The 120,147-nt window shown below is 38.7% G+C and overlaps 1 protein-coding gene across 1 annotated transcript; it reads right to left on the reverse strand.

Moving 5' to 3' along the window:
- Positions 1 to 3,379: 3,379 nt before the first annotated feature.
- Positions 3,380 to 88,394, reverse strand: hsd17b12a (hydroxysteroid (17-beta) dehydrogenase 12a). The gene is made up of 11 exons (XM_052029405.1): positions 88,145 to 88,394; positions 55,183 to 55,229; positions 54,855 to 54,930; positions 40,966 to 41,076; positions 38,127 to 38,191; positions 35,202 to 35,246; positions 20,872 to 20,906; positions 18,390 to 18,471; positions 13,874 to 13,939; positions 10,340 to 10,489; positions 3,380 to 6,308 (listed from the first exon to the last, which is right to left on the reverse strand). Exons 1-11 carry the CDS (start codon positions 88,314 to 88,316, stop codon positions 6,195 to 6,197), a joined length of 963 nt encoding a protein of 320 aa, XP_051885365.1. The 5' UTR covers positions 88,317 to 88,394; the 3' UTR covers positions 3,380 to 6,194.
- Between the last annotated feature and the right edge of the window lie 31,753 nt (positions 88,395 to 120,147).

Raw genomic sequence — 120,147 nt, forward strand, 5'->3', positions numbered from 1 at the left:
AGCCTTACAGTGCATTAAGGTGGATAAATCCCCAAGGCCTAATTGAGTGCATCATAAGATTTTGTGGAGGCTAGAGGAGAAACTGTGGAGACCCTTGTGGAGATTTTTGCTTCATCATTAGCCACTGGGCAGCTTAACATCAGTAGTGAGGAAGTTACTGGAGGAAATTCTGAGGGACAGGATCTATTGGCAATTTGATAGAGTCTGATTAGGAGGAGTCAGCATAGTTTTGTGCCGAGAAAGTCGTGGTTGACAAACCTTTCAGTTTTTTTTTTGAAGAGGTAACCAAAAAGGTAGATGAGGATAGGGCAGTAGACATTGTCTATTTTGACTTTAGCAAGGCCTTTGATGAGGTCCCATATGGTAGGCTGGTCTGAAAGGTTAGGTCCCATGGAATCCAGGGAGAGCTAGTTAGGTGGATTCAAAATTGGCTCAGAGGTAGGAAGCAGAGAGTGGTGGTTGAAGGCTGTTTCTCAGAATGGAGGCTGGTGATAGTGGTGTGCCACAGGGGTCAGTGTTGGGACCCTTGTTATTCGTTATTTATATAAATGATTTGAATGCCAATGCACAAGGCTTCATCAACAAGTTTGCAGATGACACAAAATTAGGAAGTGTTGGTGATAGTGAAGAAGGTTATTGTGGATTACAGGGGGATGTTGATCAGTTGGGGAAATGGGTCAAGGAGTGGCAAATGGATTTCAATACAGATAAGTGCAAGGTGATGCATTTTGGAAAGTTAAACCAGTGTAGGATATACTATGAATGGTAGGGGACTAGGGAGTGTAATGGAAGAGGGACCTAAGAGCACAAGTGCATAGTTCACTGAGAGCAGCGTCACAGGTAGACAGGGTGGTGAAAATGGCATTTAGCACGCTGGCAGGGCATTGAGTATAGGAGTTGGGACATCATGTTGCAGTTGTACAAGTCATTGGTGAGGCCGCACTTGGAGTACTGTATACAGTTTTGGTCATTCTGTTATAGGAGGGATGTGGTTAAACTGGAAAGAGTGCATAAAAGATTTAAGAGAAATTTTCCAGGACTAGAGGGCTTGAGTTTTGGGAGGTGTTGGGCAGGCTAGGTCTTTATTCCTTGGAGTGTAGGAGAATGAGGGGTGACATTATAAAAGTTTATAAAATCACGAGGGGCATAGATAAGATGGATGGTAGCAGTCTTTTCTCCAGGGTAGGGGAGTCAAAACGAGGATGAGGGGGGAAAGATTTAAAAGGGACTTGAGGGGCAACTTTTTCCATACAGAGGGTGGTGAGTATATGGAACAGGCTGCTGGAGGAACTGGTTGAGGCAGGTACAATAGTATCATTTAAACAGCACAAATAGGTCCATGCAAGGGCAGGGCTAGAGGAATATGGGCTGAATGCAGGAAAATTGGGACTAGCTGGGTGGACACCATGGTCAGCATGGACTTGTTGGGCCAAAGGGCCTGTATCTGTGGTGTATTGCTCTATAACTGATATTTTGTGGTCCTTTTATCCTTTATCCAGATGGCCTCCTTGGGAATAGGTGCAGTCCATCAATCCTTCATGGAATGATATACTCACAATGCATGGGAATGCAAAGGTTCACCAGACTGATTTGCAGTTTCTTTTTTTTTGGGGTCGATGGCAGTGCTCCCAAGGAGAAATTAAACCAACTGGGCCAATGTTTTCTAGAGTTTAGAAAAAATGAGATACGATTGTATTGAAACACAATTATGGGGCTCAACAGGGTAAATGCAGGGATGGTATTTGCTTGGAGTCCAGAAACAACCTGTCTCATTAGTAAGGTCAGTCATTCAGGGCAGATTGGATGAAGAAATTTCGGGATTCTCTACCCCAAAGGCCAGTGCAAGTTGGTTGCCAAGTAGATTCAAGACAAATCTATAGTTTTGTTTTGGATATTTGGGGAATCAAATTATAAAGACCAAGTGGCATGGAGGCAAAAAATCAACCATGATCTTACTGAATGTCAAAGTAAGCACGAGGTGCTGTGGCCTCCTTTTGCTTATATTTACAGACATTCATCTATTTACAGATGCACTGCATTCCCAGGAAGCATTTCCTTGGTGAGAATTAGCAATCATAAAGAACATTTTCCATGAGTTTCACAGTAAAAACTTTAATGGAAAATATGACAACACAATTGTTTTCTCAGGCCAAATACAATCTCTGTTACCCGATTCCTATACTCCCAGTCATATTTCACCCCCCTGCTTATTGAGATCTGCCAGAACTCAAGAAATCTAAATCAGAAAACAGACAAAAAGATACATAAATATCTCATTTCAGATACTTATCAAAATTTGTAACAATGCACTCAGGATACTCACCAAGTGAAAGATACAAGGTGCTGAGGAATCTTGACAGTGGCTGTGAAGAAGTTTCCACTTAGGTGAAAATCTAGAACAGTTAAGACAGATGGAGGTAAAAGTTCCTCAAGTCAGTGGAAGTACAGCTTGAATATTTTAAAGATCAGATTTGATAAACAAGCGATTGAAATGCGACCAAGGTATAGGACAAGCAGGGGTGATGGAGTTTGCCCTTGGCATGAGAAAACAAAGGCTTTGTCATGCTTTCAAACTTAATGTTAGGATTGAAAAGGTGAAGACAGCAATTCTTTCATCTGGCAGCTCCGAGGCATTTACGAGACTACATTTGGAAAGCTCACATGACTAAAAATGGTGACCCTTTGCAGCAGGTTGAGTTTCTTTTGTTTTTGTCATCCTGCATGGCCGTGATGTGAGAGTGCATTGCTCATGTTGTAGAAGTCTATTCTTAAGTATTTAGTATTACCAGACTCCATCAAGAACTGGGTTTAGAAAAAATAGCCATTGCATATAGACTGACGTTACACGGAGTCTTGGAAGTATGAATAAACACCAGCATATCTTGCATCTGTGCAGGGCCAGCCAGCTTCAGGAAAATGTTCAAATTGGAATGTAATAACAGGGCATCCACCTCCAATGTATTTTTGTTGTGTAGTAGTCCATGTAACTTCAGTTATGCCACGATGCTACAACTGCAGTCAGGAGCACAGGTGTTAACAAAGATCACTAATCGGTTTGTTTCAACGCAGCACAGCCAAACATAGTCTTCATTGACATTGCTGCACCCATCAACTCTACTGTGGCTGTTGTAACAGAGAATGAAATTACACCAGTAATACACAATAGAAACACATTGAAGGCTACCATCTTGTGTTTATCCAATTAAACATCTCCTGGACTACATTTGTCCCATAATATGCTTTCCATTATAGCAGAAGTAGATTTGTAAACAGAGGACATGTCTCAAAGGATCGATGGTGCAATGAAAATTTATGCCCAACTTTTGTAAAGGAATGCTCATTTTATTTCATATTAAATGATTCACAGAAACAAAAATAATCAGTGTTTCACGAATAAGCTGCTTTATTGTGTTAGTTGCACATATTAACCAGAAATGGTTCTCATTGGTGAAAACAGTCAAGTTCTGCAATACTACTTACAACTGAATTGACAAAATTTCTCAACCTATTTTACACACCTTGGACAAAGACAACCCCTCACTTATTCAGCTCACCAAATCTGCAATATGAACCAAATCGAGCACAAACTTCTATTTAATCAGTTCAGCACCATTGTATCGGTATTGCACACTTAGAAACATCCAGAACTTTCAATGCCACCAGAATTTATTTTACACACACTAGAAAGAATACCATAATGACTCATAGATGAATACACATTCATGTCCCATTTCAGGATTACTTTGAGCGAATCTAAAATTGGGTTATCAGTTATATGTAAACCAACAATTTTGCTACTCATGCTTGCAATTAGTAGTAGCATAGTTTTTAAATTCAGAACCACATGCCCAGCAATGTATTAGGCCAAAAGGCACTTTGCCACGAACAAGTGCCATTATGTAATTTTAGACCAGATTTGAGTATTTTATTCACTTAGATTACTATTAGGTATAAACCAAGCTCAGAGTTTGCAGAAGTTTATAGACATGTATTTTTTTTATTTTTTTGTTATTATTCATATGCTCACATCTTAGCTGACACAGGGATTACAGAAATGCATCCAGTAATTTTTTTTTGTTTTGAGGATTGGGGGCAAGCAGTAGCTTTATCATGATAATTCAATGATCAAGTTCTTCTAGAATTTGGGATAAGCACAAATATGCAGACAAGTCACTGTTAAAACATGGAAACTAAGGCTCTAATGACATGTCAATGCCAGATTCATCTTGGAATGATTCAGGTCATTGTGTTGGATTTAACTATAACTGCACGAATGTAATGTTGGTGATTCTACTTTATGAATAAAGAAAACAGGTCTGTACACATCTGTGAACAAATCACCCTTCTCCCTTCCAATGGTACTTTCTCCTTTATGAACCTTTACCTTCACAGGAAATCAGATACTAATATTTTAATAATAGGAAACAAAGTTGTGAACCTACAAGTACAAAATGTAAGAAATCCACAAGTTGTTTACAAAACTTCAACTCATAACATCTTTGCCACAAGTCAGTTACTGATGTTTGATATTTGCACTACAAGACATGGATGAAAACTGGATTTAAAAATGCTTCCACTATAGCATTTTAAATTAGCAAGAAACTACAAAACATACCTGTTCATTTGATTTCAAATTCAATTCAGAGCAGAAAACTGTGTGGAAGCTAGCTGACATTAATTAAAAACTGGGTGCCAGTTTCTCCTAAACATGAAGCAATCAATCACCTTTGGAATACTAAGTGATAATGGATCAAGTCAAATGTTTGTAGGACAGTCAAATGACTCAAAGTCAAGAAATGCAGTGGCATGTAATTTAAAGGTTTCTTTGGACTACATTCACCAAATCCAAGAACTGTTCAATAGCACCCAGTACAAAAACCAATCTGAAATACATGAAACTATTCTCTCATCACTGCACAGATTATGTCATTGATTAATGTTTACAGCTGGCATGAAAAATTCTTGTACAATTTTCTATGCAACTAAGAGTGTTAACTTGATTCTGCAAGTATTGGAAATACAACCAGATGTTGTTATCTGTGAAAAGTTACTGCCAGAAATATCAGCTTCTAACTGAGTAAAATCAGTATTTTTCAAATCCTTTTTAAATGTGTTTTGACCAGTGCTAATATCTGACATTGGCTTTGTCAAAGCAGTACTGAATTAATATTCTTATCCAACTATATTTTAAGATCTCATCTGGGAGTGTTCGTGATTGGGAAGTTCTTTAAATAACAATGGTATTTATCTTTAGATTACTTAAGACATGTTTTTTTATGGTTTCACTATAGTGAACAGACATGGGACACGTGTCTGTTATGGAAGTACAAAAAATGCGTAAAAAACACAAGTGATGATGGAGTAATAATTCTGCTTCAGGACATTAGATGCTGATGGTGTTCTATGATTATGATACCTGTTTTAACACACAAATAAATGGAAAAACAAAAATTGTAAATGTTTCCAGTATATGCCAAGAGTACACAAACTTAGCCCCAACATAATAGAAAATTCAAATGCTTTTGAGTTAGTACAATGTGTACACTTTGGAACGTAATAACTAATGTGAATAAACATCAAATTATCTGAATAAATGCTGCTTACTTTCCAAAAACAGTTATTTATACAAGCTAACTCTTAATTGCACAGGTAATGTTTACATTGAATTTTTTTTTTAAACATTAAATCAGATAGAGTATTTTCTTTGGACATCTTTATTTTATCTTTCTAAGCCTTATACAGATGGAGATTTGATTAGGATTCTATCTGGTCAAAAGCACTGATGTCGCAGTTTGTTGCAGCTTTTGAATTGGTGCTGGTTCCCCGCCTCCCTCCACCTCCCCCCCCTCCCCCCCCCCCCCCAATGAGGGGTGCAATCTAGCTAAAATCATCTCTTCCATACCAATCCCAGCGGAGTCAAACTTTGTGCTGTTATTTAAATGCATGGACAGAACTCTGCTTACCAGTTTTACTGAACAGCAGTCTTGCTGGGTCTTTACCAAACTAAATGCAAACAATCCTGTGCACAAAAAGGAAATTAAAGAAAGAAATGAAAAATCTCCCAATTTGGCCCTTGGAGCAATTTCACCAAGTTGTACTTTGGGCCACTAAATTTTGCGTCAATAATATTGCTGTTTCACGTGATAGAGAATCGGTTTCCTTGTGCTTCTTGTTGATCAGCTTGCAAGTTCTGGTCAATCCCCTTTTTCTTTCAGCTTCTTAAGTGAGCGAGCACGGATACGCAGGTTGTTATTTGTGATGTACTTCATTACCAGACAAACTGGAAGCACGGATGTAACAATCCAACCCTAAGAAATGTTTAAAATATTTTCATTTTTCCATTTTGAAACAGTAAAACAGTTTGACAAAAATGGTTACATGCACAAATCCTAATTTTACAAAAGAACATTGGATGTGTACAACAGGAGGTACAGACCCTGCTTTTGGAATTAAATTTAAACCCCAATGTTGCCCTTGGAAGTTTGCCTTTGGGTAAAGAATATTAATAAAATATTGAATTTGGCAACTGACAAATTTAAGTATCTTTTGTAATCATGTTTTTAAAGTATTACAAAAATAATTTCTAAATATATAAAGGAAAAGTTGCTGATACATTTTTTAAAAAAGTAAGCAGATGGTTGTCCAAAGGACTTGAGTTTCAAAGTCTATTTAATTTTATTTATATACTTGGTTTGTATTCAGTTATTCAGTTGATTTAAGATTTGAATGGAGCAAAATGAAAAAGTAGGAAATGTGAGACACTACAAAATTACAGATTTCAATACAACGACATGATATCAGAATCAGTGTATAGAGATTATAACAGACTGAAATTAGCAAGTCAAAGCACATGGCTGTTAGTAATATTGGACTAGTGGGTTGGACTGCTGCCCCACAGCTTTAGGACCCCAATTCAATCCTGACCAAGGGTGCTGTGTGTGATATTTGCATATTTTCCTTGTGACTGCATAGTGCTCCAGTTTCCTCTGATATCCAAATTACTTGTGGGTTGCTAAGTTAATTTGCTATGAATTACTCTGGTGTGAGTGGGTGGTTGGAAAATTTTGGGGGGGGGGGGGGGGGGGGGGAGGGGAGAGATGGAATTGATGGACACGTAAAAGAGAATAGGTTACAGGAAATGAGCGGGGGAATGGAACTGATTGAATTGCTCAGAGCCAGCATTTGATGGACTCGATGGCATGTTGAAATGAAATACAAAATGGATAGAAATAGTAGAGGGATATCCCTGGCCATGAGGTTAAAGGCCATGCTAGTGTACAAATACTGGATTGGCTAAATGGTCTCTATGCCATAAGGAAATATATCTAAACTACAGGTTCTGATTATGTAATTAGGTTGACAATTTCCATGGAAATGCAAAAACTGCCTTGGGCTGAAAGGAACTATGAAGGATACAAAAGCAAAGAAAATGAAGTTCGTAAACCATTTTTCTCTGCACTCATTTTAGAAAGGTAATTCTCTAGCAACAAGTCAGTGTTACTTGAATCCATAGTGAACTGACATTTTAAGTGCATACTGAGTTAATAAAAACACAATGAACACAGCAAGCATTTCCCCTGGTCAATGCTGGGGAAAAATTTTTTGAAAATCTTGTGAACGTATACAGAAAAGTCAAGCTTCCCACAAGCAGTTCAGAACATAGTGGGGACATCTAGTGGACAAAAGCATCCCATGGTACTATTTGAAGGCCAGGGTGTTTTCAAGTCTAACATTTCTCTCTCAAATCAAAACCTCAGATTTGGTCAGTAATACAAAACCATAGATGCCATAATCCTTAAATAAAATCAAAAATACTCAGATCAAGCAGCATAATGCAACATTGAAATTTTCATTAGAACTAGAAGCTAGAGATAAACTAAATTGAAGAAATGAGGTGAGGGGGAAAGGGGCAAAGCAGGAGTTGTATCTCCTGCAGCTGCACAGGAAGGCTACTGGTGCTGACCAGAAGTGAATCAGGGCAAAAGGAAAAGTTGTGTCTGATTAATGACTGAAGTTTTTGGATGCCACAAGGAGAATCAACGAGGGCAGTACATTTGATATAGTCTGGTTGATACAGTCTGGTATAAAGTGTGGTTAGGGAAGTAAAGACCAAGGGATCTAAATAAAAGTAGCAAGTTTGTCCAAAAATTAGCTCAGTGTGAGAAAGGAGAAAATAATTGTCAGTGGAAGTTTACTATGTTCAACAAGGTTTGACAGCACCAGGTCTCCTGATTTGAGATATATATTAACGTTAATTTAGGAGAAAACCTGCGGTCCTTTTCCTGTTTGCCCTTATTAATCCAGATCGTTCAATGTGGTTAACAATTGCCCTCAGAATACAAACTACTCAAAAGGCAAGCAGCTATTGAATACTGGCTAACCAGCAAATACTGTACATGGATCACTTCTTCCCCTTCAAGACGCAACAAGCACTCTCACTTCCCACTGTCCAGGAGCTCTAATGTGTTCCAGGTGAAACACTGACTTATACATCTATTTAGAATTAATTTTCACCAGTTACAAACCATCTCCTCTATACTTGAGTAAAATGAAAAGCAGATTGAGTGCTGGTTTTGTGTAACTCTCCCAGTGTACAAGCCTGATCCAGAGGTTTCAAAATCACCTTTTAGCTTAAATTCTCCATTCCATTTGGTCCCTTGCACTGACTGAATTAAGAGCTCAATACGAGTTTGAGGAATATTACCTTTTTTTTTGATTAGGTGTACTACATCTTTTGGGCTTCTGTCAATTACTACAAGTAAACCAGTCCCATTAAACATTCTCTAGACCCATCCTTCTTATCCTGGAAACCACCCACTGTTGTCTTGCATCATCACCCCCTTTGTCACAGGGTAATTAAGCATAATGATGTTACTGAACCAGTAACTAAGGGCTGGGCAATATGAGGAAATGTGTTTGAATCCTACCACACTCGCCAAGATATTTAAAGTAATCAAGTAAACAGTGAATACAAAACTACTATCAGTAATTGTGAGCATGAAACTAATGGATGGCTACACAACTCATCTGCTTCTCAAGGTTCTTGCAGACCCACATCAATGTGTGTTCAGTTTTAACTGCTGATTTGGCTTGGCAAGCAACCCATTCAACAGGTAATTAGGGATACACAGTAAATTGTTGGCTTCATCAGCAACACCAACATCCTGCTAGTGCAAAATAAGCAATCTTTGTCACAGACTTTTCCAATTAAGGAATGCACCAGTTTTGCTGCATTTTAAAATTGTTTACCTTTAAGATTTTTCAATTCTCAAAGGTCATTGACCAAAAACCTTTCCTTGCATGCTGCCTGGCACGTCTGAATGAAGGTACTGTGCAGGAGTAGTTAAAGCAAAAATTTAGTGGTGGGAGGATTGAGAGCTACTAATTAAAATTGAACAGCTCTGAATCAAAGGTAGCACATTTGATGTAGGATACATGACAGACCAAGTCCCACAAGTTCAGACCAATCAGGGATCCAATATACAGTAGGTTTCAAGTGAACAAAAACATATGCAACAATACATCAAGGCATAACAGCCATCAAGATTAAGAATCTCCAGAATAGCAACAGAAAATTTTGTTTAAAAATGTTTAAATTGTACATTTTATATACCTACAACATGCTTGCAGGCAGTTAAGGTCAATGGAACTCAATTTCAAACAAGCATTTCTTAACGAAAAGTGTCAATGATTTATTTCCCATAAAAGTACATTAATTTGTCAATCACCTAACACTTTTGGAAACTTAACCAGAGGCAGTGATTTTGATTTTCAAAGCAGACATGGAAAGGTGCTAACTTTGGCAATACTGCAAAAGTGTTCCTGGCTCAGATGAAAAAGTTAAATTCATTTTGCTGCTGCATTCATTACAATTTTAGCAACTTCTGTTAATAAGTGTGCAACTTGAAAAATCAAAATTGGCACGAGAAACAGACATAGTAAATCCTTAGCTCATATATTTTCCCTTTGGCATAGGAGCAGAGCCACAAACATTGTTATAAAGTTAAAAAAAACAATCAACTTAACAGACTCAATTGAGATGGCAGGATGAGGGATGCAGAACCCAATGTGGTTGTATTAGTAGTTTATAAACTGCAACAAAAGAAGTGTACTAATAGAAGATTGACATTCAGGCGGACTTTGAGCATCTCCAATTTCAAATACTCTACCAACAATCAGCAGTCACACATTAAAAATGGCAACCTGTCCAATCTTCTGGACAAAGCCTGCCAATACCCATCCAATCACGCACAACAGAGCAAACTTAAATGTTTTAAAGATGCATTAAAAATTGAGCCAACAAATTGCACAACTATTGTGGAAAAATCTGCATTCATACCTTTATGGCATGTGGTAAGTAGCCATGTGTCTGCACCTGAAGGCCAACTGTGTCTAAGGCAGCTTTCACGTAGGTTGCTGGACTCGGTGTGTCCACAGTTGGTGTTCGGATCTTACTCAACTTGGATACCACATAGAATGGAAGTATGCTCTATAACAATAAGCTCAGAGTGAAAAGTCAGTTTAAGAATTGTAGAGCACAAATTAGGAATAGGCCACTGGGCCCCTTAAGCCTACTCTGTTATTAAACAAGATCATGGCTGATCTGATTATAACTTCAACCGCACTCTCCTTTATCTGTAGTAAACGTTCAGCAGTATAGTGCATACAAAATACTAGTATGCAAAAAAACTTGCTCAGGAAAGGAAATTTAAATATAAGCCACTAGATGGTGCAAATAGGGAAAACTACTAGCCAGATTAAAAAGGACACTTGGCTTTTAATTTAAAAAATAATTTTTAGTTAAACTTTCTCCACAGTTCTAAGAAAAACTTAAATTTGTTTGCCTACTGACAACAATAAGCAGATGTGGACTTGGTGAAAAATAACCTTTTAAGCTTAGAAAGAAGATATGGTTCCCAAGATCAATGATTGATTTGCATTCATCAGTATTCTGGATAATAACTAGTCCAAACTGACTGAACAATATCTTATTAAAAACATCATTCTTAGGATGCACATGTTGCTAGCAAACCCATTATTTATCCTAATTGCCTTAAAAGTGGTGCTATGCCACCTTGAACTGCTGGAAAGAATGCAACTGAAAGGAACTTGCACCTGCTGCTTTGTTTTCCCAAGTGTACAAGGTCAAGGGTTTGGGAGGTACTATTACAACAGCCTTGGCAACTTAATGTGGTGCATTTTGTAGACGGTACAAACTACAGCCAGTGAACCAGTGGCTGTGCAGTGAAACATTAGGGTGGAGGTTTTGGCTAAGCTGTTGATGACAATAGGGATGTTCTTAGAACTTCTCTTGACAGTTTAATTGTTCAAGATCACAACTGGATCTGGCAGAACTTAGATCTGATCCATTAAGTGTAAATCATTCAGCTCTAGGACACAGTGCTTTTGCTGTTCATTACACACGTATGTATTCTTGTTTCCATGCTGGTGCGGGCTAAGCTTTAGACATGCGTGGTGCTGCTCCTGGCATGATCGTATTGAAACAAGGTTTGATTCCAGGCTCCATAGCAATGGCCAAGTGAGGGGTGCGTCACATCAGAGGTGAGAGACAGTAGTGGAATTCAGTTTTGCTGATAGCCTTCAGCGTCTCAGATGCCAGTATAGAATTGCTATAAATATTATGGATATATTGATTTTTAAAACAAATGCCAATGACACGGATGTCCTTAGAACAAAAATGGAGCACTTTCTCCATAAGGGTTGTGTCATGCTATCAATTCACCTTTCTTACTGTGACTCTTACCGATAGATAGATGGGCAAGGACAAGGCAAAGTCAGTTTATCCCTCACCAGCTGCTACACACCCAGTTTACCATCTGTGTCCTTCTGGTCAGCAATGATACAAGTAGATTAGTCACAGGCTCTCCTGAAGGTGGAGAGACTGTTTCTTTCATTAAGGAGCAGATTAAGGAAACTTTAAAAACATGTATGAGCGGATTTCAGCTGAAACCATCTCAAACCATCCAGGTGCCACTGCATCTTTCATTCAGACATTTCCTCCCCTATTTAAGACAATAAATATGTTGACCTTTATTGCAAGAGAATTTCAGTGAGAGTAAGAGTACAATTAGTCTCACTGGTGTCGAATAGTGCCCTGATGAGAATGCACCTGGAATATTCTATATCTAGAATTAGGAGATCAACCCCAAAATAAGTTGTCAATCATTCAGGACTGGGAGGAGAGAAAAAGGGTAGCATCTCTTAGGAATCTTCTACTCAAATGTTGTATTTAGTGACTGAGCATATTTAAGAGATTGGCAGATTTTTGGATATTATGGGAATTAAAGATATGGGATTAATACAGGAAAGTTGTATTCAGGTACAAAAATCAGGTAGTTTTACCAAAAGGCAGAGATGCACTAGGGGCCAAATAGGCTATTGTTTTCTTACATTCTTTACAGATGATGCTGGCAATTTACTGTGGAATGCAAAAAGGCACATATGCCAAATCAAACAGGGTTTGATTTGGCATATGCATGCCTCCTTTACGTGAAGGATTAATAACAACAATTATACTTTTAATCTGACTGCTATCTTGATGGTTCTTACACAAATTATCAGATTAACTGAAAATGAATTCCATGACTTGTGGTGGTGGGATGTAAAGTCACGTTGACAATTCCTTGACTAGGCAGAAATATTTCAATTTGTTTTTGAATGTCTGACAAATCATGATGGTTTTGTCTAAGTATTACAATTCAATCCTATAGACTCAAGTCTAGATTTAATAGTTTCACTAAAAGTCAAAGAACTGCATCACTGTTATTTTGGCATATCTGAGGAGATCCAAGTTAAACATTCTGCAATGTGAGGTTTGTTATATTTAATGTTTAAGCTGGGAAAGTGAGGTTTTCTTTGATTTTAAACACCCCATTTGTTATTTCTCAGATAAGGTGCACTGTCTATTGGAGTGTTTATTCTTCTAATATATACATACACTGAACAAAAATGAATGTGTCTTAATTCAGAAAGCTGATACAATAACAAAAATGTTTGACAATAGCAATCTAACTGGCCAAATACCATATGCAAGCAAAACAAAATGTTTTTTCTAAACAGAGCTCAAATTCTAGGGAACAGAATCCCTTACTTTGGGGTAGCCAATGTAAACCAAGCATTCAAATCAGGTAACAAAATACTAGATATTCTTCAGCCATAATTTTGTAAAACACTCAAATTTCAACAAAATTTGTTTCCACTCACTGTACCTTTCATTGGCCTCCAAGCGGAATAAATTTTTTAAAAATCTAGGCAACTGTAAGATTAAATGTTTTTAAAAAGCAGCCGTGGATTAATCCCATCAGCTAAAACTTTTGGAAATTCAACTTCTGGATACATCTCAAATGGAAAATTTACAAAAGCTATACAAGGGCATGATTTGTGTTTTTACCAATAATAAAAGGTTTCCCAAGTTAAACTTTGTATGTTGCCTTCACATCTTTTAACTCAATTATGGACTGAACAATATACACTATACTTAAGCAAGCACCATTAGTGATGCCATGAGAGTCTCATAAAAGTACATGAAAATCTCTCTCAGTCAGGCACCAGCATTGAAAACTTTACAGAAACCAACAAGCCAAGAAGGTAGTTCCACCACCTGAGGGAGAAGCAATAAACTATTTGGGGAAATTTACTTGAAATTGACACACAATGCTAGTTTTTGTAAATGAAGACATTTCATTTTGATCTGCTTTTAAGATTGTGCACCTTCTCATTTTCTTAGCAACACTCATTACTCTTCTCTTGCCATATCATAGTGCCAGTTCTGGATCCGATTTATTAGTTGCTATGACAGCAGTTGTTCCTATAGTAACCACAAGGGTATTTTCCCAAAATAAGCTCTGCTTACCTGGACAATGACCCCCTTTCTGTTGTACTCAGCATGGAGTGCTTGTGAAAAATAATCCACAAATGTCTGTCAGAAATAAAGAATGAGAGAAATTATTGTTTCAGTTTGAGTATTAAACGATTGGTTTAATTTAAGAGTTTTAATCCTGGTGCATTGTTCCACCTGCAGGAGCTGAAGTCAGGAATTCAGGCAGACCTGACAAGCCCTGCATTAAAATCTGAGAGCCCCAATGACCTCTGCATCTGACTGCAGTAAGAAAAGCTTCAAAATCTTCCCCAAAATCACTTTTTCTGATAACATGCTCCCTAGGTCCAGACAAGAGAAATGCCAATCTTAATATTCTCTTTGAAATGCACAGGATTCTGGGAAGTATTTAATGAGTCATTGCAAGAGGATTGGCAGCATTGGCTTTTCTTCACAGGTCACACTGCTATCGTGGTGTCAATCATAAGGATTTACCTTTGTCCTCCTACTTTTTATTTACATGCAGTCACTCAGCAATAATCACAAATGTTGCACAATTCCTTATGTAGGCTGACCTCTGCACTCTCCTCTGAAGTCTCAGTAGAAGATCAGAAATTTCCTCTCAATATTGGGAAAACCAAAACCAAAGTCTCTGATTGCCATTACAATCATTTCTGGTCCCACCCTTCTCCCTAGGATTAGCAAATCTGAACCAGACAATTTGCAACCTTACACTACTCATTTTCATCTCCAACATCACTGGCTTCACATCTGCCTAGAGAGTTTATTGCTGAAAGCCTCATCCATACTTGTTTACCCAACCTGGATATTCCCACATCTTCAAGTTATCCAAAAAACTGCTTGCATCCTTACTTGCACGGATATTGTCTTACACAGCAATTGCTAGCTTATGAATGAATGCAGGCTGAACAATAATGTTTTATTAATTCTCATGTTTTCATTCAAATTTCTTCCGTTTCACCCTACTCCCTTCTGTCCTACATCATCCCCATAAGATCTGTGGTCCTGAACTTGTTCTTTGCTCCTCACTGAACTTGAAATCACACTACCACTTCTGACGATGCTTTAAATCATTCTTGAAATAATTGCTCTAAATCCTGGCTCCTCATTTCCCTCAATTAATGTACCACAAACCTATTTAACCAAGTTTTTCTTTTGCATCGTGACCTTTTTGTAAGCTCCACAATTTCTGTTCAATAATGGCCCTGAAGCATCTCAGGATGACAAAAACATTATAAAATGGATATTTTTACTCAGGACATCAATCTTCTAAATTCCCAGAGTGTAGGTCCTTCCAACTCAATCTTGCTTCAGATGAGAACACCCTCAAACTAGATATTAATCTAGTGAATCAATGCTACAGCATTTTGTAAGACAACTTTATCCTTTCTAAGAAAGAAGCTGTACATAGTACCCCAAATGTGGCCTCAAAGCTCTGTCCATTGGTGACAAAATTTCATTACTCTTGCACTCCAAACGCCTTACAGCAAAGCATGCCAAAGCAGTAAACTTTGCTTGGGTAGGGATATCTAGAGTCCTGGGAGAAACAATTATGCTTTGCACTGTTTAAAGTTCTCTGTTCTTCAATACCATCTACCAAACTTAACAATTTCCCCATATTCTACTACCCTCAGACTCATTTTAATACTCTTTATAGATTTTGTCCTCCACATAACTTTTTACCTTAATGTAATGAACCTAGATAGATTACTTGCCAGTCTTTCATCTATCTCACTGGCAAATCTCGTAATTAGATTCATTTGGCACCACAATAATAAACCAGTTATTTCCACCTCATTTTCTGTTAATCTATTCTCTATACATATGGGTCAACTAATCCCAACATCCCTTGATTACTCAGGGCATCTCAGAATGCCTTCTGAAAACCAAATACACCTCATCTACAGTTTCCTCAGTCTCTTCCTAATCCTGCACTTCGGAAGTAGCAAGAATTTAACCCTTTGCTTTTATTTTCATCCATGTGCTATCCCTTAGAAGCAATATCCAAAAGAATACCAACAGATTCCAAATGCACATTGAAAATACCACAATGCATCTTATCACCATCTCTCAGCCCTTCTAAAGTTTGGGCCACACAGCTCATCAGTTGTTCAATAATGCACGTGTCAAAACTTCCTTCAATTAATAATTGGAAAGTTAATGTTTGGTGTTACAAGGATGCTAACCCCTTTCTGACCAAAGAGATGGAACCAAATCATTTGTAGGCTCAATGCCCTAAATAATTAATTGAAGCTTCCGACTTCATATTCTCTGTTGCCACGACCACCCACGTTAACAATTGTAACGTGCCCCCATCACACCCCACCAGTAGCCTAAACTCAGTACTGATCTCCAGGCTTAAATATCACATTCAATGTTCCAACTCTGACCACCTGTAAATGTGAATCATCCACTTTGCACCAAGTCTCATTCACCCTTTCTTGATTTTACACATTGGTTTCTGGGCCAGCCATGCCTCAAATTCTAAATTCTCAGCTTTTACTTGAGGCCTTCCATGGCTTCTTTTCCTCTCATTCAAAATAGTGAAAAGACAACGGAGTAAAAGATGGGTCAAACAGAATAGTAGGAATTCAATCAAAATTGAATTCAATGCAAGCCTTGCCTGCATTGGAATTATTCCTTAAAAGTACATAAATATGAATAATTATATACAAAGAATAAACAGAAATATCTATACCAGATAGAAAAAACCACATGGAACAAATTCAGAATGGAAGTTTACAGCTTAAACATTTCTGTCAAATTGGATGTGATGGTGGTTAAACAAGCAACTAAAAGACTGGGACAATGGTCTGAAGACTAGAATTCAAATTCCTGCATGGCATCATAAGTCCTGTTTGGGTAGTCAAACAGGTTTGGAATAAGAATTCAAAGTAATAGTGTCAAATGTAAAAATTCATATTTTGCACAAAGAAATCTGCCATCCTCTCTCAGTTTAGCCTATGTGAAAACACTGCAATGTGGTTCATTTGAATGGCTCAAGTGGCCAAGCAAGCCACTTAGTTCACAGGCAATTCTTGTTGACATTGTCTGAGACTCCCATATACAGTAGAAGACTAAAAAGAGCATGCATCCTAAATGCCCCTCTTTTCTGATCAATAAATTAAGATACAAAACTTGGACTCAATAGTTGAAAGTGAGTATTTTTGCCAAACTAGCCATATTTCTCATATTTTACAAGACTTACCTCAAGTAGCTGGCAGATGGCATACTTCTCACCTTTCCCAATACTAGCTAAAATATACCACCTCATGTTTAATTCATTTCTCATCCCCTGAATTCTAAGCTATATGGGAAGGTCTTGTCTGTATTACAACACATTCCAATGCTTTATGTGCTTTCATAGCCTAACCATTAATAGAAGTGCATTTACTTTACAATGGAGTTTTACATATGTTACAATTATGAGCTCAAGCAAGCTTTCAAGAATATACATCCAACTATCTGCAAAAATAAGTGTTAAAATATATAAAATGGGGACTATTTAATAGAATTTTAAAATTTAGTGTTTTGTCTGAACAGGTATAGTTTGGCAGAAATAGTTTTGTTCAAATGAAGGGAATAATTTAGTACAGGAAAATGGAGGGTTATGAGCTGTGTAGGAGGGAAGGGTTAGACTGATCATGGAGTAGGTGTTTATATAGGTCAGCACAACATCGTGGGCTGAAGGTCCCATACTGTGCTGTTCTATGTTCTAAAATAGAAATACTGTTTAAAAACCTGGATTTCAGCTTGAGTAGCAACTCAGTTACTGTCAACAAAAACCACCAATATAAAGATTGTTCTGTTGCAGAATGTACAACTGTTCTAAAAAGACAGGACATTATCACCTTCTAATCAAGATCACCAAAAACAGATGGCCTGATCACTTTCAAATTGCTGTTTGCAGGAGCTTGTAGCATATATATTGGGTGCCATGATTCCCACAACAATTACACCAAAAATTTTGGAGATCATGAGAACTCTTTTTTATAGTGCAGTTTGATTTTTGTCATCTTGTATTCCAAGACTTTCCTAAATAGTTTAGAAAGCAGAGGATGAGACCCATGAAAAATATAGCAATCCTCCGCAGCACTTTACTTGCCACTACTAATCTACCCCAAAATTTGTCAACATTCAGTATTTCCAATTTAAGCACACAGGTACTCCAAGCACTTTGCATTAACTATTACCTTAAGTCTCAAGCCAAGAAATCCCTCCAAAGCTACACATTTCCATCTAATGCACAAAACATTTTAATGCAAGTTTTCTCTTGCTTCTGAAATTCACTTCCAAAAATAATTGTAACATTTTGATTCTGTTCAAACAAGTCAATAGGAATCACGGCCAGGTAAAACATTTATCAGAATGGGTTCACATCATATTTATAATTTTTATACCATTTTGCTGGGAAAGCAGGTTCTAAGCTAGAGCACACAAGACAAAAGTTACAAATATAAGTTAACCTACAATTCTTTTCTAAAAAAAATAAGATGTACTATTTCAAATTGAAGGGAGAAATAAGTCTTACTTTGGATGCAGAGTAGAGCGTCAGTAAGGGTACTGGAAACAATGCGCTTGCAGATGACACATTCAGGATGATGCCCTTTGACCTTTAAAACATAATATTAAAAGTAATCAGTGAAACAAAGCAGGATATTTACACAAAAATAAATGTTGATATTGTAAACTGAAGGGATTAAGCAAAACTTCAGAAGTTACGGCAATGAATTCTCAATTTGTTTTGCACACACATTGAAAAGAATTTGCTTGACATACAAGGTTTCAATTATGCTGCTACCTTCATGTTAATGCAGAATGGCCCAACGAGTCCGCGCCGCCCATTTTAAACCCCAAATTAACCTACCCGTACGTCTTTAGAATGTGGGGGGAAACCGGAGCACCCGGCGGAAACCCACGCAGACATGGGAGAACGTACAAACTCCTTACAGACAGCGACAGGAATCAAACCCCGATCGCTGGCGCTGTAATAGCATCGCGCTAACCGCTACGCTACCGTGCCTTTCAGTATGTATCAACAAGGAGATAACATATGCTTTGTGACAAGGTGCAATTCCCTTTGCCAAGCCATCTCACAACATCTTAAGTCTGTAATGCTGTACCATAACTTAGTCTAAGAAATCTGTGTGGCCTTGATATCAAAGCAAACGAATCGTGGAAAGCACTGCTATTCAAAAAAGCAATGAAAATACATATGCATCTAAATGATTATTGTACAAATGGATAACTCAAATGGAATGAAAGTAATTTTTCAAAGTTTGAATGGCAGATTTTTTTACTGTAGAAAATATAGTTTTGTTTAAAAAGCAAAACTATGCATTGACAATTTTAAGATAGACACCAGGCACTATAATACCCGTTTGTGTGACAGAACCAAGTGGTATACCTTACACACAAACCAAATGGATATGACAACCTGGTACTTTCAAACATTACAGATACCAGCTTACTCTGTTAGAGTTAATTTAATTGATTATAAATTGCCCAGCTACAATGCTGGTATTTGAACAGGGCTCTGGATTGCTGAACAGTAATTTAACCACCAGGTCACCAAATACTGTCGAAACAGAGTACAATCTGCACGCTTATTAGTTTGAGGACAGGTGCATAATTGATTGTCCATTGTTAACTACAAGAAATGAAATTACTTTCAAAAATAGAATCTTAATGCACAAGATGGGCTTGTTTTCAGATGGGTTTGCAATGCCATCGTTTAGGTTTCAAGAGTGTGTACAATCATATTGACATCAAGTTACAGATTTAAGACTGCACAAACCAAAACAGTGAAAAGGGAAAGAAAAAAATCTGACCACACATTAAACAAAAACTCAAATCAGTTTCAGTGACAAATCATGGAGCTTTAAAAGTTAGATGTTCATTGAGATGGCTGCTTCAACTGCCACGGTTTCATGTGTCTCTATTGAGAATGAGCCATTTAATCACTTTTTACCAAATCTTTTTAGACTCGAGTTCCTTTTCAGGCATCATATTCCTTGCACTTATTTTTCTCCTCTCTCCCCAAAACAACACCTCCCCACCACCACAGATGCTGCCTGACTGGTTGAATTCTACCAATTTTTGTTTCAGATTCCAGCATCTGCCGTTTTGTTTGTTTTCCTCCCATTCTCTCTAGTCCTCATCTTCCCGGTCAAGAGGCATCCTCAACAAGACAGACAACCACAAAATGAAAAGTGGCATCAAGTGGCCAATGAAGGAATGATCAGCACTTCTAGCTTGACAAAGGTCTGATGAAGTACAATGCTCATTCAGGTGTGATTTGGGTCCACTGTTTAATATAATCTATAATAGTTACCAGAGAGAGGTAAAATTGTGTATGGTCTGTTTCTGTTTGATCCTTAGGTTAATGAATGCAAGAGAGACAAGTTATAATCACAGGAAGAAGTGGGTGTAAAAATATGGAGAAGTTACTTAAGTTACACATCAATAAAACAAGTGGTGCAGAGAAATACATGTTGAAAAATATTTAAGCCTATTCCACCAACGACAGACATTCATAATGTTGAGTGATGACATGTGCGACTAATGAATTGGGATTCTCTGAGTTATAGCTTAAGTACAGCCATGGCACTGTTCTTGGCTGTGGATTCTCTGGAGTTCCATGGCTTTTCCCATTCTTTCTGTCCTTATGGGGGATGGCCAATTCTGCTTTAAATGGCCAATGAATTATGAGTCACTTTTCACTTGTGCTTTTGGCTGGTGAGGTTATCCCAGGGAAACACTAAACTGACAGGCTTTAAGCTGTCAGAATCTACTGAACAAAACTATTGTTGTGTTAGACTGATGACTCAGATTGTTCAGTTAAAGCAATTGCTGCAAAACTGAAAAGGAGACATTTCTTACAGCCCATGAATCATTCTCTGCTACGATACATACATTGTTAATCATTTAAGCAGAGAGAAAAGGCTCATTAGTCATGAAATGAATTCTTGAAGGAATCTCCCTTATAAATAATAATGAATTCAATGACTCACCGTTGTACCATGGCAGGCAATACCATCGCAGACATCTGGAGGAAAAAAGAAATATCAGAATGTTTTTCCCTGCAAACAGGAACTTCTGCAAAACATGTTGCTTGCTAAAATGATTTACAACTCTTCAAACAAAATAATCATTTGTGTAAGACCAACTGAAATAGTAAGATTTTCTACAAATTTAAAATATTCATTTACAAGCTATTCAAAAATTGTGACATTCAGCCTCTAAGTTCATAATCAGATAGCTACAGTTGTTTTATAATATTTGCATAAATGAACGTCATTGCCAACAGGTGCAGTAACTTTACCTAAACAGGGAGCATATTGCCCCGATAAACCAAAAATATGCATATGAAAATGCCACAACTGATCAAGCAGACTTGATCCAGAACCAGCTTTTCCAAATTGTCTGATTATACTCAAGAGGCATATCTGCTTGTGTTACCCTGCCTTTTCAAAAGAAAAATCCACAGCAACAAAGCAGCCATGCAGGCCATCCCCAGGTTACGAACACTGCACTTGTGGACACTCCAACATACAAATGAGATTCCATAATATTATTAAATACAGAAGTCCGACATACGTACATATACTTGTTCCCATGAATGGGGAAAACTAGCTTTCTCTCTCTCTCTCCATACCTTTAGTAATTGTTCTTTATCACCTGTGTGCTTTTGAGGCATACATTGTAATGCTGTGGGGACATGGTTATCATAATCGCTCGATTTTGGTGTATTTTCTGATTTGTGGACAAAAAATGGACTTATTACCCGAGGATGGTCTATATTTTATTTTGCTGTCAGTCTGGAGGTTTTAAACCAAGCTTCAGTCAACTGGGCCAGACATTGTTTTTGCAGAACATCCCTTGCCAAACCAATAGCCAGGGCAGCCAAATCAAACCCAATAGCCGATGAGTGAAAATTAACTTGTGCACAAGGGCACACAAAATTCTGGAACTCTGTCCAAGTTCATCCAGAGGGGGGAAAAAATCATCTGGGCTTCTGAAATAATTCCTACTTTACTCGCAAATGGATCTTGCAAGTAGCTGAATCACTAGTTGTACTGAACAAATCAGATGACTGAAAACCTTCAGCATTGGACTTGAATAAACCAGCTGTGTGAAGGAGACATGTGGAAAGTATTTGAACATTTTTTATGAATATGCAATGAGGAAAGGCCAGAGTGCCTTGAAATGAATATGATGCCACTGAAAATGAACCAAAGTAACACCATCCTCTACTGGTGATAAAACTCCAGTGGGTAACATGCTGTAGCACATTCACTTTGGTTGCCTCTTGTTAAAGCAAACTATGCAGGGTTCCAAGATAGTCAGAGCCAGTGTGAGAGAGCACAGAAACAGGCCCATTGACTCACCAAGTCCATGCAAATAAAGTGCCCATCAGCACCAATCCATTTTCCTTCTCCCCACATTTCCATCAACTCCCCCCTTAACGTTAGGCAGGTGATAATTTACAGTGGCCAATGAAACTACCTGCATGTCTTTGGGATGTGGGACGAAACTGAAGCAGAGGAAAGTCACTGGGAAAACATGCAAATTCCACTTAGACAGTACAAGAGCTCAGGACTGAACACAGGTTGCTGGAGTTGAGGCAGCAGCTCTACTAGCTGTGCCACCCCAGAACAACATACTTTTGAATCACCCTCTTGCAAACTACAAAATAATTAAAATCAAAACAAGCTTGTTCTTAATCTGAGTGAACTATTTTCTGATGGCATCAATTATCTAAAATAAATTGCTCATGATAAATTCAGCAATACAGCAAGTGCAAATAATCTGATTTATTGTGCTTGACAGAAGTTTTGAACTTTTAAAAATCAAGAAAGGAATAACTATTAATTTATCAAGCTCCACAAGTAACAACGTTCATCAAGATGGACTAGCATAAAGGTGATGGTAGTGGCTTCTGTGCAAGGTACATTGAAAATGAGAAAGTTACTAGGATTGGATTCATAAGGCCTCATTTTATTGAAGATTGTGATTACAGTAATAAAAAATATGCTTAATTTTTATAAAAATGTAGATTGCAATGGAAATCTACATCTGCGAAATTTAAAGCACCTGCATTGAGCCCTGAATCAAAATCTTTAAATATTTTATCAAAAGGCTGTAAAGCAAAAAAAAGTTGAATTAGATTAAAATAAACATTGACATCCCAAAGTTGTCAACTTGCATGAACAGTATTGTTGGTGCTAATTTAAAAATAGAGTATGGCATTGGTGACTTCATCAATTGGCTGTAATGCCAAGTGTACTGATGTTAGAAACTGGATAGGTTTCATGGTGAGTATAGGTGATTTTTAATTTCTGTTCTGCAGAAGATTCTGAGGTATTTCCTCCAATGTAGAAAGCCAGCCATGATTTTAAAACAAATTTAAGATCACATGACCAACTACAGAATTCAAGTTTCCTGAAAGCTAAGTCAGTCAATGGGAAAGAAATAGAATCCTCATTATGCTTACACGCAGTAGTACAGCTTCATGTTTTCCAAGTTCATGGCGTTTTCATTAGTCAAGTTAATTTTTTTTTAATGAGTGAACTGCCACTTCCATTGGGAACAAACACCAGCTGAAGAACAATTTTCAGATTCCTGGAACTCCCCTTAGTGAGTGCTTCTGGTTACAAACTGACTGCAGGGCTTCACCAATCTCACTCACTATTTTATGTCATGCTAAATGAAAATGCTTATTCATTCGAGACAGATGCAACAAAATATTAATGATAGCTGGGTCAGAGGAAATCTATGAACAGTTATCCTAGTGATGTTAAATCAAGAATGCCTTCCAAAAATGGCTTTTAAAATTCCAGGGTACTGTAATGGAGCACCACACAATGCATACAGAGGTGCTCTTCAAATTTAACTTGCTTCTTTCCTCTTCCTTGCATCACATTCTCCGCTCCAAATCCCTTCCCCCCACTGCCGTTATATATTTCAAACACAGTTCCTTCTAAAAAAACCTGTTAGCAAAATTACAATTTTCCTGACTTCACGGTTGTGGAAACATGCTAGCACATATTCTTAAGACTCAGACGACACTTTGCAAATGCTGTTTAAAAAAAATCCGAATATTAGGTAGCACCCTTGGGGAGAAAGGCAGAATTAATGTTTTGTGTCAAATCAATGACTCAGTTCATCTCTCTGCAGATGATTCCTGACCTGCAGAGCACCTGTAGCATTTTGTTTTGAATTTACAGCATACCTAGTGTTTTGTGTTTGGATTATAAGGAGCCTCGTGGTTAAAAGGCCATTTGGATAAATAATTATGAAGCCAAATTGGAATCTGCCAAATTGATCTTGCCCTCAATTCACCATTTAATCACATATACATTGATACCTACAGATTATTTAGATTTCAGTATGTAGACTTAGAACAAAAAAGACCCAGAAAAATCCAGAAGCATTCAGCAGATCAGATAACATTTGTGGAAAGAAAACTAAACTATTGCTCCTCTTTTTATAGATGCTGCCTGACCTGCTGAGCAGTTCCAGTGTTTTGTTTTTGTTTCAGATTTCCAGATTCTGAAAGTTTTTTTTGATTTTCATTTACAAATGCAATGAACATCTACGTTTTAGTAAATTACACCAATCCCAACATTTCCCCATACTAACTTCTGCATAAAACATTCTGATGAAAAATTAAAGAAAGGCAACAAAGTCAGGGTGTTCAAAAATAAGATTCTAAAAAAATTAACCAAATTTAGCACATATTCAGTTCCTTCCATCTGGATTAGTTTAAGGCCACATCTTAAGTGTGAAATATGAAACAGACCAAGTACTGTAGAAGAGGAAAGTAGGAAATGACAAGCATGTGTGCATACATCTAACAGGAGAATTAAGTGCTCTATTTTGAAGACAAAAATATCAGTTATGAAAGTCAGTCAGCCGGTTCTGAAAGATGGACTAATAGACTTGAACACTAATGGAGAGCTAAAAAGTTAAATAGATGTAGTAAAGTAAATTAATGTAAAAAGGATATTAATCATATAGATTGCTCATTCCATTCTTACTGGAGCTGACCATTGCTGTGCTTTGCCTTTTGCATTCCTGACAGTTAGGCTATTTTCTGCCAGCATTGTTCCAAATCAACTAATCTGAATGAGGCACAGCTTCTTATGACTCAAATACGACAGCTCCTGTAATTGTGCTGGACTGGGAACTGAAATCAGTATGTACGCATCTATACAAGGAAGAATAAAACAAATCAGGATAACAAGCTGGAGTGAAGGTAATGCCAACATCAGGGTCAACCAGTTATTTTAAATGTACCATGCAAATACATTTGTTTCATTTTACATTTAACTGTTCAAGTAAAAACTCAATTTGAGAATGAAACTTCCTCACTTACAATAGTTCAAAGCTAGCTACCAAATGCCTGTGGGCTCTCCCTTTAAAAATCAGTCTCAGAATAGGCTAACAATCTGACACATTGGTAATTAGGTGGTTAATATTGTACTGATCTATAAACTTCTCAAAGATCCAATTAATGAGTAGCTGGAAATAAGTGCTCTGACTTCCTGTTTAACTCTTGATATTAAGAAACAAAGAAACCAAATGCCTGTGCTACAAAATACAAGTGTATTTATACTTCCAGTACTTGATATTTTATAAATGGCATGGTTTAACCTATTTTAGGATTAAAAGACTCAGTGCAACAATATACAATTGTGTTATCCTTGAAATAAATTCTCCATTAAATTTTACTTTTAGTCACACAACAGATTTCACCTCAGCATCGGAGCCTACAAAGAGAAAGCAACATCTCAAATCCAGGTCCAATGCTTTGCCAATGTAACAGATCTCTTGATACAAAAACTACATGGAGTAAAACTCCAATAACCTGCACCCTTGGGACTTTACTGGTGCTAAATTGGCAGATTTTGCAGACTATTGGATATTACTCCAATTACTATACTAACACTTAATTCATTTTATTTTTAAAAACACATTGCAGTTAAATATAACCAATTTAAAAAGGAGCATAGTGAATGGGACCCCAGTGAAGTTAAAAGGAGCACAAGGATTTGGGTTCCAGGGAGTAAAAAGGAGTGTGAGAAACAGAATGAGGCAAGTGAGATGTCAAACTGTAGGGATTGCCAAACAATAAGAAAGCTGATGCGCAGAATTTCACCATAATATGGAGTTGAAAATTCAACATTAGGCAAGACTGTTGAGGGAGTCAATCTGGACCAATTCAAAAGAAAAAAAGTTGAGTAATGAACAGAGCTCTGCATTACTGGAGTGAGGAGGAGCACATTTCATTTGATTAGCCAGATGTGTAAGCAAACAAACACAGCATTCTGCAGTTTGAGCATTCCAAAAGAAATGCAAATAAATTTATGTAATTGTGTATTCACACTGTTTTTCCAGAGCCATGACAAGGAAAATCTACAGAAGCAAAAGCAGAGACTTCCAAGCTTCCATATCTGGCCTGTGCTGTCTGATGAGAGTGCTTATTTGCAAATTTGGTAACAGCATTGCTGAGCATTCTCTCCTGTGCACAGATATGCCACTTTAGCATACATGCAACAAGTCAAAAAAAATTGCTCCTACAGTTTTTGTTCAATGATTTACACAATATCATTTACACAAATACATTTTTAGACTGCACAAATCCTGAAAATGTGGCAAAAAAATTGCTCCTACAGTTTTTGTTCAATGATTTACACAATATCATTTACACAAATACATTTTTAGATTGCACAAATCCTGAAAATGTGGCAAAAATCCCCACCCAATAAATTTCAACATATAGGTTCCAAATAATAGTATGTACGAGGAAATTTGATCAAGATTAGTTTACTCATATCAGATTGTTATAAATCAATTTTATAGTACATAACCATAAGTCTTTATAAATTAGATTGTGTCCAAAATCATTAGACCTTAGAGAACCGTTAAGAGTATTTGAATGGTTCAGATTTACCAATCAGTGGTAGTACAAAAGTTAAACACTTCCTCACACTTCATTTTTCTGAACAAAAACTAATTTTATATGTTATATAAATCTTAAATTCACGGCATTTGTTCCCCGAAGCAAGCTTGCCAATGCCCATGGAGTCTGTTCATCCGCACACTCCAACACCCACACAGTCTCTCAGGCACACAGACACACACTCTTCCTCTGTAGTTTCACCTAGCGCAAACTATCAAGTATATTTACCAGCAGAAAGACTTGGGAATAGTACCTACATTGCTAATACCTTGAAGTCATGATGCTGCAACAAGAATTAGTTTAATTATTTCAGTGTCTGAAAAAGAAATCATTAAATAGTGCAGCTTTGGATTTTTCTTAAAGTATGCCTTATTAAATGAATCTGTTAGGAACTCCCCATTATATTGCAGTGTCTTTTGTAAAATTTCACTTTTCCTTTCAGAATACACAGAGTTTTAGCTTTGAATAATATGGTTACAAAAATGAATTTGTGCTCTAATTATTAAAATTTCAGAAGCAACATAACTCACATTTGGAATCAAATTATTTATGAGGCAACAGTTAGCACATTGCAGTATAATGGATGATTTGGCACATTTATCTCAACCAAAGTGTACAGGTTATACTTGATTTCGTATTCTAAGTTTGCATCCAAGGAGAGTAATGAAATGGTCTTAAATCCAAGTCACAAATAGCATCTCTGTAACTAATGCACATCCCACCTCTACTCTCTACAGCCTTTACACATTCAATCATTCAATTCTTAACCAACACTTTGTGCAGTAGAAGCATTTGGTTAGTTATTTTTCATCCATACTGCAGCCTGTGTATACTCAATTCCTTTTACTATTGTCCCTATCTTTAACCTTCCTGGCTTGAGGGGCTGACCAGCTTACTCCTGCCTCATGTTCTTGTGCAATGCCAGAAATCTGACCAGATATCCCTTCACAATTTATGTTAGTCAGCTGTCTTCCACATCAGCCAATAATGTTACTCCCATTGCAATGTTATAGGGAAACTCATCACTTCAAAACACATTTGCCATTCAGCACTCAGAATTCCAAAAAGTTTCAATGTGTGGTTTGCATTGGAGCTGTGCAGTTTAAAGGGGACTCCAAACCTAGACTGGGGCCAAGAAACTCAAAGGTCCTTTTTAAGCTATTTACTAGCTCTCAATATCCTCCCATACCCATGCCACCAACCCCCACATCCCACCCCGCCCCCCCCACCCCCCCCCAAATCCCTCTAACCACCACTACTGCTACCTTGGTCCTGATCTGCAAATTCCTCAAGCCAAGCACACAACTCTTGCCCAACCACACACAACCTCAAGGAATTTTCCTTTAATTCAGCAATTCCACTGAACCACGGATTGCACACGTTCTTAGCAAGTAACCTACAATTCTTCCACAAAGCATCACTAATTGAAGCTATGCAGAAAAATTTAAAATCTACAAATATCCTTACTACAACCCATATTCATACTCATGAATGATCAGATGGCTGATCTAAACTCCAATAGAACCATACCAAAATAGAATTAATTTCCTCCAGGGAGAGGTTGACAACAAAACTAGAAACAAAAGCTGTTTGCAAACATAGCTCAAATTGAAAGCATCTCTTCCAAAGATTTTTCAAAATAGCACCAAAAAAATAGTAACAACCAACTTGGATGGAGTGGCGAGCACGAAAATGATAGGAAAACAGCATTATCCTTGACAATCCTCCTCATTCCTTGAAGGATCATATGGCAACTTTCTTTTGATTAGAGTGGACAAATTGGACAACCTCTAAAGCCAATGCAGACTTGACAGTTTTGTGTTAGACCTTTCTATGACTGTGAAACTTTGTCCTGGATTTTGCAGTTCAGAGATAGAGTGCTCACCAACGACTTCAAAAAAGTTACACTTACCAAGCTCCACTGTGCAATTGTCTATGCCAATACCACTAAGTGCAATTGGCATTCCAATAAAATTAACCCAAAATACAACTTAGTATTAAACCAAACCCAAGTTTCAAAACATTTTCTCCTTTGCTTCCTTCTCTGCAGCCCTAAAATCCCCAAAAACAGTGGGGTCTCAGACCAACTTTGACGTTCCAAATCTGTCAGTATATTTGAACTTTTTGTTTTAAACCAAGGATGACCTAGATGTGCTAACAAGAACCATTGGCATTTACCAGCAAAATCTGTTATCTTAAAATTACAGCTGTTATTTACAGAGTCAGAGCATTTACTACAAGAAAACTTCATGCAAGGATCATTTTAGAAGCCAGTTAAAGCCAACCTAAAGAAATCTATAGATTGAAGTAACACCACCAGGCAATTTAGCCCGGTTAGTTTGCTCACATGGCTGGTGAACACTGATGCGAGGAGTTCAAGCACAGTTAACCAAATCTTGTATATCTGTGATATTGACTCAGCTTAATTTTTTTTCCCTTCTGGGAATGGGTACATGCCCAGCCTGACCTTCAGCCATGTCTTTCTGCAGTGCATTTCACAACTCCTACATTCTTTTATGTTCTCACTCCCTAACTGTTCCCATTCACACAATGACCAGTTAACTTATTTACAGCTTCTTCCCATGGTCACCCCAGTTCTACCCACCCACCCTGCAGCTTAACAAGCTTGTGTCTCCTTCCCAGTTCTGATGAAGGGTCTTCAACTTGAAGTGTTAGCTGTTTCTCTTCCTACAGATGTGGCCTGACCTGCTGGGTATTTTCAGTTTGTCTTTATTTCATGGGAAATTTCAAACATTACTAGGAACAGTATATGCCATGGAACCCTTCAAACTTTTACATAAACCTGCTTTTAATCATCTCTTCATACCCTTACACAATCTATCGATCCTAGCCTTTAAAATATTTATCCAGAATTTACCTTTTTTTGGACAAGCATTCCAAATTTCCACAAGCTCATGTTGAAGTGCCTGTAAAATGATTGAGCTTTAAAGATTCAACTCCCTTGCAGTAGATGCCTGATAAAATGACAGGGATAATTTCAGCAGAAACCTCTAATGAAGAGGTCACTACAAACAAGAAAATATTCCATTCTAAAACACTGTTATTACATTTCGATGAGGTGATGAACAGCAATCACTAAAAATGTCATTTGTTTCAAATACGCAACTAAATTGTTTACCAGTAAAGTCCCAGTAATAAAAGGACCATAATTAATTCTTTTCCACTAAGTTCACCCCACTCTTAAAAGAAAATACCCCTATAAGCAGATTATTAATGGACTGTCAAATTATTGATGGCCTATCAAATAAGTGAGAGAGGGTAGGAAAAAGGGAGAGGTGGGAGGCAGGAAATAAAGCATATTTCATGCCTTCGTACCACCACATTGGACGCAATTCACTAAAAGGAATTGCCCTAAGAACATTTATAGAGATGGTGATCAACAAATAGAACAGATTAACAGCTCCTTGGTGCAGTGAAGATGGTGGGGTTATACAGCAAGCTAAAACGAATGGAAAGATTTCCATTCAGATTCATGCCATAAAAACATTTGGAACATCCAAATGCAAACAGGAAAGTGAAACACCTTTAACGTTTGCCACATGAAACACTTTGCATACAATGCAAACTGCTAAATGAAGAAATAACCAATTCAGGTATGCAACTTGGCAAAGGGATATTCCATGCAGTCAACTAAAGTGAGAAAATGTGTTAGTTTCTTTAAAAACTTTCTACTTTCCAAACTCCAAAAGAAACCAGAACAATGATAAATAAAAAGTTCAAACTGAACACTTTAAAAATGCATTTGTAATACTGAAGAAATGTAGTTAGTCTTGAATGAAAGCTTTTGAGATGTTAATTACTGCAAATCAACACTTCCTTCTTCAAAGGCAAATGAATTTGTTGACAAAATGAGTGAAAACATCAACTCTTTTGCATCCACATGTTACAGATCAATGAATCTCCGCAATTATACTGATGCAATTAGTTCATTAATTTTCAGGAGGAATATAAATACAAATAGACTGCGTTCCATTTTTCGCATTTCTAATATCTAGTTGTAGATCTACTAAGCACCATAGAGACAGACTCATAGAGCAATACAGAACAGATAGAGGCTCTTCGGCCCAACCATGGTGCCTACCCAGCTAGTCCCAATTTCCTTCGTTCAGCCCATATCCCTCTATGTTGGCATAATTTGTTTCATCTAGAATTGTTATAAATGCATTTACTTTCCTCACTTGCTATCACTTAAGTTTGCCATCACTACATAATGCTGCTATTCTCATTTGTTCTTCTGATACTGGAGAAGTTTTGCTTCATAAAATTGATCCGAAGTAATGTGAAGAGAAAGAGAAAGTATCTGGAAAGGATGAAAGAGCAATGATAAAGGACCAATAGGCTGTATTGGTATTCATCATCTTGTAGCCCAAACATGAAACACGCCATTATAAAATCAATTTTACTTCACACCTTTCAAAGCCAGTCCAGTTTATTCTCCAGAAGTTCAAGGTCCATTCAGTTCTCAAATCACAGGTATGTACATGAAACAATTGAAGGCTCCCCTCTGCCAGAGGAGTGATACCAGATTTCGACCTGAAATGTCGACAATTCCTTTCCCCTTTCCTCCCATAGATACTGCTCAACCTGCTGAGTTCCTCCAGCAGATTGTTTGCTCCTCTATGAAAACCTCTCATCTTAAATGTTAATCACCTCAATCTAAACTGTCTTGTGCTACCAAATACTGTAGCTTCCCCAATACATACCATTTACCTCAGTGAATCTTTACCTTTAATTTATACATGTTCAAATACATGAAAGTTACGTGAAAGCCTCATACCCATTAAACCATTATATGCAATCTTCAATGATGCCATGACATATGTGCATGTGTGTATATGTGCTTCACGAAAGGAGGCCAAACAGATCACTCACCATTCAAGGTGTATTACTGACCTTGGGAACAAAATTGTAGAGAATAAAAAAATATCCATTCACTGCCACTTCCATTGTCCACAAGCTTCAAAGTTATTCTGCTTAGAAATCTGCAAAAATTCAGAATGCACTGGCTGGGTAGTTTTTTTTAAATCTTGCAACATTACTGCCTTCAATGAAAGATTACAACTCCAATTTTTGTTTCTTTCCAAAATGCACATCTCACATGAAAATACACTGAGCATTTATCTACTCCTCCATCCTTGCATGTCATTTTTCAAGTCTTCCCTTGATAGTTAACAGCAAATTAACTTGTGTCTTTAGTGTCCAGAAATATCATCATGCTCCCTCTGCTCAAGTACAAAAGAATCAAACACAAGCACAAAAAATAATCACGAGTACATCAAATTCAACCCTTCAACATTAGTAACACTTCAAATCTCATAGCCACATATCCTCTTCTCCACATGGCTGTTAATATCTGGTAGGAAGCACTTTATAGGACACAGGAAATAACATTCCTACTTCCTGATGCGCGGTCTCAACCCGAAACATTGACCATTCTTTTGCTGCCACAGACGCTGCTCGACGCACTGAGTTCTTCTAGCAGGTTTTGTTTTTTCACTCCTTCAACCACTGCTAAATATCATTCTATGATGCTAAAAGGTAAAGCCTCAAAGAGACAGGAGTATAACTTCCACTTTAGCTTTACTGTAACAAAGACTGTATCAGACAGGCTTATAGACTATGGATCTTCACATCCAAACACGTATCGAGATTTCCAAACACGTATCGAGATTTCCAAACAATTACTATATCTAAACCACCAACCACCCAGTCTAGCAGCTTTCACTCAAGTAATTATGCTGAACAGCCAACCTTGTCATCATCTAACTACTGGCTGCTTTTTGGCCAAAAAAGAATCCACAATAAAGCTGTTAAGATTACATTTAAACTTTAAATTGGTAGATATGAAACTATTCAAGAACAATAATGTATACAGTTATAGATGCTGCTGTAATGCACTTCATTCCTTCCATAAATGTTTTCCCAACTTTGGTTTTACACTGTTAATAATTATGCATTAAGTAGTAAGTATACAGGTTGTTCCAGGATTCCTTATATTGCTGTCAACAAGTACAAGAAAGCACTGACCACAGTTCACACATTAATAAAAGACCAGGTATATCAATTACCCAGTCTCTGACATATACAAGTTTGATGTGTCATTGAACGTCACAAAAAAGATTAGTCATTTTAGTTTCCAATGCAGCAGTTTTGTTTGACAAGCAGGCATGACATCAATTTTGTGAAAGCTGCCTCAAATACATCTTTGTATTAAGCTTCAAATGGTATGGTGTCAACATCCAAACCAGCTGCTAAACTTCCTTTTGAAAGGCAGAAGTCTTTTGACACATGACCCAATAAAAAAAAAGGCTGGAATACGAGGTATAATTCCTTGAGAAAGATCCCTACTCGAAACATAATAGCAACTCAAGACTTTCAGGCAATTAGCCTCATAAGTATTTACACATACAGGCATTAATGTTACAGGAGTTTGTTGGTATGTAGGCGTGACCACAAGTCAGGTGTTCTTCCCTGACTTATGGTCACCCCTACATACCAACGAGCTCCTGTAACATTATTAAATTCAAAAATCCAATGTACATACATTTGTTCCACCAAACAGCAGAACTAGTTTCCTTCCTCTCTCTCCATATTTAATTATTTTTTTCAGTCTCATGTGCTTTTGATGCCGTTAAAATTTCATGAAGGCTTGGTTACCATAGAGTGATTTTTGTGCATTTTCCAACTGACGGACATCAGTGAAAACTGAGCGTGTTCGTTACGGGGACGGGGGGGGGGGGGGGGGGAGGGGGGGTGAAGGCCTGCATTTTAATTGTAGAACTAACAAAGCCACATAGATTTCTGAACAGAAGAATATCAAAGCCCCCATATAAAATCAGCTATGCTCCTGCGTGTAAAGAGAGAATTAAAATTTTCGAAAAGTCACATTTGATTCCTCCTTGGTCCATGCTGTCTTTAAGTTATGTGCCTAGGCCAGAGGCCACAAGGGATAAAGCAGCACAGACTGGTACCATGACTGAATGGAAAAGTACTACGGAAGAGATTTTGAAAAGGTATCAAAAGGGGTTACTCCTTTGCGTGGGGGAATCTCGCCTTGGGTTAGGGCTGCGACCAGTACTAACTGGTTGCGACCCCAGCCTTAGGGACAGACTGACGCAAGTCAGAAGAGACTAAAGAGACTGCCGGACACCTGGGGCTCCCTATGGCATTGTATCAGATTGGTTGATAAGTATTTTTTCCCCTTCTGTATTTAAGTATTCTTCTTTCTGTATTGTATTCTTTATATACTTCTAATAATGTAGTTATAATCTTTAATATGTGTATAGTGCCTCCTTTGTTTGCCAATACCTCTTGCTGCTGAATCAGGAAAGAACAAGGAATCAATTTCAAAATATTTTGTTACACTGGGGTATAAACCTGATGTCATTCAATAGTCTGATAGTTGTGACCATGACGATAAATCAAGAACTAAAACAGTAAAGGATTTTTTTTTAAAGTAGTATCCATAACAACTTTAAGACATCAACACTACTTCTGAGATACAGATGATACCTTTACAGATAAAACTAGGACAACTGATTACATGGTCCCATAAACAATAAGAATGGCCAGTTAATCAATTTTAGTAGCAATGTTTGAAGCATAAATATAAGCTAAGACAGTTTCCTTCCCCCCCCCACCCCCACACACATTGTTACAATAAACATTGGATAGGAAAGGTATTTTAAGACAATAAACAAAGGCAGAAGCAGAATAGGAAATAAATTTAAAATTAGAAATCCATCGCATTTTGAAACATGAGGGATTAAAATCAACATCTAAAGTTTAAGATTTTCAGGCTACTTTTCAGTGAGACTGGTTTGTTGAGGCACTTCATTCTCATTAATTCTAACTCACTTCCCTCAATGCAGTGGAGAAGGCATGTGGAACAGGGCTAGATCACTTAGAGGAAACAACCTGCTGCAGTTGCAAAATTGCCAAGAACAACATTAGCATCTATGCCCTCTGCTAATGTTCCATGCTTGGTTGCACATAATGTAGCTGGGTGATGCCAGCACTCAGAAGATCATACTAGACTAGAGTCAACATATAGCAAAGGAAGAGGTGAAAACTCAGGAGAAAAAAGTTTCCATACCACTCTGCAAGTGATAATCTACAATAAATAGTACAAAAAAATAACTACAGAAGCTGGAAATCTGGAAATTAGAAAATGCTGTAAACACTTGTAGGTCACTCAGCACAAGGAAAGAGAAACAGTTAACATTTCAGATCCTAGACTCTTCGTCAGAACTCCACACATACCATCTAATATCTGGTACAGTTTAGAAAACAAATGCAACCTTTCAATAAGCATGATGGAATCAGAACTTGGTAGAATGAAAAAAATTATTTTACCTTACAGATAGACAAAATGTTGATGTTGATCATTTTGCTGATGAACTGAGAAGAAAATTAAATTGTTATTGCATTAGAACACAATTAACTCCCGATTTCTAATCTTTATAGTAATGGGGAGCACTTGGGTTCAACAAAAGAAATCAATTTACTACCAAATAATGTGGTGGTAGTGATAAGTACAATGTAGCTAACTTGTTTCTTTTCTGTACTAAAAATAGGAGTTCTTAAATGCTTTTTGGCTACCTGAACACTCAATCCGGAATAATAAAATACTATTGACCACTTTACAGGTACCCAGTTTGACTTCAGTTAGCGTTGTCTTGCCTTTAATTTTGTAACACTGTTGCTTGATGGACCCCAAAAGCCACACAGCAAACGTTAGATTTTACATTGCTTCATTAAGATTAAATCAGAGTCAAGTTAATGTAAATACAACATGTTCTTGCAAACGATGAGAGATTCAATACAGAAACAGCTCTTTTGGCCCACTAAATCCAGAATCATCAACCACATGTTTGCACTAATGCTACATTAATCCTAGCCTTTTTTTTATTCTCCCCACATTCTCATCGACTCTCCCAGATTCTACCACACACTTACACACGAGGACAACCTAGTTGCCAATTAACCTACCAACTCACACATCTTTGGGATGTGGAATGGAGTACCAGGAGGCAACCACATGGTCACAGAGAGAACATGCAAACTCCACACAGGTAGCACCCAGAGGTCAGCATTGAACTTGGGTCTCTGGTGATGAGGTAGCTGCTCCACCAGCTGTACCACTGTGCCAGCAGCAGTGAAATGGCGAGTTGAGATTTTCTCCCAAGTTTTGTTCAATTACATTTCGCACATTTAAGTCCATGTTACATTTGATAGGTGCTAGCCACAAGCACTCAAAAAAGGTACATCAGAATGTCTACATTTCCATCTTTCTTACTGCAAATTCAATATAAATACAATTAGTGTTGACTTTATGCTTTCAAAGATTTCAGTATAGACTTGTGCAGAACTTGGATTCTGTCATACCAGCTTAGCTTAATGAGATATGAATATTAAGCTCTCTGGAATTGCAGATTGTTATTAAATACAAAATTATTAGCTATTATATCAAGTATGCTACAAATCCTAGGAATGCCTGGAGTAAATTAAACTATTTGATACAACTATCTACTGTATCAAATATTTATAAACTTGACCAATTGATGGTCTTTTAAGAATTCTTAATCTTTTAAGAATAAATTAGCATACTTCAGTTTGTAAAAGAAACAATTTAATCAGTTTGTAAAAAAGACAAATTTAGGTCTTTACCTGTATTATGGCCGTTGTTTTTTTAAAATCTAAAATAACGTGTTTCAAAACTGTTTACCTGCTAATGGAACACTAATGTAGACAGGCCAATTAGTTGTTAAATAAGTAAATTATTGACAAAGAATACTGATTAAAAACAAGTGGACTTAATCTAGAAGCATGTGTAATCAAATTTTGAGGGATGATAAAGATGGAACATTATGGCACAATTATAGAAATAATAAAACTAAAAGTTACAATTTATTCAACAGGAGGCAAAGGCTGAGAGACTAGGTATGAGAAAGGATGATATGAACTCATTGAAGAGAGCCTTGAGACCTTCATACAGAAAAGGCTTTGCTGTGAAGTGATTTTGAGCACGTAGGTTTCCCGAGAAATTTGATGAGGTGTCGAAGTTAAGAAAATTATGGGAATGAGAAATTTCTTTACACTAAGGGTTCTTGGAATACAGGAGTGGATTTCCTAGAGACAGTTCCATACTTCGAGAAAATTGAAGAACATTTGAGGTTGAAGCATAAACAAAGCAACATTGAGGCCACAGGGCAGATGGATTACACCTTGAATTAAAAACTGAAAATGTTTGGAAATGCTCAAGTCAGGCAGCATCTGCTATAACTGAAACAGTTAACATTTCAGGTCTGGGAAACTTTAGTTGAACTGGGAAAGAGGAAACACGTTATTTTAGTTGGAGAAAGTGGGGTAGATGGTCTGTTTCTTTGTTTTTCTTTTTTTTTAATTATTCATATGGTCTGGCCTGCTGGGCACGTCCCACAGCCTCACTATTTATACCACGTTGCACGAAGAAACAATGCGCTACCCCATTAACCCATTTGGATGTACCCCAGAGATACTCTAACCTCACCTCCCCCACAAGAAAGTCACAGGTATTTGGTCTAGAACATCACTATTATTGTGCATGTAGATTACATAATAATGAATCACAATTACAAAAAACAACCTACCATTTAAAATGACCAGCCCACTGAATCCAAGGCTGCATTAGGTTGGGTAGCTTTCTTGATCAGCATGGATAAAATGGCCTCCTCCTACATCCTAAGTTTTTTTTATACTTATGTGCTATAATGTATTAACAAAATACCTTGCCAAATATTATCCATAGGAACACTTGTGCTGCAACATTTTAGGTGAGCACATTGAATTCTGTCAAATCTGGACTGCTTTTAAAGCTATCAGGAATCATCAAACCCTCAATGCCCTTAGAGGGGAATGAAAGAAAGTGAAATTCTTAGAGATATAGATAGGGTTTCCATGGTAGGGGTATCAAGGTCAAGAGGATACTAGTTTAAGGTAAAAGGAAGTTTTAAATGAGATTTAAGGGAAAAAGTTTTTTTTAAATATTCATGGAGTGGTTGGTATCTGGAACTCACTGGTAGAGGTGGTAGTGGAATCAGACGCAATCAATACACTTAAGGGACATTTAGACATGCACTTGAATAGGCAAGGCACAGAACGATACAGATCTAATGCGGGCAAATGGAACTACTGTACTTGGACAAAAAGGTTGGCATAGATGAGATGGGCCAAGGGGCCCCTTTTCTGTGCTGTACAACTACGACTCTGAAAACAAAACTTAAGGGTTTGAATACTTACATTGTCCAGATCAGGCACAGCCAGGAAATATTCTGGGTAACTGTAAGAAATCCCCACATTGTTCACTGAGGGAAGTTAAAAGAGCACAGAGTCAATGGCATAATAATAAAACAGATACCTTTTTGCCTCTATTTCTAGTTTACAATTGGCTTTCAAATTCTTTGCAGCTTATGTCATTACAGCTTTTTTCAAAGGGTGATGACGGGAATGCTAGAACGATAGATTTACAAATGTTCAGTTATGTCCAAGAATAGAAAATTCCTTTAAGGGTGTACATGAAATTCACCTGTTGGGAACAGAGTTGGTCAACAGGTTACTTACAGTAGAGTTAAGCTAATGCAGAATCACTACTACCTTGCCCAAGCCATATTTTAACCAAAGTATTGGAAGTTTAGTACATTGTACATTCTGTCAATTACTCATCACTTTGGAGTCAAGTGATACCAACTGCCCTGCTTCATCCCACGTCTCTCTCAAGACAACTAGATCTTAAGTTCTGATTCACTAAGTCTTTTGAGAAGGTACCTTAGGAAGAGCCTAAACAAATGAGAGTGGGCTGGAAATGAACAAGTACTTTGAAAAATAAAATGCCCATTGTATTCAATACAATTTGATCCTAAAATTCAGAAGCATATCAAAACATTGTTATATCTCAATATACCAAATCCTTCTGCAAAGTCTAAGGGATTATTTGGGAGGTTGGGGCAGTAAGAGTTTGGGGTGGGGGGGGGGGGGGGGGAGAGAGAAAAGAAAAATAAAGTTGTGGAAGAGAAAATTAGTTCAATAAATGAAGTTTCCCATAATGGAGCAACTTTCAAGCAAAAATGGTCTCCAAGTCCTTCTGAAATTCACGTTAGCAGCTTTGACATTTTCTCATTAAAAACTCAATTTTATAACCATTTGAAATTTTCTATACCAATAATATTGAAATATGGCTCTAACAATTGCTCCACAAATTTATCCAACAAGGGGTCATCCACACAAACCAAGATGGTCTAAGGTTGCCTTTGCTCAATAGTTTCTCTCATTTTTGGACAGTGCTATAGCAATTCATTATGAACATACTAGAATCCATTAAGGAGCTAGTAACAGGGCGCTCAAAATTATATTGGGCAGAATCAACACAATTCAAAATCATGTGAAAAATCCAACTTTTTGTGGGTGCAAATAGTAGAGGACAAATACAAACCTGTGGATGTAGGTTTTTTTTTAAAAAAGAGGCATCCGAAATGTTAATCAAAATCCTACATAAAAGGTTAAAGTAATATGGCTAAGAGGACTTAAAGAAAACAGAATTACAGGTTATTTTAAGGATAGAACTGCTACTTCTGACATACCACAAGTTTCAATCCCAGGGGCAAAGCTATTTACAAACCATATTAAAGACCAAAGTTCTCTGAGAATATGAATACTTAAACAAGAATGCAATCTGAGAGAATTTCAAAGATTCTGCAAATATGGTCAGGTTAAGAATGTAGGCAAGATGATGGCAGATGGAATACAACATGGGGAACTGCAAGGGTGATGCTTCAGGTGGACATGAAAAAGCATTTGACTGGTGAGAATCTAATACATAGTGATCTCCAAAAAGATCTTGATGCTTTAAACTAACCACAGAAAAGTTTATATGCAGCTTCATCGGCAATTAAAAACAAGGAGTATGCTACCCTTTACTGCAATAGGGGCAATATTAAGTAAGTCTCACTGGAATCGTGTAGAGCTTTGAAGAGACCACATCTCAAATACTGCATTTCACTTTTTCCATTTGTGCCCAAATGTTCACTAGATTCATTCCTGGAATGGCATTTCTCTTCCACTCCAACACCCCCCCGCCCCCCCCAAAAATGGGAAGAGTATCTCAAACAAAATGAGGGGTTCAGAAAAGCCATTCCTCTCAGTTGACCTCAGACAAGTTGACAAGTTTATTCACTTGAAAGGTTGTGAATCTTTGAAATTCTTTGCTTCAACAGGCTGTGGATGCTCAGATGTTTAGAAAATTGAAGGCTGATATCAAAAGATTTTTTTTTAGGCACTAATGGATGTGGAGAAATTGGAGACACAACTGGAGCTGATAAAGGGTCAGCCACGAGATTGCAACAGTGAAACAGGCAAGGAGCAGTACAGTCCACTTATTTCTTAACAGTTTGTTTTCAGACACATTCACTGCCAAGGTTAACACACGAGCTACTGGTCACTTGAAAGGCATGGAATTTGACAAACCAGGAGGGGAAAACATTTCCAAGTGCAAGTCACACTTATTTGCATAGAAGTAATGAAATTATGTTTTTAATGAAGCAAAATATTCCAAAGCACAAGAACATTAAAATGCAACACCGAGTCATAAAAGAACCTCAAATAGAGCTTGGCCAAAATGTGTTTGTTTTAAAAAGTTCCTTAAAAATGAGGAAATGAGGGGTTGAGGGACAAAACTCCCAAGTTTACAACCTTGGCAGCCAAAGGGTGAGCTGGTAATAGATGGAATGGTTAAATCTAGGGTGAGCAAGAGGACAGAACTGGAGGACTAGAAATGAGAGAAAAATCATGAAAATTTGAAAAATAGTAAGTTTAAATTAAGGTGCCAATGTAGGTCAGCAAATAAAGGAAAATGGGTGAACAGTTCTTGATCCAAGTTCAAAATTGTGAAAAATAGAAGACTACTGTGTGTAGGATTTCTGGAAGAGCAGGTACAATGTTTCAAAGGAAAGAGCCAAAAATAATAACCAAAATTGATTTAATCAGTTCCAGTATTTAAGCAATGAAACCGGTTTTCATACAAAGACAATAGCCCAAGTTAAGGATTATAGCAAAGATTTACAAACTGCAACTATTTAATATGTACCAAGAACACCTATCTCCAGTCCAGCCAGAATGGGCTCAATAACCTTGTAGATCTCAGCTCCTTCTCCAAAATCTACTGCAATTGTTTTTGTTTCAACTCCGAACTGCTCGTCTGGAAAAGAAAATAAATACAACTTAAACAGCTGCAAAATTACATCCTTTTGAACAACAGATGAAATTAGTTTCCAGGTACAGGTGCAAAATCCTAATTGCGTCCGCACAGGTTTCCCTTACCATTCAGTTCTTAGGAAATCTTCTGAACATTTTGAAATGCCCATTTTATTAAAACTCTATAAATAAAGCTTTTCAAAAAAGCAACTTACACTGACAATCTTCAAATATTAAAAAGGTGTAAACTGGCACCAATGGTTACATTTATGCAGTGCTGTTGTGGAACAAAGGAAAATCAAAACTAACTGGTGCATTTAGCCAATTTTTTTGTAGCTATGGTTATGAAGGGTCATTAATCCTGCCATAGTAACAGCGTGGTTTTAAACAAGTTTTTATTCACAGATAGCATTTCTTTACAAATATTCAAAAATATTACAGTAAATGTCAAACAATTAATATCCAATTTTCTCCAAATCCAAGCAGATTAGAATTACACTTTTACAGATTACACCAAGAAGAAACAATGCAATAGGCCATGACAGCATTTTTATTGAAGGAACAAGTTGCAAATTTGCATTTTCTGCCGTGGGTTACAGTACATGTACTCAAAAGTACTCCACCACATTGACTCTTTGGCTTTGGATTTACAGGATTTGCTGCACTTAATTGCATAGACTAGTCTTTACTCAAGGTCTTGCACTGCAACCCCCATTACCACGCCCAAAACAAAACTCTGACATTGGTAACTAAGATTGAAATATAGCCAAAGATGTGTTTTTGCATTCTTTTTCACATCAATTCATTTTATTCAGGCATAAAATTCCTTTTGCCATGCTATTCATGTAACAAATGAAGAACATACAAAACCACAAGCTGTAAGGTTGCACTCAAATACCAAAACTGTCAAGCAATTCCAGTTAAACAAAAGACTTTCTGGGATAAAGTTCAGAACAGGCAAGTGTCTTTAGGTGGGGATTGATGTGTTCATAAAGTTTTTAAAAATGAAGCCAGGCCTCCAGAAGCAAGCTGGCCACTTTGAAAAAGCTATTTATGATCATTCATATGGCCAAATGAGCTACTTTCACTTGCTTTGTTTCCTTCTTCCAGCTTCAAACATTGCCAACAATAATGCCCACCTCCCCCCACCACCCCCTCCCCACACACAAAAATTCTCTGCAAACTGGATTTGACTGAATCCAGTTCAATAGGAAAACTCCAAAATTTAATGTCCTTCGGGATTTGCCATAAAACTATTTTTCCCCAAATTCAAAAGATTTTCAGAAATAGTCAAAGGTTAAAGTTAAAATTGTATCACAATGGAAAAGAGTAGGCCATACAGCCCCCTATTCTGCACTGCCACTCAATATCAATGATTTTGCATCTTCACTTCATCTTTCTACTCACTCATTCCCCTGCTGCCTCAATCTCAATCTTTAATAATGAACTGAGTATCCAAATACTCTCAATCCTACAGCAAATATATTAAATAGGCACTAATGAAATTAAATATTTTTCAGCAAAAAAATTTGACCTCAAAGTCAAAGGACTTATGTGGAATTAAAAGATGGAAATAGCAATTCTATTGCAAATTTAATAATTTTTATTTGAATGCAACATTTCAACTGACCACAAGAGGGAACAAGTCTTGGGAAAGGGTTTAAAGTGTGCTTCAAGTTTATTCTGGCATGGTCAACTATAAAAGCAAGCTACATTTCATGACAATTAGTTTTTTATTCCAAAATCAAATGACCAACAAAACCGCTTTCCCCTTCCAGTAGATCATGTCAGTATTTCGTGTCAGTATTTAATCAGGTCATTATTTAATTCCACAAAGTTAGAATTCCATATTCTCAATCCATGTGTTATTCCCTCAAAATAAAAACCAAATACATTACAGATTTCTTCCAGCTCTCTCAAAGGCATCCACAGCAGCAGACATTTTGAGAGAGTTTTTTTTTATCATGAGTACTTTTCAGACAGCAAACAGGCCAGACACAACCTTTTCACCAACACCACCCCCAAAAGGATTGGTGGGGAAGTAGTGTGATGTGGAAGGGTTCTTTTCTCTCCCTTCTAACTAGTGAAGTGTGTAGTAAATATTGCTGCTGGGACTACTTTGTTGAATTCCTTATGTATTGAAATTATATCCAAATTGGTTTTCTTCAAGCCTTACAATATTGTTAACAGTGAGGATAGTAGCAGACTACAAGCAGGAATGAAGGGTAAAATAACAACTTCATATGGGATGCAGTTACAGAAACATTGAGGATAAAAATACAAAAATCTTTATAGATGGCAGGATGAAATTTTGTCAGGAAGCTCAGAAATCCCCTTTGAACGTCAAGTCCAGAACTCATGGTAGCTTATCACAAGGGTTTCCCTGGCTGCACTCCGACATTATACCCCTCATGGAGAATAGAGTCCAAGCACCAACTCTCCAGAGAATCTGTTAACTGAAGTGGTACTAGTTATACATAATACAGGAATACAATCTCCTTCAATAATGAGGAACTGTGTGGGAAGAGGGAAAGTATTAGTTGATTTACATGTTTTTAAATTGAGTTTAATGTTTACTGTTTCCATTTTAATTGATTCACTGATATTAATAGCTGGTGAATGTTTCAGAACATTAGGGACAGTCAAAGTCTTTGATATGTTTGACAATAAAACCAGAGACATAACTCAGTTCTATTCCAAATGTTTTTACAGGTAAATCCCTCACCACTTGGAATCAAGATAACTATGGGCAGGTAGTTGGTGTCAGCAGATCCAAAAAGATCTGTACTTGCTTGGTAGATCAGTTGAGAGTATGAGAAGTTTACCATCAGAGAAGTTCTGGCCTAAAATGAATAACTTTGACAAAAATTCAAATTACTGGCAATTTAAGATTCACATTCTTCACACATAGGAATGAAATGTGAGAAACATGCAAGCAGAGCATCAACAGATTAGCACAAGGCAGAGCACGATGAAATCTAACTCAAAACAAACATTGACCAATCACCACTTGGCCGAATTCTAATAGATTACACATAGTTGAATGATTAATTAAAAAGCTATAACATTTCAAGTCCCTTTTTAAAGCAGTTACTGACATGGGATATGCAACTGCTAAACACATAGGCAAACTCCTAAAATAACAATATATAATGACTGAATACTGTTATTGTGATGTTGATTGAAAGAATGGCCAGGATACCAAGATAATTCCCTTGCTTCTTCTCCTCCACACCCCCCCCCCCCAACCCCAAAATAATACCCCAGGATCTTTCATGTGCATTAAAGATGATTGATAGAGCCTCAGTTAAACACTTTGCTCTGAACATGGCATATTCAGCAGTATAACACTCCCTTCACACACCTGGGTTAATTTCATTTCTTTTCTTAGTTTTTTTTAAATAGTATTTTAAGAATGTGATACCACTGGTTTATGAATATTTGGCTCAAACAATATCTAAAACAAAAGTGCCAAGACACTTTCTACTCATATCTACTGATAAGGAGAGAAGATGTGCAGTTTTGCGTTGCAGGCTTGAATAACCTGTTTGTAATCCATATGGGCTCCACTTATCCTTCCATTTTATCTTATCCTGTGGCCTCTGGCCAATTCTAGACTTCCTCCAATTTTCTCCTTCATTCACCTGCTGGATTTAAATACCCTAATGCTTTCTTTGTAATCAGTGGCAACTTATTTATTACAGCCATCATCTTAAAGTCCTAACTCTAACCATTTGTCCTAAAAATTCTCTCACATCTTTACTGTCTCCTTTACTCAGCCTGTAGCTAGCAACTTCTCAGAATGTAATCTTCAATTCTTGTTCTTGCTATTCACTGTTCTTCAATTGCCTTCATGCAAACTCTCCACCCATATTCATAACCTTCATACATGAATTATTTCAATCAGATAGATTACTTCTCCCCTCACTTGCAGTCCCTTTCCCTCATAAACCTATTGCATCAAAACCCCCAAAACAATTTAGATCTGCAATTTCAACTGTCCAGACTAGGCCCTCCACAGTATCTGTGTCTAGTCATCTGCGCAGTCACATACCCGTGTTCATCTTTGACACGTCCTTATTAAATCATCTCTCGTGGCCCTGATCTCCGCTCCCTCATGAGCGAAGGACTTGGATTTAAATGGATAGATAACCAATTAAGTCATTCATTCAGATCTGGCTGTAACACAAGCATCACTGGGCCTTTACTGTCATTTTGCAGGATAATCCTAGAAATGCAAAAGGGAATCACTCAGCACATTTTAGTGCAGGCTATTTTAAACCACCCTCTATATGTAAAATTGTCCAGGTATGTCCCCATTCAGGAAAAAAACAGGACAAACACTCAATCAGCAACCTGATGGAAGTCACTGTTGACAGCCTTGTGAAGCAACACCGACTAAGAACCTACTTCATTGACCAGTTGGCTCTGGATCACACCCTCATTCCAAACAGACTAAAGGTCAGTAGAGGGGACATTCACTGCCCAATATTCAATTCTATTCACAACTCTTTAGCTGATGAAGCACCCCATGACTGCACACAGCAAGATCTAAATAACAGTCAGGCATAGGCAGATGAGTGGCAAGTAGCCTTTGCTTGACAGAAGTGCCAGGCAATGACCACCAATAGGGAATCTAACCACCAACCCTTGACATTCAAAGGTGTTACCAAAGTCCCCCACCAATATTCTGAGAGTAACCAACCAGAAACTCAGCTGGGCCAGGCACAAAGACCATGGCTGCAAGAACAGGTTACAGGCTGGGTATTTTGTGAAGACTGATTCACCTCCTGACACCAAGCCCCTCTCCATCATCTACAAGGCACAAGTCAGGAGCATAATGGAATATACTCCACTTGTATGGGTGAGTGCAACTCCAACACAAGCAGCTTGAAATCATCTGGGACAAAGCAATACACTTGATTGGTACCCAACCACCCACCCCAAATTCTCTCCACCACTGATGGGTTGGTAGATTTAGCTGCTGTAAGTTGCCCCAATTGTGTGGGTGAGTGGTAGAATCCGAGGGAAGAATAAAATGGGATTAATGGGTGGTTGATGGGCAGCACTAGCTCAGTGGGCCAAAGGGCCCGTTCCCATATTATGACTGACTGAAGTAGCTGGAGGGTGCCCATCTACAAAGTGTACTAGTTACCAACCCAGGCTACTTCGACAGTAGTGCACAGTGGCACCTCACCATCACCAAGAGCAATTAGAGATGGTCAGTGAATGCTAGCCTTGCCAGCAACACCCAGATCCCAAAGATGAATATAAAAATCTGACCAGGGCTACAATTGCTGTGCTCCATTCCCCAATCACATCGAAAAAATTACATGCTATGGTTTTCTGGTGTCCATACCATTAATTTTAATTGTTTAAACTGTCTGCACCTCCTGATATCCCCATCTACATCCTGTCTTTAACAACATTTAGTGGAAAATGACATTTTCAGTACAGTGATTATACACAGCTCTACTTAACTCAATTTTACTGGAGGACAGAAATTTGCTCTAGTACAGGCAAGCCAGAAGTCATTACCTCTGGTCCTTGTTAAAAACAAGGCAATCGTCTTAAACTGAATCAGACTGATTGCAACCATTAACCACAGAAGTTTCCGACTAAATATCTGTGGAATCATTAACAGTGCTTATTTTGATCTCTCTACCATCAATTGATCTCGTCCCCACCTCAGCTCATCCTCTGCTGAAACCCTTACATGTGCTTTTTAACATCTAGATTTGATTATTCCAATACTCTCCTGACTGGCCTCTGTCCTTCATAAATAGGAGTCATTAAAATGTTGCTGCCTGTGCTTGCTAACCTACATCCACCCAAATTAAGCTGCACCTCAAAAATATCCAACCTTGCTTTCAAATCCCTTTATAGCCTCACCACTCCCCATCGTTAATCTCCCTCGGTCTGAGAACACTCAGCTATGGTTCTCCAATTTTGCTAATGCTATATTAATTCTTTCGCCATTGACAGCCCTACCTTCAGCTGTCAACCCCAAAGACCCAGAATTCCCTCCTTGACCATGTTTTTGTTCATTTACCCTAATATCTATGACTATGTCAAATTTTGTTTGATAGGATTCCTGTGCAGCAATTTGGGATGCTTTGCGATATTAGACAATTAAACAAGATGCAGGATTTCAACACCGAATGTCGACAATTCCTTTCCCCTCTCAGATCTGAGTTCCTCCAGCAGATCGTTGAGACAAATTTTTTAGTTTTGTTCTGAGTCAAGAATGATCCATTTGCAGACCAGCACTCCCTCCAGTGACAAAAATGGGCAATGCAACACATTGGAAAAGCTGGTATTCTGTAGATCTTATTCTCACCTCTCTCTAGAGAGAAGCACAACAGGAATCTTTCACTAGTGCACCATGAAAACAGGATGAATTTGAAACCATCCTTCACAGAATCAAAACCACTAGACAAAAATCAACATTTTTTGCCTTCCATCTTCTTTATTCATGCATTTTCTGAAACGTTCTTTAGATAAATCCGAGGGGGGAAGCCGGCAGCATGAAGTTTTCTTCCAACCCCCCCCTCCCCAACACATGCCCTACCCTGAAAATGCTTCAAAAATTCCACTCCAATTTGCAACAAGCTGAATAACTGTGTGTCACATTGCACCACTGCATTCTAATTATATAGGTGCTCTTCATAGGCAACAACAGAAATCTAAAAATAGACCACAATGCAGTAGATGTTAATCCAAAAATCAAGCCCCACAGCCTCAATCATTCACAATATTGTCAGTGAATTAACCTAGTAGGAATTGATTTCAGCTGTAGCTCATTGCAGCAGATATTCAGTTGATGCTGGGACACTAAAATATCAAAATGTCATGTCATTCAGGCCTTTTTGCATTTCAGGTGTGCAACCAACAGCAGACACATCTGTTTGGTGTTGGCTGCACTTTATAAAGTATGCTTTAGGAGAACCAATGGAAGGACGGATCCAAAAATGTGGAGTGAACAGCAAGTTACCCATGCTTATGACTGACCTACAAAAAAGACTTGCCACACACAGTATAAACTTTCAGCATAAACCTGCAAGATTCATAAACCCTATGAAGCAGAATGTCACTATGTTGCAATGCATTTTTGCCCATCCTCCCAAAGCTGTCAAAGTTGGAGGAAGAACGAACGAGCCTCTGCCACAAACCAGAGGAAGAAAGTCTGACAGCTAACTACGAATGACCACTGGCTTATCAAACACAATGATCCAGACACTCAAAACCAAAATTTTAAACTCTTAAATAAAAGGCAGCCTGACATTTACCCCGCAGACATTCCACTCTACTGAAGTTAATGAATGTACTCCCAGTACATGTCACCAAGCCAGTGGTGGTGTAGAAAAGAAACATTAATAATTAACAATAGCCTTGCAGAAACTTTATTTTCCTGCCTTAAGTTTACAAATTGGAAACATGCAAAGTACCCACCTGAGGCTTACCAACAGGCAGACAGGAGTCCAGAAGTAGTCAGTATAAATTAAATTTTGGATCATTAGACAGAGGTGTCAACTATGGTCAATTCCACAGTCTATTCATAGACTGACTCGTGCAACACCTGATGCTTCTAAACACAGATCAGATCTGAAATACCAGTCAGGTACAGCAGAACTCAAATCCACATTCTACTGACCTGGTGACATCTAAATATTTCCAATCCTTCAAGTTGATCTAGCTTCTGTAACAGTATATTGAAAGAATAATTTCTAGGAGCAGTTGCATACAATTCAAACCAGTTTGACTGTATATGCTAACCACAAAACCTGGAGCCAATGTCTTGATCTTATATGGAAAAGTGGTTCTGAAGTAGATTTGTGGCAGCATCTTGAAGTTGATATTACAAATGGGGAAAATCCTGGACTTTGTCCATCGCTAAGGTTACCAACCATCCCAATAAACTTGGAATCAGGTAGAATGCCAGACCAGGTGGCAACTCATGTAATGAAAATTAAAGCTTGTGGTTACATCTATAAACACAATTAGTAATGAATGTTCACGATTGAACTTGTCCCGTTCTGGCTACATCAGCTAAAAAGGCCCAAGTTTTAATACACAATTACAACAGAATCGAAGTTTACAAAAATATTGTTTAAAAATTGTTACAGCTGAAGTAAATTCCTGATTAAAAACAAATTCAAACTAATATTCATAAATTTAATAGATTTAGAGCACCAAAAATCAAAAAACGACATGTTGAAAATCTGAAATCAAAACAGAAAACACCAAAAGCACTCAGATCAGGTTGCATCTGTGGAGAAAGAAGCAGAGTTAATGGTACAGGTGAAATTGAGAAAGAGGAAACAAGTTAAACTTAAGTTGGAGGGTGTAGAGGAGGTATGGATAGGACAGAGAGGTGGATGTCAGGGTTGCCGTGGTGATACACCCTTTGCAAAGCCATAACATTAAAAGATTATGGAGGATCATTAGAGAGGGAACAAAGATTTGTAAAATTTGAAATACAAGTCAGACATATTGCAGAGAAAGGAAACCAAGAGGACAATGCTGGAAGTACCCATATCATGCTCCCTGGAGTAAGGAAAATCTGAATTAACATGTGGATAACCTTCTTTCATAATTGGCAGGGAAGGAAGGTACCCAAAACTGTCATCTTCAATACAGTGCTCAGATGGAAGACAGTCTTGTTCAAGACTGAATAGGAAGATTGCAGGAGGTTATATACTCATTAGGTCAGAGCAGGTACGAGAAGGAGAATTCAAGTAACAAGCAGCTTGGGAGTCACTCCTGTGGTCTAAAAGCTGCTTTGCAAAGCAATTTCTTTTGAGTTTCTGCAATGTAGAGACCACCACAAGTACCAAAGGCAATACACTAGATTGGAATTTGTGCATTTGAATCACTTCTTCACTCAAGCAAACTAATTAGGACCCTGGATGGTGGGAAGGGGAAGGTCTTGCCAATGCAACTACAGGCAATGCAAAGTGCCTCATGAAGGGGAATGGTTGGTGGAGACGGAAGAACAAACCAGGGAGTCACAAATGGAATGGACCCTTTGGAAAACAGGAAAGGGAGGGGCAGGGAAGCAGCATCTGGTGGTAGACCCCTGTTGAAATTGGCAGAAAGTACAAAGAATTTGCCATTGAATTGAGAGGTGATGGGTGGAAAGTGAGGACCAGGAGAGCCCTATCCTTGTTCTAGCCAGGAGGAGAGGTGATGGAAGTAGAGGTGTGGGAAATGGAGGGATGCAGTTGAAGATTCTCAATACTAGGGTAGAGGGGAGGCTATAATTAAGTAAAAATAAAGACCTTGAGACATTTGTGTGGAAACTCCCATAACCAGAACAGATATGATGAAGACTGGAACTGAGGGGAATAGATTACAACCAAAGATGGACTATGGGAAGATAGAGGAGAGTACATATGGCAGCAAAAATTTGGAGTTCCATAGGGTGCTCTTACAAACCAAAAACTTGTGTACTGGGGTGTTTTGATAAAACGTTGATGGGTAAATATTGTTTTTAGCTCAAAACTGCACCAGCATGAATTTGCACAAGTTGCAGTACACTAGTTACTTACCTTGAACCCAAGCACGATGAAACCAGACATGCTGCATTTCCACCAATTTTCGTTTGAAAGTATAACAAAATATTAAACCACTTAAAAACATACAAAAGACACCTGCACACATTTCCACATTTGCCGAGACAGTCAACTATTTTGGATAAAAAGCTCATGGAAGTACAGCAAAACACTGATGCTGTTTGACCTGCCAGTGCTGCACACGCTATTCAAAGTATTTTGTTCTTTCTTGCACTAATTGGTACACCATACGCCAAACAGTAGTAGAGAAAAATTCTACAGGTGGGATGAAGACGACCAATTGATTTCAGCTCTGTTGTTGGCAGAATCGACAATGACATGCACGTCAAATTTGTTCTTATGTGGTTATGAATGTACCTCTATTGTGAAGTACACCCTTCCAATTACAAGAGGACAAATTTTACCTTGATAAATAATTTTAAGCACATAGTATTACAGCATAGAAGTAATTCTTACTAATTGATCCAAGTATTTACCCATATCCTATTAACTGCAACGTCAATGGGAGCAGAAGTCTGAGCAAGGTGCCAAAAAAGACAATCCACCTGACTGGGGGCTTAGGGTAAAATCATCCCCTCCTCCTAATGTAGTATACATTAGATTAATTTATATTACTTCAAATTAAGGTGTTGCATTACTAGAAAAAATGTTTGTTACTGGAAAAGATGTTCAAAAATTTAACATACTGTCTTTGTAATTTGAAATCATATCCAGGACAGAACTTGGGATGGGATTAGACAAAGCCCACTGATGGTTGATATCACCATGGTTTGTAGTTTACAACAGTTTCTTGGAATCATAAAAATCAATTAAAAACATTGTTAAATTGTCCTCAGGATGACAATTAGGGCAGGCAATTTAACAGCAGAAAGCAACTAGAGGAACTAGACAATCATTAAAAAAAAATGCTTTCCGGCCTAATCCCTCTTCCCTGCCCTTGGACACAACCTACAAGGCTGGAAACAAGAACTATTTAAATGTAAAATGTGTTTTAGCTGATGTCTCCATTTCAGGCGTAGAATTTCAGATCCACCACTCTTTGGGGGTAAGTCAATTCTCAATTCCCTTCCAACTCTGATTACTTTAAGTTTCTGTGGATAAAATGTTCATTTTATTGTGGACTTAACAGATGGAACTTAATACAGTCAATTAAATACTTTAAACACAAAAGAAAAAATGGACATTACATATACTCCATAAATGGCACTAATATCATTAAACTGAGTGCCCTACAGATCCATAGACACAGCATATGATATTCTCAGCAAAAGCACTTCAGCAGTCAAATGCAGCCAATAGAATGCACATGATAACTAGTTTTAAAATACAAGTCATATACTGATCAACCTGTACAGCCTGCAGTGCAGATCAAGAATTTCAGGTATCTAGGTAGTGTCAAGACAAATTTAAGCTTTACAGTTTGGAAAAGTTAGTTTTGTTTTAAACAGCCAATCATATGGAAAACTAATCTAAAGTACATTAAATTGCCATTTTAAGATGCAGACATAGGATCATGTAGAAATTTATGCAAATAATCACAAATGTAACATTTGACAAGCATACGTGCGAGGAACAGGTGACTAGACTTCTGCTTCCAAAGCTTTCCAGTGTATAGCATTCCTCACTTTGTTTCAAAAAACATTAGATACAATTAATAATGATTGATAGCCATTATTGGTTAATGATTTCATGATTGCTGGATCACAAAATAACCAGCACAATGGACAAAATCAAAATAGATTTTTTTAAAATATATATTTCATCTGACGATTACAGCCTCCTGGTTTTTTGAGTGAAAAGATATTAAGTCACATGTTCTCTGTACTTGCAGAACTCAGAGCTACATCAGCTTAGCATTTGTTGACAGTCAAGTCTGATATCTTTATTTAGGTACACTAATGCTACACAAAATGGTCAAGTACTTCAAACCAATTGCACCACTTGTGCTTAGCTGTACAGCCTCAAAGTTTTAAATCGCCAAGGCCGGAGGAGTCCACCCCTTGGAAGTTATCGCTGATGGATATTTCTGGACTTGTATACATAGCTGCCAAAATCACATCATGAAAGTGAGTGCAGGAATAGTTGCCAAAAGCTTGCTAAGACTGACAATTTAACCATTACACCACATTTGGTGCAAGAGAAGAGAAGCCCTTGGATCTTGTAAATAATATTCAATTGGTAACTTAAAAAAAAGCCTAATACACAATTGCCCAAAAGCACACGTTCAAAAGTTGGTGCCTTAAAAAGCACAGAAAACCAAGTAATAATTTACAATTTCAACTGATTACTGGGTCCCAAAAAAAAAATCCACAAGTTAATACCACATACAAAATTTATACAGTAACTTAAGAGCACCCCTTGTGCATTTCTTAAATAAAATTGACCACTCATATGTCTATAATTACAATGTTGACTACCTTGTTGTGGCTTCTAATTCAAGATGACCAAAGCTAGAAAGTCAGATCACATGCAGCTCCAAGTTATCTTTCATGTCCCTCTTCTCATTACCAAAAGCAACTGAATTCAATGAAGTGAATAGTTCTCCCCCCCTCCCCCCATTTAACACTTCATATTCTTCTGCAGATAAAAACTTCCCTTTCATTATTGCTAAATACTTTGATTCAGCATGGTATAGCAATTGTAAAAGCAAATCTTCAAGTAAATGGAAAAATCCAAATATTTTCAGTATGTGAACATCAGCTTCATTATCTTCTGTAAAACAGTTTCAACTTTTGCAAATAAAAAGTATGAAAAATCTTGTTACATTATTTGTCAATAATTTAGCTTTAAAAAATTATTAGACTTAGCAGCACAAATACATGCAGTGTGCAGAATAGTTAAAATGGCTTATTTCAATGGCTTGTAAATTTATTAACATATGCATAAACATTCTTAGTTCAAATATTGCAGAAAACTTGAAGCTCAAGTAAAATGTGTAATACAGAAGGTGTTACTTCAATTCAGGCCAACCAGGGTGATGTATTTTAATACTAATCAACTTTCCAGAATGTACATAATTATCCAACCTATACAGCCTTTCGTGTTTGACATAGAAACTCCACTTTGTTAATTTCTTTTAGCAAGTGAAATAAATGCAGAACTTATACAGTACGATGACAGTTTTGTCTAAATTCCATAGCTTAATTTCTCCAAAAAGGTGCACCACAACTCTGCTCTGCAACAATATTTTCCAATCCTAAACATAAGCATCATTATCTCATTTAGCAAATTGGGAATTGTTGCTGAAGCTGGAGAGCAGACAGAATGGTTCAAACAATCAAATTACATGACAATATTTCTCAGGGAGGTAAGCATCACTGGTAATACTGATATTTATTTCCATCCCTGGCTGCTCTCTGGGAGGTAGGGCCTCCAAGCACCTACAGAAAAGTCATGGGCATAACAGAATTGCTATCGCAATTGTTACGGACTCAGTGAAAGTCCCTTTAAGATAGAGAGTGTGTGTGTATGTGTGTGTGGGGCGTGCTTACGTCAATAGAAGATAAAGGACGTAATGACGTTGTTGAAGAGGTCAGAAGAAGAAGAAGAGAGAGAGAGAAGGGAGAGAGACACCAGCCTGCTTGTTTTTCTCTATCGATGGATGAGAAACAATAACTGTGTTTACCACTGAAATCCATGTATGGAAAAGTTGGAAGTAATCCGGTGGAGTTCACTTTGTTGCTGACCTGTAGAAGGAAACAGGGATTTGTATGTGGACGACCACGGTTCGGATGCTTTTCGGGGTGAGGAAGTCACTACCGAGTAAACACTGAAGTGTCGTTTGGGTTCCATCGTGGAACATTTGGATTTCGTATGTACTCTCTCTATGTTTTTCTACATCTACATCTTATCTTCAGACAACAGTGGTTGTTGAAGAAGCCCTTGCTCATGTTTCACCTTATGGCTTGCGGAACTGAACTTTAAGAACCATTCAGGAACTGGGAGTTTTGGACTTTGTCACACACACACACACACGAAGAGTTTAGTTTTGGGGTTAACGTTCGAGGTTTAACATTCTTGAATTCTAACATACTAACATTTTTACTTTTATTTTACGTATTATCATAAGTAGTGATTAATAAAATAGTTTTTAACACTGAATCATGCTCAGTGTGTTTCTTTTGTTGCTGGTTTGTGACAAAATGAGGAAGTCAGATCACGACAGGAATATCAGTGGAATGAAAATCTGGAGATGATATTGACTTACTTATTTCCTTGGCCACTTCACGCAGTTTTTCTTCATTTCTGCTGATCAGGACAATGCTCATGCCACGCTTGGCAAGCTGGTTTAGAGAATACAATTCAAGGAGTCAAAAATAGTACAAGCACATTAAAAACAAATTTTTCATGTCATCTAATCATTTTTCAGAATTTTTAAAAAAATACTTTAAATGCTTCAAAAGGCATTCTATCCAATCAAATGCCTTGGACAAAGCCAAAACAACTGATTATGGGAAAGATATTGATCACCATAACAGAGGAAAAAGGACAGAAATAAAATTTAACCGAAAAGAGCAACTTATTTTCTAACATACCTCCTTTGCATAAGCCTTTCCAATTCCATCAGTTGCTCCTGTAACAACTTAAAAAGAAAAATCAAATTAATTTGTCGTCACATTTAATTGGTTTTGGGTTCACATACAAAATCAAACATGGTGATTTTAACTATCGATAAGAAAATTGTTTTGTGCTTCAGTTTGCAAAAGAAAATAAAAATTTGGTTCCTTTCACACCTTACAGTCTATTCTAAAAAGTAATCCTGAATCAAGCCAAGTCAATCACAGTAGCTTCAGTAAATGCCTGCAATGTAATTACTACAAAGTGACAAAACAAAGTTTTTGAAAGCAAATTCCTGCAGATGTCAGGTAAAGATCAGGAGAGCACTAATTGTAGAGCCCTTTTAGAAGAGCCATCATAGGAGTGATGGGATGAACTGCCTCCTGTGTTGACAAACACACTCTATAGTAAGATTTTAATCCAAATTATGCACTGAACAACCTGAAATGAAATATTACAGCATTAACCAATAGGTTAAAGAATTTAAATGCAGATTGTCCTAATTCAATAAATTTCTAAACTGTACAGATTTAAATGCGAAGAACATATGCCTATACATGTGACACTCGAGCGTCATCCACATCTGTCAAACTTGAGTATTTGCTAACACTACAATCATCAGGGAGTGGCCAAGGAAAATAACAGATGCACAAGGAAGAATAGATTTGCAGTGTTAGGATAAGTCATCAGAAGAATCATGTGGTGCATCAACACCTCCATAGGCCAATTGAGGCTGCCAGTACAAACAATGTCAAGCTGTGAAAATAATCTCAGTAGATCTGTTAATTTATAGATTAGCCTCAAAGAAGCCAGCAGGGTTTTCGGCAAAGCAGCCAGATTTTGGAAGTAAATTGCAAAACTTTATCCAGTCTTGCCTAACCACCACAAACACCCAACCACATTGAACTTCATTTCTAAGCAGCCCCATGGTTTGCTGGACATTGACTGCAAGACGTGCCACCAAGATATCAAGCCAATGTAGAATGGCCAATAAATGTAGCTTTGTTAGCGTCAGCCACATCCAAAAAAACAAAAATGGTATTGGTTTATTATTGTCACTTCTACCAAGGTCCAGTGAAAAAACTTGTCTTGCATACTTTTTGTACAGATCAATTCATTACCCAGTGCATTGAGGTAGTACAGGGTGAAAACAATAACAGAATACAGAGGAAGTGCATTGAAGGTAGACAATAAGGTGCAAGATCATAACAAGGTAGATTGTGAGGTCAAGACTCTCATCGTACAAGGGAACTGTTCACTAATCTTATCACAATGGGATAGAAGCTGTGCTTGAGCCCGGTGGTACGTGCCCTCAGGCTCCTGATTCTTCTGCCTGATGGGAGAGGGGAGAAGAGAGAATGGGCTGGGTGGGTGGGGTCTGATTATACTGGCTGCCTCACCAGAGAGATATAGACAGTTCGTGGAGTGGAGGCTGGTTTCCATGATGCGCTGGGCTGTGTCCACAACTCTCTGCAATTTCTTGTGGTCCTGGGCAGAGCAGTTGCCATACCAAGCCATGATGCATCCAGATAGGATGCTTTCTATGGTGCATCAATAAAAGTTGGTGAGTGTCGAAGGGGACATGCCAAATTTCTTTAGCCTCCTGAGGAAGTTGAGGTGCTGGTGAGCTTTCTATGTGGTTGGCTATTGGAGATGTTCACTCCCAGGAACTTGAAGCTCTCAACCTCAGCACCACTGATGTAGACAGGTACATGTACACTGCCTCCTTTCCTGAAGGGAATGACCAGCTCGTTTTGCTGACAATGAGGGAAAGGTTGTCATGTCACTGAGTTATCTCCTTCCTGTACTCAGACTCATCCTTATTTAAGATACGGCCCACTACGGTGGTATCATCTACAAACTTGTAGATGAAGTTAGAGCAGAATCTGGCCATTCAGTCATGAGAAAATAGGGAGTAGAGGGCTGGGGACACAGCCTTGTGGGGCACCAGTGTTAAGAATAATTGTGCTGAAGGTGTTGCTGCCTATCCTCATTGATTGAGGTCTGTTGGTCAGAAAGTCAAGAATCTAGTTGCAGAAGGAGGTGCTGAGTCCCAGGTCTCAGTTTGCAGAAGTTAATCGTTGCCTAACTTAACAGTTCGATAATACACAGGCAACTCTTAAAATGATGCAGTGTTTGCCTTTCAAGAACCCAGCTTCAAAATTAGCACAATTCAGATAGATAGCTATATATACACACACACTCTCCAAATCAGGATAAACTGAAAACTTCCAGGATTAGCCATAAATTTAAAAATTAAATTTGTCAAAAATATTGTGTATGAATAGAAAATTTGCCTCTGCAACCTCCTAGGCAAACTTATTTTTAGCTTTGAACCAAATCACTTCAGTATAAATACACAACCTAAAGAGCTTTGTGTACTATGGGGATATTTTTAGTTATTAAAGTATTTTTGACATCACCCACCAAATTGTGACCTTTATCTGAAAGGCTGTGTGCAAGAACATTTCATTGATTAACGGCTAATATCACTGCAATCGTGACAGCTGCACCTCACACAAGTGCAAAGGACTGACTGTTGAGGGCTGCAGCAGCATCTCTCCTGGGGATCTATTACATGGGAAGAGAAAATGCTATTTCAATCCCTTTCCTTCTATAAATAGAGGACTGTGATTGATCCTTTTGAACAAGGCACAAGCCTTTTCGTGCTGTATTTAGAAACCACTGAAGACCTTGGCATGTATAACACAACCAAGGCACGTGTGGATACACAATGAAGTAACAACACCACTCTGGATACAGGAGCAGCAAGTTGAAATGATAGATTCAAGACCCCCGAAAATTTACAGTTAAGTCTTGGAAAAATGAGTGCCTCACTGCTTGCTTCCTCACTGACTCAGAACAATCACACAGACAAGTCACCAACAATAAATGGCCGCAGTAAGCAGTTGTGCGGAACTGAAGCAGTGCGCTGATGCCCAAGATCTGCAAGGCTCTTGTTTCATTCACCAAGTTAAACTGGCATCTCATCAAAATGCTCTACTTCAAGGTAAAAAAAAACCTGCTTCCGTCACATTCATAGGAATTGATGTCTTGCCATCTTGTCGAGGATGAATATTTTACAAGCTAAAAATGGTATAAGCATCTAAAAATAGCTTTCACTGCAGACTTGTCAGATGGGGATGTGAGCTACACCAGATTTGTCTCCACTGAAATCCATAGTTTTTTTAATGCCAGCCTATATATAAAAATAAATACAACTGTTATGAAAACTTAACAAATGCTTTCCAATTTTCTCAATGCTTGAGTAAATGATAAGCTATACAGTATTTTACTGTTGAGCTCAAGAATTCCTAGGATTGCTTACATCTAAAATAACAGTTTCTGCCATTTTCTAAATAATTAAACAATGCTCACATTTATTTTATGTTCAAACGTATTTTAAGTCATTGCCATTTGCTTCTCTGCACTTGTTATTTTTGTAACTTATGCCGTGGCTGAACACCTTGGAGAACTACCATGACTTCTCTTTTCTAAGTCTTTGCAAAATTATAATACTGGCAATAGAAATTGTTGGAAAAGTTACCACGTTTTCCAGACAATTGTGAATGATGAAAACCATATTTGAAACCTATCAATGGCTTAATGTGCAGTAAACAGCTTGTTTCTTTTGAATACATCTACAATTCCACTTGCAAATATTTTTATCCAGGTAGTTTTAGCCTGTACATGTCCACTTTGTGTCTTCAAAAATAGCGCAATAAGTGCCCATTCATGCATTCTCCAGCCAATTTAGCAGGTAGTAGCAAAAACCAGAAAAAATAGAAACACACTAAAGGGTCAAAGGACCACCATGGGATGGATTGAAAAACTTCAAAAGGGAGAAAATAGAATGTTGGCCATGAGCTTTCAATTCTCCTTGGATATGGCAGAGTGATAGGAAAATCAGGGGAATTCAAAAAGGAGAAACAAAGCAGGATGTGAAAGTTAAATGAAACGAGAGCAAGAGAAAAGTTGGGGTGAAAACGGGGGGGGGGGGGGGGGGGGGGGAAATGGCCAAAGGGTACAACATCTAAATGCTCACAGCATTCACAAATTATGAACTAATGGCACAACGTAGTAAAAGCATACGACCTCATCACTCTTATGGAAATATGGCTACAGGATGACCAAAGCTGGGAGCCGAATGTTCAAAGATACTTGACATTTTGGAAAAATAGGTGGTCGTGCAGCTATTAACAAGGGAGGATGCCTGTGCACTGGTAAAATGAAATGATCTTGGCTTGGCAGATCATGACATAGAATTAGAATCAATCTGGGTCAAGATAAAAAATAGCAAAGTGAAAAAATGTCAGTACCAGGATTTACTGATATGTCAAACAGTAATAACATTGGGCACAGTATAAATCAGGAAAGTAGAGGCATGTATAAACAGAGTAATGCAGTAATCATGGAGAAGATTAGTTTATATTTATATTGGACAAGTATGATTAATAGAAAGGTGAGGATGATTTTATGGAATACATACAAGATTTTAAGACAGAGAGAAGGCTATTTTAGATCTTGTGTACAAGTAATGGTTAATTAATAAGTGTGTTGCAAAGGGAGCTTTATTGAGATTGAAGATTGAGCTTTATTGAAGAGTGACAATAACAGAATTTAGTGTTGAGTTTGAAAGTGACAGTGACATAGTCCAACCAAAATGGTCTTAAATTTAAGAAAGGAACCTACAAATATGGCAAGTGAACTGGGTGTGGTTGATTGGGAAATTGCATTCAAAAAGGTTTGACGGCAGGCAGGCAATGGCTAACAGTTTTTTTTAAATGCATAAATTGCAAAAAAAAAAATCCTTTAAGGAACAAAATCCCAAAAGTGATTCATCTTGTCAGCCACAGGAATTAAAGATAGTATTAAATCAACGGAAAAGGCTTAAAAGGTTGCCAGCAATAGCATCAGACCATGAATTGGGATCATCTCAGAACTCAGCAACAGAAGACCAAGAAATTGATTAAAAAGGCAATATAGTAAGAACTGGTAAGAGATAAAAACTAAGAACTTTGGCAAATAGTTCTAAGTAGCACAAACTAAATAGTTCTAAGAACAAAGGCAAATATGGGCCCCTGACAGAGAGACAGGAAAACTCAGAATGGGGAAAATAAGGAAATGGCAAAGGAATTAAGAACATACTCTGCATATCTTCATGGAACAAAAAAAAAGAAATATTACTGTACTAAGGGTCTCACAAGATTGAGGTGTCGTATTCGGTCGGAGAGAAGACTCAAAAGACCACTGTTCTCATTCAATCTCTTTAATTAGTCCTTTTTTTAAGGAATTTACTTAAAAAAAGTTACTAAAGCTATAGTTCCTTAATCTTTTCAGACCATCTTGTTCCACTGGTTATCTTTGTATACATAAGGTTTCTCACGGTGGGCTCAGGGTCAGTTTAGTGGAGCAAGAGTCAATTGTGCAGACTTGAGACAAGAACTGATTTTACTGCATAATCATATCTCAAGGCTGAAGACTAGCTGAAGCAAGCAAAATCTCTGAAGCAAGGCATTACAAAAATTTCAAGCAGTCTATTACAGCCATAGTGATGTACCCTTAAATTCTCTTTTCAGGGCTCACAATCATTTACTCTCCTAACCCTTCATTATACACATTCTCATTCCCTCCTTTTATCATATCATGATAATACTCTGGTGGTAGTGGTCTCAAAAGTTTCTCGTGATCCTGGCCTCGGGGTGAACGTGCGACCAGCACCTTTTGCACGGGTATTAATCCCTCGACCGAGTTCATCATTCGGTGCAGAATACACTTTAATATGGCTAGGCCAACAAATAGACCCACGATGATCATTAAAGTATAAATTGCCAGATTAGCTAACCAACTGCTCCATCCCGATAACCCCCAGCTTCCCCACTCCCATCCAGGTTCCTTCCTCCACCTGTTCCCTGCCTCCTTAATATTGGAGATATGCTCTTGAATGTGCTGGGACAGATCACTGATATTGGAAGAAACATCAGGTACAAATGTGCATCATTCCTTCCCTACCATGGCACAAGTGCCCCCCTTCTCTGCCAGGATAAAGTCCAACATTCTCAGAGGAACTAAAAGTAGTATCATTCAAAATAATAGCACAAATTATTGAGCTTGAAAGCCAATAACTTCAAAACGACCCAATGATGTACATCCCATGGTTTTGAAATGGCTAGAGATAGGGGACACTTTTGCTATCATCAAAATCCTATAGATTCTGGATGAGTTCCTGTGGATTGGAGGGTAGCAAATTTAAGAAATAGTGACTGCACTATTTAAGAAAAGGAAGGAGAGAGAAAATAGGGAATACTAACTAATTGGCCTAATATTAACAGAAGGGAAATTGCTGGAGTTCATAATGAGGGATGTAATAATACCTTTACTGAGGGTCAGCATCGAGGTATGAGGGAAAAATTGAGTTAGACTAATCTACTGGGGTTCTTCAAGAGTGTGACTAGTTTAGTAGAAAAGGGGGAACCAGTAGGTGACATTTATTAGCATTTTCAGAAACCTTTCAAGGTGTCACACAAGGCATTACTGAACACAACAGAATTGGGGGTGATGTATTGACATGTTCAGCAGATAGAAAGCATGTAGTGAGTATGAACTGATACTTTTCAGGTTGACAGGCCGTGACCAGTAGGGCACAACAGGGATTAATGCTTGTGCCACAGCTATTCAAAATCTGTCAATAATTTGGCTGAGGCGACCAAATGTCATATTTCCAAGTTGCTGATGCTACTAAACCAAGTGAGATGACTACAGAGGATGCAAATGATGAGAAAGATCAACAATCAGCAGCAGCAATGGAAAACTGAGTTATATTGATCTCAAGTATATACCTAGAAAAAAAAGAGGAATCTGAGGTTTCAAGTATATTCAAAAATAACTGGAGGAAAAATAAATTTTGCTGTTATGAAGGGAGTGGTCTTAATTTTAAAGCTTTAAAAGCAAGCACAGGCATGGTGAGTCAAATGCCACCTCCAATGCAGTATCATTGTGATATGGGAAAATCAAACACACAAAAGCACAAACTATCTCCCAAATTATTGTTAAAGTTTGTGTCAAGGACAAGTCCCAGAAATAACTCACTTAAGGGCTGCAAAGAAAAGATGCATTATAAATGAATTTCAGGTCGGTTTGCAATTCCACACAGTGAAGCACTGGTTTCAGAATTAAAGGCAGGCAGTACTTATCAAGCCACAGAATGAGAAAACATGCATCACTGGAACTGAGCCCTTCCATTTGCAAGGGTCTTTAAACTATCCTTTTACCATTTTAATGGATAATTATATGATGGAACAGTATTGGACTCGATTACTCAATAATCCCTGAAGGAACCAATTATGGAAAAGTCTACCGAGAGTCATTTATAACCAGTGAAGTTCCATTTTTCTTATGACTGGAGATGCAAGTAACAATCAAGCTTTTACATTTAGGTGGTTAAGCCAAATACTGTTAAGAGTAGTGGCATATATGTTGTTGTAAAGCCTTCCCCACATTTATTGTGTACTTAGTCTGTTCTGGATGACCAGTGTTGCACATCGAAGCTTTTCTGAAGTTAAGATTGTAAAATTCAGTGCTGTGCCAACAATGGGGAAAGATTAAAGGACATGCTATGTAAAGTCAAATTTGTCATATGCACAAGTACATGTATGCATAGGTGCAATGAAAAACTTTCTTGCAGCAGCACAGGCACATATCATAAGCAGCATTCACAAGGGAACAAATTAGTTTTTTTTAGAAAAACAATTAGAACTAAGAAGTCCATTTTAATGCAAACTGATCAAAGTAGTCATGCTGTTGCTAAATTGTAGTGATTAGGGTTTTGCTGGTTGGATCAAGAACCAAATGGTTGAAGGGAAGCAGGCGTTCTTGAACCTGGTAGTGTGGGGCTTCTGTACCTCCTGCCCAATGGTAGCCACAAAAAAGTGGCATGGCCCAGATGGTGGGGATCTTTGATAATAGATGCTGCCTCAAGGCAGCAACATCTCTGCAGGTACTACCAATGGTGGCAAGGGATGTGCCCATGATATATTAGACAGAGTCCACTACTCTGCAGCTTCTGGTATTCCTGTGCATTTGAATTGCCACACCAGACCATGATGCAACTAGTCAGGATATATCTGTAGAAATTTGTTAGAATGTTTGGTGACAAGCCAAACCTCCTCAACCTAAGGAAGTAGAGACACTAGGGCACTTTCCTTATGATTGCATCTATGTGCCAGGCCCAGGACAGGTCATCCAATATATTAACGCCCAGGAATTTAAAGCTGCTGACTCTCTCCACCGCCGATTCCCCAATGTAGACCAGCGTATGTTTTTGACAAGGCATTGTGACTTAATGAATTCCATTTTCCTTTCCAAACTTTCATGGGTGAAATTGCACAATCAAGTCATATCTTGGTCCAAAAAAGCTTATTCAATTTCAAATGGCAATGAGCTACAATCATGAGATTTTAGTGGAAGGGATGACATTAGTTTTCTTTACTTTGATTTCATGGCATGTTGCACCATTGTGAACAGTTAAGAGTAGTCTGCCACCACTCTAAAGGCAGAGGAATAGCAGAAATCCCAAAACCTAAAGAACAGGTGGTGGATGGAAAGGGTCAGCGACTCTGACAGCCATGACGTGTGTAGATTCTTCAGTGCTGTAAAGCCATTGGTGGACCAAATACCCACTGCCACACACTATTGAGAACCAGAAATAAGGGTGAACTTATCAAGTACAGAAGCAATCAATGCCTCCTGGATGCAACACCACAAAGACCTTCTTGACTGCACTGGACCCTGCCATCAACTCCATTCTGCTATTCAAGCCAGCCCTGCCACTGCTCCTAACAAATTGAGAAGGACATATCCCAGCTCAAAAATAACACTCCCTCAGTAGATGGTATTCCCTATTGAAATCCTAAAACCTGAAGGGTTTCAGTCAGAAATCCACAGCCACATGACCAACCTCTGAGAAAAGGAAGATATTCTAAGGGGAATTCAAATAGTGTAACTGTGACCTTCAAAGGAGATACATCCGATTGTACTCACTACAGAGCTGTCACTCAATGTGCCACCTGGAATGTCAGCACCAAGGTACTCCTGAACCGCCTCTTTCCAGTAGAGAAAGAGCTGCTCCCCAATTTACACTGTGGATTCTGTCCATCCATGAGGCATGAAGTGGACACAACCATCACCATTTGACAACTGTTATGAGCCCAGGTTGTTACTTGGTGAGTGTCCCTCTAAGGCGCCTGACTGGTAGTGTGTGGGGTTTAGTCCGACTGATGTGGGTGGGAGCGAAAAAACTTCTATAATTGGACTGCTGCAGGTGCCTGAAGGCGGATTCATTTTTGGAATGCTGGCTGGCAACTGCAGACATGTCTCGGACACAGAGCACGCGTGAGAGCAAAACGTGAGAGTTGGTAGCACTGACTGCCAGCTTCTGCATCTATGAGAAGAGCACAATCATTGTGACTGTCACTTTATAATCCATCCATGGATTTTTGGAGCAATTGGTGGAGTCCAGTTTGTTGATAACCTGTACCAGGAATCAGGTGTATCTGTGGACGGCCACATATAGAGTGCCCTCGGTGCAGCAGGTATTTCAGAACAAAGCAATGGAGATCTTTGGCGATTGGGGTGTCATATTGGTTCCATCGTGGAACTTGTGGAATTCATAAACTCCTTCTCTCTACATTCTAATGTGGGTTTTCAGAAGCTTTTGCTCATTGTCTTGCTTTGTGACTGACAGAACTGAACTTTGAGAACTGTTCCTAGACTTGGGGTTTGGGAATTTGCCACACACACACTTTGGTTTATTTTGGTTTGTCTAATACCTAACATTTTCTTTTCTTATTATAAGTAGTTATTAATAAATAGATTGTAATGTGGAAACCTGGCTTGTTGTGTTTCTGTTGTTGCTGGTACGTAACAACTCAAACTGCAAGGAGCAGCACCAGCCACTATAGAGGACCTTCAATTCATTAAAGCACTGACTGCAGTAAATCAGGGAGGGGCTGTGGAACACCTTCCTCAGGTTAGATATATGGGTGTAGCATAAGAAAAATAACAGGAAATGGAAAAAGAGCAATGGTCAGAAGAAAAACTCAAGGATGTGCAGAAAGTCTCCTTGAAGAAATGCAGCATCCCCACTTGCACCTGGAAATCTCCAGCCAAAGGCCACTCAGTGGAGCAGTGGTATTTGGAATGGTATGAGAAACTGGCAGCTATGCTTAAGTAGCAGAAGGAGTGCACCACCTCTCAAACTACCCACTTGCCTGCCACATCTGCAGAAGACACAATAGGTTCATTAACAACTTTAGCACAGACAAAACCAGAGCTGAAGTCATCTTTGGACATGAGGGATTGCCGAACATGTCTTCAAAAGCAGACTGCTAGGGAGGGTGCTGGCATTAACCTGAGGGTTCCATATCACACTGAGTTGAATGTAGTAACTTCCTAGTCTACATCAGCACACTACCCTCAACTTTTAAATACACAAGGGCCAATGCCATGTCCAAAACCCATGCTACTCTTGAGCCTCATTTTCAGAAGCATTCTGGCTTCAGTTTGACAGAACAGAGTGAATATATTAGATGTTATTGTTCTCACTAGTCACATCCAAGATAACAATCAAGGGATTTAACAAGGAAGTCCAGGACAAAATTACAAGCACTGTTGGAGAGTTTCACTCCCTTGACAAAACTGGTTTAAATACAGAAAAGTACTTTATTTTTATATAAATATTGTACGTTTGATTTTAATGCAATACATTACATTGATTGTGTTGAGACCATCAAGGAAGCTAGGAATATTCTACAGGATTGCTTGTGTTGTGGATAGAAAGAGCAGGTAAACATGAAAAGTTTAAAGCTTGTAAAAGAATGATGCTGCTCTTTTTCCAAAGCTCAAAACTCAAAAATCAAAATAGAGAGATGCAAGATATTCTTCATGTTACCATGAAGCTTTACTAATTTTACAGTCACAGGATGTGGCTGCCACTGGTTAGTTTTAGAAATTAAAAGAGAACTGCAAATGCTGGAAATTTGAAAAACAGAAAATACTGGGAAAACTCAGCAAGTCAATCAACATCCATGTACAGAGAAACAGTCAATGTTTCTGGTCTGCAACCCTTGGTCAGAACTGAAAGGTGTTTGTTTTCAGGAGGAGGGAAACCAGGGAGGGAGGTGTAGAATGAAGGGACAGTCTGTGATAGGATGAGTCAAAATGGCTTAATGGAAACTTGTCAGCGCATTAAGCTCCCACGAGTATGTAATGAGATGGTAATGCAAGCTGGTGGGACTTGCCCAGCAGGCTAGACTCATGCATGTAGAATAAGAAAAGGAAAAATTGAAAATGCTGAGAAAACCAAATTTGTGAGCCAAGAGCAAGTTGAGACAATAGGTCTGCCAGGACAGTCCTGCTTGTGAATCTTAGGCAGAAGGTAGAAGTGGGCTGTGCAGGGTGGGGGCACTACATTAGGATGCTGGTGGGGCAGGCACGGTAGTATAGCGGTTAGCGTAACGCTCTACAGCGCCAGCGACTCGGGTTCAAATCTGGCCACTACCTTTAAGGAGTTTGTACGTTCTCCCTGTGTCTGCGTGGGTTTCCTCCGGGTGCTCCAGTTTCCTCCCACATTCCAAAGATGTACAGGTTAGGAATTTGTGGGCATGCTATGTTGGCGCCAGAAGTGTGGCGACACTTGCAGGCTGCCCCCAAAACACTATGCAAAAGATGCATTTCACTATGTGTTTCAATGTACATGTGACTAATAAAGAAATCATCTTCTTGTGGTCGGAAGATCTCCTTAGGAAATGAAGTCTGTGACTGAGAGAAATAATGACCTGATGTTCAACTATAGGTTCACAGGTCAAAAGGAGGTACAAAAGGTGTATCTGAGCACTGATGTTTGGTCTACAAGATGGAGGTCAGTTTGCAGCATCCTTGTTAGCAACATTTGATAACACTAAGAATCAACTCTGATCGACATTAAGTGAAGTGCTGCAAGTGCCGAGGGTAGATTGATTGGAAAAATTAAGAGTCAATATCCCAACAGCAGTTTGCAATAATTTCGATCAAGAGAAGATATGAGGCCAGAAGGTCCAAACAGGTGACAGGTGAAAGGCTCAGTGGTCTGTGGGGAGGATTCCAGTTCAAAAAGGCATGAAGGAAGAGGTAGCTGAAAAGCTGAGTCTGACATGACATTGTGCAAATCTCACTACATTACCATTAAACTACCAAGCCCATTTAATGACTTGTTAATGTGCTGATAACAATCCCCATTAAAACATTCTATTACAGACACTCCCTTTGTTCCACTCATCCCTCCCTTACCTCCTACTAAAAAAATACTTGCATCTCTTTCCTAATGCTAACAAAGGGTCACAGACTCATGTTACGAACCAACAACAAAAGAAACACACTGAGTCATGTATCAGTGTTTAAAACTATTTTATTAATAACTACTTATGATAAGGAAAATAAAAGTAAAAAGGTTAGAATATTAGAAGTAAAAATGTTAGATCTTAAACATTAACCCCAAAAACTAAACTCGAAGCGTGTGGCAAACTCCCAAACTTCAAGTCCAGGAATGGTTCTTAAAGTTCAGTTCAGCAAGCCGTAAGGTGAAACGTGATCAAAGGCTTCTTCAACAACCACCGTTGACTGAAGACAAAACGTAGATGTAGAGAGAAAATAGAGAGTAATTACAAAATCCAAATGTTCCACGATGGAACCCAAACGACACCTCAGTGGTTACTCAGCAGTGACCACTCCACCGCATCTTCCTCACCCCGAAAGGCTCTCGAATCGTGGCCGTCCACAGAAATACCTGTTTCCCTCTACAGGTTAACAACAAAGTGGACTCCACCGTATTACTCCCAAAATCCATACGTGGATTGTTGTGACAGGCATAGTTATAGTTTCTCATCCATCGATATAGAAACTAGCAGGCTGGTCTCTCTCTCTCTCTCCTCCGATTGACTGCTTCAGAAACGTCATTACGTCCTTTATCTTGTTGTCGTAACCACGCCAACACACACACTACTGTGCTCTATCTTAAAGGGACATTCACCAATAGTAACCCAGTTCATAACACTCAAAACATTGACCATTTCCCTTTCCATAGATGCTGCCCGACTTGAACTTTCCCCCCAGCATTTTCTGTTTTTCTAAAAATTATGTGCTCTCTAAATAAGAATCACATTTGAAAAAGAAAACTTTGTAGGATGATGACCACAAGTGATTTGTGAATGGCACTTGGCAAGTTAAGGAACAGGTACCAAAGTATCAGTTAAGGTCAAGTTTAGGGGATGGAAGAGGCCAGGAGATTATTACAGCAGCGATTACCTTTACTCCTTGTCCTTGAACACGAGTGGCTCAAGGTATTTCTGAGCTCAATTATGTCAACTACATTGCTGTGAACCTCAGGGAGACCTGGTAAGGATGAAAGATTTCCTTTGCTACAGACAATTAGTTTGTTAGATTCTCTTTTAAAATAATCCACTGGTTTCATGGTCACCAATGATACCTATTTTGAGTTCCACTTTTGCCATAACCATCCATCACTACACTCTTAGGACTTGGTGCAAATTAGAATATGGGAAAGCTTTAGATGATCTGACAGGTAGAAGATGCAGATTAAGATTAGCATGGAAAGTCAAGTTTGGAAGTAACAATGGCATGGATAAGGGTTTCAACAACAAAGGCTTAAAGTGATATTAGACAGGTGGAAGCAGATGGCCTTCGAGTTTAAGGATCAAATGAGAACAGGGGTACAAATGAGCAAGTTTCTTACATTTGTCACTACTTTGTAGAAGGTGTGTAGCTTTTACTAACTAATTGTGAAAGGTATTATTTAAATTAAGCTCACAAAAATACTTCAGCACGAAATTGTCAATAAACTATGGTTAAAAGGATAAAGTCTACTTTTGCTGCAGCATTCTTGCCTTAGTTTTCACAAAATAGTATTTCACAAATATGCCTTCAGCTATATGGGTCCTTGCTACTGAATTTTCTTGGGATTAAAACACTGCATCTTAAAGTAAAACATCCCAAGCAAAGCACTGTCAAACAACATTTGACAAACCACAAAGATTACAGCAAATGACAAAAAGCACAATCAAACTGGTAGATTACAAGGAGCATCTTGAAAAGGAGAAAAGGATAGTAAAGAGGAAGCAGCGAGGCCAGCATAGATCAGCCACTTTCATATTAAATGGTGGAGCAGGCTTGAAGGGTCTGATGGCTTACACCTGCTATTTTCTTGTATTAGCAATGCAATTCTTGGGCCAAGTCAGCCAAAAGGACAACAAACAATAATAGAATGAATGAGGCCGAGCAAAAGCTGAAAATCCAAGTGCAAGGACCTCAAAAGGCTGTAAGCACAGAGCTGGAGGATCAACGCTACAAAGTGTTAAAACAAAGATAAAATTTTGAAAAGTGAACCTTTTTACATCAAGAACAAAAAAAGTGGTACATGACACTTGGTGAGTTAATGTCCAGGTTGTAAAATATCACACGAGCTCAAGTTTGAGGTTACAAGACAGAAGATGGGCCAAGACTTTGTTAGAAATAGTTAAGCCTACAGATAAAATACATAGATAAGTATCTTAACAAACAGACATGATCAGAGAAAGAATGTTTTAAAGGAATTGATCATGCGACAGATGTGCAGTTGGGAGCTTATTATCCAGTAGGCTTTTTTGTGAAATAAAGAAACTGCATCCAGCTTTGGTCAAACTTGAAATCAAGGTGATTCAATCTAAGCAATGACAAAATGAGAGTTCTCCTCACCTCTTCACCCATGGGGTTATATTACACCTTGTAGCCTAGGTTAATGATCCATACACTTAGTTGAATTCCTACGACGACAGCTGGAGGATTTAAATTGAATTTAGTAAACTAGCATAGTAACAACTTTGAAACTACTTGCAAGAAAAACCATACTTGTTGCAAAAGAAGCCTGCCATCCAAACCTGGGCTACAACTCCAAGCCTACAGGAATGTAGTAGACTCAAACTACATTTAAAGTTACTTGCATCAAAGTGGGAACAGGAATTGCATTTAACAGGACTGGTGGCAGAATAGCTAAGTACTGAACTGGTAAACCAGAGATCTGAACTAATGATCCAAACACCCAAGCTCAAATCCCATTATGGCATCCGGTGAATTTAAAGTCAGTTAAAGTTCTAATGGTGCCATGAAACTAAGAGTCATAAAATACCAAGTGGCTCACTAGCAGGTCCGGTTGAATTTCAGACCTCACCAATGTTGTTAACTCTCAATTGCCCTTGAATATCATTGTTACAACAGATGAGCTACAAAATATTAAAAAAATACAGCACAGATTTTCAGCAAGCTGCTCACCATTCATGACTGCCTACCTTGGAATAAACCTGTTCTTACCTGGAGTAGGTCACCTCAAAAACCCATAAAATTGCTGCTGGTAATCAATCCTATTGAAACAAAAATTTTTAAAAGTGCTTGAAAAACTCAGGTCAGGCAGCATCTGTAGAAAGAGAAAGTTAACATTTCAGGTCCAGGGTTCTTTATCAGAACTGGGAAAGAGAAAACACGTTAGTTGCAAGTTAGAGACATTCCCCTTGTCTTGCATTTTGTGATGTACCAGAGCACTGTTTAAACATATACAGTGGCATGCAAAAGTTTGGGCACCCCGGTCAAAATTTCTGTTACTGTTAATAGCTAAGCGAGTAAAAGATGACCCGATTTCCAAAAGGCATAAAGTTAAAGATGACACATTTATTTAATATTTTAAGCAAGATTACTTTCTTATTTCCATCTTTTACAGTTTCAAAATAACAAAGGAAAAGGGCGCGAAGCAAAAGTTTGGGCACCCTGTATGGTCAGTACTTAGTAACACCCCCTTTGGCAAGTATCACAGCTTGTAAACACTTTCTGCAGCCAGCTAAGAGTCTTTCAGTTCTTGTTTGGGGGATTTTTGCCCATTCTTCCTTGCAAAAGTCTTCTAGTTCTGTGAGATTCTTGGGCCATCTTGCATGCACTGCTCTTTTGAGGTCTATCCACAGATTTTCAATGATGTTTAGGTCAGGGGACTGTGAGGGCCATGGCAAAACCTTCAGCTTGTGCCTCTTGAGGTAGTCCATTGTGGATTTTGAGGTGTGTTTAGGATCGTTATCCTGTTGTAGAAGCTATCCTCTTGATCTTCAGCTTTTTTTTAAAAACAGACAGTGTGATGTTTGCTTCCAGAATTTGCTGGTATTTAATTGAATTCATTCTTCCCTCTACCAGTGAAATGTTCCCTGTGCCACTGGCTGTAACACAAGCCCAAAGCATGATCGATCCACCCCCGTGCTTAACAGTTGGAGAAGTGTCCTTTTCATGAAATTCTGCACCCTTTTTTTGGCAAACATACCTTTGCTCATTGCGGCCAAAAAGTTCTATTTTAATTCATCAGTCCACAGGACTTTTCCAAATTGCATCAGGCTTGTTTAGATGTTCCTTTGCAAACTTCTGACGCTGAATTTTGTGGTGAGGACGCAGGAAAGGTTTTCTTCTGATGACTCTTCCATGAATGTCATACTTGTGCAGGTGTCACCGCACAGTAGAACAGTGCACCACCACTCCAGAGTCTGCTAAATCCTCCTGAAGGTCTTTTGCAGTCAAACAGGGGTTTTGATTTGCCTTTCTAGCAATCCTGCAAGCAGTTTTCTTGGAAAGTTTTCTTGGTCTTCCAGACCTCAACATGACCTCCATCGTTCCTGTTAACTGCCATTTCTTAATTACATTACGAACTGAGGAAACGGCTACCTGAAAATGCTTTGCTATCTTCTTATAGCTTTCTCCTGCTTTGTGGGAATCACTTATTTTAATTTTCAGAGTGCTAGACAGCTGCCCAGAGGAGCCCATGGCTGCTGATTGTTGGGACAAGGTTTGAGGAGTCTGGCTATTTATAAAGCTTTGAAATTTGTATCACCTGGCCTTTCCTAACGATGACTGTGAACAAGCTAATGAAGGTCTGAGACCTTGGTAAAAGTGATGAGAGCTCAAATCTCTTGGGGTGCCCAAACTTTTGCATGGTGCTCCTTTCCTTTTTTCACTCTATAATTGTACGAAACAAAAAATAACATGCTAATCTTGCTTAAAATGTTGAAGAGAATGTTTCATTAACTTTATGACTTTTGGAGATCAGTTCATCTTCTACTCACTTGACTATTCACAGTAACAATTTTGACCAGGGGTGCCCAAACTTCTGCATGCCACTGTATCTAGGTAGAGGCTGGTTTTCATGTTTGACTGGAACAGCTTGGCTAAAAGTGGCTAGTTCTGGAGCAAGTTAATGAGAAGTGCTATTGATAGTGCAATCAAATAGCAAGACAATTACTCATTTATAATTTGATCACAATGCTTATTTGGGTTTGCCAATAACATGCAGTTCAAGATCTCATTACATTGGTATAAACAGACTAAAGAGCCAAATTACAGAATTGAGATGAGAGTGACTATGCTGGTTACAGGTATTAGACATTAAGGAGTCCAAAGTGTAACTCACTGAAAAGCATTAAAGGTTGGATGTGGGGTGGAGTGACGTTGGTCTGAAGTGGTTGGCAGCGATGTACATCTACTGGAAAGAGTCATACCTCTCACAAAAGGAAGATTATCGAGATGGAGGCCAGTCATCTCAACCCCAGACAAGAGAACTAAAGAAACTGGAGTAGCCCTTTACACCATCTCTGCCCTTCAATAAAATAACAAGCAATCTTTTACTCCAGTGCCAATATCCTTCACTAATGTCATGTCAATCGATTACCTTAATATCAATTGAATGTGCTAAGAATGGCGCCTTCACAGCCATTTGGGGTAGAGAATTTCAAAGATTCCCATTTCTCTCCTGAATGAATACCCCTTATTCCGAGGCCATAACACTTGGTTTTGGACACCCCAACCAGGGGAAACATCGTCCATGCAACTACCCTGACAAGGACTGAAAATTCTGTACACTACAATGAGATTTCCCTTTCATTCTTCTAAAGCATAGGTCCAGTCTACTTATTCTCTCCTAACAACCTACCACTCCAGGCATCAATCTGTTGAACTTTGTTGCACTCCCTCTATTTAAAGTATACCCTTGCTAAGGTCGGGGGATCACTCCCAGTACACAATATTCCAGAAGTGATCTAACTGTATAATTGGATCACTCAAATTCTTATGCAACCAGGTCAACTGCCACTTGCATTCCTAACTACTTGGTGAACCTACCCATCAACTCTTATCAACTCAAAGGTCCCTGAGCACACTTCATTCTCTCACCACAAACAATACTCTTCCTTTATTTTCTACCAAAATGTACCACCTCTCATTCCCCCCACCCACCATGCTATCACCCATTCCCATTGTTCATGTCAGTTCTCGTTACAACCCACATTACCGACCAGTTCTATTCATCAGCAAACTTTAATACATTACTTGTTTCCCTCAGCCAAATCATTGATACAGATTATGAATAGCCAGGGCCACTGCACCAAATCCTTTGGCAACCAGAGAACAACACCTTTATTCATACTATTTACTGTCTTAACCAATTCTTAAATCTATGCTAGTGTATCACACTTAATACCATGCGCTAAATTTAATAACCTTGTGTGCCTTACTGAAAACTTTTGATAATCCAAATACTCTACATTCAGTTAGTTCTCCCTCATCTACCCATCCAGCTATAGCATCAAAACAGATTTGCCAAACATGAATTCCCTTTTATAAATCCATTTTGACTGTACCCAATTGTTATTTTCTAAGTGCCCTATCACCACTCAATATTTCCAGCATTTTCATCAATTCATAAATTAAAGCTACTAATGGCCATTGCTGGGCCACTTTATTTTTTTAAAATATTTAAGGATGTATATTACTTGTAAACAATTCAATAAAAGTCAGCCATTGTTTGTTTCCTGCCATACCTTTCACAGAGGTTTCCTCAGATAACACAACCAAATCATACCCTCAGTTTGCTTTATTCAGATTTAAGATCCTGGTTTCTGATTGAAATGGTTTTGTACAGAAATAACTTATCAAATTCTATCACAGTCCCTAAAGGCTCTTTACCTACCAGATTATTGATTACCCCTTCCTTCACTTATTAGAACTGAAATAACCTGTTCCCTCATTGGTCCTGAGTGATCTAGAAAGACATTTCTTAAAATTCCACAAATTCATCCACCATACTATTACTTCGTTTTTTAAAAAAAACTTTCCCTGTCTGTATGCACATTGAAGTCCCCCAGGGTCTAATGAGATGCATCACAGACTGCTACGAGAGGCAAGGGAGGAATTTGCTGGGGCCCTCACAAAGATATTCAAATCTTTGCTGGCCACAGAACTGGAGGACAGTAACTGTGGTACCTTTATTCAAAAGGGGCACAGGAATAGACCAGAAAATTACTGGCCAATGAGTCTAACGTCAGTTTTACTGAAATTATTGGAAAAAAATCCTGAGGTCTAGCATAATTTACACTTGGAAAGGCAGGGATCAAAGATAACACAGATTTGGTGGGAAATCCTGATAAATTAATTAAGACTTTATTGTTGAAGGGGTAACTATATATCGATGAGAATAGTGCAGTTGACATTGGTTAACTGGATTTCAAGAATGCCTTTGACAAAATCTCAAGTGGAAGGCCAGTACCAAAAGATTTAGAGTCCATGTGATCCAAGGCAGATCCAAAATGTGAGGATATGATAACCATCATGGAATGAGGATACATACTATTGATAAAACCTGGTAAAGAGATGGGATGTTTTGACACTAGACTCAATTAGAGCCATAGCAAATAAACAGAGAGAAGTAGAAACCTGGGTAGGAGGGGTAGTGGTGGGGGAGGGTGTATACAGAAATCATTGAGTGGTACCAGCCCATTGAGGGTAGCATACATGAGAAAAGGCATATCCTAGCTCATCCAGAAGTCATATCACAATGCATCATATGTAGAAATACAAGTGATAACAGCATGGAGATCTGTGTTAAGAGACCATGAAAAGAGGGAGGACAAATGCAAACCAATGATCTGTAAAGGAAGCAAAACACTGGTTTTCTCTACATCTAGCAGGGTTTACTTCTCCCTGCGCCGAATGCCTAACACTGACTAGGTCTAGCCATGGCCTGGTATCATGTGACTGGCATACTGCTGTACAAGGAGGTAAAAAGCCTCAATTCTTGTCCTTGTATACTCTAGCTCCAAAACCTGCTTCAGTCAATTGTATAACCATGCCCAGTAACCTTTTGGCTAGTTGGGATGGTGATACAATTGACTGAAGTAGGTAGTTCTGAAAGAGGCTGCTGATGTTGATGGGGCAGTGATTGTCTCGTATAACCTCACATACGCTCGGGATGTGTACGATGATCTGCTGACAGGAATTAACACGGGAACCTCAATACAAACTTTGCAGGCCTCCTTCAAATTATCCACCTTCAAACAGATTACTACCAAGGTCAATAAGGTGAACACACAGACCACAGATTTAGCTTGAAAACTGGCCTAGAGGACCACTAACCATCAAGACTTTAGCCACGCTGAACAGTGATTTAAGAGCATTATCACACAAGCAAAGGATGGTTGGATGCCTCTGCCATAGCTTCACCCAAGTAAAAAAGATATAATGCCCCAAAGTGGATAAACCAGGGAAGTTTGGGAATGGGTGGGGACCAGAGAGTCAGGTGCCCACATCACCCGAAACATACATACCCCACCATACAATGCCACTGTAGTAGAAATGGTGTTCTACGTACCAGAGTCAAAATATTGACCATCCTTACATTGATTTGCACCCAAGATACTATTTGACTGTCTCACATGCTATTAAACATAATGGGACTATTAGGGGATCCAATATGGAAGGCTGTCTCCGTCAGTAGAACTACATCCTATTTCCAAACCTAGGAGTTAGGATTAAGGAGAACTGCAGTTTCAGGAATCAGACCGAGAGATATTGTACAAGTAGCCTACATTTTGCACTACCTCACCAGTGTAGATCGCAAGGAAAAAAAGTGTTTCGTCAGTACAAAGAAAAATCCACAGAACATAACCAGACCTAATTTGTGTATTTTGCCTGATCTCTACATCACCATTGCACATGCTGTTAATCCCATTTAGGACTGAAGCAGAGATGAAATGTTTAACTGTGTCAGATGGTTGGGGGGGGGGGGGGGGGGTGTTGAGAATAAATAGAGAAGTGGCCAGATTACGAGGATCCCATAGGGCCAACAATCCCTCCTTTACAGGAGCACAGAATTAGTCAAAGCAATACAACACAGGCCCTTCAGCCCAACACATCCATGCTGCCCATCCAGCTATCCCACTTTCCTGCATTCAGCCCATATCCTTCTAAGCCCTGCCCCTGCATGTACCTATCCAAGTGCTTCTTAAATGATACAATTGTACCTACCTCAACCACTTCCTCTGGCAGTTTGTTCCATACACTCACCTCCCTCTGCATGAAAAAGTTGCGCCTCAAGTCTCTCAAATCTTTCCCCTCACCCTAAATCTATGCCCCTAGGTTTTGACTCCCCTGCGCTGGGAAAAAGACTGCTACCATCCACCTTATCTGTGCCTCTCTTGATTTTATAAACCTCTATAAGATCACCCCTCATTCTCCTACATTCCAAGGAATAAAGACCTAGCCTGGCCAACTTCTCCTACCATAGCAGTTAGTGTAATGTTATCACCGTGCCAGTGACCTGGGTTCAATTACTGCTAGTGCCTGTAAGGAATTTGTACATCATCCCAGTGTCTGCGTGGGTTTCCTCTCACATTCCAAAGATGTACAGGATGTAAAGCTGTGGGCATGCTATGTTGGTGCCAGAAGAGTGGCGAGACTTTTGGGCTGCCCCTGCACATTCTTAGCAACGGAAAAAGACATTTCACTGTGTTTTGATGTACATGTGACTGATAAAAATACATCTTATCTCAGGCCCTCTCGTCCTGGCAACATCCTTGTAATCTTTTCTGTACTTTTTCCAGTTTAACTGCATCTTTCCTGTAACAGGGTGATCTAAACTGTACAGAGTACTCCATAAATGAATTAAAATAGGTACGGCAGAATATAGTGAGAGAATATGTTGTCCTCAAACATATGCTCAAGAAGATACAGAAGAGAAATGCTGCACTGAAAATAGATAGCTGGTTTACAAGGTTATGGAACTGGAGTTTAGAAAACACCTATGAATTCAGATGTTTTTTTTAGTTTACACACGTATTAGCCATTTTCTAATTTCATTGACAACACAAAATTTTGTAATTGTGGCTGGCTGGCATACATGTATTGGGGCAACTCAGATAGTAAGGGAGAATGGTCAGTTTAGGTGAGTGACCAAAGAAAAAGAGGTGGAGGGGTCTGAAGCAGGGAAATATTGAACACAGTGCAAGGCTGAATCAACAGGATAACATCCAAGACTGTAAGCACTGACAGGTAGGCCAAATGAGCAAAGAAAATCATAAGTTCGGTCATCTGCCCATGAGGGTGTGTGGTCTCACAGATAAGGAGAAGCACCAGTTTGAGGCATACTTAACATGAACAGCTAAATACTGTGAAAGGTGGGACTGAGGAAAGTGATTAGAATGACTACATTAACCCATCATTCACATTGTTCAGAAAGAGTGGGAGCCAAGAAGCAAGGTTATGAGCTATATGCTGAGTATCACTAGACATGTACCATTTGTTCAATAAAGACTCCTCAATAAAGTCCACCATGATAGACAGCGTCCAGATTAGTCATTGAATATCTCACAATGGAAAAAGGTGACACAGAGAGAAAAGCTGAATCAAAGGTATGGCCATGTTGCAGGAATAACAGGGGTTTATGTAAAATTGCTAAACTCAAGATTAAATCCTTTATGTTATGATGTGCCTAGTTAGAATATAATGTGCTGTTCTTCAAGCTTACGCTGGACATTATTGGAGACATAGGAAGCCAAAGAGGAGGAATGGGGATGGGATAACGAATGAAAGAATGGATGCTCAGTGTCACTTTGGTAGACTGAACAGAATGTTCTGCAGTCAGTAGAACACACCGTGGGCACTAAATGTAATACACTAAATTGGAACTGCAAGCAAATTGCTGTCCTCCCTGGGAGGACTATTTGGATCACTGAATGGTGGAAAGGGTAGAGGTGAGAATTAGGTGCTGCATTAGAAAATAGTGGAGATGGAAGAGTGGACAAAGGAAACTGTCCTTACAATACTCAAAGGTGACAGGAAAAGAAGAAATGTTTAGTAGTGGAAAATATGGAGGAGTATCTACTGAAATGTGAAGACTGCTGAGGTGAAACCACGCACAAGGAGAGTTCTGTGCACATTCTGGCTTGGAGGATGGGCTTGAGAGCAGCCACGCAGGCTATACTGGAGACATGGTTAAGAGCCCCATTATGGTAGAGAGAAAAAAGACATTAAAGACAATTTTTTAATGCCAAAGATAATAATCACCCTTCATTGAATGGATATTACAATCAGTTTGCTGTGCTTAAAACAAAGCTGTCAATGTAAAGGGTTCCACAGGGAGATGTCTTTGATCTTACCATTTTCACTTGGTTTAGTAACATCCTCTCCTTCACAAAATCACAAGTGTGTAATTAGCAGCAAACATCCTCAAAGCTGCCCATGCCTTTATGCGACAAAATCTGGACATGATTCATCCATTGTTTGGCATATGGCACCGATTCATTTACCGGAGTCTGGTTGAGGGGTGGTGATGTGGGGCAAGAAGTGTTTCTGGAGACAAATCAATAAGCAACAAGGTCTGTGGTCATAAAGCTGGGTATTCTGTGGCATAACTTCCCTTGATTCCCTGCAGCCTTTCTGCCATCAACAGGTAAATTCCTTCATCAAGGGACCATTAAGCCATGTCATACCATTCGCCACAAAGAATGCAGATTAAGATGGTGAATCCAATACCTCAATGGGAAATCGAAGATAGATGAAAAACACTGCCTGTGCCAGGGATGTCCACATTCCAAAAATTTAAAAAATATAACCCATAATTACATTGGAAACTTATTCAGATGACTGGGATGAATATTTAGATCCTTAATTTTAACAAAATAACTATTGGTTATTCAGATGAGTTGAAACATATTGTCACATGGCAATATCCCAATACAGACATTTCATCAATACAAATACCACTACTGTAATTTCACTTAATCATACACTAAAGTGAATTGCAAGTACTCACAATTATATTTCAAAATGAAATCACTTCATCCACACTGAACTGCAGTGACATAAAATGCCTATGAGCAAAAAAACCAATGTCGGAATAATCCATTCACTAACCTTGATAATAGCCCATGTCTAAGCCACTCTAACCACATGACCAGCACTTTGTTCAAATCCAGTCAGAACAACTTATCATTCATAATTAGATGTACAGTTCACAGCAGGTCCATATTCAAGCCAAAGGCATTTGTATGAATAGCACTGCTTATGATCCATAAAAGAATGTTAGACAAGACAAAAATTTGTTCATTATTCAGTGTCCAGTATTTTAATGAATCAAAGGATCAATAGATTTTCTAAAAAAAAAGTACGTGTTCCCATTGTTTTCCTACTACCAACATCCCACACTGCCACCTTCCACCATACTGGAAAAGAAAAACAACCCAAAAAAATGGGTTGAAAAAAAAATCAAAAAGACTACAGATGTTGGAAACATTCAGGTCAGGCAGCATCTGTGGAAAGAGAAACAGAATTAACAATTCAGGTCAAAAGACCCTTAATCGCAACTTGCAAGAGGCAAAAACCGTTTCCAGCATTTTCCATTACAGTTCCAAAAACAGGTTAGATGATCTTTTCCCTTGAAGAGCATGAAACATAAATTTGATGAACTGAGGCTACACACAATGTGGCAAAAAAAGTGATTGATTAAACTAGTGGTTTGCAAACTTTTTCAGGTGATCCACTTCAACCAGATAGTTCACCCAGATGATTCAATAATAATAAATCCTCCACTCACCAGACAGGCATTTATTTGAAGGAGTGGGGATAATGACTTTTTAACAGAAGTATCTCATGTGACTCACCCAAGGGTCATAGCCCCAACTTTGATAACACAAACGTTGCAAGTATGAAACAGAAAATATAAGGAACAGACCAAGCAACACGCCCAGATTTTGCAACAATAACCAATGGCTTGCATCTGATATTACAGGTTATAACTTGGGAGAATATAATACTGGTGTCAACTACACTTTTCCCCCCAATATTAAGCAGATAGGAACAAATGCGACATTCTCTTTTACTTCCCCCCACCCCACCCAACAAAGTACAGAGAGCAGCTGAAAGCTAGAACATTACTGATCTTGCTTTTTGATTTTTTTTCTTTCCAATTACAAGGCAAAACATATGATAAATTTATTACAACTACAATTACATCACAATCCACAGCACTGCTCAATTTTGGTCTCAGTATCACAGAACAGACTGGAGGATATTGAAAAAAGTGCAAAGAGTAAACAATAGGCAAGTGGAACTTGCATTTCTATGATCCTTCTAACCTCAAAATATACCTAGAAACTTTATCAATAAGGTACTATAAAAGTTACTGTAGTATTACAGACAATTTTACTTGTAGGAAAGTTAAATTGGGGAACATAAATTTTAATCAAATTTGGTAATCAGAATATAGAATACAACCAAAATAGTTGAATAGCACAACAGAATTTAAGTTAGATAAACACATGAACAAGAAACAAATACAATATGTTGAAGTTAGATGAAGGGTGGGAGGACCCTTGCAGAATATAAACATTGATCAACTATGCCCAGTAGCTTGTTTGCACTGTGAATACCATGCAGCACTGCTGTAAAGTATAACATGCAGTGAAACTAATAAGTATTTGACACAATCCTAAGTACGTCTTGTGAAAGTTGACCCGCGCTGTAATAAAGCAGACAACAGCAGAACCAAGGAACATACAATTAATGCTTTATTATTTAACGCTAGTGGGAGAGAAGGATACAGAGAAAGAGTAAACAGTGTAACCCGAGCTCTGTACTGATCCGCACTCAGATTTACATATTAGTGTCCCACCTTTCATACTTAATCTAAAGAAGCCTGTATGCGAAGTTGCACATACTAGGGCAATTGCTTACAGCAAACCTTTAGTAATACAAGATATGCCTTAAGCACTTCTTTGTTTCACACAAGCACCTGCACATCTTGCAGTCATAACTATAGTCACGCCATGGTTGAAGCAATAACAGCTGTACATTATTAACCCTTACATTTCCAGTTACTTTTACAGTCCAACTCCAGCTCCTTCACACAGTCAGTCAGGAGCCACAGCTGGGTGCACTTCCTGCAGGTGAAGTCATAAGGGATGCTAGCAGTCTCCCTGATCTCCCACATCCTGCTGGAGCATGCCACTGCCCTGACATTCTAGCTACTCTAATAGGAACAATAATTCCACAGAAAACCTCACCTGCACCTACCTGCTCAGCCTCCTCTCACCAAACTCTCCTGAACCAAAGCCTCAGGACTTGTACTCAAACATGGCACTTACAGCTCAAACATGGCCGCTCCACTAGAGCCCACTTCCTTTTTATACCTGAGAAAGGACAACTAGACAAACAAGCTCTTAACTGAAAAACAAGTTTCAAAAAACAACTGGTTCCTCTCCTCTGGCTGTTGCAACTGGTCTGTGACTACAAGTTAGTGACTGATGTCTCACATCAGCTTCTCTTTCCCTCACTCGCCAAAATTTCAGAGTATATAAAAATCTATCCAGTCTTTATCATTTAATTCTTCTAAACTTCAAAGAGTGAAGGACTAGTCAATCGCTTCTGCAAGTCACCTCCATCATCCAAGGAATCAAATCAATTCCATTAACCTCTGCTGTGTTCATTTCAACTTGAGTACATTACACCTTGGGTAAGGGGACCAAAGGCGTCCACAAATAAAAATAGAAAATGCTGAACATATTTAGCAGCTCATGCAGCCTCTGAAGAAAAACAGTTAACATTTCAGGTCAATGACATTTCATAAGTGGGAAAAGTTAAAAAAACACATTTTAAATTAAGAGAACAAACCCTAAGATAGGGTAGAGACCAAGTGAACTGAAAGACAAATGGTGTTGGTGCTAGCTGAGAGAGGATAGTAAAGGCTTGGTAGTAGCAGCTGATGTCTAAGGAGATGTACATGTACACTAAAAGAGAAGTTGTAAAAGCAAGTTGCTGCTCACCTGGAAGGAGCACTCAAGTCTGTTGGTTGGTGGGAAGGGATGTGAAAAACAGCTGTTGGATTTTTTTCCAATTTTGGTAAATGCATTTAGTGTTCACAACCTGGCCCTCGCTATATTGAAAAAACCAAAACACACATTGGGTGACTATTATGCAGGACACCTTCAATCTGTCTGCAAGGATGCCCCAAGCTTGTAGTTGCACATCACTAATTCCACATCCAATTCAATTATGAATGTCTTTGGCCTCTTACACTATTCCTACAAAGCCCAAATCTCATCTCCTGTTTAGCCATGCTGCAGGCCACTGGACTCAACATTGAATTCAACAGTTTTGGATAACCATATTTGCTGGTTTGTCAGAACTGGCAAGCTCTGATACAAGATCCACTACCTGTGATTCCAGCTCATTTTCCCTCACTCGCTAGATGCCGCCAACCTACAGGGCATTTGCTAGATTCTCCCTGATTTCAGATTTCCTCCAACTGAATGTCACGGTTCCAGCAGTTTTATTTTACCCATCCCCTCCTGTGCTCCCATTCATCTCCCTCTACTCATACATCCTCCAGACAGATCAACTGCAATTAACAAACTTTCACTACCCTCTCTCAGCTGCATCACTCAATATTGGATGACAGCCTATCACAGACATTCCCTATTTCCTCTCTTCTCTTTTCTACAACTCAAAACATTTCAGATGTCCAGCATCATTGTTTTAGCTTTGATTTCAGAAGTGGCCACAGTATTCTTGATGCAGTTTATCACACTTCTGATAACTGACAGACGATCACTTTTCCAGACTGTAAAAACAGATGTTTTTCTATTCTTCATTAAACTAGTTTTGCAGTCTATTGGCTCCTTGGGGCTTATTTACCCCTCTAGTTGCAAACTTAGATTTAGCTGTCAGCAAACCTTGATGTTACGTTCATGCGAATCAAGGAGCAAAAGTAAATACGCGAAACCCAAACATCAATTCTGTAGTTTTTCAAAAGGAGAAACAGCCAGTATCCACAAAGAAAATGAATTACAATTTACATGGGTTGTCAAAAATAAAAGACATGACAAAAACAATGTATGCAGCTATGGAGAAGATGTCCACATTGATAAAGATGTGTGATCATTGACCATAATGTTCACTGAAGCAGCCATATAACTGCAGACACAAGAGCAGTTCTAGGCCATACATCCTTCAAGTTGCTCACCTCCAAGACACCCAGGATCTTTCTATTATTTAAACGGTAAGCCAATGTCGGCTCCATCCCGAATACTCCGCACTTTCCTGCATTATCACAGCTCCAACAATACAAGCAGTTTAACCAAATCCAGTGCAAGGATGCCCATTGGTCAGGGAATATAAACCCCCCACCCTTCCCACTCCCTTCATGCCTGGCACATGATGGCTGTGGGGATTATCATGTGCAAACTCACTACTCCAACATATCAAGGTCTCTTTGGTAACATTTCCCAACCTATGATCACCATCACCTTGAAGATTAAAGCGAAATGCAAGTATGGGAACCACATCGTGCAAATTCCCTCAGTCAAACAATCATCTACAATCTTTATCATTATTAGGCCCAGGTACAAGAACTCCTCCACAATAGCAGCACGTGAATGTCCTCACAATTCAGATGACAGCATTTCAGGGTGGTGGCTCAAGGGCACTTAGGGATGAACAATACAAGCTAGCCTTGCCAGCTACACCCACATCCAATACATGAGCAAAGGTTGACGAATGCTTTTATTTCAGTTACCAGAAGTAATGTGATGGAAATACTCAGCAGGTCAGCCAGCACCTGTAGAGAGAGAAAGTTAACTTTTCGGATAAATGACCCCTCATCAGAACTACAAAAAGTAGGAAATCAAGCGAGTATTAAATTGCAGAGAACTGAAAGAATGTGTGACAGAGTGGAGACCATGAAAGAATGAATGATACAAAAGCCGGTGGTGCTGGCCAAGGATGGTGAAGCCATGTTATTTGCAGTTGATCTAAAGTAGATATAAATAGAAGAATGACAAACTAAACAATGCTGGAATAACACCATTCCAGCAGCACCATTACTAGTCATAATGCAGCAATTCAAGGCAGCCAATCAGGGTGGTTACGGTACAGGCAGCTATTCAGCCCATCATGCCCATTCTCTCCACCAGCGTAACTAACTCCACCCACCACCTTTTCTCCATTCCCTTGCAAATTTTTCCTCACCAGCTCCCCCCCTAAGGCTAGAGAAACTTGCCAATACCACGACAGCAGACAATACATTCCAGATTCCAAACATAGGCTGCATTTCATGTCATTCTTATTTACTTTCACCTGTGACCTCGTCCTTTACCCTGCCAAAGGAAACCACTTCCTACTTTCCATTCCGTAAATCCTTTCTTGTCCCCCTCTACTCCCTCCGCATCCTTCCCACAACTGAACACAATGCTCTAGTTGAGGGCAGAATAGTAATTTTTTTTTAAATCAAGGTTTAATATAAACTGCCTGCTTTTGTACTCTGCCCCTTGATAAAGCCCATTTCCTCAACTTGCTCTATTTTCAATAAGGAGCGAACATTCCCCCCCCACCCCCGTCCTTTATTCCTACACCTTTTTAAAATCACATTTTATTCCATATCACCCCTCTTCTTCCCACCAAAATGCATTACTTCGCATTTCCCCACATTAAATATCTGCCTATTCCAGTCTATTTATATCCTGCTGCAGTTACTATTCTCTTCACAGTTCAAAACACTGCCAAGTTTTGTCTCATCTGCAAATTCCTCCACACCAAAAACAACTGACATCCCAAGATAAACAGTAATGTGGTACAAGAAAGTGCACACATTCTCAGATATTATTCTAGATAAGGAATTGATTTTTTTTGTATTAAAAAAAACAGAGAAGTGAGGACTTTCTACAACTGCTAAGCAAGCTGTTGGACAGCGAGTTCCCAGATTTCTACCCAGCAACAATGAAGGTGGGCTGCCCAAACTTTTTTCCCTCTACTAAACCACTATAATAATTCAGGGTCTATCACTTAAAATAGACCAATACACTTTGCCTGCTGGATCCAGTGGGCAAAAACATGCAGATGGTAGGATGGCTGACATTGGTCTCATGTGCTAAAAGATCCTAAAGATACAACCACCTTATCATAGCAATTCCAGCTTTTGCTCACCTGTCAACTTTAATCCCAGACCCCAGATCTCTCACCCACAACTTGCAAATTCAGACCATGTGCAACTAATCACTTTTGAAGCAATGAACAATCTGCTGGAGGAACTCAGCAGGCTGAGCAACATCTGTGGGAGGAAAAGAAATGTCAACATTTTGGGTGGAAACCTGGATCAGGACTGAGAATTCAGAGGCAAGATGGCCGGTATGAAGAGGAGGGGAGTAGTGAGACAGGAGTACAAGATGATTGGTGGACTGATGAGGAGTGCAAGATGACAGGCAGATTGTGCCAGGTAGAGGAGGGGAGTGCAGGTGGAGTTGGGAGACAGTGGCAGGTGAATGACAGATGGAGACAAGAAAAAAGGTAGATAAAGCAAGGTAGGGGGAGGGAGTGTGAAGGCTGGAGTCAGCTGCTGGAGAGAGGAGGAGGAACACAAACAGCTACTAGTGCTCAAAGGAGGTGAGAATGGAAACCATTAGGGAGACGTGAATGGCAGATGGCAAGGGGAAACTATTTCCTCAGATTCTGCATTCCTCTCAAAACTGTACTACTTAAATGATCTTTTAAATTCACCAGTTTAACTACGGCTCCTTAAGTCTACTACCAATGTTGCCAAGTGAAATCTGAAATCTTCAACAGTACTCTTTGCCCAAACTGTTCATGGCAAAGTGATCCTAACATATTCCTCTCCAGTCAGAGAGCATCTGTTTGCCATTATTCTTTACCCTTTATCCCTTAATTATATATTCAAGTTATCACCACTCTTTAAATACCAAGCACTGCTCAGTTCTGTAAGTGGTACTTGTGAATTCCTTTTGCATGTCAACCAAGTTTAATGTTGTGGTTATGTTATTTTATCCAAGAAGACAATCTGTGCATTATCCTTCTTAAGGCAAACTGAGGGAAACTTTTCTAATGATATTTGAAGTACAATTATCAAAAAAAATAACTGGGTACCACTTAAACATCCTGCAATGGAAAAAAAAACTGGTAGAATTACTGGAGTAAAATACCTAAAATCACAAAGAAAGCAAAAAGACTCAAAGGGTTGGATGAGGGCAAGAATCAAAGGTATGCAAAGTATTGTGGAAGCTGCAGCATGGCAAGTGTTAAAGTAGTGTGCAGCTGTACAGAACAAGGGTCCTTGAAAGAATAAACTCCCTATTGAACAGTATGAAGCCAAGTCTATTCATGTACCAAGGACATGAGCAGGCTCAGCAGACAAGAAAGATACTAATGAAGGATTGGAAAGCACACAAACTATTGGACAATTGCTCTTTACTAAAGTATAACTGGCTGCTTTTGACCAGTTTAAGTGCAAATAAAGGATTGAATAGCATGTAGTTTTTATTGGTTATTGACACCTGCAAGAATGTATAGTGATTGATTTTTATTCTATGCATGCAAATAAGCAACTAGAAAGTGCACAAGATTTCAATTGGTCAATGTCAGCATAAAATTGACAATTTTGAGAAGTTTACAGCAGCTGGGTGACTGGGATCACACTACTCTCCTTGTGCACAAGTAAAGAAAGTTTTATTAGGAAACAAGTCCAGTTGATCAGCGACAACAGTACGAACACAAAAATTAGGAGCTGGAGTCTCTCAAGTCTGCACCCTTATTTAATAAGATCACAGCTGATCTATTTGTAATCTTAGTTCCACATTCCGATTTATCCACAGTAAACATTTATCCATTTACTTACCAAATATCTTAGACTTACAAGGATTTGCTGGGACTCAAGGGACTGAATTATAGAGAGAGGTTGAGACTTTTTTTCATTGGAGCATAGGAGAATGAGTGGAGATCTTATAGCGATGAATAATTATGAGGGGCATAGATAGGGTGAACATGCTGTCTTTTTTCCCCCAGGGTTGGGGAATCAAGAACTAGATAGCATAGGTTTAAGGTGAGGGGAGAGCTTTAACAGGAACCCGAGGAGCAACTTTTCACCCAGAGAGCAGTCAGTGTATGGAATGAGCTGCCAATAGAAGTGGGTGAGGCAGGTACATTATCAACATTTAAAAGGTACTTGGACAGGTATATGGATAGGAAAGGCTTGGAGGGATATGGGCCAAACGCTGGCAAATGGAACTAGCTTAGATGGGAATCTTGGTCAGTATAAACCAGCGCGTTTCCGTGCTGTAGGACTCTCTGCCTACACCTGACTTACAAGAACTTGTTTCCATCGCCTTTTGGAAGAGCTCCAAAGACTTGTGACTCTCAGGGAAGGAAAAACAAAATCTTCTCATACTTTAAAAGGGCGACCCATTTGTCTTAAGCAGAGACCCCTTTACTACACATCTGCATTTGCGCCCCGTCAAGAACTCCTCCCCTCTCCTCAACTCACAAAACCAAGCCCGTCCAAGGTGGGGAGGGCGAAGCTCGGAGAGCGGGTGGCGAGGGAGGGTGGCGAGGGTGGGAGGGAGGGTGGCGAGGGAGGGAGGGAGGGAAGGAAGGAAAGGTTGGGGACAGAGGTGAAAGCAGTGAAGCGGAGGAGACGAGCCGGGGAGGGTGGGGAGGGAGTGGAAGGAGTGGGCAGGCACGGCGGCTCCGCTCCACGCCCGCACCCACCCCGCCACTCACCTGCCCAGCGGCCGAAGCTCTCCACCTTTACGCCCGTCCCGAACACGAACACCCGCGCCCCGCTCAGCAGCCGATACGCCAGCTTCAGCGAAAACCAGATCACGGCGGCGACCCCGAGCCAGTAGAAGACGTCACGGGCCGGCGGAGAGCCCACAGTCAACGGGGAACCCATCACCTCGACGCCAGCCAGCTGCCGACCGCCAGGAGAGAGTGACGAGAGGACGCGTCTCCGGAAACAACCGCCCCTCCCCTCCCCTCCCCACGCGTTCATTGGCTGAGACGGGCGCCGCGGCCCTCCGCGCTGGCCATTCGCTCAGCCGCACGTCAATCACCCGGCGGGCCGGCAGCCATCTCCGGGACGGCCCCTGGAGCGTGTTGCATTGCGGGACTTGTGGTTTTGCACCGCGCTTCCGCTCGGGTTCGAGGGCGAATGGAACTACGTCTCCCACAATTCCATCGTCACACCAAGTATCAGGCATCGTCTCGTGAGATTTCACTGCCACATAAACACGGAAGTGATGGGTGTGATCAGAATTTTTGTAACATTTATAGAAAAATAGTTTAAAAAATTGAGAATATTCTGTCTTAAAATTCAGATCCATGGCAGTAATCATTTATTTCAATCGCTACTCCTTTTACAATAAATATCATGTTATCGTACACCCTTGTGCTCTTTTTTAAGCAAAGAACTCTCTAAATCTGGTATCATTACCTCATAAAAAGTGATTTCAATCACAATTAACAGAATTATTTCATTTGAAAATACATATGTGGATCTACTCTATGAATTTAAATGCCTGGTATATGTATAGCTTTCAATTTGAAACCCATTGATTCCTATGATACCACAAATTTTAACTGTCCTTGCTATATATATCTTACATTCATCATTTGCTAAAAGAAATACATTTAGTATTTTATTCACTATTTTATTTGAATTAAAGAGAGAAAATTGTTGAAGATTTGGTCCTTTAGTCGTTTTAATATAACTATATGGCTCTGTCATACAAGGACATATCTAAAAGAAAAGAAACTATGCTTCAAAAATTCCATCATCATAATTTATAATATACCTTTGTTGCCCATGTTTTCATCATATTTATTGTGTCTTAACTTCCGATAAATTTTAGACTATTCTTTTACATTGCAAAAAACACTCCTCCATTTTGAGTTTCATTATTTTGATTCAACACTAACTCAAATTGTTACAATTATGTCTCTTTCTTTTAATTTAAAATTTGTTTTTTTTACAAAAACAATATAATCATACAATACCTTCAAACAACACCATGAAAATTCAACAGAACCTTTCATGCATATCGTGGTTACCATGCTTATCTTATTTCTGAAAAACCATGTCATTATTACATTGTATTTAAGTGATGTGCAACATTAACAAAATGTATGTTTAAATGATCAATTGTCCTTCTTCATAAAATTTATTTCCAAGCAGATGAACACTGAGAACAACTAAAATATGTCTTTTAACTAAACCTAGCACAAACTATTTACAACAATTTTTTGACTTTGCTTAACAAACTACTTACACCTACAATTCTTCACTAATTACAAATATAAAAAATATTTTATTCAAATCCACCAGATACTAACAAGATAATATGTTTTTATTAAAATAAATTAATAAAATACATTGAATGGTTTCTTTCTGGGATTTTGATAAACTTCTAGTAAAATTTATGGGTTTAAATTTTCACTCAGATATTATTTCCATACTCTAACAATAATATACCATATGATCTGCCTATAATTGTTTTTATAATTTAAAGGACAGCGACTGCCATATATACGATGGTAACTCATTTTGCAAAATCCATTAGAATTACACATATTCATCAAGGCTTGCACATCTGTATATTTCTTGATTATAATGTAAAAAATAATGTCTTAACAAATCAAATCACTGCTGGTCAACTGTTTTGAAAACAAATATCGCAATTCTTTCCTGAAATTTGCCACGTTACCAAATAAAAATATATTCCTTATTTATGTAAATATGTTCCACTATTTTCCTTAGATGCTTGTGGAAAAATACATCCTATATTTTATATTAAAATAACAAAAAAAAATCTGGACGTCTTTTTGTATTTGCTCCAAATAACATCATAATGTAACCAAAACATGTGCTGAAAATAAAACCCCAAAGAATTTGGAATCCCACATTGATCCACATGGTCAAAAATGTGATTGAATAAACGTAAAAAATTCCTGTTAATTTCTCAAACTTATCATGAAATAAAATATTTGATTTGTAATCACATAAAGTAACAAAATCAGGTTTCACTTTTTCAACACAGATGCTGAAAGATACCACTGATCCAATTATTTATTCACATTGTTATAATATATGGTATTTTAAACAATATATTTTTTAAATGTTTTCAATGTCATTTATGGTGAAATGATGCACATTGCATTTATATTTTGAATATAAAAATGGTCTTGGCTTCAAATGAATCAATCAAATGCTTAATTCTCCCGCTTTTAGTTTATTAACCCAGTAAACCATTACAATTAAAGATATTTTAACCATGTGTTATAGAGGAATATTTAGAATTTTAACTTAATTTTGATCATCAATAATTTAGTTTTATGTTGCCAATGTCAAAATTGTATAACCGTGGTTTGAGTCAAATATTCAGTTACTGTAAAACTAATTTTCTTCAGGATATTTAACCTGTATCAGCAATTTTACACATATTCTAATATGAACATTGCAATAAGAATTTAGCAAAATAAATATATTGGCTTTCTACTGCAGAACGGCTTTGTGTGTTTTTAATATCTGCATATTTCTGTCTTAGATTCTGAAATCAGTTGTCCTATGTAAGCTTTAACAAAACATACTTAATGGTAAAATGCTCAAAACGAAACTGTATGTATACATGAAAAAAGGACTGTTTCTTCTCTGGCTGATTGGAATGTAATATTTTGATATAACATTAATTTGAAAAGCACAATTCATTATATTGTGCTTTGTGATAAACACAAACTATATTATGTATGAAAATATACAAATAAAATACACTTATTTCTTAAAATAAAATGCTGATTATTTATTTTGCTAATAAAACAATGGAACATGCAAACAGTTGACATCTAAAGTTTAAAACTCGATTCTATTATTTATTAACTGTGACCTTCTGATTAATACTGGTTATTTTTAGCTTTCTATTTAGTTAAAATAAATTACAAAACTGATAACAAAGTACAGTAATTATAAAATATTGGTTTTTAACAAATAGTTCAATGCAGTTTTGCAAAACCAATCAAAATATTGTTAGACATTAACCTAACATTATATGGTTAGCCTATGCACTGAAGTCTCTCTTCTGTTATTAATTTTAAAAAATTATTTTACTAACTTTTACTTTTTAAATATATATTTTCAGGGAAAATGAACCAAGGTGATTAATGTAGATTAATTATATGGCTTGCATGGGTAACAAGCATTGAAGGAACATGCTTACAATATTTCGTAGCATCTGGCTTAAAGATATTTTGTTAGGAGTTTATGATAATTTACATGCAAGGTCTACTATGGTCTAAAGGAAAAGAAATAGCTCTACAGTACCCTGAAGGCCAAGGTCCAACAGAAAACCTATGAAAATAGTGCTAAGTGATAAAAGAGCAAGAGATCCAGCAATTCACTGTTAACAAGGACAAACATAGATTTTTCAGTGCTGTCATGGCTATTTACTGCCCAAACACACAAGGGCCCACTTCATTGAGAGACAAGAATGGGGGTGAATTTATCAAGGGCAGAGAGGCAATCATTGCCTGCTGAAAGAAGCACTTCAAAGAACTCCTCAGTTCTTGACATAAGCACCTTTGACTCCATGCCACAATGAGCTATTAGGTACAGCCTTGCTGCCATCACTGATCAACTGAAAAACAACAAGGTCTTGGGAACAGACCTCAGGAGCTGACTGTATCCCTGGCGAAGCTGAACAAGTGGTGGAGATTCAGTTCAGTCAAAAATTCACAAGTGGGAAGAGGAGGACATACCAGGAGACCTTAGAGATGCCTAAAACAACCATGTTTAAGAAAGAAGTCAAATCCTACTGCAGCACCTAAAGGGAGGTCTCTCTACTGTCTGCCATGTGGAAAATCAGTGTTGGGAACTTTCTCAATGCCTCCTCCCTACAGCTGAAGAATTGCTCCTCAAGTCACAGTGTGGATTCATCCATCTAGAGTCACAGTGGACATGATCTTGGAGTTGATGCAGGGTGAAGATTCATCCATCTAGAGTCACAGTGGACATGATCTTGGAGTTGATGCAGGGTGAAGATCAAGAAAATGGGAGCAGCTTCAACCATTATTAATGGCCTCACAAAAAACTAAGACTCCATCAGTCAAGAGGGACGGTGGAACATCCTTTACAAATCAAGGTGGCCACAGAAACGTGTCTTCATTTTACATTTGCCTCATGATTGCATGTAAGTCGTGATCTTAACTAACAGCTCCACAACAAAAGCAATCTCGGTGTATCATTGCCCCAACACTTCTCTCAATCTTCCTTGCAAAAAGGTTGCAACTAACCTGCAACTAAATTGCTGCTGGAGAGGACCTAATCTACATGACAAATGGGAAACTGTTCAACCCATATGTCACCTCCACTCCAGAACCAATGTTACCCCAACTTCAATCATCAAACTACAATATTCACATGATGCTTACCTGTGCACACTTTCGGAGACCGAGCTCAAGGTCATCATTGATTTACTTATTGAAGCATATATGAGAGGTTGGACCTTACACTTAATCTCTGCAAAACAAAGGCCCTCTACCAACCTGCTTCCATTGCCACACCAACTTCCAGACTAAAGGTTCACAATGAGACCCCAGAAAACATGGATTGCTTCCCATATCTTCGAAACTTTTCTGGATGAAGGCAGTCATTTATGATGGAATTCACCATCACTTTCAGTGCACCAGCATAGCCATTGGCTGTCAGAGAAGAGTGTTTGAAGGTGAAGACCTCAAAACTGTCACAAAGCTCATGATCTACTGAGCAGTCATGATCCTTGTCCTCCTGCAAATATCTGGGACAGTGACTTCCTACTTCTAACACTGCAAGAGATATTGACAATGCTCTCTCCATAAGATGTTCCAAATTCACTAGCAGGATAACCAAACTGATGTCAGCCAGGCCAACAACCCTAGCAATGAGGCCTTAATTATATTTAGTCAGCTCTGATTGAAGGTCATAATATTTACATGCTGGATGCTAGACTTCCAAAAGAGATGCTCCGGTGGACAGAGGAAATGATTCAAGATGTTTTCAAAACTATCTTGGGAAAAAGAGAACCCATGGCTCATGACCACGCAAAATGCAGAAGGAGCATTTGGGATTGCACTGAGTAGCTTGGGTCAGTTTGCTGGGAGAATAGACAAGACCAACATAAGCAGTGGAAGGATCATTCTATTTCATCAACTACCTAATGCCCCACCTGTGCCAGAGTTTGTAGACCTTACTTTGACCTCAGCCAGCCATCTCAAACCCCACAGAATTGAAGAGGAAGGAAGTCATCCTTTATCCCAAGGGGCTGCCTAAGAAAAATAAGAACATGATTGTGACACAGATATTAGTATCTACCCTTCCAATTTTCTTCCCACTTTTCTCCTTTGTTCCGTCAAGTAATCATAATTGTTTGGAATATAGTTCACTAAGCTGCAGCAATGGACCATTGCCCCTTCCAGGTAGTCATTCTGCAAATTCACCCACGTTAGTGAGCAGCAAGAGGTCATTTGGCAATAGGGAAGGTTCCATTACAGATTTGTCCTGTCATACTTTCTCTGTGACAAAATGCATTTACCTTTAATTAGTGTCAAGAAGCCAGGATAAGGAGCAAGACTCTAATTAATTTGTACATCTCCCTCATTCAGGAATACTGTGCTTTCCAAATCAGTTGATTCAAAATTAGTTTAAAAAGTATAAACCTGGGATCTTCCTGTTCTGTACAGTTTATAAACAGATCATGTGATGCATTTTCTTCTGTCAGATTTAAGATAAAATGTTTATTCCATATTATTTTGAAGCTAAATCTATATGAACACAAATGCATGCTACAATATTACTGCAGTAAACATACATTCTCACTTGTCAGAGTGATAACACTTTTAAAAATAAGTGAAGAAATAACCTTGAGTTTATTGTAGCTGACACTTTAGGCACGACTTTAAAGTAAACGTAAACTTCATCTGAAGAAATTATATGCACACATTTTCTTTCAAAATGTGTTAATACAAAATAATTCAATTGAAAAAATTAAAATTATGCCTGCAGATATTTAATCTCGTCCTTTGAAACAAATCAGTGTAAAAATCAAGGAACAGAATGTTGAAAGCACAGGGTTTATTGTACGCTTCATATCATATTCAGGTGAGCATTACGATAATGCTTTTTGTGGCATTAAGCTGCTTTGTACTATACGCTTAATTTCAAAATATCTCCATTTACAGGTGAAACAAAATCCTTTTATAGGAGATTGTTTCACCTGAGAAAGATACTCTTCTAATGCTTTGCCTCTTCATGGCTTTCCTAAATGAATTATCTTTACTTACCTAAAAACATTCAATTCGTCATTAGCTGAGAAAGATAATTGCAGAACGTACAGAATCAGCTAGAATATTTGATTTTTATGACACATCTTTCCATGTCCTTTCCTTTTTAACCCTTTACTGTCACCAGTGTAAAATCATGTAACGGTATTAGTTTAAAAAAGTCATTTGTAACTTTAAGGGGTTAAAATAAATAACAATCTTGTCATAAACCACATCTTACTCGGGAATTTATAAAGGTAATTACATTATTTTATGCTAAAAGTGTTAGATTTAAGAATCAAAAATACCTTAACAGCATCTATCAGTAGAAGATAGACAAATGGAATCAAATAGAAAATGCCAGCTCAGTTCTATGGACGCTGAAAGTGTTTGCTACATTTGAGCATAAACCAAAAATAACTCCTATGAATTGTATTTTTTTACATTTGTAGAATGTAAGCATTCTTATTTTCCTTCCGGGTTTTTTAAGAGTTGGTACAATGTTATTTCAGATCAATCAGAAGAAATACTTCAGAATGGCATTTCCATAAAGAGATTACAATGCAAAAAAAAGGATGTGCTTGTTGCCCGAGCAAGCAATCTACAAATATTATATTCAATCGCACTTGTCACCCTCATTATATAGTTTCTCCCTTAATCTATCTGAGACCAACAAAAATATCTAAAAAACTTGTTTATTTTCAGCGTCTGTGAATGAACAAAATATCATCCAAACTGTTAAGTAGAACTACCTTATCGTTTCTTAGAAACCTTGACAGCAACTATGAATTACTATCAACGTTATTGCTAATTGCCCCAAATATTCTTTATCTAGGACTTTCTTTGACTTTACAAATCATGTCAGTTATGACATGCATTTTGGGTAAAGATGAAATATGGGTAAGTATAGTTTGGAAGAGGGAGAATTCTGGTACATTTTTCATTGCCTCCTCTTTTAATCTTGCCCTACCCTTGCCAACATCCTGTATCTAACATCCTAGTCATTTGCTTACCATTATTCTAAAGCTTCTTTGACTCAGCAAGCTTTTTGCTAGTATTCAACTTTATCTAATTCAAAGAAATAGAACATAGAACATAGAAGAGTACAGCACAATACAGGCTCTTTGGCCCACAATGTTGTGCCGACCTTTAAACCACACCTAAGACTATCTAACCCCTTCCTCCCACATATCCCTCTATCTTAAATTCCTCCATATGCTTATCTCGTAATCTCTTGAATTTGACCAATGTACCTGCCTCCACCACTGCCCCAGGCAGTGCATTCCATGCACCAACCACTCTCTGGGTAAAAAACCTTCCTCTGATATCTCCCTTGAACTTCCCACCCATTACTTTAAAGCCATGCTCTCTTGCATTGAGCATTGGTGCCCTGGAAAAAAGGCTCTGGCTGTCCACTCTATCTATTCCTCTTAATATTTTGTACACCTCTATCATGTCTCCTCTCATCCTCCTTCTCTCCAAAGAGTAAAGCCCTAGCTCCCTTAGCCTCTCCTCATAATCCATACTCTCTAAACCAAGCAGCATCGTGGTAAATCTCCTCTGCACCCTTTCCAACACTTCCACATCCTTCCTATAATGAGGCGACCAGAACTGGACACAGTACTCCAAGTGTGGTCTAACCAGAGTTTTATAGAGCTGCATCACTATATCTCGTGGCTCTTAAACTCGATCCCTCGACTTCTGAAAGCTAACACCCCATAAGCTTTCTTAACTATCCTATCCACCTGTGAGACAACTTTCAGGGATTTGTGGATATGGACCCCCAGATCCCTCTGCTCCTCCACACTACCAAGAATCCTGCCATTAACTTTGTACTCTGCCTTGGAGTTTGTCCTTTCAGAGTGTACCACCTCACACTTCTCCGGATTGAACTCCATCTGCCACTTCTCAGCCCAGCTCTGCATCCAATCAATGTCCCTCTGCAATCTTCGACTATCCTCTACACTATCCACAACACCACCAACCTTTGTGTCATCTGCAAACTTGCCAACCCACCATTCTACCCCCTCATCCAAATCATTAATAGTGTTCTAGATAGACTTATAGAATTTTATCTCTTTTTCACTTGGATCACTTTAGATTCAGGACAATCTTTCTTATTAATTGCATGTGATCTATAGGTAACAGATACTTGATTAGCATTTAACATGCTAATATATCCTAAGTGAATAACTAGCTTATTTAATGCTGTAAAGAGTTATTTCTTTTTTTTAAGGGAAATCTGAAATGAATACCTTTTCTAGCATTAAAACAACACAAATATTATTAATTATCTGTTCTGATAATAATTGGGGTTACCAACTTTGCCCAAAATAAAAGCTGTACAAATTTGTAAAGCAAAACAATGACCTTACTGAATCTCGAAATGATTATTTTTATATTAACTGCTAGAATGAAAATTTATTCCACATTATCGATGCTCTGGCATATATCAAATAATCTATTGATCTTTCTTAAAGTCTATCATAATTCAACTGTGCACTTAAAAAAAAGAGTAAGACTTTAGTTGTGGAGATGTAGGAATCTATTCCTCAAAATATATCTTACCTTTTTAAACTATACAAGGTGGTTAGTTTGCAAATATATCTATCATTGTTTCTTTCAGTTCAACCAAACATCTAAAAGTTGTTAAAATAGCAGGCTCATTCTGTAAAATATGACAGAAAATGTTTTTGAAGTCAGCTTGCTCTGGTTTTAAAGTTATATATCCTTTAATTTATCCAGGACTAGCAATGTGTTCTTTAGTTTCTGTCAGACATACAGAGTAATGCCGATGCAAAAGAAATGTAACATATATCTGTTCTTACCTGATTCCTTCCAAGGAATGTTTTGATTCTTATGTTATCACAATCTTTACATGCAAGTAGGGCTTTTCTTCTTCAGGTTAATATCAGTCTTAAACATACCAGACCAAGTTTCTGAAGCAGGATAGATATGAAAATGTACTGCATGGAGATAAAAATGCATATATTAGCTCATAGTAAAGAGGAACATATTTAGCTTTAATACTTTAGAGTTATCTCCAAAAACATTTACTCAGTTTTTAGAAGCTTAATTCCAAAATCTCCGCTTGAACTTTTCTTCAACTAAAATAAATTGAGAATTATAATTTTTGGCATGACATAACGAGAAAAGGAGATGCATTTATTTTAGGTCTGGCTGATTTAATCACAAATCCAAAGATAATTATTTCAGCAGACTATCTACACAAGGGCATTGCTACGATTGTCCATTGTTCACAGTTGCTCATTACTTTATATAAGACGAAATAATCTCAATTAATACAATTGCTTAATTATCTTTTATATAGGTATGTGTTGTGGTCATGGCAAGTTAAACAATACCACATACACTATGTTGGTTTAGAAAGTAAAGTTTTACTATGATTTTAGCTTCATTGTCCATTATAGATGTATTACAATCCTCAACAATTTTTGTTGGTCTGAATGAATGGGTATAAGAGTGCAAAATATTATTGTAAAGTTTATGGTTTAATGTGTGCAAAATCCCTTAAATGCTATAAAATATTATAAACCATTAGCCATAAAAAGTGGAGTTACTTCACCCAGTTAACTCAAATTAGATAGTTAAGCCATTATTTTCATTACATATTAAATTTCTCAAAATTCTGTTATTTTTCTTATTTCAGCTGGCTATATAGAATATAATAATTCCCCCATGATGAATTATTGATTACATGAAGTAAAATATAATAATTCAGAAATCATACCACATGTGAAACTAATTAAGCAAACCAAAATGTCTGCAAAAGTTTGACCTATAGTATATTTCTTATCACGTTAGATTTTGTCATTTGTGAAATTACAGTTACCCTAGTACAACTTGCTCAAGTTTAAAATACAATGTTTTCAACTCTAATTAGCTTCCAGATATCCTAAGTTTTTAAATATGTGTACGCCATCTGTGTAGGATAGGTTAAATAATAAAATGGAGCATTACCAAGGTAGCCTGTGGTGCATGCAGAGATAATACTAGGTTATAAAGTTATTGTTTACAAGACTGTAACATGAATGAAACATAGAAAATATCTTCCTATCTTAAACATACATATAATGTTGGCTACATATTTATTTTAGAGAAAAGAGATTATTTTATTACTCTTATAGATTGCAAGCTTTTTTGTGATAAAATATCTTTTAAAATGGGATTATTTTCTAGTGGATCACTAAAGTTAAAGTTCTACCAATACTATTAACGTGAATACTAAGAATTGTCAAATAGCCTTGTTGCAGGGACAGTATTTATTTCATTAATTTAAGAAAATTAACCTGGGACATTTAGACTCTGTAAAAAGGGTATATGCGCATAAAGTTAGAAAGTGAAATTATGTTATGAGAACATACTTTGTGAAAAATTAACCCTATTATGGTTGCCATATTATCCTAATGATGCACTTTTAAATATACATGGCCTAAAATCCAAGCATTTTTAGACAATGTAGTATCAGCAACTACATCAATATGCAGGAGGATTGGTACATATTTGCTGTTTATACACACTTATTCTAAGCGGGGCATTTGCCAGTATTACTGTTGACATTCTTTCTATTTAGAATTCCTTCTCCCTATCTTCCACTACCTTCCCATCTGTCTGAGTTTACCTCAGATCACATGGTCGACATTTCACTTCCGAAATATAAGGCCTTAGTTATTTGAAAGAAAATGGAGGTTAATTTCGGCATTATTTTTGCTGTATTTTTGAGTAAGAACATATGAACTGTGGCCTAAATGACAGTAAAGATCTAAAAGTATATAACTGAATAACGTATGCAAGATTAGTAACTCGATTAAAAACTCCACATAGACGATTGAATCATAACATCCCATATCTTAAGAAAACCAACTATCTAAATAAATAAAACATTAAAATAAGATAGAGGTGGCAGAGCAAGTGATGTGTTGTTGCAGAAGGATGTGGGAGATTGTGGAAATTGGTAAGACATGTGCAACATCTGCAGAATGTGTCTGTAGCTTGAGGAAATTTGGCTCAGAACTGATGTGCTGGACTCCAAGCTTCAGATACTGTGATATATCAGGAAAGCATAAAGTTACTGAGATACTTTGTTCCATATGTAAAGCACTGATTCTGAGGTTAAGTACCATAGATCTGGTCAGTGGTCACTGTCAGAAGAGGTAGGTTGACCTTACGTTGGCCGCTTATATATAGATCCAGATGATAGTATTAGAGGAGATTCAGCTCTTGCACTTATCCAGTTAGTGCTGGTGCTTCATGACCCCATTGACCCAGGTTCAATTCTGAGCAATCTGTGCGGAGTTTGCACTTGACTGCATGGGTTTCACCCAGGGGTGCTCTGGTTTCTTCTCACATCACAAAGATTTGCTTGTTGGCAGATTAATTGGTATTTCCAAACTACCCCTCATCTAGGTGGATTGGTAGGAAAGTCAGGGTGGAGTTATCAGTGAGACAGAATGGATTACATGAAAATAAGTGGTGAAAAAGAATTGATGGGATTGCTCTGAGAACCAAAGTAGACTTGATAGGCCAAATGGCTTCCTATGTTGTAAGAAAATATATGAGTATGGCTGAACGCAAGCACTTGGGGCAGGATGAACAAACTAACTACAATATTATTGGATGGAAAGCCATTCAAGCAAGGAGGAATATAGAGGAATTTTGCAGCAATGGTGGACAGTATAATTACTGGGCAAGATACTGTCCTCGGCAGCTGTGAGAGGGCGAGTGGTGGGTGAGGCAGATGGGAGTATGGAATTCTAAATTGAAAGAGCATCAGTTTTATATTTAGTGAAATAGGCGGATGTCTTTCCTGGAATAAGTATACGTAATAAATATGATAAAAAGTAAATATATATCTATTATTAGATACATGCCTAAACAATAGCTTTGCTTGTGATTGCTTGTGATTGCTTGTATTCCAACAACACTTAGTAGTGAAGTCCTTTAAACATTATGAAATGAACCTTAAAATGGCAGATCATTTTTGTGCATTAATATTATGCTATGATATAATTCTGTAACTTCTTATGTTGCATCTTCATAATTACTGTGGAAGATGCAAGTTTATAAAGTTGATAAATTTAGCAGGAAACGTGAAATAAGGAATAAAACCTCCTTTTCAATACAACTCTGCCTTTTCTGCATTACTTAAATCATTCCACTAATATGACTTTAACTTATTGTCTCATTTTGAAATAAATCTCTCATATCAACAAAAAATCTCTACTTTTAAATAAACTGCAGTTCCTGTGTACATGTTTACTATCATTTAAAACTGACGTGGATACTAAATAAAGTCAGAATCTGTACTGGTTAACTTTATTGTGGGTAAGTCAAAGGACCTTGGAAAGAAATAATATTTTGATACAAGGGCAAGTAACACATTCAACCAATTTAAATGGGCACTTAGTGACCTTATAGAGGTTGACGTGTCACACCAAAGTTATTGTAAATTAAAGTTTGTGGTTACATCAAAAGTACAGTGATGTCAGCCGTCAACCTCACTGTAAACTTTTGTTAGATTTTGGAAACAACCCACATACGAAATTTTGCTTTATTGCTTCCATCCAGACTCACAATTTATTAGTCCCTGTGTACATACATAACTTCCTATCCTGATACTAAAGGTCTAACAATATTTTATGTCTCCTACAAGTAATATTGTTGAACTTCACCAAACGATTCCCAGCCATACAGTCAATCCTGATTTTCAGCATTAAATAACGTCCTATTCAGACCTCATTTAGACTAGAAATAGATAAGGCTTTACTCCTTCTTGTACACTAGTATGCTGTTTTCCAGTGCTAAGCTAAAAGGACAGAAATGGTTTCTTAAGTCTGATAGACTTTCCCTTAATTTAACTCCCTTATTCAACTTCCTAAGTAATTAAAATGAAACGACCGACTAAAAAGTTTTCTGCACCATGTACTCACGATGTACATACATGGACCTCAAAAGATGCCATATTTTGCAAGATGCAAACCGTCTCCCACTATTGCTACAATCTAACAGCTGCCCTCAAAGGCACTGAGCTCGTGTAGTGGTAAAGAGGCATAATTTCTGTCTTTGATTTACCTGAACCGTACCTAACTATCTCTTTCTTTTAGCAGTAAAGCCGTAGTGGGAGACGATATAACCGAGCAATGCGAAGCTTTACTATTATAAATGAGTTTTAAAAAGAAATACGGGTGAAATACGACAGGGAGTATACAGCACAGCCGTGCACATTGCTCGTGAATCCATGTATAGTGGCATGCACTCCCTGAGCCATTTATTGTAAAAGTTTAGAACTTTTGCAGCATTTCCTTATTTATTTTGTATTCCTTCTTTATCTCGATTAAGCAATAATCAAAACTGCAAACACTGTCGGAGGTTGCTTTATCGCAACGATTTGAGTGTGGGCTTTACACAGCCATTTTGTCCGACTCTTTCACACAGCTCGTCACCGGCAGACTGTAAATGAACTGTTTATTGATGCTGCTAGGAAGAATTGACGTTCCTGCACAAAAAAAACTTTTTTTGTTAAAAGTCCGTCCCCATTTATTGCGGCGGTAGGCTGGTTTGCTGACCATTGGTTTATCCGTGCCTCCTTGGGGCTGACGGTTTGGAAAGAGAAAGTTCGGGGCAGGGTGAAGGGCAACTGGGAGGATATCATGTGTAGTTGACAAGAAGTTCGGGGAAAGCAATGGTCTCCTGGTGAAATGGGCAATAGACTGCTGGCGAGGTTGGGGCCGCTTTCCCGTGCGCCGCGCTGGTCCGAGTTGCCAGTGAACGCATCCTTTGGACATCCTCGATGACAGCGTCTTCCGCGAATGCTTTTTGGGGTAAGGGCTTCCCGGCTACATAGTTACATACAGCAAGCCCAGACCGCAAAAAGATTCGAGAAAGACAAGTACGCTGGCGGGGGATTCGGCTGCTTCAGCAAAAGGGGGATCGGGAAAGGATCCCACGATGTGGAAAAGGCGAAGATCTTGAGATTCGCGGCTCGCTGTCTTCAGATTGAGCCGAACATTGGCGCTCAACTCGGGTTCCCTCCTCGCCGAGTCTGGATCTACCCCATCTATCGCCATCCTGACATGATCCAGGCTTTCCCTCATCTCCTCCGAGGCATTGCCTCACCCATACATCCCATGCATTTATGGAGCAAGCTATTTATGTTTTTAACATCACACACACACACACACACACACATACACACACACACACACACACACACACACACACACACACACACACAGAGAGAGAGAAAGAGAGGGAACGAGATGGAGCGAGGGACCGAGGTAGAAATATACATTGAAAGAAAGAGAGATGATGGAGAAATTGACTTCAATCCTAGCGAGGATCACGATCTTTTCCAAGTGGAGTCTACACTGCAGACTGGTGGCGCTGCGTAAAAGAGGGTACTTGCGCCCTGACCAGTAAATAAATAGAGACTGGCGCGCAAGCTCATTGGTGTCCACTGAATCGTCATCATCCAATCCCGAAAGAGCTCATTTCAGAGCCCCCCTTTCAAAAAAAATACACTCCCAATTAAACAGGTCTCCACAACGGACTTAAAGCTCCAGCCATTGGTGAGTCCATTCAGAGCCAAGGATCGCCTCCTTTGCACGACGCCTAGTCACCAAACACCAGCGAGCCACGTTGGTCGTGAATTGTATCAAGAGGTGACCAACCGCAAGCTGTGTGATGTCACTGTTTGTGTACAGGGACTCTCGCAGCTCACAGTCAACATTCGCCAAGCACACAGGAGAACGTCCCAAGTCCCAAACAATGTCTGGCTCCACTGTTGGAACTACGCAGGGGTTGTAGGACGTATAAGATGGGCCTCGGGGAAAGCCAGAAGAGTAGGTGAAGTTTTAGTAATAATGAGTAACTCTTTACTGCGGCACGGTGTCCTCGATTTGATTATACGATGATCCACGCTAATTTAATTGTAAAGAAGGCTTAGCTTTGAAAGGCTTTACTTTTTTTTCTAAAGGAAGACTGATTTTTAAACACCACCTGCATCAGGAAGACATCATTCTGTCAAGGTTGGCAGAATAATATAATGGTTGACTCTGATATATCCCACAGCTCTTAAATATTATACTTAATACAAAATAAGGATCACTCTCGAGGTCACCAGAAAATATGGCAGTTGACTGTGATGCACCGATACATAATGCATGCATCTAAAATAAGATCACAAGAACAAATATTTTGAAAAGTCTTGATTCGACTTGCCTTTTGTTCCTTGTTCAGTCTTGGATTTAGCACGTTAAGGCGTCGGCAGAAATTGTAAACTAAAATTCTTTTCACCCACAGTAAGTATATAAGTTATTATACTGTGTGGGAGGGTCACGATCTCGGTAATTATGTATTCTAGGACCAACCTTCTCCTACTATGGAAGATAATAAAAGAAACCCGAACAGATCGCCCCGATGCGCAGCAGTCTTGTTTTGCGAAGTTCTGATTGGGAGTCTTTCATTTAGGGAATGTATCAAGTAAGTCACGATTTTCCCCAGTTCCGAGTGAACTGTGACTGGAGCCATGACGCATCCACGCAGATTACTCACTTAACAGTCACGACTTTGAAACCATGCTGTTCCACCATCGGAGTGGAGAATTCACACCGTCACTCTGAATTATTGAATATACTAATAACCTTAGCTGAGGTTCTGAATTACGCCAAGAAGCAAGCAAGGATTGGAAAGGTACCTTTGGACCGCGACACTGAGAAGGAGATGATGCCAGTTACTGCAGTTGTTTATTTAATTCTATTTGGCAAACTATTAAATACGTCCATACAGCACCCAGAAAACCTCAGTAACAGAACGTACACAGCTACGGGTTGTTGAATATTGGCGCTGGGTTATTATACGTTGCACAACGGTGTCACTGCAAACGCGGCAGGTCTGTTACAAAAGGTGGGTGTCGGTGCAGATTAGTCAGCATGTGTTTATTTACGGAATGTACTGCTGTCTGTATATGTAGATTCTTTTTATATGCGCGTTCTTTTTACCTTGTGTGCTTCTGGATGACGACTAGCATATATGCTTCATTGATGCTTGCTTCTGTACCTGGCTCATTATCCTCCTGTCTACATTAGCTCTCACTATATGTGTACACTGACTACCACAAAGCTGTCGCTAAAATTACATAAATATAATCATGACATTATTCATCTTGATTTGAGTTCACTGCTAAGGAGAATATACACCCTTGCATATGTCAATGGATTTCAGTCTGTTTGCTTGATGCTTACGTAGACGACCAGATCTTCATCCATCTGGCTTAAGACTCATGCAGTCTAAATTATTATTAAGCATTTTGAACCAAATTAATTTACATATGTGTTTGGACTCTACATTGTCCTCCAAGTACCTTCATAATGCCGTGGTGGTGAAGCGAGAGCTTGTCAACTTGTTAGCAAAGTAAATGAACTCGGAGTGAAAGGAAGAACGGTATTAATTTGTGTTTCTTGATATTTCCAGTACCAGCCCAATATGTGGTTTAATATATTTTAATAATGTATTGCATCCTTCTTCGAAGCACCACCATCCAGTGCACTGGGTCAGATGAGTGTCAGCAGGGGCAGCACTACGGTATATAGCACAGTCCATACAGCTTTCCCACAACAACGTCGCTGAAATAGTGATTCCACCCACTTAGTTTAGCGGTATATGACTAAGAACACCAAAGTGAGAGGGGAAGTATGATGCACAGTGGTAAGAGCAGTAACGGGACAAAAATAAAGGATGACGTGAGGGTAGGAAGCTAAATAAAGCATCCTATAGCTTCCTCTTCTACAAATCACCACCCTGTAGTGAGTTCAAAGGTATAGGCGGGAAGAAAAGACAAATGCACACATGTAGTAATGTGCATCGTGTCGATCCAGATTCAGAATCGAAAATCCAGGAAAACAATGCTTGATGCACCTCAGTTATCAGTTTGTTAACGTTTGGAAAAAGTTTTGACAAGTTACAATTTCACCATTGTGAAATAATACCCCTCCCAGATACTTCCACGCACACACACCCTCCCAACACCACTAGGCATCTAACATTATTTGAGATTCCAGGTCAGAATAATGCTATAATGGACCATTAATGGAAAAAGAGCGCGTTGAGAGTTAATATAAACTGCAATGAAGAAACAAGGCAATTCCAGGCTCCGCACTTGTAATTCGGCCACAATAAACCTTTCACAACACAATTGTACAAGAGGTTTTTTTTTGCTGCTTTTACTGTTCCATACATCCACCCTCCTCAGAATTTGTTTGCTACCAGGACTGATAACAAACTGTTACATTCATTGTAGCTTGTCTTAGGAACATATCTGGTCTGCTCAGTTTAGCTGCTGAAAATAAAGGAGGCTCAACAGCGCCGACAGAAAACGAGATCCGACCGCTACTGATTCACAAATTTAACGTTAGGGTGATTCTCCATCTACCTGCAGCCCATCATCTAGAGTATGTATACGCTAAAAGACTCGCATGCAGGCTACTTCTAGAGACGCTTATAAACAGCATTTCTCCTCAGGTAAAGAAACCAATTCCTTTTTTTAAATGCAGAGTAAAGCTTGAAATAATTGTGCATGCAGCTCTTACCTACCGTCGCTTAAGGTTGATCTGTTCAGAAAAAAAGTGTTCCAATAATTAATTTCTTGATTGAGTTGCATATATAGCAGCCGCATTCAGGTCCTCCTCCACCCGCGCTCTCTTTTTATACAAGTGAATCCCTCCGTCTATTTCTGGAGTGCGATCAAACCCTGCTGCTATTTTTAGCATGTGGTCTCAAAAAAAACTACTCACAAAGGCATTTTGCTGGAACGTGACGTACAAACCATTAAGTGAACATTGAGATTTTTTTTCCCCTACCATCTCTGCACCACTTGCATCTGACCGGCTTTAGTTACATCATTGCAGAGATTTTTAAACCCAACGCCTTTTTACATTCCCGTTCTTATTGCACATCTTTCGAGCTGTGTTTCTGTGTACGTATGAGGTCTTTACTTCTGTGCAAGTAGTTTTAAAATATATTTATCAACCCGCTCCTTTTATTTATGTGGAACCTTACACTTCAGTGCAAACGCACTGCAATGCATGTTCCTTGAAAGTACTTGTGGAAAACAACATTAAAAAAACACACCCGAGCTTTATAACACGCCAGCCAACATTGTGCGTGTTTTTTAATACCTTTAATTTTTTTGATATTGCAATTGAGGTATCAGGATAAAAGGAAGACAGAATTGCCCCTTAAGCGTCCATTTAGAACCAGAAATTTCAAGAAATGGGTAGTAATTAAAGCTACTGTCTGTTGCTCGTGTGGAGACGGTGGAGTTTTTTCCCTCTTTTGGCCGCGTCAGTCTTCGTCCATTGACGTCACGTTCACAGTCTCTTCAGAGGCTCGAGATGATCAGAAAAGACGGTTCTTTTGGAGAATACAGATTCCCAGCGCTAAAACATTTGCGTTATGCTCAGTTAAGACAAAATGGTCACAGCAACTTCGCATGGATGTAAACATGGGTGCGCTTTGATTTGTGTCACCAATGGGAATGGTTTAACTTGCAATTCTTTTCCCGGAACAGATACCTGTCCATACAACATTCTACCAGCAGCACCTTTCCTCTTGTATTTGGCTATCGAACTGGAGACAGATATTGATAAAGTGAGGATTAATTCTCTCTATTTGACAGGCAAACAGCCCCGTCTCCTGCAGTGACGCAAATAACAGAAGCTTTGGCTCTGTCTTCTTATTTTCTGCGCCCACGCACTCCGCTTGGTCTCCCACGGAATCAGCTTACATAGCTTTCTATGGAGAAGACCCTGAATTAAAATTGCATTGCAATTAAAATAAACCCTCTAGAATGTCCATTCCCTGTAGCTGGCGAAATAAACAGGGCAGTGTACTATCCTTCACAGTGAGACAGGCGACATAAATCTTAAAAACTAGTGTTCTTATTCGCGTCAGCCGCATTCTATAATGTGGAGTTTATGGGTTCAGATTCATTCTTGTACGTTTTTTTAAAGGAAAAAGAAAAGCTTCATCGCGTAACATATTATTTTCAAACCCCCTTCCTCTATCGTAACTGAAGAAGCAATTGCAAGCCATGGATATAAAACACAATGAAGTATTTTCCAAAAAATTGAACACATTCCCTCCAATATGACAACAGGCAGGCCAACAAATGTATTTACCATCTCTATAATAATAAAAAAACACATTATCGAGTCTACCTTCAGAGTACTTGAATGATATACAACCGTCAATAAAGGCCAGATGAACTTGATCAAATGCTGAGACTGCTTAAACCAACGTTAAGTCCATGTTCTAAAAGGACACGCTGCACACAACAGGCATATACTAAATGGCCCCGACATATGAATTTAGAAAAACCGACGTACTGTATTTCTGATGTTTCATTTTTCAAAATGGTTTAGATGCACATTAAAGGAAAATGGCAAGGACACAAACACCTTTAATGAGTAAGTGATCATTCACTTGCATTCACATCAGTGCCGACAAAACTGAAAAATCAGATTTAGCAACATTAAATAAAGTTCCTCACAAAAGCAACCATTCAAACATTGATGTGTGAATAATAAACATCTACCCTGCAAATAAACGCAGTTAAACACATAAGCAATAATAACCAGAAGCGTGTATATTAAGATTTATTATGTTGCGAGTGTGCATAGTTTAGAAAGCCCATTGTGCACAGGTGCACAAAACATGTGCAGCAGGCTCCCTTCCTTTTCTTAATGTGTGGCAAATCCAAAGTGCTTTCTCTATCTAGACAGACAACCGCAGCTTTACTGATATTCCCCTACAAGTACTTTTTTTTGCTGGAACGTGTCTTTGCCTCTTCGATTCTGTATTATAATTGCGAACTTTGCAGAGCACAGAATACAGCAGGTACCAACGAGTGGAGGCGATTACAATACTTATGTAAAGAATAGATTATTGCACATTGTGGCGAAGGAAGTCAGAAGCACATCAAACTCACATAATTTTACTTTAGAGGAAATGGTCAAAATGCCTTCTATATTCTTTTTGTCTCTTATCTGATGGTCATCAAAACTATTATGTTGCACTTAATGAAATCCTGTCACCAATAAACGGCTGCAACTCAGGAATAGAAGTAAGCGTACTCACCAATGTTTTTTTTAATTGCCAGTGACATGACAACGTGATCCACTGCGAATTGTCAGATCTTTGAAAATTTCCAAATACTGTGGATTAACTATTTTTAGATAGCTTACTCGCATGTTGGAAATGCTAAAGGTAGAATTTGGCAGGTCGACGGTGCATGCTACTTCGAAAATGCTTCATGCAGTCGTGGTAGCTGATCGTGGTGCTGAAGTCTTGAACTTCTGGAGAGAAACTCGTTGAGTCATAAGAATACCACAGATCATAAACTGTGAAGCTATTTGTTTAATTTGTTGGTCGCTCTGTTAAGGATTATCATGCATATAGTTCTGAAGCGCCTTTTTCAACCACCACAGCATAGAAGTGAGTATGACCATCAAAATCAAGAAGCACCGGAGACCATTTAGCATATCTTGCATGTGCCGGACGTTTGAAAGAACTAACCAATTATTTCCATCTTCTGCTCTTTCCCTTTACCTAGCCATTTCCCCCAAATATGTATCCATTCCTCTTTTAAGAAGTACGACCTAACCCTTTCAGTTATTGCATTCGAGAACATAACAACAATTTGGAAATCTCTCCTCATCTCCCTCCTGGTGCATTTGCCAATTATCTAAAACCTTTGGTTACTGGACCCCTTGAACTGAAGCCAGGCTCTTCTCATTTATTCTATAAAGACCCCTTGTCATTTTGAATGCCAATCTAAAATATCCCGTCAGCTTTCTCTCTCTCTCCATATAAATGAAGTCTCTCATCTCTGGCCAAATTGCAGTAAATCTCCTTTGCAGTTTTTGACTTTTCTCAGAATGTGGGGTCCAGAATTGGAGACAATACTCCACCTGAGGCCTAACTTTTGACTTACAAATTAGTACGTTCCTTTTTTGCTCCATGCTTTTATTTATAAAACCCAGAATTCCATATAATTTCTTAACAAGATAGCTAATTGGCAGAAGAATCAAAGGGGAAATGGGGGATGTTTTTGCACCAAGAAATTAGTAGGGGATTGAAACCCACAGTCCGAAAGTGTAGTAGATGCAAAGGCAGAGGGACTCATTTATTTGGACATGTTCTTGAAGAGTCAATTACCTGAAGAACTATGGAACTAGTTGTGGTTACGTAGAGGAGTTGTTTTTCAACTTACAAAGACACATTAGTCCCCGTAATATTTCTTCAACTCTTTTTATGATTTAGACAGTCATAGGAACGTGACCTGCACTGCCAAAGATAGAAACATGCTGCTCAAGTATCTACTCTCCTGTACTCTCTTTAAAATTGTACTATTCAGCTTGTATTATTTCTCTTCATTTTTTTCTTCCAATGAAATTCATATTATATTTTAAAAGAAATTTCTTAAGATTGTTGTTATTAGAATCAGATTATTACCAGAAATATTTGTGTTTAGTGCAAGGCCAATCACAACTATAACTCTGCATTTGATTCTGAGGTGAGCTTCCACTGACATTAAGTCTCCCAACTTCCACTTGGTATCATTGTCCATCTTGCTTCAGCTTTTCCTCAACTGAGATGTGCATTCATGGTGTTGTCGTCTCTGGAATTAATACTCCTAAGGCTCTCCTGGCTGGCCTTCTCTCCTGCACCCTTCATAAGTTTGTGCTCATCTGAAAATCACACCTTTGTGTATCACCACTCTGCTGACCTACATAGGCTCCCAGTCCAATAATGCATCTGTTATACAATCCTCATCTTTGTATTTAAATCCATCCATTATTTCAACCCCACTACACAGTAACATCCAGCCTTAAAAAAATTCAGGGTTATTCTGCTCCAGCAATTCTGGCATCTTCTCTGTCTCTCTTTTAAGTATATCATCAGTGCTGTATTTCACTGTCTATGGTTTAGGGTCTGGAATTTCTTCCCAAATATATTCCACCTTCTTACTCTTTAATGAGCTTTTTAAAACCTGTCTCTCTGACAAGACTTTTGGTAATCTGTCTTGATAACTCCTCTTGCAACTTATTGTCATTTTTGTTGATAATGCACATTAAAAGATTTGGAATGGTCAATAATGTTAAAGGCACAACATAAATGCACCTTGTTATTGTTATTTGCATGGTACCTGCATTTTTGTAGGAATGCATTGTGGAGTAAACAATGGCTGTGAAGTCTGCTCGAAGATAACAATGTGATTGTTAGTTTATCCTGCTATCTCCAATAAGTTTGATTGGTCTTGTGATGAAAGGAACATCATTTTAAAATCTAAATCAATTCATAGCTCTTTCTGTTGTAGTTAGTATGGATTCCCTAAATCCTTTAGTCACAGGCACCCTTACATGTAATGCAAATCTGTGGAGGTCTTCTTTTGTAGATCTATCTCTGGACTGAAAGGAAGAAGAGATACATATTATAAACATAAAGCATGATTTCACACACCATAGAGAAGTGGTCTGGGAGAGTGTAGCCTGTCTATAACACATACTAAATGCCATTCAGCATGAAACAACATTTACTGATCCCATACTGTGACTGAAAAGAGCTTTTGGGAGTTGAGGGGTATGGGAAACTGGCACAGAAGAGGAGTTGAGGCCAGCATAAATTAGCCATGATCATATTGAGTTGCAGGACAGGCTTGAGGGTCCTGGTGGTCAACTCCTGTTCCCATTTTCAAGTGTTCTTGTCTTCAGTGCTTCTCAAGGGCCGATGGGCAATTCTGCCAACCTTATTGCTACTGAAGTTGGCACATGAGGAAACAACAGAAGTGATTCAATCAGGCCAATGCATTGAACATTTTTGAGTAAGAGGGAAGGGTCAGAACTTGAAAACCACATTGATTCCAAAATTGGAGTACAATAAAGGTGTTTTGTATTACGCAATTTCTTTTTATAAAAAGACCCACTAGGCAGCCAAGGTTAAGTTAGATATGCATGCTGTAGAAGGTGGGGTTGTTTTAATTGAAACAGAGGTGGTTGGAAGCCAATCTGATAGATGTATTTAAGGGGTATAGACAGTGTAGACAGGGAGAAACTGCTCCCAAAGGTGGAGGAGTGAGAAAATGGGGGCATGTAATGAAATTGATTGGCAAAAGAACAAAAAGTGACACGAGGAAAAATCTTTTTACAAGAACTACCAAGGGTAGTTATGGAGGAATTTGGTTGTAGTATCCAAAAGAGACCCGGATAAGTACCTGAAAGGAAAGTATTTGCAGTGCTGTGGGGGGAGGGAAAGGAGTTCCAACCACTGGATTGCTCTTTCAAAGCGCCTGTATGGATTTGATGAGGTAAATGACCTCCTTCTGTGCAATTCTGTGATTCTGACTGTAATGAAAAAGTATTTAGCGCTTATTTCTTATTATTTTAATGCATGATATTTGCTGCATTATTTGAATAAATTTCTGGGTCGTGCCTATGTATGTGTTTTTTCAAAAAGTATCAGCATGTAAATATTCTGATAACATTCGAACTCTATTTAGAACAGTGGCGTCTGCATGGGTGACTGTGTGGATATCCTCAAAAACATAAGGAGGTGTCAAGAAATCACACCCTTCAGTGAGTCCCTGGCAATGTCTGGTTCGCTGCTTACATTGAGCTCAGTCAGCATACTTTTTTAAAAGCTGCAAAGGACCAGAAGAACAAAATACCGAGTCCAATAGTACCTGTGGCTGAAGAGTAACAATAGACTTTGGTATTGTAACAGTAGACCGATTGAAGGATCGTAATCTGGTTGTTGCTTCAAATCCCCTAATCTCCCTGGTTCGGGTCACGTCTGGTCCTGTTATTAAAATGAATATTTTGCAAAGGGCATCGTGAAGTAATACGTAACTGCAAAATTTTGATAAGTACACGACGCAGCTATACCATAATGACAGAGCACACTATGTATCTGTGGATGGGGGATGAAATGTCGTTTCATACCAAATTACCCTATAATGATGTTGTGTAAATACCAAAACAATGAAATGCACGCACCAAGCATATTGCCATTAAACGTCGCCCTCCGGTGCACGCTTTTTGAAAATACAGAACGTAAGCACTCACACACGATGTTTTGGACGCCTACCTTTCACAGAATTTTTGCAAACGCGTCCTGTCCAAACGATGCGAGTTCTCCGCAACCTTTGAAATGCACACAATGAAATTGTTTAAATGCACAGCTAAAAACAAAACACCGTCTGCAATTCACGGGATGGTCTGCATTCTTAGTTAAAAGTGACAAACCATTCAGTGTCCGGTGCCAGATTCGAGAGAGACAAAATAACAAACATCCAGCAAATAATAAGGATATTGCTATCTCCTACTTGCTGTTCAAATATTCGCGCAACTGCAAAGCGGTATTTCACCTTTTTCTGTACATCTGTTTACACGCATTTCTTTTCTATCCTCGGCTAGCTATACTTTCTATTTTGTGGATTTCAAACACATTCGGTACCCAGTTATATCAAGACTGATGCTTTAGATTTGTCGGGAGTTTGTATTTGAAAATGGCCCTGCCCTGACGGGCTAGCTCAGTTCCTCCAGTGTGTTATTGACCTGCATTGACGTCATTGCGTCATTAGGTCTCCCTTAGAAACACTGTGAGTTTCAAAAATAGAATCAAATTAATTCAGCAGAAAAGAAAGACTGCACGGACCTTCAACTGGCATCGGCCATAAAGCACTGGAATCTCTCGCCCTATCCAGTGTCCGAGCAACCTGCCCAGAACGGAACACACAGATACATTGATTTATTTTAATCCAAAAAAGACACGTTTTCACTCCTTGTCTAAAAATAGTACCTGTACACTGTGATTGCAGGCAGCAGTATTAGACATCACTGGCATTTCTCACCCTTTAGGATATACCAGTGCACGAAGAATATGAATGAATGGTCGAAAAAACGAGATAAACATGAATGGGATAGGGGTCAACAACTCGGGGTTCTATTGGGGCGAGGTATTTTTTAAGGGAACATAATAATCTGTAATATAAAACATAAATGATAATGATAAGGATTAAAAAAACATGCAAGACACGTGCCTCACGTGTTTATCTGGCAGCAGCTCCGGCTCATTCACAGAAACCCCGTGCAGCGGTCCATTAATGATTTGCGCATACATACATTGGAGAAATGGAGTTCCATATATCCCGCGCGCTTCCTACGTCTCATCGCTAGAATTTTATCAATAGCCCCAGTCTAAGAATAAACCACAATGACTTCAGCGGCGTGAATGGAGTAGCCCGCACTGTAGCAGGAGCCGCTGAACTGTAGTCACCCCGCGGTTTCTTGTGAAGGAAAAGGAAAGCTTTATCGTGAAATAACTGCTCCATCGCGGGAGTGCAAAGCTAGGCTATGTGTTACCGATGCAATCTGAGCAAAATAGTCCAATGCAATAATCCAGAACCACGGCAGGCACTGGGCAAAGCAGCGCAATTAGTTTGTTGCTACACTAAAAAAAAGCTTTTCTCCAAAGTAGATTGGAGATTTTTTTTGGAGGGGGAAGGGCGTGGGGCGGAGGGCCGCGATAATAACATTCAAAAATGGTGAATTTCTCGCAATCTGTTTCTAAAAATAATCCGGTAACCTTGTAGCTCCGCTCACGTGATCTTTTATACCTTAAGGTTCTAAACGTTCAAACCTTATACAGTAATGTAAAGCTGATAATAATTTGTCACAGATCGCGTAGCACTCTGTACAAACAGTGAAGTGAAATCTCCACATTGAAGAGAAACCGTAATATAGTGCTGAAAACATTAATTTAACACAATATTCAATATTTATAACAGTCATCCAGTCGATAATGAAAAGGATTGTAAAATGCTTTCGTTTTGCTCCTTATATCAACTGAAGCCACCATTATCACATAATGTTAGGAATGAATTTTGCAATAACTCTGGATATGGAGTGTATTTTGATGGGAGGTTTAATTTATACAACATCACATGACACAAGGTTCCCCCATATCGTCCGCTACCTCATTTCATTTCTGCAAAGAGGAACCTTTTTTCCCTAAACCTCTCCAGCATTTATCATCTTCTCCATTTTCTAACCCTGCACAAATCTTAATCATTGACAATGTTTCTTATGATAATTCATCAGTTATCCAGAGGCCCAAATAAACAATCCCAAAATGCCAGTTCAAATCCCATATTCATTTTGGAATTTAAATTAAGGTTATTACATAATCTGAGGTTAGATTAATAAAAAAAGGTAGTCTCAGTAATAGTGACCGTGAAACCACTGGGTTGTCATGAAAGCTCATTTGGTTCATAAATGACCTTCCCTATCTAGTCTAAGTCTGACTCTAGACCCACAGCACAATGTAGTTGACTCTTAACTGTCCTGTGAATGGGCAGACAAACCAGTCATTTGTGTGAAAACAATAAATTAAAACAGGATCAGAAAAGCCATTTGGCATTAATCCAAGCACGGTTACTCCCCATCCCCAGGCATTTAGAAAAGGTATGGTTACTCCCCATCCAATCACCCTTGCAGAGTCCTCTTCACATTCGTTTTGGGTCTCTTGTCTAAATTGAGAAAGCTGCCCCACAGACTGGTCAAGAAGCAGCCCGACACAGTTGTATCCACAGAAAAACACCTTGTAGACGTTGGTCCAGGTTCCTCCCTCTTAATCCGTGGGTTCATCCTGACACACTGGCAAACCAGACCCACCAAAGGTGATGAACACAAGAAGGTGAGAACCAGAAGCAGGAGTAGGTCAGTCAGTCCCTGCCACACCATTTCATTAGACCATGGCTGATCCAGTCTTGGCTTCACTACCACTTCCCTCCGTTCTCCCCAAACCCCTGAGTCCCAGAGTTTAAATGTCTGTCAGTCTCAGTGTTGAATATATTCAACAACTCAACCTCACAGCTCTCTGATGTAGAGAACTCCAGAGACTTATGACCTCCTGAGAGAGGAAATTCCTCTTCAAATACACATCATTGTTGTAAAACTATTTCCCCCTAGTTTTCGATACACCCAGCATATCTCACCATCCATTTTCTCAATATATTTCAATAAGATTACCTCTCATTCTTCTAACCTCTAATGAATATAGGCCCAATATGCCCAACCTTCCTTCATATGTCAGTCTCTTCAGCCCAAAAATCAACCTCGTGGATCTTCTCTGCACTGCCTCCAATGTAAGCATATCCTTCCTGAAGTATACTGTAGAGACCAAAACTGTATGCAGTACTCCAGCACTCTCACCAGCACCATGTAAAGTTACATCAAAACTTCCCTGCTTTTATACTCCATGCCCTTTGCAATAGAGGTCAAAATTCTATTAGCCTTCTTAATTGCTTGCTGAACCTGTCTGCTATCTTTTTGTGCTTCATGTACTGGAACCCAGACCCTTCAAACTGAAACATTTCATAGTCTCACTCCATTTAAATAATAAATTGCTGCTGTATTTTTCCTTCCAAAGGGGATAACCTCACATTTTCCCATATTATACATCATGTGCCAACTTCTTGTCCACTCACTTAACCTATCTATAATCTCTTTGCCTGCTGTTTGTGCCCTTTCACAAGCTGCTAGCCCACCTATCTTTGTACCTTTGGCAAATTTGGCTATTGTATACTCAGCTCCTTCATCTAAGTCAGTAATAGATTGTAACCAGTTAAGGCCCCAGCACTGATCCCTGTAGCACCCCACGTTATTGACTGACAATTCAAAAATGGTCCATTTATCCTGAATCTGCACCCTTACAGTTTCCTGCATTCTATCTTGTTTTTTTCTTGAATAGTGATGTTACACTTACAGTTTTACAATGCTGCTGGGATCTCTCCAGAATCTAGGGAATTTTGGTAAATGACAATCAATGCATCCATTATCTAAGCAACCACTTCTTTGGAGCCACACCATAAGTCCATGAGACTTGTTATCCTTTAACCCCATTAGTTTTCTTAGTACTTTTTTTTCTAGTAATTGCAGTTGGGTTCCTTGAGGTGATATGGTGGTATACTGACTGGAGGGAACAGTCCTGACAGTCCTCAACTGACCAGACCTTGTGAAGTCACATAACATCAGGTCAAATATCAGCAAGCAGACCTCTTCCTGATTACTACATACCGTCCTCTCTCATTGCTGAATCAGAGCTCCCCCATGTTGAACCCACTCGGAAGAATCACTAAGTGTGCCAGGGGCATAGAATGTAGTGTGGGTGATAAACATCAGTGTCCATCACAAGCTGGCTGTGTCCTGAAACACATAGGCTAAGTCTGCAGCAGGTAGTGAACAAACCAATATAAGGGATAAAACCGTTTGACCTTGTCGTCACTAACCTATTGGTAGCAGGTCCATCTGTGCATGACACTATTGGTGGGAATGACCACTGTACAGTCTTCGTGGAGGCAAAGGTCCTCTCTTTACATAATGACATGCTTCGTCATGTTGTGTGGCACAACCATTGTGCTAAATGGAAAAGACTGAATAAGTACCTGGCAGATCAAAACTGTGCAACAATAATGCGCTATGGCCCATTAGCAGGAGCAGAAATATACTCCATCACAATTGTAGTCTCATGGCCCAGCATATTCCTCATTTTACCATTACAGTCAGGCCAGGGTACCAACCATGGTTTAATGGGGAATGTAGACGGTTACGCAAAAGCAGCATCAGGTGTACCTAAAAAGAAGTGCCAACTTGAAGAATCTGCAACACGGAAGTCAATTGGCATCAAGAGGAAAATACTCTATGACTGGAGTCACAGCTCATACAAAAGGGAGTAGTCATAGTTGTTGGAAGTTAATTGTTCCAGCACCAAGTCATTACTGTAAGAGTTCTTCAAGACAGAGTCCTAGCTCCAACCATGTTCCGTTCCTTCATCAATAATCTTCCTTCCGTCACAAAGTCAGCAGAGGCATGTACAGAAGCCCTCAAAAAGCTCAATTCCATTTGAAACTCCTTTAAAAGTGAAGCAGTATGTACCTGTTTGTAGGAAGACCAAGACAGCATTCCAATATGCAATAAAAAACAGAAAATGCTGGAAATACTCATCAGATCATCAGACAAAGGATCTTTGACCTGAAATGCTATCTCTGTTTCTCTTTCCACAGATGGTGCCTGACCTGTTAGGTGTTTTGAGCATTTTCTGTTTTTATTTCAGATTTCCAGCATCTGCAGTTTGTTTGATTTACATTCCAATAAGGGCTGATAAGTGGCTCGTGAAATTTGTGTCACATTAGTACTAGGCAATAACCATCTCCAACAGGGGTCCACCTAATCATATTCCCTTGACAATCAATGAGGGTGTTATCACTGCAGGGCCACCTACCATTAAAAATTTGTAAGTGAACATTGACCAAAAACATAAATGGACCAGCCACATAAAATCAGTGGCTACAAGAGGAGGTCAAAAGTTGGGTACCCTGAGAAGATGATTCATCATCAGACTGTCAAAACCTTATTACTATGAACAAGGCACAAGTGTGTGATGTAATACTCTCCACTGCTTAGGTGGATCAGCTTCAATAGCATTCAAGAAACTCAACACCTTATGGGTCCAAGCAGCCCTCTAGATTAGCACTCCATCCAGCACCCAAACATTCATTCTTTCCACCACCAGCCCACAGTAATTACAGTGCATACCATCTATAAGATGCACTGCAGTTATTAACTTAGGCCACTCCAAAAACACATGCCGTTCCCACAACCTCTACCAACGGCAGCAGCCACATAGAAACACCACCACCTCCACACATTCTATTCTGATTCTTTGTTCTTTGGTGTTATTGGGTCTAAATCCTGGATTTCTCTCCCCAATAACATTGTGGGGGCATCAACACCATATTTTCTGGGTCTAAGCATTGATGTTAAGATAGGATCTACCCGTATTTAGAAAGGCAAGGATTGATTAGGGATAATCAATGTGGCTTTGTGTGTGGGCAGGTGACCAAGAAGATTGATGAGGGCAAGGTGGTAGACATTGTCTACATGGGTATTAGCAAGACCTTTGACAAGGTCCTGCATGGTAGACTGGTCTGGAAGGTTAGATTCCGAGGGATCCAGGGTGAGCTTGCCAATTGGATACAAAATTAGCTTGGTGGTAGGTATTAGAGAGTGATAGTCGAGGGTTGTTTTTCAGATTGGAGACTTGTGACCAATGGTGTGCCACAGGGATTGGCGGTGTATCCCACTGTGTGCGTCATCTGTATTAATGATTTGGATGAGAATGTAGTTGGCATGGGGCAATTTTGCAGATGGCACCAAAATCGGTGGTATAGTGGACAGTGAAGAAGGATATCTGTGATTAAACAGGATCTAGAGCAACTGGGAAAGTGGGCCAAGGAACAGCAGATGGAATTTAACTCAGACAAGTGTGAAGTGTTGCATTTTGGGAAGTTAAACCAGGGCAGGACTTGCATAGTAAATGGCAGGGCCCTGGAGTGTAGGGGTACAAGTGCACAGTTCCCTGAAAGTAGTGACACACGTAGATAGGGTGGTGAAGAAGGCATTTGGTATGGTTAGGGCATTGAGTATAAGAGTTGGGATGTCATGTTCCAGCTGTACAAGATATTGGTGAGACCATACTTGGAACATTGTGTGCCCTTCTGGTTACCCAGTTGTAGGAAGGATGTAACTAAGCTGGAAATGGTGCAGAAAATATTCATTAGGATGTAACCGGGACTGGAGGGCTTGAGTTATATGGAGAGACTGGATAGGCTGGGGCTTTTTTCCCTGGAGTGTAGGAGTCTGAGTAGTGATCTTATGGAGATATGTAAAATCATGAGGGGCATAGATAAAGAGAATGGTCACTGTCTTTTTCTCAGGATATAGGAGCCTAAAACTAGATGGCATAGGTTTAGGTGAGAGGGGAAAGATTTAAAGTGGACCTGAGGGATAAGTTTTTCACACAGAGGGCAGTAGGTATATGGAAAGAGCAGCCAGGGGAAGTGGTAGACGTGTGTATAATTACAATGTTTAAAAGACATTTAGACAGGTACATGGAAAGGAAAGGTTTAGAGGGATATGAGCCAAACGCAGGAAAATGGGACTAGATCAGGTAGACAACTTGGTCAGCATGAATGAATTGGGCCAAAGGGCCTGTTTCTATACTGTATAACACTATGACTCTTTTTCAAGTTTCTTTCTAACATAGATTCCAAATAGATAAAGCCATGCTGAATGGGTATAAGTAGCACAATGCAAATTTAACTTTTTTTCGGTTATCATGTGAAGCATAGTGAGATTATGGCAGATTTTAATGTAATGTTTCTTACATGCATGAAACTGTAACTTCCGAAATAGAGCCTTACAACTCACGTGAGACTTTAATGTTTCTGTAGCCATGAACATCTGTGATACCATAAATGATTTAAGACAATTTACATTGAATCTGAACCCAGTAGCTACTAT

Source organism: Pristis pectinata, chromosome 14 (assembly GCF_009764475.1).
Source record: "Pristis pectinata isolate sPriPec2 chromosome 14, sPriPec2.1.pri, whole genome shotgun sequence".
NCBI lineage: Eukaryota > Metazoa > Chordata > Chondrichthyes > Rhinopristiformes > Pristidae > Pristis > Pristis pectinata.

Bases quoted from the DNA above. Each gene is read 5' to 3' on its own strand.
- hsd17b12a (XM_052029405.1), bottom strand. From the start codon at position 88,316: ATGGGTTCCCCGTTGACTGTGGGCTCTCCGCCGGCCCGTGACGTCTTC. The intron at 55,230-88,144 runs GTGAGTGGCGGG...TTTCTTTTTAAG, and splicing joins GAGCTTCGGCCGCTGGGCAG to TTGTTACAGGAGCAACTGAT. The intron at 41,077-54,854 runs GTAAGTCAATAT...TTTCTTTTCCAG, and splicing joins TGAAGTGGCCAAGGAAATAA to ACGAGCAGTTCGGAGTTGAA.